This window comes from Pteronotus mesoamericanus, unplaced genomic scaffold, assembly GCF_021234165.1.
Source record: "Pteronotus mesoamericanus isolate MK-2021 breed Mesoamerican mustached bat unplaced genomic scaffold, CSHL_Meso_final contig_22, whole genome shotgun sequence".
Classification (NCBI taxonomy): Eukaryota; Metazoa; Chordata; class Mammalia; order Chiroptera; family Mormoopidae; genus Pteronotus; species Pteronotus mesoamericanus.
Window position 1 is genome coordinate 1758876 of NW_026555090.1, and position 121896 is coordinate 1880771.

Below are 121896 nucleotides of genomic sequence, written 5' to 3' on the forward strand. Positions count from 1 at the left end.
CTCCCTTCCCTCCCCCTCCATGTCAAAGCTGGGTTGAGACCTCCTGGGCCTTGCTGGCCGCACGGGGGTTCTGCCGTCCTTCCACCTGTCACCTGCTCTCCAGGCTCGGGAACGTCACGCAAGCACCCTCTTCCTCCTGTGGCGAAGTCATTCGGGACGACGAGGCAGGGGCTTAAAGAACGCCAACCCCTGCACCCCAGGGCTCCTGGCTGGGCCCCGGGCGTCCTCCACGCCCAGCAGCCTGCTCTGCCTGCAGGTCCCTGGCTGCTCAGGGGCTGGTTGCAGGGGTCCTGGCCTCTTGCCAAGAGTACCGCTCTCTGCTGGATTGCTCCTTTCAGGCATATATGCGTGTGGTTGTATGAACAGTTAGAGTTGCCATGTTGGGGCGGTTTTAGGAATTGTTTCTTGCTAGAGGGACTGGTGTCCTTCCAAGTCTAGCGATTGGGGTATGGAAAACTGTTGTGGTGTGTAGTAGGGACTTGTTTTCAGTTTATTTTTTTCCTTCGGTCTCTTGTCGTTTTCCTCCCCTTTCCTCTCTCCGGCATTGGCCAGTGTGGGCCTTCTCCCCACGCCATCCCTGTAGGAAGGTGCCCGCCCCTGTCCACCTGCAGCCTCAGCCGGAGCTCAGGTTTGCACACTGGGTTGGTGTCTCTTCTGCTGTGGGGCATGGGAGCTGGGAAGGAGCTTTTAATAGTGATAAAAGGAAAAAAGTAGTCTTTGGCAGTTTCCACCGACTCCGATTCTCGAGGACTACAAGGCTTTGCTGGTCTGGGTCTGTTAGAAACGTCTCCTTGCCAGCCGGGGCCCAGGCCAGGCCTGCGGAGAGCAGAGGCGCTTGCAGTGCCCAGGCTGCTGCCACCGCAGGGGACCCCCGTTCCACAGAGGCCTGAGCCTGCGGCTGCAGGAGCCGGGCCACCACCGTCAAGAAACCCCTCGGGCCAGAGCGCCTTTGCCCGCGTGACTCCAGGTTGGAACTGCATAACTAAAGCAGTTGCAGGGGGTTTTTTTGTTTGTTTTTGTTTTGTTTTTTTAAAGCTTTTTTCCCCAAAAATGATTTGTAGTTGTGTGTGCAGCACTTTGCCTTCATACGTGTGCTCTACAATAAAAACCAAATCTAATATATTTTGAAACAGTTGTCTGATCCTGTCATGAGAGAGGGCCTGCCTTTGGTGCTTCCTTAATCCCTTTATTTTCTCTTTAAACTCTAAACAGGGGGTTGGTGGAGGGCAGAGCCTACTGCCCACCAGGGCTCCCTAGGAGAGACCAGTCGCTGACACAGGGCTGAGGGCTGAAGGTGGACTTGTCTTCTGCTTTTTCTGCCACGCCCAGAAGGACAGGTTTCATAAGCCACGTGTCTGGGTGCCCAGGGTGCTGTGGCTCGTACCCTGGAGTCGGGATCGTACGCTGCTGAGTTCTGGAAGCCTTTCCACCTGGGGTGATCGTGGAGGCTGTGTGCCGTGAGGGAGGGCAGCGTGAGCAAAGGCAGCAGGTAGAGCCTGGTCTCGGTAGAAGATGTGTAAGTGGTTTTGCTCATTCAACAAATTCTTGAGTTCTTATAGTCTGGCCAAGCCCACGCTGGGGCCCCGGTAGTGAGCAAAACTTTTCTGGTCCTGGCTTTCAAAATGCACGCAGTAGAGTTCTGGCACACGGATACAGGCGCGAGACAGACACTTGGGGACGGAATGGGATTGCGGCCCACAGGGTTTTACCTCCTCCGGATCCCGCACCCGGCCCCCAGGTTTTGGTCAAGGGCTTTGGTGCAGGGGTCCCTCATTCGCTTCCAGTGCCCAGAGCCAGCCTGCTAGGCCAAATTCTTGCTGTGGGAACCTGGCAGGCCACTTAACTGTCCATTTAACAGTGAGGAGAGTCCAGATGGGACGAGATGCCCGCCGGGGCTCAGTCCTGCAGATTGCTGACAGGTCGGCCAGCTGGGCCCGCAGGGGTAGGCGCTGGGCTGCGGACTGGGCCCTGGGTGCCCCAGAGAGGAGGCACTGGGACTGAGAGGGAAAGTGACTTGCGAAAGATCGTGTAGGCTGTACATGACAGAGGCGGGCACCCCCGGCTCCGTGCCTGGGCCTGACTAGGAGAATGGGATGGGGGCTGCCATGGAGAACTAGGGGGCTGAGGGGGACTCTCTTCTGCAGCTGTGACAAAGCCAGACTCTGATTTCTCCTAGTTCTTGGGGGAAAGAGGCCCTTGGCCCAGCAGGAGGGAGGGACAGGAGAGGCTAAGGAAAGGGGGTCCAGCCCCAGCAAGGCTGCTGTGTCCTTGGCTTCAGGGTCTGCACCCGTACAGTGGCTCCTTAGTGCCCTCTCTCTCGGCCTGTGACAATCCTTTGAACAGTCCCCAAGCCTGCAAAGGCCTTAAGGAACCTGACTTCCTGAATCTGACTGTTCCCAGCCGTCTCCTGGGGCACCAGCTGTCTGGGCTCGGTGCTGTGCCCCATCAGTCTCTGCCCCCAGCCCAGTCCTGCACACAGTAGGTGCTCTAACAACATCTGGCACCAGTACTGCCCACCTGGGGAGCCCATCCCATTTCTCCAACCCTGTTATGTGGTGGGGGAAACAGATCCAAAGTCATGTTCATTCATTCAAAAACTATTTGAGTATCCTGTTGTGTGCCAAGCTCTGTGCTGGGTGCTGAGGATACAAGACAGACCTGGTATATGTCATATACACACGTTATTATAAATTGTACTGATATAAAAGATGTGTAGCACATAAATTACAAATAAAATATACAGTACTCTTTATTATAAATTCTGTATAACTGGTCGTTTTTCACAATGCTTTTGTTGATTTCTTTTTGGGGGCGGGGGGAGCTGAATTCTTATGTTTGTAGCCTATCTGTGGTGCTAATTCAGAATTGCCACAATATGGTAAACGGAATTGCATCCCATCTGCTTGTATTAGTTTCCTGCGGCCGCTGTAACAAGTTACCACAAGTTTACCACAAACAACAGAAATGTATTTTCTCACAGTTCTGGTGGTCAAAAATCCAAAATAGCTCTTACTGGGCTGAAATCACAGTATCAGCGGGGCCATGCAGCTCCTGGAGACTCCAGTCCTTACCCGCCAACATCTCCTGGACTTGTGGCCACATGGCCTTCTCTTCTGTTTACCAAATCTCCCTTTGCCTCCCTCACTAGGACACTTGTGTGACTGGATTTAGGGCCCAGCTGGATAATTAAAAATAATCTCCCATGTAAAGGTTTTTGTTTTTTTTTTTAGATTTTATTTATTTTTAGAGGGGAAGGGAGGAAGAAAGGGAGAGAAACATCAGTGTGTGGTTGCCTCTCACACGCCCCTTCCTGGCCTGCAGCCCAGGCATGTGCCCTGACTGGGAATTGAACCAGCAACCCTTTGCTTCACAGGCCGGCCGGCGCTCGGTCCACTGAGCGACACCAGCCAGGACCCATGTGAAGATCTTTAATCACATCTGCAAGGTAAAAAAGTATAAAATGTGAAAAAATTTGTAAGTTCCAGGGATTAGGACCTGATATTTTTGGGGGCCACTGCTCAGCCTACTACACTGCTCTTTTACCAGTAAACTTATTGTCATTAAATCTGATACATGACCTACTGATTTCTCATCGTTGAACAAATTGTTAATTGGATTGAAATTTCTCAGCCTCAGCACTACTTTTAAATTCAATCTGCATCAATAATGTTTTCCCTCTCTACTTCTTAAATCTAGACCTGTGCTGTCCAATACAGCCGCCCCTGGACAATTCGGCTGTTTAACACCTGAGGATGTGGCTAGTTTGTATTGAGATGTGCTTTAAGTGTAAAACACATACCAGAATTTGAAGTTAGGGTGAAAAAGAGAGTGTAAAATACATCATTAGTTACTTGATACTGATTATGTGTTGAAATAATATTTTGGACATACTGGGTTAAATAAAATGCTATTTAAATTAATTTCATCTGTTTCCTGTTAATGTTTTAAATCTGGCTACTCAAGAGTTAAAATTATGTGTGTGGCTTGCATTATATTTCTATTGGATGGCACGGGTCTAGAAAATCAACAATAAATCGAGCCTGATTTGTGGTATCTGCCAATTTCCATGGTGTAAGTACTCCTGCGTCATGGCTGATCTTGGGCCGCTACTGCCGAGCAGCTGAACACGGAGTGGTGACCACCTGTGCAGAAACACATCTGCCCTGCACAGGTAGCAGATGCAACTAAAGAGCACAGACAATGGCAAGATACCATGAAATACAAAGTGCTTAGTTTTGAACACTACCTTTGCTTTTAATACAATTTAATTTTATATAATTTAATTTTTAATAATGGCTTTGTTTTAACAACTGACTTGCAAAAATTCTTAAAATTTGACAGCTGGCTCTTGCAGCCATTGTTCGGCACTGGAGACCACGGTCCTCCAGGGAGGTTTCAGGGTGCAGTTCTCCCCCGTGTCCACAGTGGGGCAGCAGAGTCCAAGTGACTGTGCTTCAGAGTGGGGTGGACCCGCTAGCTTTGGAGGGGGAATGGGGCCCCAGAGGCGAGAATTTGGGGTCCCTACTACTGCCCTCCTCAGCCAGGCTCCCAGTGTTAGTGGAAATGCAGAGGGGCCACAGTTCACTCGGGCTTTCTCCCCTATGAACTTTTTTTTAAAGATTTTATTTGGAGGGAGAAAGAGAGGGAAACATCCATGTGCTAGATACATGGGTTGGTTGCCTCTCGGTGCCCCCCCTGGGTGACCTGGCCTGCTACCCAGGCACATGCCCTGACTGGGAATCAAACTTTCCACCTTTCGGTTCACAAGCCGACGCTCAGCCCACTGAGCCACACCAGCTGGGGCTCCCCTGTGAGCTGCGGCCCATGCCAGTGCCCTCTGCCTTAGGCTGCTCCTGCTGGAGTCACCCCTGCCTTCCACCCAGTCTCTTCAGGGCTGCTGCTGGACTCCCCAGACCACTGGCTTTGTCCGCCCTGCCGCGCCGCGCTGTGTGGTCCCCGTGCTTCCTCTCCAGGGGGGACGCTAGGAGCTAGCTCCTGCCTTCTGGACTCTCGCTGTGAGTGAGGCACTTTACAAATCGCCTCATTTAGTTCTCACCCCAACCCCTAAAGCCTCACGTTGAGGCCTGGGCCCATAGCTGACTCTACCACGTACTAGTTGTGTGACTTTGGACAGATTCCTTAACGTCTCTGGCCTCGATTCCTTCCTTGGTGAAATGGGCACTGGATGGAAGGAATGGCTGCGGCGCCTGGCCCCGGCGACGCGCTCGGTGTCGTTAAGTGGTAGCGCTTACTGCTCACTCCCATTTTCCTGATGAGAAAACTAGGGTCCAGAAAGATGAAGTGACAGAGGCAGGAACTTGGGGCCACGGAGAGGAAGGAAACACAGAACTCCACCTTCCAACAGGCCTGTAACAATGGCCAGCTGCTCACTGGCCAGCCCTTGGAGCCTGAAACACCCTGGAAGGGGCAGGGACACCCAAATCCCAAACTTCTGTGGCCCAGCAAAAGCCAAGGAAAGCACCCTCAGCATCCTGGCTCAGCGTGTCTCAGGGCTGAGACCCCTGCACCCAGAAAAGGCGCAGTGGGCTGGAGGTCAGAGACCCGTGCTATTACCCCCCATGTGACCGTGGTCCGGCCACTTCTTCCTGAACCTCAGCGTCCTTCCTTATAAAATGAGGACAAGCTGGGTCCACCCAACATCCCCCCTACCTGTTGGGCTTTCTCTCACTGGCACCCAACACACAGTTCACCCTCCGTTGAATGGGGGCCCCAGACCCGCTGCCACCTCCCCTGCCTGGGCCCTGAAGAGCGCCCTGAGAGCCGGCCCCATTCAGCATGCCACACAGGTTGTGCGGGGCGAGCCTCCCGGCTCGGGCTCCCCAGGGGCGTCTGGTCAGTCCCCACACGCTGCTTGCTTTGTCCCTCATCTCCTTCCAGCCCAGGCCCCGCTCCAGGAACCCTCTGCCTGCTAGGCCCCTGGGGGAGCCACCAAGCAGAAATGGCCGGTACGGTTCGGGCACAGAGGAGGGCTGTGGCGCCAGCCGGGACCGAGGCCAGCTCCTGGGAGGCAGGGCCCTCTCCCCGGCTTCTCCTTCCATTCACTCTGCTGCGCCACATCGGCCTCCATGTGGACTTTCCCCTTGTCGCTCCTTCTCCCTTCCCTCTGCAGGTGACCTTAGGCAAGTCACTTCTCCACTCTTAGCTCCATTTCCTGTCTGTAAAGTGGCATTGTCTCTACCACCAGAACCGCTGGAACCGTTCAAAGAGAGAGAGTGCAGATGTGGCACCTGTCCCCGGGCGCCCTCGATGCATGCCAGCGTCTCGGGGACACCCCTGCTCACCCACCCGTCCCCCCACGTCCCACCAACCCCCCCCCCTGCGGACTTGACTCCCAAATAGCATGGATTGTTGTTTTATTTTTTAATTAAATATTTCAAGCACACAAAAATAAAATAACAGAAGCCACAGAAGCACCCACCACCTATACATGTTACATTTTGTCATATTTGCGTCAGATCTTTTTGTAACATATATATATTTTCAAATTGTGTCCAGTACCTACTGGGTGCCAGGCACCGTTCTATGCACCGGGGACGCAGCAGTGAACAGCATTACAAACCCAGCCCTCAAGGAGCACATCCTCAAGCTGGGAAGACAAGTGATACACACATAAAGAAGTCAGGTGGGTGAGAAGAGGTAGCCAGAGAAAACCGGGCAGGGGAGGGCGTCCTGAGTCGGGGAAGTACATCAGGGAGGCTTCCTGTAGCAAGTGTCATTTAAGTCATGACAAGGAAGTGAAGGATTTGGCTAAGCAAACCCAAGTGTTCCAGGCAAGGAAAGAGCGCGTGTGAAGGTCTTGAAGCGGGATCTTGTTTGACGCGCCTGAGAATGCCCGCGTGTCCCCAAGTGTCGAGTCCTGAGAACAGCTGGCTCACCGGGTGCAAACCCTGCCCGGCCCTGCGCTCCACTCCTGTTCTAAAGCATCTCATGGAGTCCTCGTGACGCTTTACAGATGAGGAAACCAAGGCCCAAGTGGACAAGTGGCTTACCTGGGGTCATCCAGCTAGCAAGGGGGTGGCTTAGGATTTGAAGCCAGATGTGGTTCCCACCTCAGAGCTGGGATAGGGTCCTGGGGTGGCCTGGGGTGCGGGTCGGGGAAGGAGAGGCCACCTCACCCAGGGGACACCCCGAAGGTGTCAGGTCCTCACTGGCCCAAAGTTGGCCTGAGTTTGAAGGAGGGAGCAGCTTCCCTTCCAGAGCTGCTGACCAGGCAGCCTCCGCCTCCGTCCCCCAGGACAGGCGTGGGGGACGCCTAAGGTCACTGAAGACCCCATGTTCACACCCTTGAGTGGGCTCCCCTGAGCCTCCAATTCCTACTTCAAGCAATGAGCAGACTTGGCCTGGCAGCCTGGCCTTGTTGCCTTGGGCTACCATGCTAATCTTAGGCCTGGCGGCTCCAGTCAAAGTGAGGGAAAGACAGTCATCAGTAGCCCCCAGCCTGGGAGACGGTCCCCTCCCCAGTGCCGTCCCTGAACCCTGCCTGGCTGTGTGGATTGACTGGGCCCACCTGCCCAGGTCTTGGTTGACCCATTTGCACCTCGGTATACCAGTTGGACCCCCACCAACCTGACTGTATCGGGGGGGCTAGTTGGGCCTCATAGTCACCTGGGAAAGGCCTGCTTTAAAACCAGATTCTGGGGTCCCACTCCACAGGCATTCACAGTTAGGGGACGGGGGATGTAGAATCTGTACTGTTAACAAGTGTGGGGGGAGTTCTGACACTTCGAGAACCCCTACTTGCCAGCAGACCCTCTCTATCTACCCCCCAGTCCTCTCTACCGGTTTCTGCCCAGCGTGAATTGTGCCCCTCCCTCCAGGCCACCTGCCCTGGACCGCCTGCTTCTGCTGGGCTCCCCGGAGTCCCCCCATCACAGTGCAGTGAGCTCCTGGTGGTTGTGGTCTCCACTCAGCTCTGCCCGCCCCCCCCGCCCCCCGCTGGGAGCGACTAAATCCCATCTCAAAGAATGGAGACAGAGGAAGGGCAGGGACCTGCCCAGGGTGATAGAGAAGAGCTCAAGTAGCAATTAGTAAGAACTCTAATAACAGCCAGCACTCACATGGCTCTTCCTGTCTGCCTGGCACAATCTCAGGGCCTATTCATTTCATCTTCACAACCACCCGTGAGGTAGGCACTAGTATTGTCCACATTTTTACAGCTTCTAAATGGTGAAGTTGGGATACGGATTAACAAAGCCCTAACACTCCCCCACGCGAGGCCCTCATTTTGTGGAAGAAGCACCTGGGGCTCAGGTCTTGTCAGTGGATGGCAGGGTAGGGACCAGAACCCAGGCCTGAGTGACCTGGGCTGAGGGTGGGATGAGCAGTGGCCCCACGGGCCTGGCCCCTCTCGGTGCAGCCAGCTCTGCCCATGACTCAAGCCAAAGCCCCTCTTGCCCTTATCCATCTGGCTCAGCATCCTCATTCGTAAAACTGGGGTAATAGTGCTGCCTCCCTCACAGAACTGTTGAGAGCACTGAATCCGCTGAAATTAGGAAAGCGCTTTGAATAGTGCCTGCCACACAGCGAGCACTCAAGCTCTGCTGCGCGCGACGTTTTCCCTCTCCTCCTCCTCGCGCTGCTCCCCCCGCCCCTCCAGGTCCAGCCCCCACCGCGGGGAAGCGCTGAGCCGGCCGGCAGGGCTGGAGCGGGCAGCCAGGCCCCTGTTGCTCCGCAGCTGCCTCTGTGGGTCGGCAGGCGGGCCTGCCTCCTTTGACACAGCTGCTGGGCTTGGGGCCTGGGGCACCGGCCCCCACCTACGCTTCTGGGACCTGGGTCCTGCCCAGCCCTTAGCCTAGGGCTGCCTAACCTCAGCCTGGAAAAAAAGGTTCAGCCTGGAGGTCCTCCTCCAGATGAGTAAAGGCCTGGGTGGGGACAAGTTCACTGTGCCCCAGAGAGTGGAGGCGGGGCACAGCTGCGCTTACACACCGTTCCCTGCGCAGTTCCCTGCGCAGAGGAAGCCCTGTCCCGTCTTGGGAAAGCCCAAATCCTATCTCGGAACCTTCCTGTTGGCGCCCTCCTGAGGAGGAGCCTCTCTGCTGGGTCTCTGCTCCTCTCTTTGGCTGGTGGAACTCCTAAAATTCCTTGTCCTGTCACAGAGCCCTTTGCGGCGGGTCCTGAAGGATGTGTAGGAGTTCCCCAAGGGCTGTGGGCTTTCCTAATTCATTTGATCTTGACCACACAGGGCAAAAAGCATGCCGGTGGGAGGCGTTCTGGCACACTGGAGAACAAAGTGGTGTCCCGGGAAACTGCTAAACATCGGGCCAATGGTATGGGTGGGGAAACTGAGGCTGTGGGGCCAGGGAGTTGCACCAGTCAGAACTCTTCGGGCTTTCGGGATAGGGCCGCTTCATTACCTGACTACGCACGTCGCTCGATCGTTGGAAGAGGGAGAAGGCGTCTTCCAGGAGCGGCAGCACTCACTAGCCCCTTCCAAAAAAGCTCGCCCCTAGCCGCCCACGCTGGAACCTTGGCTCGCGGACTACAAGTCCCGGCAGGCCCCGCGCCGCCGCGCAAGCTCGGCGGGCGTCCCTTCGCGAGCCTGCGGAAGCGTCAGGGCCCTGTCTTCCTCCACTGTCTGGCCGACAGGGGCGGGGCGGGCGCCGCGAGGGCATGCCCATTGGTCGGGTGGTGCGTCAGTCGCGCTTCGGACCCCACCCCCGTGAAGGCTCCGCCCCGCACGCCCGCGCCCGGGCCGCCTGGCGCACCTCCTGGCGCCCCGCCTGCGCCTCAGGACCAGCGGGGCCGTGCGGCGCATCCTGCGGGCGGCACCGGCGGTGGCGGGCGCGGCGCCCGCAATTGAACCCAAGATGATGAAGTTTCGGTTCCGGCGGCAGGGCGCTGACCCGCAGCGTGAGAAGCTCAAGCAGGAGCTTTTCGCCTTCAACAAGGTGCGGCGGTGGCGGCCCGGGCTGGGCGGGAGGGTGCGGGCCGGGGCTGGGGGCCCAGGGGCCGGAGCCACGTAGGGCCCGGGGGGAGGGGGCGCCCGGCTGGAGCGCGGCGCGGGGCCCGGGCGCTTCTCGGTGGGCCCCACTTCGCGCCTCCACCCCTGCTCCGATCACCGGGTGGCTCTGGGTCTCTTGCTGACTTTCCGGGTCTGCCTCACCGGGTCTCTTTGGGCCTCACCGGCCCTGTCTCTGCAGGTCTCTGTGTCTCTGCCCCGCTCGCTCACTGTGGGCGCCTCCCTATTTTCAGTCTTTGGCCGTGTGTCTGGGGAGGGGGTGTCCCTGCTTCTGTCCCTGTGTATCTCTGCGTATCTCCTCTGTTTTCCTTCATCTCTCTGCTTCTTTATTTCTCTTTCTGTCTCTGTGTCTCTGAGTCTTTCCGTCTCTATATGTCTCTCTGTGGGTCTGGAATTCTCACTCTGTCTCTTACTCTCTTTTTATCCTTTTTGTGGGGGCCCCTCCACATCCCTGTCAGCCCTTGGGGCAGCCCAGAGCTGGGGTTTGTTTGGCTTTTGCATCCTGGTCGGGCGAGAGGGGTGGGGAGAGGGGCAGATGTTGGGGCATGGGGCTGGGAAATCCCTTCCAGGTTCCTCTCCTCCCTCCCCCAGGGCTTTAGGCTCTGCCTCGCTCTGCTCAGCCCTGCCCTGCCCGGGACTCCGGGGGAAATGCCTGGCTGTGCCCCAGTGGCACATCAAATCGTGGGGCCTCAGTTTCCCTTGAAATGGAGCCACTTTCCTCCCTGCCGTGGACTCTGGCTTCCTGTGTTGCTTGGGCCCTGCAGCCTAGACAGAGGTGTGGGTGGCGGGCTGCCTCTCCTTTCTTTCCCCGGGTAGGACAAGAGTAGCCATGGGAAAAGAGTTGCCTTTAGCCTCCGCCCCTCTCAGTGCTGATGTGAGGTGGGTAGAGCCCCCCGCATGCCCTTTGCCAACTCCTCCTGGGGTGTCAGTTCCAGCCTCAGAGCCCTCCGAGTGCACAATGCCTCACTCCTCGTGGGGATCTGAGTTGTTAGGCGCATCACACAGGTGAGAAAGTTGGGGTTGAGCCAGGGGGGATGACTTGTCCTAAGTCACAGATGGAGCTGGGGCACTTTGTCCTTGCTTCCCCTTATTGGTAGGGATTTGACTTTAGTTTTGAGGGGCTGCTGTGGTCCAAGAGGGGACTCGTCCAGGAGGAGGCTCCGGGATGGCTGGACCTGGAGTGGCTGAGGCACCAGGATGTTTCTTGGGACAGGCAGGATTTTTGAGTCGGTGGTGGGGTATGGCCAGGACCCTCAGACTTGGTTGCCAAGAACCTGCCAGAAGCCTGCAGGGCCTAGAGGGAAGGGGCTCCCACGTGGCCCCCTTCCTGTGCTGGTGGCTAAGGGTGAGCCCTGTGAGGTGAGAGAAGGGTGGTAGGGACAGGCACTGGGCTAAGGTGTCGCTTTCTCAGCCAGTCAGCTGGGGTGTGAAGGGGGTCCTGCGGCAGATGGTGGGGAGGGTCTGTGGCTCAGCGCCCCCGGCTGGCCCTTCAGTTTGGCAGAAGGTGAGGGCCCCCAATGAAGAGAGTAAGGTCCCATTCTGAGTGGGTAGCAGTAGTTGGGGGGGGTGGTTTTGGGCAAGGGTCTTGCTCATCAGAGGGGTAGTAGGTGATCACTAGAGACTAGACCCCAAAATAATATTGAAAAAAGGAGAGTGAATAGATGCCAGGTTCCTTAGTGGGGGTGGGAGAACGGGTCGGGGCAAACATCAGCTTTGGACTCAGTCTTGGGTCCGCACCCCAGCCCCATCTGTAAGTTGCCTGTTGGGGTGTCCACTCCATGTCAACAAATACTGAGTTCCTCCTGCTGTGAGTTCTTCTAGGTGTTGGGAACACTGCAGTGACCAAAAGGGACAAACACATCACTTGGGTTGGTGTTCTAGTAGGGGAGACTGAAAAGCAAGCAAAAGGGTAAAATAGGCAGCGTTTTGGATGGTGGCCGGTGCTGTGGATGAAATTAAGTAGGGGGAGGGCCTGAAGAGCGTAGTCAGGGGCCGCTGCTGTGACCAGGGTGGCTCAGGGGGCCCTGGAGGGGCTGGCCCCTGGGCCGAGGCCCAAGTGATGGGCAGCAGTCTGTCCTGGGGAGGGCTGGTGAAGCCGTCCCAGGTGGAGGGGTAGCAGCGGCAAGGGGCCTGAAGCAGGAGCCTGCCTAGGAGATTGTAAGGCCACCGGGCCTGGAGTCAAGTGAGCCGGAGAGAGCGTAGGAGGAGGCCAGAGGCCAGATGTGAGAACTTGGCTTTGACCCAGAGTTAGCTGGGAACCCCAGGGGACGGGGAGGGGTCCTGAGCGGAGAAGGGGTCTGGCCAGACCCAGTTGGGTCCAGCATTGGTGCGGCAGAGCTGGCGGGGAAGGGGAGCTGCCCCTGTCCTCAGCCAGATGGGCAACTGTGCCTTCAGGTGGACGCAGTGCCCCCAGGGCCCAGGGGGAAACTGAGGCCTGAAAAGTGCTGGGACTGCCCTGAGGCTAAGGCAGGTGGCCGGAGGGCTCAGTCCCTGCCTAGATGGGCTGAGGCAGCCAGGAGGCTGGGCGACAGGACTGGGGACTCGGGGCTTCTCAGAAAACATGTGTCTTGGTGAGGCAGTGGTCAGAAGGTCCCTGTGGCACACAAGTTTACCACGTGGGCGTTGAGGACGGGGGTGCAGGCCTCCCAGGACCTCCCAGCTAGGCCTTGGGGGTGTATGAACTTTTTGGGGTGGGTGGGTGGGCAATGGAGAAAAGCCCAGGCTGGGCCTGCAGGGCCGGGAGCAGAGGTCCGGGTGGAAGCCGTCCTATTAATACCACCAGTGCACGGACTCCCTTTACACCGACCGCCAATGGCGGGAGGGAATCCTGTTGCTCAATTTCTCCCGGGGGAACCCAGGTCTGGGAGGTGGGTGACGCCTTCAGGGACTGGACAGGAAACTCCTTTGGCCCTCTTTCTCCCTGTCTGACTCTGTGGGTTGAGGTGAGGGTGACTTCTGAGGAGAGGGGCTGTCAAGAGCCTCTGCGTAGATGTGTTGGGTATTGGCCTTTGACTCCCACGTAGGGGCCTGTGTTTGAGGAATGCCGTGAACTGCACAGGGCGCCTCACCAAGCTTCAGTCTGCCTGTAGGAATGGGGCGCAGAGCCCCCCCGGGGCCGGCAAGGTTCACTTCTGAGCCTTGCTCTTTCTGTTTTGTTAGAGCCCCGCGCACCGTGGGGTGAACGCAGGCATTGAGAGGGGCAGGGGCTGGCCTGGGTTGGGCTCCTGCGGGGGCCCTGGGGCTCAGACCCTTCCGTACCGACTAGAGGTGTGATTGTCCGTTTCACAGTTGAGAACACAGACACAGAGCACAGGTGGACCCAGCTTGAGGCCCGATGTATAGCAGCAGCGGAGCCTGAAGGTTGCCTTGGGGTGGGCCTTGGGGTGGGCCAGGGGCAGCCGTGCCTGTGCAAGAGCCCTCCCCTCCCCCACAGACCGTGGAACATGGCTTCCCCAATCAGCCCAGCGCCCTGGCCTTCGATCCTGAGCTTCGCATCATGGCCATTGGCACCAGGTCTGGGGCCGTCAAGATGTATCCTTTGCAGGACGCAGCCTTCGGGGCTGTGAGGACCAGCTGCTTGCAGCTCCCTGTGCGCTGAGCTGCTTGGGCAGGGCCCAGCCTGGGAGGCCGTGTAAGATGCCTGGATCCTGGTGGAGGCTGGTGCAGCTTCTGCCCTGAGATCCCTCTTCACAGACAGCAAGGGGCGGGGCTCAGCTTGCAGTGGCTACAGATGTTTCTTGCTGCCCTTCAGCCAGCAGGCTGGCCAGGCCACGGGGCTGGTCAGTCTCAGGACCTGTCAAGGTTGGTGGGTGCACAAGGGTTCCCCGGTGACTGGGCTCACACATGTATATGAGTGTGAGACACATGTGTGTGTCTGAGGGGCTGGGGGCAGTGCCAGGCTCGGCGTGGTGAGCACGGCTCGGCCCCCACCTGGAGGCTGGCGGTCGCACAATGGGCTGTGTGTGCTGCACAAAGCGGGCATTTTCTCCGTACGCTAGGGGTGGGGTGGGGCAAGCAGACAGCTGGATGCCTTCTTGCCTGGCGTGGAGCATCCCGCCTCCACTGCCTGCAGTGAGCCCCACTCCTGCTCAGGGAAACTGAGGTTCAGAGTGTCTGGCGACTGCTTGATGTGGGGTGCCTGCCTCCGCCTTCCCCAAGTGACCCTCTGGGTCTTAGTGTCCCCATCAGGGATGTTGGATATCGTGCCAAATGAGTATATGCCTATGGGGGGGCAGCGCATCTGGGCCTGAAGTAGGTGAGCTTTTCTACACTAGGGGGTGTGGCTGGGTGGGCTGGATGCTCCCTCCCCGCACCGACCATGACCGACCATGACCACGCAGAGGACACCCGCTTCCTGGCCCGCTGCTCCCACCCATCGAGGCGTTGTCCGTTCCCACGCACGCGTTGTGTTGCTGTAGTTGGTGTCTCGTAGGACCCCGTTCCATGCCTCTGTTAGCCTCTTGAGCAGGCCTTCCTGGTGTCCTGGTCTTCCTTGGGCGCTGGCTGCTGGTGCTTACAAAGAACCTGTTGTACAGACTAGGAGAGCCTCAGAGGGGGCCAGAGCTCTCCCCTGGCCCCTCCCTCCTTCCCCAAGGCTGGGAACCACCCCTGCGCCGGGAAACTGAGGCTTGAGAAGGCCTTGGACACAGAAGCCGCCCCGCCCCCGTCTCCTTGGCGACTGTGGTTCCTGCCCAGCACTCCTGCCCCTTCTTTTGTCCCCTCTTCTGTGTTCTTCCAACCCCTGCAGGGAATCCCAACGCTGGCTCCAAGCAACGGCTTGGCTTCTGCGTCCCTCAGCAGCTCCCTCAGCAGCGCTGCTGACCCCTCCCTCGCCCTCCTTTCTGGGCCCCCTCGGCCCTGCCTGTCTACTGTCTGCCCTGGGGTTGCGGGGACTCTGGCATTGATGCAGGCACTTGAAGCAGGTCACCCCGCCTCTGCAAGCCTCTGTTCTGGTTTGTAAACGCACCGGGCGCAGGCCTCGGCCTCTCCCCTCTTGGTTGAGGCTGCTGGGGAAATTGGTGCCCTTGCCCGTGGCTGGTGTTGGGCGTGGAGCTGTGCAGAGAGGCAGCCGGGACTCTCCTCTGCCTTGGCTTTCCCTGCCGGCTCCAGGCCCAGCACCTCCGCCTGTGTGGCGTGGCTGCGGGGCCGGCGCTTGTGCGCAGACGCATGTGGGGCTGGCATAGTGTGGAGCCCTGGCCGTGTGCCAGGCCTGAGCCACGTGTGCTGAGCATGCTCTAGTCTCACTTGCCCTGTGTCACCCCTACGAGGTGGGAGTCACTGTCCCATTTTGCAGATGAGGAAGCGAGGGTCACACCACAGCATGACTTGCAGGAACTGAGTGGAACCTGCGTTCTGAGCTTGGGGGTGCCAGACAGCGCTTCTCCGGGCAGGGGACCCACCTGGACTTCGGAGGGCTCCTGGGTAGGCAGACCTGGCTGGGACCCATCAGAATGGTCCTGGGGAAGGAGGAGGCTCGGGCATCTCAGCCTGTATCTGCTGCTGTCTACCCTTGACCCGCCCTCAGCTATGGCGCACCTGGTGTGGAATTCACGGGCCTGCACCGAGACATGGCCACGGTCACCCAGATGCACTTCCTGCCTGGCCAGGTGAGCCTCTGCCACCACCGTCTGGCTTGTTTGTGGCCCCCAGGTCCCCCCCGTCAGTCCCACCAGCCCGGCCTTGGTCTCTGCCCACCCACCAGGGCCGCCTCCTGACCCTGCTGGACGACAGCAGCCTGCACCTGTGGGAGATCGTCCACCAGAATGGCTGTGCCCGCCTGGAGGAAGCGCTCAACTTCCAGCTGCCCAGTCGGCCGGGCTTTGACGGTGCCAGGTACGGTGGGCTTGGCCGTGGTCCAGCTCCCGTCCTTGGGGGAGCTGGCTATGCAGAGGCGTGGCGGAAGGATGAGAAGCTGCTCTGGGGGCTGGGGTTCAGGGTGGCGGGGCAGGTTGAGCTTAGCCTGGGTCCCAGAAGGCAGCTCTCGGACCCCTCTTCATGGAGATGGGCTGTGTGCACTCGGTGGGCATCAGAAGGGAAGGCCCAGCTGAGCCTGCGATGAGCAGGTGGGGTTTGTGCCAGGTGGGCGGCTGGCTGGCCCTGCACACCCCGCAGTGGGGGAGCTGCCTGGGGCAGGCTAAGCTGTGCTGACATTAGCAGGGGTCCCCTGGTGTCTCTGGTTGGGCAGGGGACGACAGGCCATAGTATGCACAGTGAAAGGGCAAGTTTGGGGGCACGGCGGGTCTGCCGTGCTGTGCTGTGTGAGGTGCTGACCGAGTGGCCCAGGGGACAAGGGAGTGTTCTGGGCCTCTGGCGAGAGCGTAAGGGGCCTCCGGCCCCTGGCCGCTGCTGCTGGCCCTCGCCGAGATGGCTGGAGAGGGCGAGTCCTTCATGCTGCAGAATGCCTGTCCCCAGCTCAGTGAGAGGCCTGTACTGCTCCTGCTGAGGGCTGGGTGACAGCCCCATCCAGCCCTAGCCCAGGTGGATAACTGGGTCCCCCAGCCTTTGCAGGCAGGCGTGACCTGGGGCTTCCCTGCAAAGTCAGGGAGGCCCCCGGAGGGCTGCTGGGGTTCCTGGGTAGGGCTCAGGAGCATTGTATGGCCCGGGCCTCCGGGGCCTGGCCTGGGCAGTAACCTGGCTCCTGCCTGTTCCTCCTGGTGGGTGGGAGGAGCTTGGAAGCCCATCTCTAAGACCTGGGGACCCCACATGTATCCCTCTTCCCGCCGACATCCTGATGAATAATTGAGTGAGTTGATTGCGATGCCACTACTGTGGCCTTCCCAGTTCGCCAGCCCACTGTGTGCTCAGGCTCCGGGGGTGCAGAGGGGCCGCAGTGAGCTCTCGTCAGCACCCCTGCATGCTGCTCAGCAGGTGGATGGCCCACCCCCTCCCCCCTTCCCCTCATCTCTCACAGTGGCCCGCCCACCCTCGCCCACGTCACAGTGGTCCTGCTGATGGCTGCCAGCAACATGGCAGCCCTGGGCACTGAAGGCGGCAGCGTCTTCTTTCTGGATGTTTCCACCTTGACGCTGATTGAGGGTCAAACCCTTGGCCCTGACGAGATCCTGCGAAGGTGAGCGGCAGGTGGACCCCCCCCCCCCCGCGCCCGCTCTGTGCCGGGGCAGTGCTCCCGCCGGCTCACCTGTCTCCCTCCGCAGTGTGCCAGATGACTGCCGGTGCGGGAAGGCGCTGGGCCCCGTGGAGTCCCTGCAGGGACACCTGCGGGACCCCACCAAGATCCTCATTGGCTACAGCCGGGGCCTGCTGGTCATCTGGAACCGGGCCGCACAGTGTGCGGACTGCGTCTTCCTGGGGAACCAGGTTTGTGTGGGAGGCCGGTGTCCGCAGCGGGGCCTCTGCTCGCGGCTGCTGGCTCATGCCCGTCTGCCGGCCCCGCCCTGCAGCAGCTGGAGAGCCTGTGCTGGGAGCGCAGTGGCCGCACGCTGGTCAGCTCGCACAGCGATGGCAGCTACGCCACCTGGTCTGTGGAATCTGGCAGCTCCCTGGTGACGCAGCCCACGGTAGCCACTGTGCCCTATGGTGAGTGCTGACCCGGGTGAGGGCGGCCCTGCCCCCTGAGCGGAAGTTGACCCTAAGCTCAGGCGGTTACAGCTTCTCAGCCTTTGTGGGGGCATCCGAGAGGAGCCGGGAAAGGGGGCAACACCCAGCCACATCTCCAGGGGCGGGCCTGGCCCCGGGAGGGCATGCGGTTAGGGGCAGCGCCCTTCCCCTTGGGGAGGCAGGAAGCAGCCCTGAGGCAGGGAGTGATAAGGGCAGGACGGGAGGAAGGGTGAGAAATTCACCTGCCAGCTCTTCGGTCCCAGCAAGCAAATGAGCCTGACACTGCCCCATCCCTCCAGGACCCTTCCCTTGCAAAGCCATCAATAAGATTCTGTGGCGAAGCTGTAAATCCGGGTAGGTGGGGAGCTGGGCCTCAGGTGTGGGTCAGGGGCCGCGTCTGGCTGGGGGTGGAGGATGGGTTTGGGGGTGCAGGGCGGTCCTGCGATCTCACTCTTGGGTGTGTGAGTGCACGCTCCAGGCCCAGGTGGCTCATATGCTCCCCTGCCCGTCTTGTACAGGGGCCACTTCATCATCTTCAGCGGCGGCATGCCCCGTGCCAGCTATGGGGACCGCCACTGCGTCAGTGTGCTCCGGGCTGAGACTCTGGTGACACTGGACTTCACCTCCCGCATCATCGACTTCTTCACGGTGCACAGCACGAGACCCGAGGATGGTGCGTTGCCCTCCCCAACCCTGTACTGGGCATTGCCCGTGGCCATGCTCCTCACCCTGCCCCTGCCCCACAGAGTTCGACGAGCCCCAGGCCCTGGCTGTGCTACTTGAAGAAGAGCTGGTGGTGTTGGACCTGCAGGTGCCCGGCTGGCCAGTCGTGCCTGCCCCGTACCTGGCCCCCCTGCACTCGTCTGCTATCACCTGCTCAGCCCACGTCGCCAATGTGCCCGCCAAGCTCTGGGCCCGCATTGTGAGCGCCGGCGAGCAGCAGAGCGTCCAGCCTGCCTCCAGCGCCTCGGTGTGTGCCTGGGCGCCTCGCCGGGCAGCGCCCTGGGGAGGGAAGGCGTTCCCCGGGAAGGGCGCTGCCCAGACCCGGGCCCAGAGGTGGGGATGTGGCATTTGCGCGCTGGGGACTCAGAAGCAGTTTGGGTCCTGGATGCCAAGCCCCGGGTGAGAGGGAAAAGACGTTTGTCCTGACCTGCTGCTGACGTCTCCGCCTCCTTCTCCCAGAGCTGGCCCATCACCGGGGGCCGGAACCTGGCCCAGGAGCCATCTCAGCGAGGGCTGCTGCTCACTGGGTAGGGTAGACCTTCAAGTCCCACGGCCAGGCAGAGCTGTGACGTGTGTGTGTGCGTGCGCGCGCGTGTCCATGGGCGAGTGGGACCCGGTGCGGCCTGCACAGGTGCTGGAGCGCTCGGCTTGGTGACGCAGGCCCGGTTCCTGGCGGACCCTGGTTCAAGCCACTCCCTGCCCTGCCTTTTGGCCTGGAACTGAGCCCACCCAGCCTGCCCTGGGACCGGAAAATCTGGGCTGGCCCTTGCTGAGCTGCCCAGGGCAGGTGCTAGAGGGCCTGGCCGGGGCCTGGCGGGTGCCGACGTGCCCGATGAGTCAGGCCCTAGCTTCCTGCCCTGCCCCTGCTGCATGCTTATGCTGGGATTCTGGGGCCTCTGGCTCTGCCTCCCCTCTCGGCCTAAAAACTTCGCCGTGGCTCAGGGCTCCTGGAGGCTTCCCACCCAGCCCGCAGCCCACGGACTCACGCTCCCTCTCGTGCCAGGGTTCCCACAAGGCGGCGCCCCAGATGGACCCGCCTCCTGGGCCCTTCCTCTTCCTGCTGCCGCCTTGCGCCCCAGCTGATCCCTCTGCTCTGTAACTAGCCAACTCCCGCTCACCTTTTGTAGATGACCCAGGGGACGCAGAGCCCCCCCCAGTCCTTTGTTCCCTGGGTTACCCCCTCTTCCGTTTCCTGTGCCTCACGCTGGTGATGGTTTCCACATCTCTCACCCTGTTTGAGGGCCCCAGGTGCGTGTGGCCTGGCACAGAGCAGGCATTCAGTTTGCCCTAACCCGTCAGTGCTTCCTATTTGCCGTACGCAGCAGGGGTGTGGTCAGTGCTTGGCTTAGGCAGTAGGTGCTCAGTGAGTGGTCACTGGATGAGCGGATGGAGGGATGTGTGGGGTCCTGGTGGGGGCCTGATGTCTTTGTCCCCGCAGCCACGAGGACGGCACTGTGCGGTTCTGGGACGCCTCTGGTGTGGCGCTGCGGCCGCTCTATAAGCTGAGCACAGCTGGCCTCTTCCAGACAGACTGCGAGCACGCAGACAGCCTGGCCCAGGCTGCTGAGGATGACTGGCCGCCCTTCCGCAAGGTGAGCCCCTCCCCCGTCCCCTCTCCCAGGGCCACGAGCCGCTGAGCCCGAGGAGCCTGGTCCTGGCTCTGCCCTGTGTCACCTCTCCATCCCACTTGCCAGGTGGGCTGCTTTGACCCCTACAGCGATGATCCCCGGCTAGGGGTGCAGAAGGTGGCGCTTTGCAAGTACACAGCGCAGATGGTGGTGGCTGGCACTGCAGGCCAGGTAAGCTGGGGCTGCTCCCCAGGGTTGGGGGTTTTTGGAAAAGGTGGGGCTGAACTGGAGGGTCTGATGAAGTGACAGAGGGACCGGTATGGGCAAAAGTCCAGAGGTGGGAATGGGGTCCCGGGTTGGGCTGGCCAGGGTGAGGCCAGCCAGCGAGGTAGGCCCTTCGTGGGGCCTTAAGCCCAAGCTCTGGCTATAGGGGTCCTCGGTGGGGAGGGCCAGGGCCGGAGCCCGGAGCGCAGGTCGGAGACAAGCCCTGGGAGGGCAGGCGCCAGCGGGCCGGGTCGGTGCTGTTCCTCCGGCGCCAGCGGAGTCTACAAAAGTGCTCGGGGCGTGCTGGCCCTAAACGGGAGACGAGCGTGGTGGGGGCGTGGTGGTCCAGCAGGGCAGGGGCCCGTGGGTCCTGGTCACCGCTGGGTTCCTCAGTGCCGGCAGGCAAGACAGGCTCTGGGGAGCAGTAAGCATTCAGCAAGTGCTTGCTCCGTGGGTAAACTGGAGGCAGTTCTGGCACCTCCCCGGCAGTGGCTTTGCCGGCTCAGGTGGGCGTGCGCGGCCCCGTCCCCTATGCTGAGCCCTCCCCTTCCCTGGCTGTGGGCGTAGGTGCTGGTGCTGGAGCTCAGCGATGTGCCATCAGAGCAGGCGGTCAGCGTGGCCAGCGTGGACCTCCTCCAGGACCGAGAGGGCTTCACGTGGAAGGGCCACGAGCGACTGAGCCCGCGCACGGGGCCCCTGCCCTGGCCCGCTGGCTTCCAGCCCCGAGTGCTCGTTCAGTGCCTGCCTCCCGCCGCCGTCACCGCCGTCACGCTGCACACGGAGTGGGGCCTCGTGGCCTTCGGCACCAGTCATGGCTTTGGCCTCTTTGACTACCAGCACAAGAGCCCAGTGCTGGCCAGGTGTGTGGGGGCGCGCCGGAGCCAGGCGAGGTGGGGTCTGCCCCTCTACCCGTCCCCAGGCTCCTGCGGGACCCCGGGTGTTTGCCCCCTCCCACATGGGCCGGAGTGTTCCCTGTAAGACTGGATGGGACTAAGGTGGCTTGGTCGCTTTTGGCAGCTTCGACCTTGTGTGAAGTGCTGCTGGTAGAGTTGTGAGCCCGCCAGCCGCCGGCTTGGCAGGGCAGCAGAGCGGCTTGGGCTTCTGACCCAGGGCCCTTCGCGCCCCGGGGCAGCAGGACGGGCTGTGCCAGAGGCTGCTTCATAGCACAGCTGGCGCTCGCCCGCCCCCAGGTGCACGCTCCACCCCAACGACTCGCTGGCCATGGAGGGGCCGCTCTCCCGGGTGAAGTCGCTCAAGAAGTCGCTGCGCCAGTCCTTCAGGCGCATCCGCAAGAGCCGAGTCTCAGGCAAGAAGCGGGCTGCTAATGCCAACAGCAAGGTGAGTTGGGGCCGGGCTGCTAGGCGTTACCTCCCCGGGCTGCGGTGTGGAAACGGAGCCAGGTCTGGGCTCTAGCCCGGAGCCCCAGGTCTGCTAACCTGTTGCGCACCCCTCAGCGTCCCCCAGCCCCTGGAGGATCCAAGCGAGCTGGGTGGGGTGATGGGGTGCTGTGCTTTGTGGAAGGAAAAAGACAGTGCCCTGCAGCCCCACATTCCTTCAGCTGCAGGAGGCCAACGCGCAGCTGGCGGAGCAGGCCTGCCCCCACGACGTAGAAATGACGCCTGTGCAGCGCCGCATTGAGCCGCGTTCGGCTGACGACTCCCTCTCAGGAGTGGTGCGCTGCCTCTACTTCGCTGACACGTTTCTCCGAGATGGTGAGCCCAGGGAAGGGGTGGGTTGGAGGAATGCGCCTCGGTTGGCCACCAGGAAATGGGCAGTGATGGGGAAGGGGACGGCATCTTCCAGGAGTTGGGCGGCACTGCTGGGTGCCCCCCATGTGCCAGGCTGCATTGTGGGCAGGGGCGCAGCACCCAGACAGTCCCCCACAGCTTCCCATGACACAGGGCTGGTGAGCGGGCAGCAGGACCTCTAAGACCTGAGAGCTCAGCACGGGCCCTGCCGGTGCTAAGGCCCTGAGTGGGCGGGGAGCCGGCCCCTAGGCCTGTCTGCAGTGAAGGGAGAGGGCGCGCACAAGGGCGCGGGAGGTGCTGGCCATCTGCCTTGCCAGGGAGCTGGCCTGGACCCCAGGTGCTCAGGTTTATCGAGTAATTCATTGATAGGCTTAACTTGCAGACTTCCCACCAGACACAAGAACAAGAGTAGCTACGCTGCGCCCTGCCCCCTGCCCACCCCCCGCCCCCCACTGGTGCCCGCTTGCGGGTCCTCTGCTGTTTACCCATCAGGAGCGCCTCAGCTTCTGTGACAGACGTGACCTCCAGCCGTGGTGCCCACCTCACGCCCCGCGGAGCTGACACCGATCCCAGAGCCCCCCGTCACACGTGGTCCACAGGCGGCTCAGAAACGCCGCCTTCAGGGCGGAGCTGGGTCGGCACCCGTCAGTGCGTGCAGGCATCTGAGAGGGCTCCCGTCTGGCGTAGTTCATTTGTTGAGGGCCCTTTGCCCAGTGGGTTTTCCCACCGTTCGGCCGGCGCAGTCCTGGGAGCGTCCCTTGTTCCATGCCACCCAGTCCATGTGAGAAGGTCTGTGGGGCTCAGTGTCCAGCTGGCGGGCCATCGGGGTGTCGACTGCGTGAGGCGCTCACTAACTTGCTGCTGGAGTTTGGCTCCCCCCCCAGTCGTCGCTGAGGTCACCCGTTCACACAGGATGCAGCCGTGACTGCTGGGCCCACTGTGGCTCCTGGGTTTTTAGCTCTGATTCTCCACTAAAGGGCCCCCTCCAGAGGTTTAGCTCACAGGGGAGGCAGGCAAGGCGGCCCGGGGCCCTTCAGCCCAGGGCTGGCCTCTGTGTAGGTCTGACCGCAGCATGGAGGGACACGCTGAGGGGGTTGGGGGGTGCGCGGGTGCGGCCCGGAGCCTGGGGCTCCTTTGCAGGGGTTATTCCGAGTGCCAACAGGACTGGTGATGGGACGCGGGGACAGGAGAGCTGGGACTTGGGGATGGGGCCATGTCCCTGAGACAGAGCCGAAGGTGCAGTGGGATGGGGCTGCAGAGTTCAGGGCCCAGGCAGTGCGCCGTTGATGTCCCTGCGGGGCTGCCGGAGAGAGCCAGCCGTGGGCCTCAGAGCGGCAGAGAGGAGGGGAGGAGCCTGTCGGACGTGGGCAGACACCCGCCTCACCAGCCTGTTGCCCCACAGCGGCCCACCATGGACCCACCATGTGGGCAGGCACCAACTCGGGCTCTGTGTTCGCCTATGCGCTGGAGGTGCCAGCGGCAGCGGCAGGCGGCGAGAAGCGGCCCGAGCGGGTGGTGGAGGCAGTGCTGGGCAAGGAGGTGCAGCTGATGCATCGTGCGCCCGTGGTGGCCATTGCCGTGTTGGATGGGCGTGGCCGCCCGCTGCCTGAGCCCTACGAGGCCTCTCAGGACCTGGCACAGGCGCCAGACATGCAGGGTGGCCACGCAGTGCTCATCGCATCTGAGGAGCAGTTCAAGGTGAGCTGCTCGAGACCGCCTCCAGGCTCCCACCCCCCAGGAACCACTGGATCCCCTAGGGCCCTGCCCTGCCTGTACCCCCTACTCCTGAGAGCCCCCGAGACCTCACCCATCCAGCAGAGGTGCCCCTGAAGAGCCCTGATGACTCCCCAGCCTGCTCTTTTCCTGCAGGACCCTCCCACCTGCGTCCCCACCAGGCCCCTTGACCATGTGCGGGGTTCTGCTTGACAGGAAGTCAGGGTGTCAGGACACCAGCTGTCTAACCCTGACAACTCAAGGTGCCTGGTTTTGCCAGGTTCTCCTAGGAGGGGCCTGGGAGGTTCCTGGGAGCAGAGGGAGGCCCGGGTCTGGTCTGAGGGTGGCAGTGTGGCCAGGGCACAGGCCGGTGTGGCAGGCTGGGCTCCAAGTAGGCTCTGGGGACGTGGATAGGGCCAGGCTATGCTCACTGGCCGCCTGCGTTGCCAGGTGTTCACACTCCCCAAGGTGAGCGCAAAGACCAAATTCAAGCTGACAGCCCACGAGGGCTGTCGCGTGCGCAAGGTGGCCCTGGCCACGTTTGCCAGCGTGGCCTGCGAGGACTATGCCGAGACCTGTCTGGCCTGCCTCACCAACCTGGGGGATGTGCACGTCTTCTCCGTGCCGGGCCTGAGGCCCCAGGTGCGCTACTCCTGCATCCGCAAGGAGGACATCAGCGGCATCGCTTCCTGCGTCTTCACGCGCCACGGCCAGGGTGAGGCAGAGGCTCTCCGGGGCAGAGACCCACGTGGGCCCAGGAGCGTTCCCAGGGCGTGTGAGCAGACAGGGCGGTCCGGGTTCGGGGGTGCAGCTCCGGTCAGGGTTGGCGAGGGGCAGGCAGCACATGCTCAGCAGACACCAGCTCTGGGGCTGACGCTGGAATCGTGTCTCCTAAGTGTCCTCTCTCCTTCTCTCCCACCCCACCCAGGTTTCTACCTTATTTCCCCGTCGGAGTTTGAACGCTTCTCTCTAAGTGCCCGGAACATCACAGAGCCACTCTGCTCTCTGGACGTCAGCTGGCCCCATGGTGCTGCCCGTGCCAGGTGCGTGGAGAGGGGAGCCCCTGGCTTGGGAGGCCTTCAGCCAAGGCCGGTGTCATCCCCACCCACAGATTGTGTATGGAGCAAGGGTGGCTGTCCTTGGTGTCACTCTCCGCTGGTCCCAGCCCTCAGGAATGGGAGGACAGGGGTTTGGCCCTAGAGATGCTTGCCCATGGCCCCGTCACGGCCCTGTCTCTGCAGCTACAGCCTCCAAGAGTCGCCCAAGCTGAGCCAGGCAAACGGGACCCCGGGCATCGTCCTGGCCCCACAGAGCCATGATGGAAGCCCTAATCCTGTCCACAGCAGGGGAGCTGGTGAGGGGCCGGTGGGGATGATGGGACACATCAGCTCAGAGTGGCGTGGGCCTCTGCACGGAGCAGCGGCCGCACCGAGGCTGGAAGCCAGGGGAGGGGCGGGGTATGCCGTGCAGCTGGGGTAGAGGTCTGTCGTCGTGGGGTGGGCTTGGGACCGGGTCCCCAGGCACAGAGGGTGTCCAGGGCCTAATGGGAGCCTGATCGTTTGCTCCCCACAGACACCCCAGAGCTGCCTGAGGCCGCGCTCTCACCGATGTCCATTGACTCGGCCACCAGTGCCGACACCACTCTGGACACCATAGGGGACATCACGGTGGAGGATGTGAAGGATTTCCTGGGGTGAGGTGGGCGGGCAGGACCCCCAGCCTCCCTCCCCCGACCCTCAGCCGACCTGGGGCGCGTGCTGGCCGTGCAGGCCCGACCCTGATCACTGCCCCTTCCCCCAGCTCGTCCGAGGAGTCTGAGAAGAATCTGAGGAACCTGGTGGAGGACGAGGCTCGAGCCTGTGCCATCCTGATTAAATGAGGTGCTGCGAGTCGGGGCGGCCCTGCCCTGCCCCCACCCCCAGGCTTCACACCTGCCGTCCTTGCGGCCTCTGTCCTGACCGTTCTCCCTGAGGCCTGGCTGCTCTCCGGGCGTGTCTGGTGGGGACTGGGGGGTGCCCACACAGACATGATTTCCATCGTTTGGTAGTAAAAAAGCCCCCAGGTGTCATAGGTGGTGTTTGGAACGAGGGGTGGGGCAGCCTGGGGCTCGGGCCAGCCCATTGCAGCTGGTGGGCTCGCCCAGGCGCAAGGCTGGCCCTGCTCAGTGAGCCTTGGGAGTGTGGCCTGGCCTGTGACAGGCGGGCCATCCACTCCAGTCCCCGGCTCCGGGTGCAGATCTGGGCCCGTAAGCCTGCCCAGCCTCTTTGCTACCAAGGGCCCGTACCCACACAGGCAGGCACGGACGCCGCAGCTCGCTGGCTCTCTTGCTGGGGACACCCCCGCCTCAGCCTGCCTCAGTGGGCCGGATGTGGGCCCGGACGGGTGAGGCGGCTCTTGAGGCCTCCCTGGTCTTCTGACCTTTTTTTTCCTCTCCCAGGAAGGTCAGAGCCACCTGGCCACCACCTGCCTTGCTTGGAGCTGGGATCCAGGACCCCCGGCTCTTCCCAGCCCTTCATGTGGACCTATACCTGCTAACCTGTGGGCTCTGGCAACACGTGCCCACCCTGGCCCCCGGGTGTGGGCCTGGGACTCGAGGGTGGACTGGGACTGGTCCCTTCTACAGGCAGTACCCTGGAGGCCAGGTGCCACAGGGAGGACAGGTGGGGCTGAGAGCCCATGCCACCTCCCACTCCACACACCGTCCTTCCCCCCTCCTTTTGCAAAGAATATTTTTCTAGTGCCTGGACTGGATAGTGCCAGGCTGGACAGTCATTTCTAAAACTATTTTGGTACTTGCTCTTGGGCTAGTGTATCCCCCTCCCCCCAGCCTGTACATGAAGCGTGAGTGAGTGAGTGTGTGTGTGTGTGAGAGAGAGACTGGGAGCGACCTGGGTGCCCAGGACGGGGCCCTGTCAGGTGTGTATGTTGGGGGGTCACAATGGGTTTCCCTGTAGATTGTATCTTGAGGGTTTTTCTGTCATTTTGTTAACATTAGCACTGTTTTAATATTAAAAACGCTGATTTTTAATATTGAAAATAAAAGCATTTAATATCTCTTAAAGGGCAACCACATCTGCTATATCCCAGGCAGGGAAGGGGGTGTCACACGTGAGCTAACACCAGAGGGAGCCTTAACTCCGCAGACCCCCTCGGGGCACCAGGCAACGTCACCTCCATTGGTGATGCTCGGGCTGTGCTGCTGGGGACCGTGGCACTGCAGACAGCCACAGCAGGGCATGCCCCCTGCACAGGGCCTCTGTTGGCAGGGGGTGGCCGAAGAGCAGCCTTTCTCCCTCGCCCAGAGCCCTGGGTCCCCGCGGGACACCGCAGGCACCCTAGGCCAGGGCCTTGCGGAAGGTGCTCCAGGCATGGAAGCAGCGGGTGAAGGCGTGCTGCTCGTTGCCCTTGCGGACCAGGCGCAGGCGGCGGGGGTGCTCATGCTCCTTGGCGCGCAGGTGCTGGATGTACACCTGGGGAGCAGGACACGTGAGCCTCCGGCCGGCCCTCCCGGTGGTCCCCCGGTGACCAGGCCGGCCTCAGCCCTCCCCTCCGCCCAGCCTACCTGGCAGGCCTTGAGACTCAGCTTAATCTCCACCTGGCTTGTCTGGGTCCCCACCCACATGTAGACCTGTGGGTATAGCAGGGGAGATGGTCTCACAGGAGGCTCAAACTCCCCTACCTTCTGGCCTCCGAATTCCCATTTACAAATCAGTGGGCTCCGCAAACAGGCAGGGTCGGCAGGGGCCTCACCTCTTTGCCATTGTCTAACAGCATGATGTCATCGTCTGCCAAGTCATCTTGGCAAAAGTCAGAACATTTCTCAGTCACTGCAAAGTAACCCTTCTCATTGGAGCACCTGGGGGTCAAGGGTCGGGGGGAGACTAAGGGTCAGCAGCAGCAGCAGCAGCACTAGGACTCAAGAGGGAGCTGGGTGGGGTGTGGGCCCGGCCTCACCGGAAGAGCCGGGTGTGCTTCATGTACTCCGCGTCATCGTCATAAGGCTTCTGTGCGCCTATGCCCACCCAGAAGAAATTCTCTGGCTCTTCACCTTCGTTGATGACCTGTGGGTACAAGGTTGGTCCAGCCCAGGGTCCTTGTCTGTCCTCACTTGCCTACCTGGCCACTGTCTGCCCTGGTCACCTGCTTGCTGTACGAGGCGTCAAACATGGTGTTCAGTATGTCCTCCGCCAGCTTGGCCTCATCAGGGTCCGACGCACGGCCCACCCACGCGTACACGATGCCCTGGTTGTCTTCGCTCTCAAAGGGGACCTGGCGAGTGTGCAGAGGGTTCAGGTCAGGTGCACCCAGCACCTCCCTGCCCTGACCCACAGTCCTGGTTACTCCCACGACCCCACCTTGAGGATGAAGCAGAACTCGGAGTTGAGAAGGCTGGAGTCGGTGTTGATCTGGATGCACCTGGGGCAGGGGGGTGGGGCGTGGAGGGTGGTCAGCAGAGGGTGGCTCACTCACCCTACCCGCCCGCCAGTGCCCCTCCCCCAGCCAGGCACCGGGTACAGAGGGCGCTGCCATTGGTGCGAATCTGGTAGAGGCTGGGCTGCTGGGCACCCTGAGCCGCCTTCCTTTTGCCACGGTGGATGACAAACTTCCTCTTGAAATGAGACAGGAACTTGGGGTTCTCCTGCTGCTGCGTCATGCGCACCACCTGGATGTGTGGAAGTGTCAGGGGGAGCTCCCTGGACCCGCCCCTCCTCTGTGGGCCAAGCCTTCCCCGGGTGTGAGTCTGGCCCCCACAGCCCCAGGCGTGGAGCCGCGGGGCTGGCGGGCGCACCTCGAGCTTGCCCGGGAAGAGGCTCTCGAACTTCTTCTGCAGGCTGAAGGTGAAGGTGAGCCAGCCCATGTTGGAGGCTTCGCGGCCCTGCCAGAAGTACACGATACACTGGAAATCCTCCTCGGGCTGCTTCTCCTCCGCCTCGGCCGCTGCCTCCTCGCCTTCTCTGCCTTCGGCCCCGGGCTTCTCCTCCTCTTTCTCTTCCTTCTTCTCCTCCTCCTCGTACTCCACGGGGACCCAGTACCTGCAGGGTCAGGGGCAGTGAGCAGGGGCCCCAGAGCGGGGAGGGTGGCCAAGGGAGGCGCTCGGGGGCAGCACCTGCAGAGGAAGACGTAGCAGTCCTGCGTGTAGAAGTGGCCGAATTCCTCCTCGGGCAGCCGTGCGAACTTCTTACCCTCGAGGACGAAGCCCTCCATGCCGTCCAGGTCCTCGTTCCACTCCTCCATAAGCTGCTCAGCCTGCAGAGGACCCCGCTGGTGAGCCGGGGCTGGTCCCTCCTCCCTGGGAAGGGACCCACGCAGCCCGCTCCCAGGGCAGGGGCCAGGACAGCCGCAGCCCGTCAGCTGGGGCCCAGCCCGCCCCGCCCATCACCAGGCTCCGCCCCCGCCCCGCCCCCTGCACAGGGCCTCTGTTTGGCAGCGGGTGGATGAAGAGCGGCCTTTCTTCTTCGCCCAGAGCCCGGGGGTCCCCGCGGGACACTGCAGGTGCCCTAGGCCCCGCCCCACCTCAGCTAGTGCCATGGACGGCTGCCTCGGCAGGAAGAGCGCAGTGAGGTCAGCCTTCATCTCATCTTTCTTCTCGGAGTCCCGCTTCACCTTCCCGGCAATTCCCTGGCCTTGCAGCACAGCCTCTGCATTGCGTGTGTAGTCCACTGTCAACACGTCATCCCAATTCTTAAACTTGGCCTTGAACACCTGCCAAGGGGCAGAAAACATGAGCTGGAGTTGGGGTTCGGCACGGTCAAGGTTAGGGTGGGAGGATGGTGGGTGAGGCTCGGGAGGCGGGGCCCGGAGGTGTGGGGGCGGGGCCTAAGGACCAGAAGGGGGAGGGGCACGCTCCAGGGGGTGGAGCCCGAGGAAGCCTAGGAGAGGGAGAGACTGGAGGGGGCGGGACCTAAGCAACGGTGAGGAAGGGGTAGGTTTGGGCTCAGCACAGAAGTGCCAGGGCTTGAAGGATCCACAGGATCTTGGAGAGGTGGCCTTGGGCACATGGCCTGCGCGGCTGGACTGCACTGTCTACCTGTGCCTCAGTGCCCTCGAGGCTGCGGCTGACCATGGCATGACGTGGCCGGTGCAACATCCCGCACAGCTCCTGGCCTAGCTTGAGGGCGGCAGCGCGCACAAGGCGTGGGGACTTGCGGCCGAGCCAGATGAACACGTCGGACCAGCAGTCCAGGATGTACACACAGCGCGTGTCCAGGAGGCTCTGCAGCTGTGGAGCCAGAGGCTGGAGGTGAGCCAGTGCTGGGCTATCGGGGAAGGGTCCGGCCTCCTCACCCTCCTCCCTGTGCATCTCACCAGCCGCATCCTGGGCATCAGTTCCACCTTGGGCGGTGTCTTGTGTTCCACTGACAGCTTGTAGTTGATCTGGGGCAGCTCCAGGTAGCCCAGGCCCAGGCCCACCTAGCAGGAGAAAGGTGAGCATTGTAGGGGCACGATCTGGGGACATGAGCCCCACCCACAACAGCCCCCGATTTGGAGCCTGGCCCTGGCCTGCTGTGTGCATTCAGGGCCCCTGCCTGCTTCTCGCTGGGCTTAGTTTCCTCCCTGGACTCCAAGATCATTTTAAGGGTAGCTTACCAGTGTAAGGACTTTTGAACGGTGTTTTCTCTGCCTGCCCTCTCCAGAACTTCCTATTGTTTCTAATTCTCTAACTTGTCCTTTTCCTGCTCATGGGAAAGGGCTTCTTGTCACCCACAGAATTGAGGCGGAGCTCTCAGGCCCGGCACCCAGGCACTTCTCAGCCTCCCTTTCCAGCCCCACCTCCCAGGAAACACACCCTAACACTTCTTAGGCCTGACTCAGAGCCAGCCCCAGACCTTGGCTCAGGCTATTCCCCATCCAGAAGGCGGCGCCCTTTCCACACCAAAGTCCCGATGAAGACCAGCCACCGCTCGGTGGGCAGCCCTTCCCCCAACCCGACCAGAGCTGAAGTCAGGCCCGCCAGCGCAGGGCTCACCTTATACAGCTTGGGCTGGGGTGGCCAGAAGTCGTCAGGCACGTGCTTCTTGATCTCAGAGGGCTCACCACCGAGTACCTCCCAGAACTCTGGGGGCTCCTGGCCCTGCACCAGCAGTGTGATCTCGGCCTTGCCTTTCCGCTCATTCTTGTTAATTTTTTCTGCAAAGAGCCTAAGGGCAGGTGCAAATCCCTTAGTAAGGCCACAGCCCTTCTTAGATGGCGGTTTTCCTTTGTACAAAACCCCCACTGCGTCTGAGCAGGGGGCAGTCCTCATACCTGGCCTTGGTCGTGCTACTCAGCGTGGCCTGGGCGCCCCGCCACACGTACAGGTCCAGCCCTCGGTCCAGCAGGAAAACAAACCTGGACAGGAAGGGCGGGGGGGCAGGGGGTCTGTGGCGGGTGCGGGCAGTGGCTGCCCCCGGGCCCCGACCCCCCAGGCCCTCACAGCGGGGCTTCTGCCCCATGGTGGGGCTGAAGGAGCTGCTACGTCACCCGGACACACTTACTACAATTAAAAAAAAGTGGCCGCTGGCAGATTTCTTCTGAGCCCACATCTGTCCTTCACTGGGGGTGGGGGGAAGCAGTTCGGGGTCAAGCACCCCCACCTCACCTCATGGGCGCTCACCTGGGGTCCAGAGAGGCTCCCTTGAGTGGCACAGGCTCCAGCTTGATGTTCTTTTTCCCATACACACGGTACATCCTAGAGGCCGGAGCAAAAGTGGCTTAAAGGGGGCGCCATGGGGTCAATTTGCCCCTCACACCCTCCCTGCAGGCCTTCCGAGCCCCGCCCAGGTGAGGGCCGCCCACCCACCCTCCCTTCACCTGGTGATGTAGTGCGTGTCTTCCACAGTGTAGAAGCCACTGGCTGTTCCACCCTCGATGTAGGCGATGTCATTGTCAAACACCTGTGTGTGTGACGGTGCAGCCCTTTACAATGAGCTGACACCACCTCCCACCAAACACCCCCTCGTGTGCAGATGCGTCAGGCGCTACAACCCCGTGGTGACATTGAAAAGGAGGAATGAGGTCTGTGCCTACAAACACAGACACACATGGAACATGAAGATGCACAAATACATGAACGTGCTCGCTCCTGTGCCAGTTTGGACATGGAATGCATGTTTAGATATGCCTGTGTCAGGGGACAGAAGCAAGCAGCTCTATGGAGGGCCCCTGGGTGCACCTGGGTAAAGTCTCATGTGTGGCCTCACCCACGTGGAACCAGCTAGAGGGCCAGCACAGCTCACTAAACTCTCCCCCACTCGGCCCCGCCCCTTGGCTGTACTGGTTCCAGTTCCCCATCTCTCCCTTGGCCCCGTGACCTAGGCTCCCCACCTTCGGCCTCACCTCACTCTCCTGGCCTCGCCTTTTTTGTCCCTTCCTTCTGCTTCAGGTCCTAACCCCAAAAACCTCTGGAGCCAGCGCCCGGCCTGCTCCACGAGCCTCACCCGCCCCCGGGCCCCGCCCACCCGCCCGGCCCCGTGGGCCCTCCACACCGCGGGCACCTGCAGGAACTGCTCGCTCTCGTCGCCCATCTCTTCGCGCACAGTGCGGCACTCCGCGCCCAGGCAGTTGCGCAGGTTCACCGCGTGGATGGCGGAGCAAGCCTTCTTGTCAAGGGTGGCCTCCCCACCGATCCAGTAGTAGATCTCCCAGTTCAGAGAGCCACTGTCATCCAGAAAGGTCTGGGGGCCAGGTCACGGTCGTGTCAGTTCCATGGTAGCTCCCCCCTCCGAGACGCTGCTCTGACGGACACAGGCTCCCCAGCCCCAGGACGGGACGCATGGCTGCCCCTGCCCGGGCCACCTGCCCCCCCACCCCGCCTTGCCTCATTAAGCAGAACTGTGGAGCTGGGGGTTGGGAGCCAAGGTGGGGTCAGCGGGGGTCACGCAGTCCCCCCCAGTGCGCCCGACTCCCACCTTGAGCACGATGTAGCAGTCGGCCTCGTAGAACTTGCCATGTAAGGCTTCCTCCACCAGCACAGGCACGAAGTTCTCGATCTGCCAGACGGTCAGGCCCGGCAGCTGGCCCACGTCCTCTGTGAAGAACTCCGAGTAGTCGAGGCGCGGCTTCTCCAGGCCCTGGTCCCAGCGCCGCGCCCTGCCCCCGGGGGCTCGGCCTTCGGCGCTCTCCTGGGGTCACAGTCACATGCAGCCGCTCAGGCCAGTCTCTGCTCTGCTCCCACCTCGGGGCCTTTGCCGCGGCCCCTTCCCCCTGGGCCAGGGTCACAGTCTGTCTGGACCAGAGCGCAGGGCTGCCTGCCCTGCCCAAGCCCGTGACCCGACTTACCTCCTGCTTTTTGTTCTTCTCCTGGGCCACGTCTGACATGCCCTTTAGCACCTGCTTGGCCTGGTCATCCTGGGCTGAGTCTTTGCGCCTCCGCAGTCGCATCTTTCGAGCCAGGGGGTCCTTGGGCCCACCCCCTACTGAGGGGAGGGGCACACAGCTAAGCCCTGGCTCGGCCCACCCCTGGGGCATCCAGCCAACCGGGGCCAACCCGGCCACCAGTGTCCAGAGGGCCGTGACCACCCAGCTTGCAGACGCGTACACGGAGCCCCAGAGGGGAGCCCGGCACTCTCAGGCCGGACCTCCCCCTGCTTACCAGCTGCCGCGGCAGCCACTGTGGCAGGGGAGGCACCGGCCAGCCGTAGCTGGTTCTGCAGGGAGAAGTCGATGTTGTACCACTCGGCGGTGCGGTCAGCGGGCTTGGGAGGCATGACCAGGTTGGGGTTCTCCCGAACGTCCAGGACCTGCCTCGTGGGGCGAGCGGAGGGGCACTGAGCCCGAGTCCCACCTCCCGCCACACCAAACCCTGTTTCTGGCTCTTCGCTGCCGCCAGGGCTGAGAGGCCCGGGGCTGCGGCCAGGGGCCTATGCTCTCCTCCCAGCTCCGTGACACGGCTTCCTGGGCTTCGGCTTCCCCTCCTGGGAACTGCGACCTCGCAGGCTGGCTGTGGGACTCAGGGGATGCCGGCCAGCAGGACACGGACGCCGGGACATGGCTCGCCCTCTCCCTGAGAGCGCCCTGGCCACGGCCGCCCCGCAGGAGGCCTCTGCCGGGCTGCCTCACTCCAGCCGCCTCACTCCAGCGTCACCCCTGCGCTCGGTCTCCCCCCGAGGGCCTGCCTGCGCCCCTGCCCTCCCACCAAGCCCGCCTCCTGGGGTCGGCCAGGCCGCCTGACCTGGATCTCCGTCAGGAAGTGGATGGCCTCCGGCAGGGTCACCAGGCGGTTCTTGTTCAGGACAAGTTTCCTCAGCTTTGTGCACCTGTGAGGACAGAGCCAGGGCCTCAGAGAGGTGGCGGGTAAGGGGCAGGGAAACTTCCAGTCCTGGGGTGGGGAGGCAGGCAGGGCCAGAGGACCGAGTGGCTCGGCTGGTGAAGAAACCAGAGGGCTTGACTGTGCTGAGAGGGCAGGGAAGGCTGGAGCGCATGGGGCTGGGGTCTCCTCACAGCTAATGGACTGCACCGTTCTTTTTTGTGACTTTGACGGAGCAAAATTTGTCCAGTGACCTTCTGCAGATTAAAGGCTCCTGGGTATAAACATCAAAAAATATGTTCTGTGCTCAAATCGGTTTAGAAGCTGCTGGGGTGGGGCGCTCCGCTCTGCCTAAAGGCCTTCTCACAGCTGGGAGACCGCACGAGGGGACACTGTAACCTCCAGAGAGGGCTCATGTGGCGGAGGAACCCCTCTGGCCTTGTCCCAATCAGTGTTCTCCTAAAGGGCGCTCTGGGGAACCCAAACTGGGAATCGCTGGCACAGCCCGCACAGTCTCCACCCACAAAGCCGATGAATTCATCCATCCTGAATGATGCACGAAGACCACAGGGCGGGTCCAGGCCACCAGTCCAGGGTTTTTTGTGCCGCGGCCCCCCGCCCCGCCTGCCCGGCCCCGCCCCGACACCTGCAGAGGCTCTCAGGGATCAGCTCCAGGTTGTTACTGGCGGCCATGAACTCCTCCAGGTTGGCCAGCTTGCCGATGCCTGAGGGCAGCCCGTCGAAGTCCAGGTGGTTGGAGTTCAGGTACAGCTTCTTCAGCTTGGTCAGCTTGCAAATGGCCGACTGGAGGGAAAGCAGGCAGGGGCAGGAGTCGGGGGTAGCAGCCAGGGTGGCCCAGGAGCCCTCCTGTCCCCTCCCCAGGCCTGGACTCTGGACTCACAGGCAGCGAGGTGAGCTGATTTCGGGACAGGTTCAAGGTCTCCACATGCACCCACTGGTCAATGCACAGGGAGAGCTCTGTGATCTGGTTGCTGCTGAGGTTGAGGCGCCGCAGGCTGGAGAGGGTGTACAGGCACTCGGGCACCCGTGTCAGGTCGTTGCAGGACAGGTCCACGTCTGCGGCACAGGCGGCGCATCAGCAGGTCCGGGCGGCAGCCCTTGCTGGGAGCCCAGCCCCCCGCCCCCGCCCCCTGCTTCAGGCTCCATGGCTCTTAGCGTGTGACTTAGCCTCCCTGAGCCTCAGGAGGGACTCCCTCACAATGGGGGACCAAGCAAAAAGAAGTCAGCGCTCAAGACTGGGTGTCACCACAGGTCATCGCGGTAACAGCGGAGACAAGCATTAACACAGCAACACCCCAGTCTTTCCTTCTGGAGGTGGTCAGAGGGCAGGGTTCAACCCCTTCCTCCGCGAGGAGTGAGGAACCCGAGGGACCGGGGTGCAAGGGCTGCCCAGGGAGCCCAGAGACGGCCGACCTGCGAGGCTGCTCAGGCCCTCCAGGCTGGTGGGGAGGTTGCTCTGGGTGCGCTGGGTGTTCCTCAGGTGCAGGGTCTGCAGGGCCGTCAGGGCTGGGAGCTGCCTGCAGGGGGTGCGGGTGGTCAGGCTGGGCAAAGGCCCAGGGCAGCTGTGGGTGAGGGGGATGGACCGGGGGTGGCGGTGGGGCCTGGCTGAGGGGCAAGGCCTACACTGAACCCAGGAAGGGGAGGGTCAGGGCGACCGGGGAGCAGAGGGACTAGGCCAGACGCCCTGGGCCGGGTTCTGGAGGGCGGGGCCCGAGCGGCGCCAACCGGAGCTGCGCGTGCTGCAGTGGGTTCCCGTTGAGCACAAGTGTCTGCAGATGCACCAGGCGGCGCATCTGCGGGGGCAGGCTCTCCAGGCGGTTCTCGCTGAGGTCCAGGTACAGCAGGTCGGTGAGGTTGATGAAGAGCTGATTTGGGATGGTGTCGATGCTGTGGGCAGGAGGGAGGGAGAAAGGGGCAAGGCACGCAGGGGCCGCCCAGTCAGCGCCACACGCCCACCTCTGGGACCCCGCTGCGTGCTGGCCCCGCCCGCTCACCCTCCTCCTGGCCAGACAGGCACCTGTTGTGGCTGAGGTTCAGCACCAGCATGTTCTTGGCGTTCTCCAGCTCCCGAGGGCACTCCGTCAGCTGGTTGTAGCTCAAGTCCTGGGCAGGAGGGGTAAGGCCAGGTCAGGGGTCGGTGTTGGCCCCACCTCGCCAGTCCCCGACCAGGCGGGGGGTGCAGGCAGGGCGCTGAGAAGGGAGCAAGCAGATCAGGGGCTTTCAGGGCCAAGGGGAGACAGCCAGGCCCTGGCAGGGGGGTGCCCAGGCCAAGGATTGGACTCCACGAGCAACCTTGGGCAAGGCGCTGCCTACTCAAAGCCTCAGTTTCCCCATCTGTAAAATGGGAGAACAGCGGAGGGTAGCCACTGACCAGTACTGAGAGGTCATCCAGCTTGAAGATGTCATCGGGCACTCCAGAATTCTTCAGGTTGTTGGCTCGAGCCACGATGGCCTGGGGTAAACGGTGCAAGGCTGTGATTCTTGGCCCTTTCCCCCAGGAGAGGCGGAAGGACCAGGGCGGGACACCTCCTCCGGAAGGTCACTGGAGGCCAGGCCTGCAGGCTCTCCCTCCCTGGCCTTTGCTCATGGTCCCTCCGCCTGGCAAGCTCTTCCTAGTCTCCCTATAGGCTCCTATCCACACCTCAGAGCCCAGCTCAAATGAGCCCCCGCAGCCAGCCCAGCACCATCAGGGAAGCTCTTCCAACTGAACAATCCTTCTCCTTTCCACAGGGCAAGACAGGGATGTGTTTCTGAGTCAGGGCTTCCACAGCAGAGGGAGAGGGTTGGCCCGAAGAAAAATCAGTGAGGACCGAGCAGGCCTGTTTTTCTCCTCTGAGGACTAAAACCTCGTGCTACAGACATGCAGAAAGGCGGGGGGCAGAGGGGAGGCCGGGGAACGCTGCCCGGACTGCAGGTAACAGCAGCGCCCAGGGCAGCTGCCGCCGCTCGTCAGCCCTGGGTCTGTGTGGCGCCGCGCTGCTTCATGTGGTCCCCACTGAACCCCCGCCCCTCCCCAAAAATGGGGCTTGTCTGAGGTCAGCAGGCAGGAAGTGGCAGAGCTGATGTGAGCTCAAGCAGCCTGAGCCCCTAATATCTCAGGACTTTGCCTTTGGGTGGGAATGACCTTTGGCCGAGGCCCGAAGGGTCTCGCCAGGAGCCTGATGTTCTGGAATGTCAGAAGCTCCATGAAGAACAGAAGTGTGAGCAGGCCGCAGCGACCACCTCCCCTTCTGGCCAACCCCCTCCCCCCTGCGCCCCTGAGCTCTACCAGGCCTGGCAAGTGACCTCTGGCCAAGTGACCTCTGTGGCCAAATACCCTCTTCTGTGAACTTGGTAAAGGTCAGGATTATACGGAAAAACGCACGTGGAATACTTGCAATAGTGCTTAACCGCTAATAATTATTATTGTAGTTGTTGCACAAAATATGTGGGATTTTGGGTTCTTCACCTGTTCCCCATGGGTTACTGAACACAGAACACCTTTGCATCCTCTCTCCTTCAGGAACGAGCCCCGGAGCCCAACGCCGGCACAGGCAGAGGTGATGGTGCAGCTCAGGCTCGGACCCTGGCCTCACGCCCCTGGCTAGCTGGGCTCCGGTCCCCACCCCAAACTTGGTGGCCCCTAGCAACACTCACCCGAAGAGATGGCAGGCTGGACAGCTCCCCATGAAGCGTGGTGAGGTGGTTGTGGCTCACGGACAAGTGCTCCTGGGCCAGGACAAGGGAGCAGAGGCTCAGTGGGGTGAGCGGGGTGTCTCTGGAGCCTCCACCTGCCACCACAACTTTGCACCATTCAGGGGCCCCTCGGCCCCACAGGCCCAGCCCTCGTCTGCAGCATCCCGCCCTCGCAGATCCCGCCTCTTCTTGCACGCTGCGAGGGGCAGGGTGCTTCTGCCAGCTCTGCCCGTGGCTATCGACATCCTTCTCTGTCACCTGCCTTCTGCACCTGGTCCGGCCCTATCCACGGACACCCCCTCTGCCCGCTGAAAGCCCCTTACCAGCTTCTGCAGGGCAGCCAACTCCTCGGGCAGGTAGCAGAGGCCGGTGCGGTTCAGCTTCAGCCATCGCAGACTGGTCATGGCCTTGACATTCTCAGGGAAGTAGCCTCCCTGGGGGGTATTCACGGTGTCTGGGAGGCTGGTCTGGGGGAGGCATGTCCCTGCTCTGCCACCCTCTATGGCCCCCAACTGCCCACGGAAGCCTTTGGGGAGCAACAGAGCCAACTCTCACCAGCTGTGTGACCCCAGACAAGTCACTTTGCTGCTCTATGCCTCAATTTCCTGACCACAAAATGGGGCTAATAAAAGCCCCCTCATGACAGGAGTGTTGCGAGGACCAGCGAGTGATGAGGATGGCTGTCGGCCTAAGACCTCTCTCTCTTGCTGGATTCTGAGCCCCAGGAGGGTCAGGGTGGAGCTGTTCCAGGTGAGGACCCCAGCACCCAGCTGTGCGGTCTGCTTGGCTCACATGCCTCCGCCCAGCATCCCAAGCTCTGCTGGCACGTCTGCGGTGGGGGCACCCCCGAGCCTCTACCGTGGGCCTGCCTGTGCCCTTCATCATCAGCATACAAGCCGTTTGTGACAAGGTCCAAAGCCCTGGTGCAAGGCCCCAGCTCCCCACCCTGCACAGGTACTGCCTCCCTCATTCCCCACATTCGCATGAACGCCCACCTCAGGCAGGGAGCCTGGGGTAGCACGTGTCTTCAGTGCCCTTGGCTGGGGTCCCCTTCCCCCCAACTGCCACATTCCTGGCCAGTGACTCAGATTTTCAGTCTGGAGAGGGCACATGGAGACCCCAGGTGAGGATGGTAGGGGTGGAGGTAGAGGAAAGTGGTGTGGTCACCTGTATGTGGGTCAAAGGTACGTGCCCATGCGGATACATGCAGGAGGAACCTGCCTGCCTCCTCGGCCCTGGCCCAACCAACCCCTGATCCCAGCCGGTCTGGCTTCCCTGACCCTGCACACCAGGCTGGCATTAAACTGACTCCAGCCTGAGTCTGCTCACTCACCCATCCTCCAGCCTGGGCTGGGCCTTGGACCAGGCCAGCTCTCCCCTCCCTCCACTCCTGCCCTGCCTCCCAGGGTCCCCCCCTGCCCACCTCACCCTCCACTCTCTAGAACCACCCTGCCCACCAACGTAGGAAGGCTGGGCTCAGGCTCTTGGTGGCGCTGGTCCATCAGTCTGCCAGCTGCCACCCAGGGTCTCCCCCACCTGCCTGACACATTCTCCAAACCAACTACTAAGCCATGTCTCCAAGGGGTTAACTTTTAAGCCCTTCCACAGAATAAGAACACCAAGGGGGAGGGTGCGGGTGGCAGGAACAAGGCAGTGGCAGTGATGAGCCGCAGACCCCACCCGGGCTGTTGGACCGCCGGCGGCACGCAGTGAGTCAGGGCCCAGCCTGGGCGAGTGACCTCAGCGGGACCGGAGAGGAAGGCTGGGAAAGCGGGGGACAGAACTCGCTAACCCCTACCCAGATGCCAGGACGGGGACACGGGGTAGCGGCTTCCAGCCCACCCCCTAGCGTGACTCTGAGAGCTGGCGTCGGAGCCAGCCCGACCCGGCCTCGGTCTTCCTGTGCAGGGCCCCGGGCTGAGCGTTCAGGGCGGGGGATCTGGGCCCAGGGAGAGCCCCACCCGGCCCCGCCCTCAGTCCCGGGCGGCACTGGGTCGGGAGGCAGGCAAGACAGGAAGCGGAGACCCAGGCGGGCAGGAGCGGAAGAGACGGCCCCGCCACCCGTCCGACTCACCTTGAAGTCGTTGCCGCTGAGGTCCACGCCGCGCACGAACGGTAACACTCCAGTGGCCTCCATGGCGCCGCTCTCACTGCCGGGCCGGGCCGGGCGCGGGGGGTGGCGGGGAAGCCGCGGGCTGGGCCACCGCCGACCCCGCCCCTTTAACCCATCCCCGCCCCGGCGGGCGGAAAGGCGGAGCCTGGGCCCAGCCCCTTTAGCCCCGGCGCCCCCGGGCACCGCGGGAAGCGCCGGTCCCCGTCCCCTGTCCCCGCAAAGACTTTAGGCCTGCCCGGGCCTCAGTTCCCCCGTCTGTTCGAGGACTGCAGGGGCTTCGAGGAGTCCAGGCGCCCCCTGTGCTCGCGCAGGAGGCTTCATGACCTCCAGCCTGAGAAGTCCCCGCGCGCCCGGGGCAGTGGTGCACCCCGGGCTCTGCTGCACCTGTCTCCTGCGCTGCTGCGGCCACCGAAGTTGGCCTCGCGACGGGTTCTGGGACCCAGGCCCGGGGTCGCAGCTGCCTGCCCGAGGGGTCTCTATCCGCACGCAGGGCCCTGCGTGGCGCCCACTGGGAGTAGGATGCTTGGGCCGGGCCCTTGGTCCTACAACTCTGGGCAAGCCCAGGCCTGCTCCCGGCCTGCTCCCTCCCCTGTGAAATGCTTCCTGAGGTTGTCGCCAGAAACGGATGAACAAACGGGCGCAGCCCATGGCACACAGCGGGCACTCAAAAAGCGGCACGTTATTACTCCCGCTTCGAGTCAACTTCCCCTCCTCCACACACACACCGCCAGTTGATTTGCTTACTTGCCGCGCCCTCCCTAACGCCGTCCCGATCGGTACTTAGCAGGCCCCCATAAATAAATGCCAAATAAAGCACAGGTTATATGCACAACCCTCCTCGGGAGCGGAAGGGGTCTGGAGCTTCCGTTTCACAAGAGAGAAAATTGAGGCACGGTGAAGTGGCCGGCACACGGTCACACGGAGCCTGCGGCAAGGGAAGGTTCTGGCTCACACTGTGTGCCCCGCGGGCCAGTAGGTAAGAATAAAGTAGCCTCCCAGGCACTCTCGCAGAGGTGACCTAAAGGGTCAGCCGATACCCGGCAGCGCGGGGCCTGCTGCCGCCTGCCTGCCTAGCCCCTGGACGGAACGTGGGCTCGGACCGCTTTCTCCACACCGAAGGCTCATATTACAAGTGCGTAAACGTCACAACAGGCTCCGGGCCCGGCTTATTCCGCAAAGCGGGGGACAAGCACCACACCACCCAGCCACCGGCTCGGAACACAGCCCTGCGTCTTTAAATTCAGGATGCTTCAGAAAGTCCCGCCCCCGGCGGACTCGCGCAACCCGGCAGGGGCGTGGCCTTCTCGCCATTGGCTGGACCACGTGGTATTTTGGCAAGAGAACCAGGCTTTCAGTGCTCTGATTGGAGGCGGGGCCTGCCCGTCTGCGTGCGTTTCGGAGTCAGTGGCCGCCTCCCGGGCCACAGCGTTCGGTCCGGGCCCTTTACATTCCATTCTCAGCCAGGCCCGGGTCGGGCACCCGAGGACACCCACTGCGCCCGCCGGTCGCTGCGCTGAAGTCTCGACGCAGGTACGGCCGGAGCGCGGCGGCCCATCCAGGGTCACCCAGGCTCGGGCTTGGAGCGTGCCCGGGACGCAGGTCGGGGGGCGTGGCCTTCGCCGGGCCCGGGGTTCAGGCGGTGAAATGAGGCTAGGGCCTTGCACCCGTGGGCGAGAGTTCGAATCCCATCTTGGGTACATCACTTAGTTTCTCAGGGCCTCTGTGCGCACCACGCCCCTGTGACCCGGGCCTTGACAGGCCCCCAGGAGCTACTGCGGGGGCCCTGGCCCTGGGTTTGGCAGAGGAGTGGGAGGACAGGTGACATCCCAGGGCGTTGTGGGGCCCAGCTGCGCAGGGTCGGGTTATTTTTAACCACCCGCTCCCTCTCCCCCTTCCCGGAGTTGGAAGGCTGCGGGTTTGGGCCTGCGTGACCCCGCCAGGGGCTCGGTTGAGTCCCAAGTTAGACAGGCGGCGGGTGTTGAAAGCTCTGTACAGTTTGTAAAGTGTACTCCTGGTTCCGCTGGAGGCCGGTGGTGGTTGCTGGACCGAGGTGGGCACCCTGTCAGCGTGGGGCCAACGCAGGCTCCAGAGCCTGTTTTTCGGTCTGGGAGCATGGGAGGCTGGGGCTGCGTTCCCGAGTGAGTCAGGCTTCAGCTGTTCCAGGCATCTCCTCCCCGGGCAGCAGTCCTGGGCCCCCACAGCCGAACAGGGAGGGCAGAAGTCCTTGGTGCCCTCAGAGCTGGCTCTGAGCTCAGGGTCATCTGCTCAGGTGCCCCACAGCAAGACAAGTTCTGCCTGGCGTCTGGCTGGGCCCGCGGGTGGCAATTGCTGCTCAGCCAACTTCACCCTCAGCTCTCAGGGCCTAAGGGCAGGAGTCCCTCTGGAAGAACCAGAGTCTGGGGCCTGGTGGACAGAGCCCTGGGAGAGGTCTCTGCCTCCACTTTCCAACTTCTCGGCCCCTCACTTCTCACTTCCTCCCTGCTGTCTGTGCCACTTTACAGGTGAGCAGGTACCTGGGGCTTCAGGCCCTCAGCTTACCTTCTCTATTACTTGGACTCCCTGCAGCTGAGGACAGCCCCCCATCCCCACTGTCCCAAGCCCAAGAGGCGCATAGAGGCCCTGTCCCCAGGCACTGGGCCAGTCCTCTGTCGGAGTCTTCGCAGTGTAGAGTTGCTTTGCTCACTGTCCACACAGCAGGGCCTTTGGGCTTGACTGGCACATACTCACTGACAGGCAGCTCCTGCTGCTGGGCAGCTGGGCCATCTCACTAGTCCTGTCCTTTGCCTTGATAGCTCTGTCTTTCGCGGCTACCCTGGTGAAATTTGGAGGTAATTATGGCTTCGCTGAGATTCCCCAAAGGTCTGAGAGGCCCCCCAGGGCAGGCTGTCCAGGGCCCCGGGTCATGGTCTTCACTGGGCCTCGTCTCTTCCTGCTGTGCCCAGCCCTGGTTAAGAACCAGATAAGGCAGCCTCTAGGGGCTCTGGGGGTGGGTGGGAGCCAGGAGGCTTTGCAGTTGTGGGTCCAAGCACCTGCCATTCACTGTGTGGTTCAGCAGCCTTTCTCTGTAAAACTGGGGTGATACTAAGACCCTCCTCGTGGTCTTTGGCGATGTCAGGAATCCTGGAGGACAGGGTCAGGGAGATGGGCCCCTTACCTGACCTGCCTGAGGGCCCTTCTGTGTGAGCCCCCCTGTCCAGGGGGTGGGCGGGTTGGTTTGCAGATTTGGGGGAGGGGGCTCAGGCACTTCCCTTCCTCCTCATAAGATGCCCTGCGAGTGGCCTGTTTGTCATGAAACTCTCAGGCACCCCCTTGTGGGCTTTGGTCAGTGACCCTGGCCCGATGGCAACCGGAGCCCCCGCTCCCTTGTCAGCCTGGCTCCCCCGTGCTCAGAGGTCCCTGCACCTGGCTCCCTCTCAGGCAGGCGGACATGGCGCAGTTCTCCCAGAAACGGGGGAAGCGGCAGGACGACGACGCGTGGAGCAGCGCGGTGGACTTCCTCCTGGCCAACGCCCGCCTCGTGCTGGGCGTGGGCGGCGCTGCCGTGCTGGGCATCGCCACCCTGGCTGTGAAGCGGGTAAGGCCGTGCTGGGCCAGTTACCCCCGGGGTGCCCAGAGGAGGGTCGCAGGGCTGGGGCCTGCGGGGGGGGAGGGGGAGGCGGGGGGGGGACTGCCCACGGCTGGCCCCCCGCGGCCTGTTCGCTGGGCCCTGGGGCTTTGCCATGCTGCGCAGGCTTCGGACGCTCTGACCGGGGCTGCTCTGCCTGCAGCTCATTGACAGGGCTACCAGCCCTCGGGATGAGGACGACGTTAAGGGAGACACCACGTGCCTGGAGGACAGTTGGAAGGACCTGAGCCTGCTCAAGGCCACACCGCGCCTGCAGGGCCGGTCCTCACCTGCTGCCCTCAGCCAGCCTGTGCTTCTCTCAGCCCCCTTACTCTTTGCCCCAGGTGAATGGCACCGTTTCCCCTCTAACCTGGGACCTGGGTGGGTCTCCCTTTGGAGGTCACACTGAGGAGGTGCACGCAGCCCAGGCTCTGCCACTGACGGACTGCGACCGGTGCGAGTCTCCCCTCCCCCAGGGCTGCGGGCTCCCTGCATGTTTGATGGTGGTGTGTTTTCTGCCCTCCTGCCAACCACTGGGACCTGGGACCTTTCGGGGTGGTCCCAGAGCAGGGCAGTAGGATGAAGGCAGGGAGGGGCCTTTGATGGGGACACTGAGGTCCAGGACCCAACTTCCCACTCTGCATGAAGCTGTTTTGGCCCCAGAGAATTTGTTTTCAACGTGCTCTTCACGTGAGGACCCGAGCTAAGTGCTTTCTCAGGCAGTCACCTCATGGGTGAGGACAATGAAGCCCAGGGCTGGGACACAGCTTCTAGTTCTGTAGCATTCTCTTGGCTTGTCACAGGGCTTCTGACATGTCCCCTGCCCCTTTCACTCTGCAGAGGGGCCTGCAGATGCTGACCGTCAGCCGGCTCCTCAGCTAAGATCCCGAGCACCACTGTGCCTGACGTTCCAGGAGAAGCTGTTGGCGTACGAGCGAGACCATGTGAGCATCCCGGTGTCTCATGTGGCTCTGGCCAAACAGTTGGCTGGCGACATTGCCCTGGAGCTGCAGGCCTACTTGCGGAGCAAGTTCCCAGAACTGCCTTTCGGGGCACTTGTGCCTGGCGGGCCGCTTTATGATGGCCTGCAGGCAGGGGCTGCCGACCACGTGCGTCTCCTGGTCCCTCTGGTGCTGGAGCCCGGCCTGTGGAGCCTGGTGCCTGGCGTGGACACGGTGGCCAGGGACCCTCGCTGCTGGGCTGTGCGCAGGACTCAGCTTGAATTCTGTCCCCGTGGAAGCAGCCCCTGGGACCGCTTCCTGGTGGGTGGCTATCTCTCTTCCCGTGTCCTGCTGGAACTGCTCCGCAAGGCCCTGGCCGCCTCCGTCAACTGGCCAGCTATTGGCAGCCTTCTTGGGTGCTTGATCCGGCCCAGCATGGCCTCGGAGGAGCTGCTCCTTGAGGTGCAGCATGAGCGCCTGGAGCTCACTGTTGCTGTGCTCCTGGCAGCCACTGGTGCCGACCCTGAGGACCGTCTCCTTCTGGCCTGGCCCCTGGAGGGGCTGGCTGGGAACTTCTGGCTGCAGGACTTGTACCTGGCAGAAGCTGCCAGGCTGCGAGCTCTGGATGACCGTGATTCGGGGACCCGCCGGCGGCTGCTGCTGCTGCTGTGTAGTGTCTGCCGAGGCCATCCGGCCCTGCGGCAGCTGAGCCGGGGCCACCTGACCCAGGTGGTTCTCCGTCTGGGAGAGGAGGAGGGGGACTGGGCCGAGGAGGCCTTGGGCGCGCGCTTCCTGCAGGCTCTGGAGCTGCTCGTGGGCAGCCTCGAGCAGGCCAGCCTGCCCTGCCACTTCAACCCTGCCGTGAACCTCTTCGACAGCCTGCGCCAGCAGGAGATTGACAACATGGGCTCTGTGCTGTACCTCGGCCTGCAGGCCCCCGAGGGGCTGCTGTAGGGGGCGGGGCGGGGCAGGCGTTCTGATGCTGGTGAGCTGCGCGCTCCTCTCCCCGGGATTTGGAGAGCAGTTTTTCTTGTGCTTTTCGCCAGAATAAAAGAGGGTGCCTTACCTAAGCCCACGGGGTTAGCATGTGTGTAGGCAGCAGTCGCTGGGACTTCTGAGCCCAGAGAGCTTGGGCTGCTGCCACCGGAGCAAGGCTGTGCCGCCCCTCAGGTAGCCTGGATGCCAGCCGCTCACACGCCCGTGGTCTGCGGGCCAGCCCCAGACTCGGGCTTGCTCTGTCGTCACCAGCAGTGAATCCGCTGACAGAAAATGGCTTCTGCCGTTTTAGGCAGAGGTTAAGACCAGCTGTTTTTCTGTTGGGAGGGTGAGTTTGGTGCTTTGCTGGGCACCAGCTCCAGGCATCCCTAGGCTTCTGGTGGGGGATGGTAAATACCATGTGTTTGTTCATCCCTCTGGGCGGGTGTCACCTGGTACCTACAGGATGACACCCTGCAGGATGCAGCTCTGTGGCTGACTTAAAGGCGGGTGTCTTCTGCCGTAGTGTGTGGTCTAGCTTGCTTGTCGAGCTCTCCTCCAGCCTGGAGTGGGAGCTCAGCCTGAGGAGCTGCCTGCCTCACGCCTTTGCGGAGGGCGTTCCCTCCAGCCAGGAGTTTCCTCTTTGGGCAGCGGGGGCCCTGGGAGAGCCTGTTCCCTCCAGGGGGAGCTGAGATTCTGCACTGCCTGCCTTGCCTAGAGCCAAGGGTGTCCTGCCAGCTGCTGTTCGGCCCGGCTAGAGAGCAAAGGCTGGGCCCTCCTGGAAAGGCCTCTGCAAGGTGGCCTCTGGGCGCCAACATGATGCTCTCAGCTGACGCCTGCGTTCTCACCGTAGCCTGGCAAGGTGTAGCCTGGCAAGGTGGGGCGAGAGGAAAGGGAGGATCCGCCCCCCCCCCAGGTGTTCCTCCTATCTTTGTTGTCCTTCCTGTTGAAGCAGACTTGTATCTCAAAGGTGAACAAGAATAAAAGGAAGGATTCAAACATTCGTGTAACTAGTGCTGGGCTCTCATAAGCAGCTGTTTAGAGTTTTGGAATCTTGGCCAGAGGGTCTCGGAATCCACCTGGAGGTGGTACAACTTGACTGGTGAAGGTTATACGGAAGGAGGCTATTCCAGGGTCCCGGTGGGACATCTTGCTCTTGGGAACCAGCTGGGGCTTTGTTTCTTCCCAAAGCCTGAATCTTTTTAGTTCAAAACCCCTGTGATTTCTGGGATGGCTAGATCTATCCCTGAGCCCTCCAGCCAGTATAGCCAGAGAAATGTGATTTCTTCACCTTCCTTGTCTCCTTGTGGCCTCACAAATGGGGGACACCCCCCGAAAAGACAGCGAAGCAAGTGCATCGGTGTCCACACAGAAGCCGACGTTCGGCTTACTTCCTTTGCCACCACGTGACAAACAAGACCGTGGGTACTTACGGGGTGGGCACCACGGCTACACCGTTCCCACTTGCTTCTCTCCTTCCCATCCATTGTATCTCCTAAAGTGACACCCCCCGCCCGCCGGCCCTTCCAACTGTGGCTACATGACAAGGAGCAAGGACAGGGCTGGAGACCTCCCTCAGCCGAGGGGTTGTCACGTGGGACAGATGAGATGCCCGCGTGCACCCCTGGCTGCAGAGCCCTGGGCTGCCGCTGGCGGCCGAGGCCTTCGTGGTGCTCGGACGGCTGCAGGGCTGCACGCGGGCTCTGGCCAGGGTTGGGGCAGGAGGCCGGCTTGGCCGAGGGCCATCCAGGTGACCTGCCTCGGGAGCTGGGGTGCAGCCAGCCTGAAGCCCCCGGTCCCGGGCTACCGCTCCACCTCTGCCCTGCTCTAAACCAAGGGGTCTTCAGCCTAGTACATGACACATGTGCATTTTTCAAAAGTGTATTTTTCTTTCCTAATCAGAAAAATATGCTTAAAACCCCCCCACCCTGGCTGGTGTGGCCCAGTGGGTGGGGCGTCATCCCACAAACGGGAAGGTCGCCGGTCTGGTTTCTGCTCAGGGCACGTGCCCCGGTTGCAGGCCAGGTCCCCGGATGGGGGCGCGCGCAGGGCAACACAACCGGGTTTCTCTCACACATCGATATTTCTCTCCCTCTTTCTCCCTCCCTTCCCCTCTCCAAAAGTGAACAGGTAAAATCTTTTTACTTTTGACATTACAATCTGGTTGCCTCTAATTCAATGAGGAAGCTACAGGTGCAGGGGAATGAGACCCAGAGTGTCTTCCAAAGGCCGACACAGCCGACTCTGAGGATGCTGTTTTGGGCCATCTTCGTCCTGCAGCCAATTTCCCGAGACAACAATTTAATTGGCCAGACGTGGGCTGCCCCGCCCCCCAACCCGCACCACCTCCCAGTGTGACCGTGGTCGGCGGCCTGAGGCGGGGCGGAGTGCTCACATCCCTAGCAGGGATGATCACCAGGAGTGAGTGGCACCGCCCTGGCTTGCTAGTTGATCGCATGCCACCTTTGTATTCTTTGTAGTCAGAGGTCCTTGGTTCTGAGCAGCTGAAGTTCTGGGCTGCAGGAAGCCCCAGAAGGGAAGGTGGCTGTGAATTCACCCCAAAGGATAGCAGGGCCCCCTCCCAGCGTCCCAGAGCTGGTGCCTGATGTCAGCGCAGTGCTGCCGGGCACTGGGCGTGGCACTTGGAGCGCAGCCGGCGGCAGGGTGAGCGGGGCTTAGTTTTGAGCTTCTCGCTGCTCCCGGGGCAGCACGTATCAGAGAGGGGTGCCCCGAGTGGCAGCAGCCGTGCGGGGGGGTGGCTGCTCTTGCTGTCTTCCAGATGGGGGCAGGCAGAGGTGCCGCAAGAACGTCGAGCACCCAGAGATGTGGTGAATTCCGCCGGCTCTTGCTCATGAAGGGCACGCTGCAGCCGGACCGTCACGCTTCACCAAGGGGCCTCCAGGCAGCTGGCACAGTGCGTCTCGACGAGGCCGCGCGGGCTGGGGGCAGACACAACACTGGGGTCGGCGGGGGGGGGTCGGGGGGGGCGCCGAGCCCTGAGCGGGGGCGTCCTTGGCGCGCTCCGGTCCAGCGGCTCTTGCTCTTGGCACACGGAGGAGTCACTGGTAGGAAGACTGTAACCCACAAATATATCTAGTGCCCAGAATCTATAAAGAACTCCTGCAACTCAACAAAGACAGACAACCTAGTTGAAAAGTGGGCAAAACACTTCGACAGATAATTGTCCAAAGATATACAAATGGCCAAAAAGCACATAAAAAGATATTCCACATCAGTATCATTTGGAAAATGCAAGTCAAAACCACAATGAGATTTTACTTCACACACACTAAGTGGCCATAATTAAAAAAAAAAAAAAGTGTAGTATTGGTAAGAATGTGGAGAAATAGAACACTCTTTGGTGGAACTGTAAAACGGTAAGGCTGCTCTGGGAGGTCGTTTGGTGGTTAAACAGAATTACCGTATGGCCCACAACTCTACTCCTACATATATTCCCGAAAGAAATGGTAGCAGGTGTTCAAACACTTCTACGTGACTGTTTGTAGCGGTACTATTCACAGCAGCCAGAAGGTAACTAACACCCCGGATGTCCCTGTGAAGAAAGGACGGACAGAATGCAGTCCGTCCACATACTGGAATACCAGTCATGAGCAGGAATGAAGGACCAACATGCTTCTATGTGGATAAGCCTGGCAAACACTGTCACGTGAAAGATGCCAGGCACAGAAGGTGACATTCTGTATGACCCCATTTATATGAAATGTTCAGAATGGGTAAAACCAGAAAATGGACTGGCTGTTTCCCGGGCTGGCGGGAGTGTGGGGAGACGCAGGCCCGTGCCCCACACTCACTGACGAGGTGCTCCAGGAGCAACCCCCGGCGGCTGCCTGCACCTAGAAAAATCTCCCACCCTGCCATCCAGCCGGGGCAGAGCCAGCAGCCTAACTGAAGGGGGCGCGGCAGGAGTCCCAAGACCTCAGGAGAGTTCATCTGTTCGCCAGCTAGGGATGTGACCGGGCCGCTCCCACCCCACTTCTGCTTACCTCCTACAGCAGAAAAGAGAGCCAACATGGCTACATAGTAGTCACGAGGCGCTGGCAAAGGCAAGCAAGGCACGCGGCAGCCTTTGGCGGTGCAGAGGACGGGGCCTGCCGCGTCTTGTGCCAGCTGTCCTCTGCAGGAAATGCAGCGGGGCTGCGAAAAGCTGGGCTTCCCATCTGTCCCGCGGACAGGGAGGACAGGAGGGGACACTGTGAGGGCCAGCGGCTGGCAAGTGGTCCCTTGAGCACTGGCTAGTGTCTATACCCACTGCTCCTGCCACCTTTCACCAGACACCGCGCCACGTGCACCCGAAGGGTAAAAGTCTTTATTGAGGCACAGAAGCTGGGAGCGTCCTGGCCACAGCGGGCTCTGCATAAAGAGGAAGAAGCCTTCTTCTGTAGACACAAGTTTGGAACAAGAGCCATTTCCTTGCATCCCGCCCTCCTCTCTCGGGCTGTGTGTGGAGAAGTCCTTCCTGGCTGCCCTGAGCCTACACCACGACTGCTGGCCTTTGGAGGAGGCGGAGGAGCCCAAGGCCACAGCTGCGGGCGGAGCCACTCCAACCTAAGTGCCCTAGGCCCCCACTTCTCCACGGTGCTCATGGCAACCAGCCCTGCGGGCTCTCAGGAAGCGGCTTCTGTGCCTGCTCAGCAGTGGCCACGGTCACTCGCATCCCGGGCAGAGGGCCGCTGTCCAGGAGAGGAGGCATTCCTGAGAGGACGCCCTGGAGCCTGACCCCTCACCCCAGGCAGGCGCAGCCCCAGGCCCCCTGAACACAGCGCGTTCTTGAGACAGCGGGCGGGGGTCTGAGCACGTGGCCCTTCCTCTGCCGCCCTGCCCTCATCTGTTCTGAGGGCAGAAGGGACGCGTGTGTCCAGGCTGGTGGCAAAGGCTGCATTTCCGTGGTCTCTTGGCCGTGGACCCCGGGTCTGAGGAACTGGCCCGGGCTCTTTTGCTTCTGGACTCCAGTCCGTGGGTCTTCTCTCTGCCTCCCGGCCAGCGTGGAGCCCCCAAAGTCCCTGTGGGAAGAGGCGGGGGAAGTCCAAGTTCAGAAAGACACATGGCAGTGGAAGAAATACAGGTTAGTGTTGGGCAGAGGGTGTCCTCCCAACCTTTATGCGGTCACCCCCACCCCACAGGACAGGCCCCTCACTGTGTCACCACATGCTGTGTCACTACCTGAACCCTGTGCTGTTGAAGGCCTCGGCCCGCTCTCACTGTCCCGGTGAAGAGGGCCCTGTGTCACTCTGTACACACTTGTTAGTGAAGCAGAAACCACGCAAGAGGCTGGCCTGAGGCCGTGTGGTGTGGAAGGAGCAACGAATGGGCCTGTGACCAGCAACCTGCTTCCCACCTTCCACGCAAAGAAACCCGAGTTCCAGACCCTTCCATCCCTTACTCTTAGTGCTGACCGTCTGATCGTCCAGGACAGGTGCTCAGCGGGCCTGGTGGCGAGACGCCACTTCCTCTCTCTGGGGAGACGAGGGGCCTGCGCATGTCTGAACCACCGCCCACCTGCTCCCGGGGGGGAGGCCACCCCAGCACTGCCCGCCAGCCCTGCGCTCGCACCGAGCCCATACGGCTCTTCCTGTGCCTGCAGAGCTGAGAACATGTGTGTAAGAACCGCAGTCTGAGACTAAAGTCCTTTATAAAACAAGAATTGTAATAAAGGTAGGCAGGTGCCTCTCACTGAGGACACTGAGGCTGGAAGGCCAAGTCACGTGTTCAAGGTTAGACAGCCAGGCTTTGGAACCAGCTGTGTGACGAAGCTCCCAGTAGGCCTTTGGTCATTCTCAGGTGTTTAGTTAGGCTTCTGCTGTGTACCGGAAGTGGCCATTTCAAAGTGCCTTCTATAAATATTGTCTACCTTGATCCAATGTCCAGGTGCCAGGTCCAAGCTGTGCACATAACCTTGAGCAGGTTCCTAGACATCCCAAGGACTAGCTTCATGTGAATAAATGAGGCTGATGGTAACAATTCCCAAAGGTTTTCAAAGGCTGCAAGAGCACAGGGTTGTGGGATCAGGCCGACCTACTTTCAAATCTTGGGCTGCGTTGCTGTGTGACCCTGAGCAGTCACTCTGTGTGTTGCAGCCTCACCTTCCTCATTTGCAAAAATGCGATCACGCGCTTGGAAGGCGCCTGTCTTAGCGCTGCCCGCGCAGCACAGTGCCGGGCAAACAGCAAGCTACGAGGCTCACGGCAGCTACCCTTTCGTTTGGGACGAAGACGGTGCGGTTCACTACGAGCGTGAGAAGACGGAGGAGCAGGACGACCCAGCGGTCCTCATGCTCCCACCACCGCCTCTCCCCGCCTCCGCTCCCGCGGCCCTGGGTCCGAGGCAGGGCTCGGCACACCCGCCCCGCCCGCCCCGGAGCTGCTCCCTGCAGCGCCGCTGAGGCAAAGGGCAGGTCCTCACCTGGGGCCACGTTCTCGTCCACCCACTGGAAGAAGCCACACTGCTGCTCTCTTGGCTTGGCACACGTGTGGAACTGGCGGCCCTTGTTGGGCCCGTCCTTCTGCACAGTCCGTGTGACAGCAGCCTGACTACATAGGCAGGATGTGCCACCACCAGGGTTATCACCAGGGCCACCAAACCCACGTGGGTGGTTCCCTGAGCCAGCGGGGTGTCTTGCTGCAGAGGAAGGAGGCCCTCCTGCTTCTGGGTCGCTGCTGTTGGCCCACAGGAAGAAGCTGCAGCTGCCGCCCTGGCACTTATAGAACTGCCGGCCCTGGTTGGGACCCTCCTTCCGGACAGTGAGCAGCAGGGCCTCCTGGCCGCAGTTGCAGACCACGGAGTTGCTCTCACCAGCAGCAGCGGGCGGTGGTAGATTCTGGGCCAGAGCCCTCAAGGGCCTGCTTGGCCTGGCATCAGGAGGTGGGGGGTGGCTGCGCTGGCTGCTGTCTGTCCTGTTCGAGGACTGGCTAGCCTGCAGGTAGCCAGAGGGCTGGCTGGCTGGCGGGCCAGCTCTTGGCGGGGCCCGTAAAAACCTTAGGTCCAAGATCTCCCTCAGGGTTTCATCACATCCGCCGATGCAGCCTACGAATTCCAGGGGCATGGTTGGGGGAAGGCTACCGCGTTTAAACTTGAACTTCAACCTAACAGGGCCAAAAGGTGAAAAAAAAATTACTACCAGGTACAAGAGTCTTCTCCTGGGTCCAGAGGGCTGCACCTGCTCTAGGCTTCTCCTTGGCATCCCCGCGCCCTCGGAAGATCGCGAAACGCACCAGCCCGCCACCAGCCCCTCCAGTCCCCACAGTGCGCACAGTGGCAGGCAGGTGAACTCTGAGACCCCAGCTAGTCACCACACACAGAAGCCTCTGAGCCAGAGGTTCCCTGTGCCAGAGGTTCTCAAAGGGCGCTTCAGCGGTCTCTGGCGCATCCTGGGCCCTTTCCAGTTGAGGTTGAAAATATTTTGTAACAATGCTAAGAAGCTAAGTCTGTTGTGCTTATGTTCTTCCAAGTGTGTGCAGGAGAGTTTTCCAGAGTCTACAGCACGTGCAATAAACTCAGCACACTGGCTGGGGAAGCAGATAGGAGAATCCAGCTGTCTCCTATGAAGCCAGACATCAGTCTTGCCAAAATGGAAAACCATGAATTCTTATTATTTTTTTGCTTTGAAAAATAGGCATTTTAGCCTAAAAATGCGTTATTTATGTTAGTGTGCAATACATGTTATAAACAATTAATAAGCTAAACTTCAGAAGACGTTTCCCCCTTACTTACTATATGGAAATACTGATAAACGTAACCCACAGCAAAAGCCCTTGAAGATTTTTTTATTTTTACAAGCATAAGGAGCCCTATGACCAAAAGGTCTGAGGACTCTGGGCTTTGGGGAAGGGCCTGGAATGGCCCTTTATACCCGCATGCTCTAGCGATCTAGCAGGGGAGGGCAGGGAAACGGCGCCTTCGCCACCCTCCCTCCCGAGACAGCCCAGGAACCACCCGCGAGGCTGGCTTCACACCTGCAAAGGCTTCCAGGGGCAAGCAGGCCTGCTGACCTGGCTGCTGTGGGGCACAGGGATCCCAGCCTCTGAGTGTCCGTCCCCACCCACGCTCTGTCCTGGCGCTGACTCAGGCGCCCAGCTCACCTGTAAACAGGGTGTGGCTGACACACGGGGCACACACTCCCATCCCTGCTGGCCTCCAGCACAGAGTCGGGGAACCACACGACGGACCGACATTCTGGGAAGCCCGTGCAGCCGAGGTAGAACCTGGGGGCATGGGGGCCAGGGTTAGGCAGGAGCCACCAGACCACAGGGAACGGGGAGATGGCAGGGAGCTTTTCTTCAGCTGACTAAAGACGTGCATTTGCCTGGAGAACACTTAAATGGAGACAGTCCCTGGTAATAAAATAACTTAGAAATACTAACCTGCATTTATTTCCCACCTCCCTAAAAGAACGAAACTGCTGCAGCTGACTCTGCTGTCCCCTGAGAAGCGGCCAGCCCGGGCCACAGCCCCACCAAGGGCCGAGGGCTCTGCTCCGGCTCTGGGCCCAGGGCTCTCGCCCCACCCCCGCCCCTTCCTCACGACAGGCGCCAGCTTCCACCGGAGCGCAGTGCGCGCTGGCCTGGGGCGGCGTGGCCACCTGCCCCGGGATGCGACTGAGGAGAGTCGGGGAGTTAGGTCGGGAACCCGATCAGTCTGATGAAAGAGCTCTTACTCTTAGCACCTGTACCACGTCTTTTTTGGCCACTTTTCAAGCCTTCCAGTCATGAAACTCCAGGGCTGAACTAGCCAACATGCACACAATTTACAATGTCTTTGCACGTGCCTGGGTATGACACACCAACAAATCCAAAACCCCAATTATTCAAAAAGCAAATGCAAAACCCCAGAAATGAAAATTATCAGATTAAGCCTGGAGTGGTCAATCTCGCAAGTCCCCTGACCTGTGTCACTCAAGGACTTGGAAAACTCAGAACTCACACAAAAGCAAGTACTCTTTCCCTTTATATTCCAATGATTACTAATCCACTTACCTACTGGTGGCAAAGGAAAAAAACCATCAATAGCATTTATTAAGCGCTTACATATGGCCATCAGGCACTGGGCTAAGCCTACAGTGACACCGGCTTATACATCTGTGGGCAACACACCCCTGCCACCGGCTGCCAGGCCTGGATCCCAGCCTCTGGTGCCTGAGAGCCAGGGAGACCGCCCGCTCAGCCGGCAGCGCGGAGGCGAGCAGTGCTGCAGCCAGAGGCGCCGGCAGAATGGCGAAGGGCTGTGGTGGCTGGCGTTCGCACTCGGCCCTTCCCGCTCCCCGGGACTGCCCGCCATAGGCGAGCCCCCTCAGCCTAAGCCTTGGGCATCGATCCTCAGAAAGCTGGAGTCAAAACGCCTGCCCTGTGGGGTAGTTACAGGGTCGAGTAAGACAGTATCTGTGGAGCACCTTGCATCACACCAGCCACAGGGAAGGCATGTGATAAAAGATGGCTGCCACCATGTCTGCCACTCCTGCCATGAACCTCCCCTGGCACTAGGGTGTTGGCGTGGACAGCAAGGCCAGGCCGGGCAGCCTAATCTTGGGGTGACCTGCCCACTTTAAAGGAATGCACTGGAAATGAAGAGGGACTGAAGCTGTTCAGACCCAATTCAGGGCCAAAACCAGGAGAAGCGCATCAATGTTGCTGAGTATCTCTAACATATTGGGCTCTGTGCTAGACGCTTTCCACTGCATTCTCACCCTTCCCCTGACTTTGTGAGGTGGACCAGACATCACTGACCTGAGTTTATGGGAGAGAAAATCGAGGCTCAGAATAGTTAAGTAACCTGCTTTAGGGCTTGTAACCCTAAAGCTTGTAAGAACCCAGACGCCCTGGGGCTGAAGCTCATGCCTCTCCCTGATTCTCTACCCACGGGATGAGGTCAGCGCTATTATCCATGGAGGGCACAGGCACTGCCACCACTCAGCCCCCGCCCACTCTGAGCCCCACAGCACTGCACGCCGGCTCCCCGCCAGCCACCGCTCTACCTCCAGCACCGCGCCTGCAGGCTGGCGGGGGCAGGCTGCCTTTAGGTGACGGCACTAATGAAATGGCGGGGCCTAGACCGAGCCCGGGGGGCGGGGGGAGGGGTGCAAAGCTGGGCACTGACCCGCCACTCTTCTTGGTCTTGAGGACCATGTCCTTGCCGCACTGCGGACACTTCCTGACAGGTTCTGGCGTAACCGGGTAGATGGCTTCTTGCTGGGCCACCTCTGCCCCTTCCCCAAAGTACTGGGACAAAGCCTCGTCCAATCTGAAAAAAACAGCAAAGCATGTGCAAATGTCCTTATGTGCATACAATGTGTAGGTGACCTGGGGAAGCAGGTGGCTGGTCCCCCAGGTCCGATGCAAAGGACGGAGGCCGACAGAGCTGCGCTGGCTGAGCAGCCCGGCTCCTGTGACTGCTGGCGGCTCCCGGCGGACCCAGCGGCAGGGCAGGCACTTCCGCCTCGTCAGTGCCTCACACCCGATGTAGCTGCACAGGGTCCGTGCACACACTCCGGAGGGGCCCGTCTGGGTGTAAGTTTGAACTAGCTCATGCATTTTTCAAAACTGGCATGGGGTAGGAAACATTTCTAACAAAATGTACACATGCTGCTGGCTAAATGGCCATTCTAAACACTCCAGAGAACAAACGGGTCACACACAGCACTTGGATTTACTGATACATGATTGTGCTTATTAAAATCAAGAGAATGGCATTTCTAAAGCCAACAGCCCAGAATAACTGGACCAGGTCTTTCCATGACTGTTTCTGTACTGACAGAGCTCTGTGGAAAGGAACAAACAAAGCCCAGGGGGAAGCCTGAAGGGGAGGAGCTGGGTGACAAGGCCATTGGTTAAGGTACCTGGCTGGGGTGGGGGTGGGGGACATCTAACAACCTGGAGGGCAGGGTCAGGAGAGCACCTGGTTTTTGCTGAATCACCTCAAGAACTCGCACTTCTCAGGGAAACGTCTGGGCCAAGGCCACAGACTGACCACCCACGTGATCGGGGCGGGGCTGCACACTCACTTCTTAGCTTTAGCCACGGCTTCAATGAAGACCTGCTTGTATTTCTGGACTTGCTGCCTTAGAACCACAAACTTATCCTTCTTCCCCTCACAGATGAGCTTCAAGTCGGCTTCCAGCTCAGCCCGGAGGTCAGGCTTGGACATCTCGTAGCCCATGGCGTCATACCCTGCGGGGGAAGGGCAGTGTTCTGTGCCACCCACAAAACACGACTTAGGAGCTTTGGGGGCGCGGCCTCCCCCGACTACTCACTGCAAGCTCCACCCTCCTTACCTTCCACAAGTCCCATGCCCAGGTGCCCAGGGAGAAATCTCTTGTCCGGGGTGAGCCCGACGTACATCCGGGCTTTGATCGTCTCGATGTGCTCCGCGTGCGTAGCATCAGTGCCTGAAAGCCATCCAGGTTACCCAGGTTAATCCGGACCCCCTTCCCCTGCCTGGGTTTCCTGTTCTTGGTAAGATACTTCTGTTCCCATCTGGCTCATACAGAAACCACAATAGCCACCTCATCGCTCCCTCACATATGCTAACTCACTAAAGCTATCAACGCCAGCTTTGAAGTTCTAAGTCTTTCTCCTCAACTCCATGTGTCAGAGCTACAGCCAGAGCCTACATCAACCCATCTACACCATTACACCCTCAGTCTCCTGGTTTCTGATCTCTTCCTCTACCACCCACCCCATTCTTCATACTGTGGCCAAAGGGACCTTTTAAAACATAGCTCTGCCATCAGGGAAATGCAAACCAAACCCACAAAGAAACATCACCTCACGCACACTTGGATCAGTGTAACGAAAAGCACAGACACCAGCAAGTGCTGGCGAGGACATGAAGAAACCGGGACCCTCACACAGGGCTGGAGGGATGTAACACGGTGCAGCCGCCAGGAACACTTCGCGGGTTCCTCAAAAGGCTGAGTAGAGTCACCACGTGACCCAGCAATTCAGCTCCTAGGCTGTACACTCCAGAGAGCCAAAAAAATGTCTGCACAAGAACATGTACATAAATGTCCACTGCAGCATGCGTAAGAGCCACAAAACGGAAACCTAGAAGTCCAGCCACTGAAAAAATGCAGAAAAGTATCTAGTAATAAAAAGGAACCAAGTGCTGATACATGCTCAACATGGATGAACCTTGAAAACATCCAAGTGAAAGAAGCAAGTTACCAAAGGCCACATCCTGCTTAATTCCCTTTATAGGAAACGTCTAAAAGAGGCAAAACTATCGAGTCAGAAAGATCAGTGGTTGCCTAGGGCTGGGGAAATGGGAGAGAAGGGGAAATGGGGAGTGACTGGGTATGGAGTTTCCTTCTGAGGTAATGAAAAAGTCCGATTTGCAGTGACTGCTGCATAATTTTGTCTGGAAAAAATGCAGCCATGGTTAATACAATGAGATCGGTTTGCGCGACACTGACGTCACCCGGCAGCCAGGGAGAGTGGACTGGAACGCGCATGCGTGAACAATGACTTCACTGTGTTAGTCAGTGAGTGCAGCAGATGCTGTTCAGTGAGCATGTGCACTGTGTGGCTGTCACATTCCAAATGACTGAGCGAGCAGAACGACGAATCTGCATCCCATTTTGTGTTCAGCTTGAACTTCACAGAAACTGTTCAGATGATTCAGAAGGCTCTGGGGACGATGCAATGAGTGCAGCACAAACACAAGTGTGGCGCAAATGCTTCAAAATGGTCAAAAACCCACTGAAAGCAACCCACATTCTGGGAGGCCTGCAACAAGCAGAACACCTGGGGCTGTAACGTGCACAGGCTGCAGTCAACAAAGACTGGAGACTGACAGAGCAAGAACTAGGAGCTGACCTGGGGATTCCAGAAACTATGTGTCCGAGATTTTGATGCAGGATCTTGGCACGAAACCTGTTGTATCAAAATTTGTTCCGCGGCTTCTGATACCAGAGCAGAAGGAACATTGTGCTGTGGCTGCTAACGACCTGATCCAAGCCACTACCAATGAACCAGATTTCCGCAGGAAGGTTACAACTAGAGATAAATCGTGGGCCTACAGCTATGATTCGGAAACAAAGGCCCAGTCGTCCCAATGGAAGTCGCCTGGTTCTCCACATGCGAAGAAAGCGCAGCAAAGTCACAGCAGGATCAAGACCATGTGAACTGGGATCAAGACCATTTGATTGGGAAGGTGTCCATCACAAGTGCACCCCTCCAGGCCACTTAACAAGGAGTAACTACCTCAATGTTCCTCGTCGGCTGAGACACCGCCGCAGCCACAGGCAGCTGGTGACCGACAGCCTCATCATGACAACACACCTGCTCATGCATCACAACTCATGCAGAGCTTTTTGGGAAAACATCAAATCACCCAGGGGACTCGGCCCACTACAGCCCAGATTTGGTTCCCTGCAACTTCTGGCTTTTCCCAAGACTAAAATCACCTTTGAAAGGGAAGAGATTTCAGACCATCGATGAACTTCAGGAAAAGATGATGGGGCAGCAGACCAGGATTCCAACAAAATATTTTGCAGTGTTTTGACCAGTGGAACAGATGCTGGGAAATCTGCATGAGGTCCCAAGATGCCTACTTTGAAGGGGACTGATGTGTTATTGGCCTACGTACAATGTTTCTTGTGTCTTCTTCAGTAAACATCTATGTCATACTACGTCGCAGGATACTTTCTGGACAGGCCTTGTATACTAAGCACTGAATTAAATCACTGAATTATATGTGAGAATTATGTCCTAATAAAGCTATTAACATTTTAAAAAAACAGATCTATGTCGATTCTTTCCTTAGAAATCTTTGATGGCTCTGTGCTGATCAAGCTCTTTGCTTGGCTCAACACGGTTCAGATCGCCTCTCTGGCCTCATTTCTGGGACCCCCGACCGGAGCACAGGCTTTCCTGTCTGCGTCCTTGCTGCATTGCCAGGCTTGCCTTTGTTCATCGGGAATTCTCACTGTGAGGTTTTAAGGTCCCTGCAGAACACATCACGTGGCATCTGATGTGTTGGTCTGGTCAGCTTCTCCTGCGAGACGAGCCTTGAAGGGAAGGACAAGGCCGCACTCCTCATTGTGTACCCAGGGCCTAGGACTTACATTCCCTGCCCAAAGCTTTTATTTATTTATTTTTAGAGAGAGGGAAAAGGAGGCAGAGAGGCTGAGAAACACTGATGTGTAAGAGAAACATCGATCAGTTGCCTCTCACATGCCCGTAGTTGGGAACCTGACCCGTAACCCAGGCCTGTGCCTTGACCTGGAATCAACCCACCGGCAACCTTCTGGCCGGCGGGATGATGCTCAGCCCACTGAGCCACCCCAGTCAGGGCGGGCCTCGCGTTTTTAAAGAATAAATCAAATTTTACCTAAATGTATGGGCCCTGGATAGTCCAGTGCAGGCCAGTGGACTCCAGTGGCACGTCTTCCTGAGCCACAGAGCTACCAAACTCACAGAGCGGCAGCTGCACCCCAGAGGCAACGGCTTGCTTTCCTGGCGCGCCCAGGAGCTCACCCCGCCTTCCCGTCCCTCTCCGGTGTGCGCTGGCCCTTCGGGGGAGGCTCCCAGAGACGGGCCTCCTCAGAGCGGTGGAGGCAACGGATCAGGGCCGTGGGCAGGCTACAGGACTTAGTGGAAAGAACCATTCTGGCCTAGCTTTTATTTTTAAACCTGTTTTCTCTTTTTTAAAAAGGTATTTTTTATTTTTCAATTATAGTTGCTGTACGATATTACATTAGTTTCAGGTGTACTACCCAGTGATTAAACACTTATGTAACTCATGAAACGAGCATCCTGATAAATCTAGCACCCACCTGCCATCATATAAACCTACTTTCTGATTCCTAATTATGGGAAAGGCTTTACCAAAACCCTAAGTGTGTGGCCCTCCCACGGCTAACAGCAGGCTGGCAGCCTGAGGCCTCCTGGGTCCCGGCACGTAGCGAGGGGAGGGAAGCCCACTGTGCGTGCTAGGCGGTGACAGCTAGCGGAGGGGCTGCCGCTCAACTCTACCCCGTCCATGTGAGAGCGGAGGCTTTGGCTGCCAGACCTCCTGATAATCCAAAAGGCGGAAGGGACAGGTTTTTACATGGAATTTCCTAAGTTTTACATGTTGGTACTTTATACAAACAAACAAACATACAAATCCCAACATGGGCCAAAAATACTGAGGCTGTGGGTGGCCCCTGCTCCCAGCTGAGACCTACCAGTTATGGCAAATGTCTCTTCCCAGCATCCCTCATTTTATTGCCCCTTACAGATACTGTGTTTATAGCAGCACTGAGACAAGACCCTCCATCAGTAAAAACATGGTAGCTCTCCAGAGTCTCAGATGATGGTTAGCATTTTTTAGCAATAAAGCATTCTAAAATTAAAGTATAGCCCTGGCTGATGTGGCTCAGTGGACTGAGCACCAGCCTGAGAACCAAAAGGTCACCAGTTCAATTCCCAGTCAGGGCATATGCCTGGGTTGCAGGCCAGGCCCTCAGGTGGGGATGTGAGAGAGGCAACTGATAGATGTCTTTCACATATCGATGTTTCTCCCTCTTTTTCTCCCTCTGTTCCTGTCTCTAAAAGTAAAATCTTAAAAAAACTACATCCATTTTTTTTTTAGGACATAATGTTACCGCACACTTAACAGACTACAGTACAGTGTAAACCTGACTTTCACATGTGCTCGTGTGACTCCCTTCGCGACGGTGGTCTGGAACCAAACCCCCAGTAGCTCTGAGGTGCCTACTTACAGATGGTGCAGAGCACTGACTGCAGAGTTATTTGGACCTGTTTTAATAACTCACACACTTTGTGACCTTAGGTTAAGTTCTTAACTTCTCCAAGCCTCACTTCGGCTATAAAGCAGGGTCCAGAATTCACACCCACATGAGAGTCACCGTGCTCCAGAGCCGCTGGTTACCAGGACAATGAGCTACTGACCAATGCCGTGCTTTTCCATGAGGGCAATGAGGTCAGCTTCGGTGAGCAGCTGAGGGGGGCTGGTCTCCCCGTCCACCATCTGCACGGTGCTGGGCTGGAAGCGGGAGCCTCTCTCATAGACAGGGAGGGTCTAGAGAGAGCAGCAGACGCAGGGAGTCAAATTGCTTTTGCCACTCGTGCAAAAGACAACTTGCAGCTCATACAACACACCCTGCCCTCGGGTCGTCCCTTCCTCTCTGAGGCCCGGGGGCGGGGGAGACACAGATTCCGACCTCTGACTGAACTTGTGATTTATCACCTTGTCACTCCAGCGATCATATGGGTACACATCCAGATAGTTTCGAGCCAGAATCATGAGACCATGGGCCACAAAGCGCTCCTGAGCAATGTCAATCTCCACAGTAGTCTCCTGCCCCTGGGCATCCTGGGAGCAGCAAGCTAGGAAATGGCGAACGATGAACTCGTACAGTCGCTGTTCATCTCCCTGTGAAGAAAAGCAAGCCTGCAACTCCTGCAGAATAACAGCGCTCAAGGGTCTCAGCATCACTGGTAGTTTCACCCGGTCCAGGCCGCCTTTCAGGCCAAAGTCCTTGCAGAACAAGGCGCACCACTGCCGGAGCGCCGGCACTGACACGGCACTGACACGTCGTGCCAGGCAAACTGCGCCGCGCGCTTCTGGGCCCAGGCTGGTGAGCTGCACAGCTCTCGTCGGGTACAGATAAGCAAGGGACTCGTGTTGCCCTCCAGACTGGGGAGAGATTCTTTTTATTTAGTTATTTTTTAATTTTTTACAATCCTTACCCAAGGATATATTCATTGATTTTATAGATAGAAAAACGGTGCGGGGGGGGGGGGCGGTGGAGGGAGACATTGGTATGTCCTGTATGTGCCCCAACTGGGGATCAAACCCACATCCTAGGTGTGTGCCCTGACCAGGGATCAAACCTGTAACGTTTTGGTCTACAGGACCCCACTCCAACCAACTGAACCACTGGGCCAGGGCTGAGAAGTGATTCTTTTGACATAAACCCAACCTAAACAGAAAACAAGGTGAAAACATAAGAAGTTAACAAGATACCGTTGTACATAAGAGATATACAGTAAATACTCATCCAGCTGCCTTAGACCAACTTCATGAACACCGGGGTCATGGCGACTTTCCGTCAATTCAGTAATCAAGCAGTTGGTGAGACTCAATCTACCAAAAGCCCATAAGACATTCACACTCATATCCATTACTTCTCTAAGAATGTGAAAGATCCACACTAATATTCATGTATACAAATTTTAGTATATTGCATATCAAAAAGGAAACAATTCTTCAAAAACAGATTTGGCAAAATCAATTAAGGTACATCTATATAATCCTTAAATGTACTTTAAAGCATTTTGTGACACACTTTGCCTCCTTGCAGAAATAAAAGGACAACAAATTTAAAAATAAAAAATAACCAGAAATGTCAGAATACTGAACTCTACAGAAGTCCAACAACCAAGGAGCTAAAGAAGAAACATTCATCCAAACGGGTAGGAGGCGTAGAGAGGGTGTGTGGCAAGGTGGCGGCTGGAGGACGAGGTGGTCCCTCACTTGCGTGGGATAAACCAGGAGGAACAGCTAGGGAGTGAGACAGACAGTGCAGTCCAGGGTCCCAGTGCCGGGAGACAAAGCCTCAAAACTTCTGGCTGTAAAAATGTGTGGGGGTTGCGGCAGCGGGAGAAACTCCCAGCCTCACAGGAGAGTCCATTGGAGAGGCCCATGGGGTCCTAGAATGCACACAAACTCACCCACCTGGAAATCAGCACCAGAAGGGTACAATTTGCTTGTGTGTAGAGGGGGAAGTGACTGAACGCTGGACAAGAGCTGAACAAGCAGCATTGTTCCCTCTCAGGCCCCTCCCCCACACAGCATCAGGAGGCAGTGAGCTGGGTTGCCCCGCCCTGGTGAACACCTAAGGCTCCACCCCTTCTAACGTAACAGGCTCACTAAGACAAGGAAATATGGCCCCAATGAAAGGACAGACCAAAGCTCCAAAAATAAAACTAAGCGATGAACAGATAGCCAACCTAGCAGGTGCACAGTTCAAAACACTGGTAACCTGGAAGCTCACTTAATTGATTGAGTATGGTCATAAAATGGAAGAAAAAGTGAAGGCTATGCAAAGTGAAATAAAGAAAAATATACAGGGAACCAACAGTGAAGGGAAGGAAACCAGGACTCAAATCAACAATTTGGAGAAGGAAGAGATAAACATTCAACCAGAACAGAATGAAGAAACAAGAATTTAAAAAAATTGAGAGGCTTAGGAGACCCTAGGACAACTTTAAACGTTCCAACACCCGCATCATAGTGGTGCCAGAAGGAGCAGAGGAAGAGCAAGAAATTGAAAACTTACTTGAAAAAAAAATGGAGAACTTCCCCAATCTGGCCAAAAAAAGAGACTTCCAGGAGATCCTGGAAGCTCAGAGAGTCCCAAAGAACTTGGATCCAAGGAAGCACACACCAGGGCACATCTTAATTACATTCCTCAAGATAAAAGATAAGGAGAGAATCTTAAAAGCAGCAAGAGAAGGGGAGACAGTTACTTACAAAGGAGTTCCCATAAGACTATCAGCTGATTTCTCAGAAGAAACCTTACAGGCAAGAAGGGGCTGGAAAGAAGTATTCAAGTCATGAAAGGCAAGGATCTACATCCAAGATTCCTCTATCCAGGAAAGCCATCACTTGGAATGGAAGAGAAGATAAAGTGCTTCCCAGATAAGGTCAAGTTCAAGAAGTTCATCCTCACCAAGCCCTTATTATATGAAATGTGAAAGGGACTTATCTAAGAAAAAGAAGACCAAAAACTATGAACAGTAAAATGACAACAAACTTACAACTATCAACAACTGAACCTAGAAACAAACAACAAAAAATATGCAAACAACTAGAACAGGAACAGAATCACAGAAATGGAGATCAGAGGGGACAGGGATGGGGGAGAATGGGGGAAAAGGCACAGGGAATAAGCAGCATAAATAGTAGGTACAAAATAGACAGGGGGAGGTTAAAAACAGTATAGGGAATGGAGAAGCCAAAGGACTCATATGTACGACGCATGGACATGAACTAAGGTTGGGGGGGATCCTCGGTGGGGAGGGGACAGGGAGGGTGGGAACGGGGGGAGGGGGGTACAAGGCAGAGGGGAATAAAGGGGAGGGAAAAATGGGACAACTGTAACAGCATAATCAATAAAATATATATTTCTATATTATATATTTTTTAAAAAGAAGTGTTTCAGCATATGGGAAAACAGAATGAAAAATGTAGTCTATGAAACTAAGATTATAATTTTAATGTAAGAATATTATATATATATGCATAGAAAAAAGGTGGTTCTCAGTAGGAGGCCAAATTAAATGCAATTTTCTTTACAATCATTTTCTGAATTGTCAAAAATGAACATGCATTACCTTTAAAATCAGAAAGAATTTTGTTACTAAAAGGGGGTGAGGAAATGCTAAGTGGGAGGGTGCCGCTGTGACCAGGGCGTGACAGAGGACAGGGCGGCAGAGGTGCTGGGAAGGCGGTGGAGACCGTCTTCGGGGGGTGAGCAGGGCCCTTCCCGCTGACGAGGGGACGACAGGGCCGGGCGGCTCTGCGAGCGGGTGGGGCGAAGGGACCCTCGGACAGCGGAGGGGGCTGTGAGTGGGGGCCGGGGTGGGGCTGGCTGGAGAGCAGCACCCACCATGGGGTCTCCCGGGGACCCAGGCAGAGCTGTGACCTAGAATTGTGGCAGTGACAGCCCTTTTCAGAAGCGGAGCAGTTACCTGAAAATCACTGCGCGCCTGCAATGAGAGCCCGCAGAGCATGCTCCACCCCCGCGCCACCCCCGCGCCTCCCTCGAGGCTGCAGTCAGCGCAGCGCCGCGCTAGGGAAGCCCACCTGCAAGCTGCTGGCATATTTCGTGGGGTGGATGGGCGGGTGAGCTTGGTCAGACTTGTTCCCGTTGCGTGGGGTGGGGCCACCCCGCTCTAGGATGCTCTGGGCAAAGGACCCCCAGCGCGGGTCCGGGGTCTGCTGCTCCACCAGTGCTGTCAGGTTTAAGTCTTTGGGGAAAATGTTTGTTTCCGTTCGGGGATAGCTGATGTACCTAAAACGAAGGCAAACAAGCAGAGCAAGAAAGTGGTCCGTAAACAACTGGGTTAGATTGAAAACACCTTGCGACACCTGCAATCATCCATCTGATCCAGCCAAGTCAAAGGCAGGCGACCTCAGTTACCTGCGCTGAGCCAAGTTCCGAGATGCTCCCCCGCGCCCACTGCCACGAGGTGCGCAGCAGCAGGCTCCCTGCGAGGGTCCGCAGAGAAGCCAAAGGACAAACGACAGATGGCACGGCATAGGGCACACTCGCCACAGCTCAGCCAGCGGCTGTGTGGCTGGGGCGCGTCCCTGGCCCTCTCTAGTGACAGTCTGACAAGAGCCACCATGTGGCCCTGACTGCAACAGCGTTGTGCTTCTGCCAGCTTTATTATTTATTTATTTTGTTTGTTTTGAGACAGAGGAGAAGGGGGAGAAAACGAGGAAGAGAAACATCGACAGGTTGCCTCTCACACGCCCCCAACTGGGGATCTGGACTGCAACCCAGGAAGGTGCCCTGAGCAGGAACTGGACTGGTGACCTTTCTGTTTGCAGGCTGGCGCTCGGCCCGCTGAGCCACGCCAGCAGGGCTCTACTACTTCTCTGCAAGTACAGAAACCACAGTGCCTCCCAGCAAACTATAACGGGGACCGTATATGCAATTAAAAACTTTGTTAGCCACCTAAACATTATTGAGATTGTTTGCATTCTTTTTTTCATACACATCTTCAAAACCCAGTATTCATTTCACACTTAAGCACATCCCAATTCAGACAACCCAGACTTCAAGCACTCAACAGTCAGCTGGAGCCTGCGGCTGCCGCACCGGCCTGTGAGGACCCCACTGTCGCTGGGTGGCGCTGGGCTGCTCAGGACCCTGGAGGCAGCACAGACGTACAACAGGCGAACAGCTCCCAAAGGTGCTACTGGCCACCTGCCCGGGCCCCGGGGGGAGTTGCTGAGGGACGGAGGCTAGGATCTGGATTTACTCTACAGGCCCTTGTTTTAGAAAAGATTGTGAAATGACTTTTCCATGATCAGAAAAGAGAAATCAGTGTCAAAATTCGTGTACTTCAGAGCTTAAGTAACATCTAGACAGTTTGTGTTTCCCCATCAGCACCATTTCTAAACTATTTCACGCATCAAATTCTGTTTCCCCATGTGGAATATTTACCCTTGAGTGTAGAGCTTTTCGGCAATCCTCATGGTTTCTTTAGCATTTATTCTCAACTTTCGAGAAGCCAGCTTCTCAAGCTCCTGTTAAATGTATCAACAGGCACATGAAGGTGTCGTGAGTGAGTCAGAGGGCACGACACAGCCACGCAACTCACCTCCAGCCCGCCCAGCCCCCGGCTCCCCTGCTGCTGCCTGTCACGCAGAGGGAGAGGGCTGCGGAGGGAGGGCCCTGGGCCCGCCAGGCAGGGCCAGACCCTGCTGCAGCGCCTCTCAGACCCCGGTGTGCAGAAGCAAGCCTCGCCTGAGGCAAGCAGGTTCCCGGGCCCTGAGCGCTCGGGACTCTGACAGGAGGGCAGGGAAAGTCTGCGTTTTACCACGCATCTGACGCACCGACACTAACCCAGGCAGTCTGAGAACCACCCTTTGGGGTGCCGTCAAGAGACCCAGTAAATCCCCCTGAATGTTCAATGCCATCCTTCCAGGCCTCCTGGGAGATAATCACCTGTCCTTTCTACTTGGTGACGTCCCAACGATTGGCTACGTGTCAAAGCATATTCAGCCAGTGAGGAATAAACACTCCTAGGCCTACTACGTGAGATCAACCCCTAACCCCCCCGTTATCCCCCAGTGAGCGCGCGCACACAGTGTCGCGTCTGAGACAGAGGCTGCATTGCCCACTAGTCCTGCATGTTTCTGTCTCCCGTGCTGCGCATTCAGCCTCCAGCGTTAGCCTCGGCAGGAGTCGCACTCTGAGTTTTCCTGCAAAGTGCTGCCGAGGAAGGGGCACCGAACGCACTTTACAGAGCCTGTGCCCCATGGGGTGGCTCTTCTCAGGGTCAAAAAGTTTGAGAAGTCCTATTCCAGGATCGGCTCCTAAGGCAGGTATTTCAATGTTTACACAGATTGTGTAGAAATATTAAAAGAAAAATACCTGGCCGCAAAATACAAACTATTCCAATTTCAACTCCATAAAAAATAAGTACATGAGAAAAACAGGAAGAGAAGACATCAAGGTTTCATCAGTGATTATACAAGAATGGGGTGATGAGTGATTTCTCTTCCTCTTTTTTGCTTCTCAAACCCCACGTACAGCAGTTGTACTGCACTAATAACTTAATTTTTAAAAAGGCACCGAGGCCTAGCAGGACCATGGTTTGGAGTTTGTTTTTTCCAGGTGCTTTCCTGTGCGGCCCTTTGAGGAGCGATGTCACTGGGCCGTTGTCTGCACCAGAACCCTGGTCCAAAAACAGGAAGTTGGGGCTGGCGTGATCCCTCCAGAACATACCACAGTGTCCAAAGCTTGAGGCCTCCACTTGCTCTTTGCCTTAGAACTGACCTCCACCACGGTTGCCGTGGGATCCTAGAAAGCCAAGAAAAGCAGAGGTCCTTCTAACGGGCTGCGGTATCTCTTCCAGCTTCCCGGCTCCAGCCCCTCCTCCTCGGGGTCGCAGTCGCCTTCCGCAGAGGCCCCTGCGCCGTCCTGGGCAAGCCTCCACTAACGCTGGCCTGCAGCGCACCGTGTGGCGGACACCGGCGCCCCTTCCCACTCAAGCCAGGACTCCAAGGGGCGATCTCCTAAGCCTCCTCTGGAGCCTGCGAAATACCACAGCCTGTGCATCACCTGAGTAGTTTCCTATCTCACGCGCAGAGTGTTACTTCTTCTTTTTAATTCTTAATAATACAGAGTTAGAAATAGGAGAAATTACATAGTACAACCTGAAGAACTCTAATCTTAAGACCAACTTCACACTTTTAAGAGACTTCAAATAAAGCACTCAGCTTAAGTGATTTGTTGATGAGAATATTTGTATATCAAAATCCCAATTTCTCTTTCCAAATAGACTGGGAGCAAGTGCTCTTGAGGAGCTCCAGGTAGCCCACCTGCTTTTTTTGGCACCGTATCCCAGTAAAGCACGGAACAGGGCAGGCCTTTTCTACTGAACAGATAAAGGGCGGGTGGCTGAGCGGCTTTCAGGGCCCAGGGTGAAGCAGCGGGCACACAGGGAGACCCCGGGGGGCGGCGCGGCCTGGGGAGCTGGAGTCAGACGCGCTGAGGGTCCGTCCGTGCTCAGCCCGTCACCAGCTCCCATGTGTCTGAGCAGTCCCTTCACTGGGTCCAGCTTCCTCACCTGTAACATGGGGAGGGCGACCGCACCTGCACAGGCACTACCAGGACTAAAGAGAACTCCATGTAAACATACGGTGTGCCCGGCACAGAGTAGGGGCTCAACCGTCATCTCCCTCCGTAGCAAATCAATACTAAACCTTCCCATGTGCTACAGCCGAGAAGCACAGCTGACTCATGCAACCTAGGGAGCTCCGAGTTTTACTCAGGCACCACTGTGGGCGGCCGCTGGGCTGATACAGGTAGTCACGTGCCGACAGGAAGCAGCATCGCAAAGGGGACCATCGGTCTGAGGGATCCAACTGGGCTACTGGCTGGCCTTGGCCTGAGTGGGTCGTGGCCTTTTGCATGTGACGCTCTCTTTACTGACACACGCTTTCCCAAGGTCCTCCTGTTGCTGCCTCCTGCCAATCACTCTGGCCTTCACTCAAATGTCCACCCTGACATGTCTTTCATGACCACTGTGCCTAGAACAGTCCCCTTCCTGTTCCCCCAGTCATTTGTCGTTGTATAGAATTAACTTGTTCATTCGTTTGTAACTTCCATCTCTTCAGACTGCATTTGACCAATGACAGAGAGACCTCCTTCCAGCCCCAGGAGTCTATGACCTAGGCTGGTCTGCCTGATCCCGTTTTTTTAAATTAATTGATTTTGAGGGCGGGGCTGGGGGGGAGAGAAAACACCAACTCATCGTCCCCCCTATCCATGCACTCACTGGCTGCTTCCTGTATGCGCTGTGACTGGGGATCAGAGCTGCCACTCTGGCCTATTGGACAGCGGATCCTTATTAATTGCTAACGACAGTATTCTGTTTCAGGGAAAAATTTCACCTATGTATTTCCTAGAATTTTGATTTTACTTAAAAGTTCCGCAGATCCTTTTCTTCCCTATTTTTTAGTGCTGTTTTCATGGGGTCCTACTCTTCACTGGTCCCCAAAAAGCGATCTCCTGAGATGCAGACTGAGAAAGCGACAGCTCCGTGGCAGAACGGGACAGGCCCACTCCCACCCGCACAGAGAGTGGCCCAGGAAACTGCAGGCCAGCCGCCCGGGTCAGCAAGGCTTCGAACGTCTCCCACCTCCATGCACAGATGGTAGAGGACGAGACATGCCGTGTGGTTGAAGAGGCGGTGCCTTTTCCAGCTGAATTCCACGGTGCCCTCTCTGTGGTCATGAGTCACTGTTGGGGAAACACAAACAGGAAGGCTGTGCCACAGAGCCACGTGACACGACTGATCGCAACAGGGGCGCCACAGCAACAGTCAAAGGGATAGGAAACAGAGGTCCCTGGGAGACCCGAAGCGGGTCCTGAGCACTGAAATGGGGTGCGGCAGAGGGCGCCCCTGCCGGCCCGCGGTCCGGTGGTCACGCCGGGGCCCTGAGGCTCTGCGTGGCGAGTGGGAACACAGGCCCCCTCCCAGCTCCCACTGCCCCTCCCACCCTGTGGGAGTACGAGGAGGCCATCAGGAAGTAACTGTGGGACCAGCCTCGGGGGCCCGGCCAGCTCCTTGGTCAAGAAGTGGCCCAACAGCCCTGGCTGGCGTGGCTCAGTGGACTGAGTGCCGGCCTGTGGGACTGGAAGGTCGCCGGTTCGATCCTGATTCAGGGCACGTGCCTGGGTGGTGGGCCAGGTCCCCAGCTGGGGGCACATGAGAGGCAACCCGATCGATGCATCTCTCCCACATCAATGTTTCTCTCCCTCTCTTTCTCCCTCCCTCCCCTCTTTCTAAAAATAAATAAATAAAATCTTAAAAAACAAAAACAAAAAAACCAGCCAAACAGAAACCGTTCTCAGACACGAGCCTGGACTACAAACAAGTGCAGAGAAACAGCCAAGTTTTGGTCTCACACAGCTTGCTTGTGAGCAGGAGCACGCCCCGGCCCCCCCGCCCCCCACAGCCAGCTTGCTTTGCTCTCTGCCCTCCATCCAGCCGTGTACTGGCAAAGGCTGGGTGGCTGTCCAACCGCATGGGTCGGCTCCACCAGGGCGCTCCAGTCCTCAGAAACGCTGTCTGTCGCAGCCAGTCCTCCAGACTGACAGTATGCTGAGGCTCTCTTCGCACAAGAGGTTCCATGTCACAAACAACTCCCCCAGCCCTACCTTTGATTCTGTGGAAGACTTCTGGCACAAAAGCCTGAATGGCTTTGAACCGCTCCACCACGAACCCCAGTGTTGGGAACTGGCAGCTGCCGTAACTGATCAGCTGCTCTGCCAATACCTCGGGAAAGATCTTCTGAAGCCTCAAAGTCTGGAACCTAGTGAAGGCAGCTCCTGGAAAGTGAGGAAGGATGGGAAACACAAGAAAATGACCAACCAGGGCCAGCTGCATATGTTTACATTCCAACCCCACTCTGAGTTCCACAACCCAACGCCCGGTGGCCACGCGGGCCCGCAGAGGCGCCCGCCCGGCTCCTCACCGATCCTGAGGTCCAGCTCCTGCCTCACGTCCACGGCGTCGCTCACCCTCTGGTCGGGCTCGGTCAGGTTCTCACAGGCCATCCTGATGGCTCGGGGGGTGATCTCAGAGAAACGGGCTCTCAGCACCTGCAGAGTGGGCTTCACTGCGGAACAGAGACTCACTGAGGTCAAAGTCAGGTCACATCGCCCCTCATCGTCAAGGGCTCACTTTTCTTAAACAACTTTGAATGAAAGGTAAACAGTTCAAGAAGCCGCAAGGTAGCTAACTTTACTGATTAGGCTAAGTGAACGATAGCCTCTCTTAGAGGTAAACTTCAATACGACTGCCAAGCTGAGTGCTGTCGGAGAAAAAAGTGCACTGAACTTAGCGATCAACTAAAATTCACTGGGTGAGCCTGTCAAGACTTTAATCTCTCTTGCTCTCTTAGATCTTTTGGGAAAAGAAAAATGTTAATTTAAAGGTCCTATGGGGGAATTTCATGTCCTGTCATGGAAGTAACAGAGGACATATGCACTGTCCCTGAAAGGTAATGTATTCAAATCGCAAGAGTCTATAGCTTCAAAATTAAGAACGCTTGGGGCAAACGGCAACACCCCCAGCCTTTGAAGCCCAAGGATGGCCTGCTCGTCCCTTCCTCTAAGGTATCTGAAATCGTTAACTCTGTGAGCGTCATTGCAGTTCACTTCAACAATTATTTATTAACGTTTAGGAGGTAAAATTAACATATGAGAATGCCCTGGCTGGGTAGCTCAGTTGGTTAGAACGGAGTCCCAGTGCGCCAGCGTAGTGGGTTTGATCCCTGATCAGGGCACAGATGGACAAGAGGCAATTAATGAGTACATAAATGGGTGGAACAATAAATCAATGCTTCTCTCTCTCAAGTCAATAAATAAAAATTCAAAAATAAATTAATACAGACTTAAAAAATTGAACCTTGCACACCTAAAAATTACGTCATTAACAATAAACTTAATTTAAAAAACAGAACAAGAAAGTAAAAACAAAGAAAGAAATGAAATATTCTACTTTTTTAAAAATCCTTGCCCTGACTGTTGTGACTCAGTGGATTAAGGGCCAGCCTACGAATCAAGGGGTCGCTAGTTCGATTCCCAGTCAGGGCACCTGCCTGGGTTGTAGGCCAGGCCCCCAGTAGGGGGCGTATGAGGGGCAACCCCACATTGATGTTTCTCTCCCTCTCTCCCTCCCTTCCCCTCTCTAAAAAAAAAATTAAAATCTTAAAAAAAAAAACCAAAAACCTCACCTAAGGATACATTTACTGATTTGATAGAAAGAGAGAGAGAGAAGAAGAAACATTGATTGGTTGCCTCCTGTAAGCATCCTGACGGGATCAAGCCCACAACCTGGGCACGTGCCCTGACTGGGAATTGAACCCATGACCTTTCAGTGCACAGGACAATACTCGAACCAACAGAGCCACACCAGCCAGGGCCAAACGAAATATTCCAGTATTAATCTTCATACTTTACATATGGAGTTTACATTCTTTTGTAAATATTCAATACATAATTTTAAAAAATAGAATGTAAGTCCGTGTTCTGAAGGAGCCGGCCCCCTCCTGGAGCTAACAGGATAAGCTCCGAGCTTCAGGATGTGTGCCATTTGCGGCGCGTTCAGTCCTCACACTGCTCTAGAAGCTGCAGCAGACTGGCGCGACTTTCCAGACGAGGAGGCAGAAGCGCCCAGGGGGTCAGAGACTCGCTCGGACACACAGCCCGTGAGAATGGCAGGAGGATTCAGGAGAAGAGCGTACGGGGAGGGACTCAGGCACAGCCCCTCGCCCGTGCATGCGGGGGATCATCTATTTATGCGTTCCAAGGCACAGAAACTTCGAAGTGGCATCGCTTACCAGCCTTGCATACGTGGATAATCTCAAACCCGATATTTTCACCTTCTCTGTCACAGTCAGTCCAGATCACCAGGGCCTGACACTGCCGAGTCTCTCGTTCCAGAGTTTTCTGAAGTTCCGGACGGGAAACGCGCAGTGAGAGCCCAGCCCACAGAGCAATTACTTTGCATCCCTACACTAAACAGATCTGACTGAACATTCATGGTGTTCTTGAAATATGCCAACTCAGTGAGAAAAAGAAACCAGAGGAAACTATTCTTACCAGTTCGAGGGATGGTGAAGCAACTAGTGCAATCCTCCAGCTTAGAATCACAGACCCATTCATGAGCTTCAAAAAGACTGAGGGTCGAATGTAACTATACCAGCACGGAGAGACCTAAAACTCAGCTCTAACACACACATATAACTTTTGTGGGTCTGGTTATGTTCTAGTTAAAAAAAAAATAAACCTCTCATTGAGTTCCATGGTTTCCCAAGGTTTCCAATAACCACTGAACTAACTACAGGTGCTCTGGCTGCGTGAAAACTCCCAAATGACCATTGGAATTACTGTGTGGTCTTTCTATTCCAGCTAGAGATGGGGTGGCAGCTAGAATTAGTAATTTAACAATACTTATTCTTAGAGTTGAAATAACTCCAACTCATAAAAAGGCTTACCTCAGTCCCTTGGCCACTTGGTTTAAATGGCCTCATTTATAAAATGAGTGGTAATGATTTTTAAGTCATGGTACTTAGTTTGGGGAAAATCTTATCTCTAAATTTCAATGCATTCAAAATCCAGAAGTCACTCAGTTCAATTATTCTGTGGTCGTTCAACTCCAAGGCCACATAGCTTCCAAAAGAGCCTACCTTGATGTCTACAAAGTTCTCTGGACAATACTTTTCAATTTCTGCTTCGAAGAGGACAAGGGGATTGCAGCTCTGCCTAGAGAAGTGAAAACACAAAAAGCGCAAATGGAAGGCCCTCTGCTTAAACGAGGAGCATCAGCTCCAGTGCCCTCACACGTGCGTCCCTCACAGGGACAGTCCCACGGGAAAATGCCAGAGCATTAAAAGCAAGACTCTGACCCTCTGAGCTGCTAAGAAGAAATTCTAGTGCCCTTTCATACATATCTGCAACAGGATACATGTAATCCAATGACTGCATGAAAAAGTTCTGGCTGTTCTGGGGGACACAAATAAAAGTAGCTGTTTATTATAAACCTATGGTAAAAATTCACACTAAGTCAGTTAATCCTAGGTCATTGCTATGGTCTCTATAGTTTGCCCACCCCCCGACCCCCAAGTTCATATGCTCAAATCCTAACACCATGTGCTGGTGTAGAAGGCGGGGCCTTTGGAAGGTGATTAGGTCATGGGGGTGGAGGCTTGCGAGTGGGACTAGTGTGATAAAAGAAACCTCACAAAGCTCCCTAGACCTCCCACCAAGTAAGGACACAGGGAGGGCCCGCACTCTGCCCCCAGAAGCCCTCACCCGACCGCGCTGGCACTCGGATCTCCTACTTCCAGCCTCCGGAACTGGGAGAAGTAAAGTCGTTGTTCACAAACCAACCAGTCTGTGGGATTTCATTAGAGCAGCCTGAACTGACTCGGAGAGTCATCACAGTATTGTAAGTTACACAGCAAGGCCAATCTGCCTCAGAATTCCTGCAGTATTTTACACCTTACTGCAACAATCTGAAAGTTGTACTGACCATTTGCGAAACTGCATCTGGAAATCATGAGCCAGCAGATGTCCAGAAACCGAAGTCATTATCATGGTAACATTCTAAATGATAACAAAATTTGAGTTAGTCTTTTAGCAACTATATTTTGCCAAATCATTCAAATAAGAGGGAGAAACTTCTACTAAAGAAAAAAAGGAGTTGCAGGGCAAGGGGAAGGAATGAACAGGTGGTACACAGAGGATTTTTAGGGCAGTGAAAGTACTTTGTATATTAAAATGATGGATATGTTTACACATACATTTGTCCAAACCCACAAACATTACAATATGGAATGAACCTCAATGTCAACTATGGACTCCGGGTGATAATGTCTCAAGGGTGGTTCATTAATTGTAACAAATGTACTGTGATGAGGGGTGTTGATAACGGGGAAGCTGTGCACATGTGTGAGAGCAGAAGGTATGTGGGAACTCTCTGTACCTTCCCCTCAAGGTTGCCGTGAACCTAAAATTGCTCTAAAAAAAAGTTTATAAACAAAACAAAACAAAACAAAAACCAACTGATTGGGAAGAAACAAATACAAATACAGCTCTTTGAAGCCAAAAGCTATAGTAATAAAACATAATTCACCATTCTAATTTTATGACCATGATGATTTTTGTAGCATTTTAAATTTCCTCAAACTATTGTATATCAGCTTCTTTCTTGTTACAAAGAGCTGAGACGGCACCATATTTTACTAAAATGATCACCTATAACCAGGGATCTTTAGTTCATAACAGTTATTCTTAAAAGACAGTGATATATTCTACAACGGCCAGGCTGGCTAACTCTTCTTGATTAAATAATTCTAAAGTACAAGCAGTTTAAGGAGGACTTGTAGTAAACAGCTCTTTTTAGCCATAATTAAAAACCCAATGAATGTACACCAAAATGGTACATGATGTGAAATCACGCTTCAGTTGTATGATGGAAATGCTGTAGCATGTACCTGGCCATACAGATGATAATCAAATTCATAGATCTTGTTGAATTTCGAAAGTCCTTCCCTCTGTAAGACAAAACAGAAATAAAGAAAATACATTAATTACATAAAAAGTATTCCTTAGCATGAAGATCAAGCAAAACACTGCTAAGTGGAAATATTAAAAATGTAACAGCATTTCCTATAGATAAAAACCAAATTACTAACACCATTTATTAAGGGGACCCTCAAAACAGTTACAAGCCCTGGCCAGGTAGCTCAGCTGGTTACAGCATCGTCCAGATACGCCAAGGTTGTGGGTTCAATCCCCCATCAGGGTACAGATAAGAATCAACCAATGGATACATAAATAATTAGAACAACAAATTGATGTTTCTCTCCCCCCGCCCCAATGCAATCCATAAAAAATTTAAAAAATCACTTGTTAAGCATCTACTTGATAGAGTCCAGGGAATTTTTATTCTGGAAGGTAACCCTGAGGTCAGCTACTACACATCTTTTTAAACATGAGAATGGACTTGTCTAAGGTCACAAGACAAATTAACAGCAGAGAAAGGATAACTCTCGATTTTCTTTTTCTTCTGCACACACTGTTACCACTTCCTGGCTATAAAATTCTACCAATAAACTGGTAAATGTGGGTAAATCATTCACCTTTCTGAACCTCAATTTATTCTTTTATTAAAATTATTTTTATTTACTTTTAGAGAGGGGGGAAAGGAGGGAGAAAGAGAAAGGGAAACATTGATGTGTGGGAGAAACGGCAGCAATCGCTGCACACCCCTAACTGCGCACCTGGCCTGCAACCCGGGCCTGTGCCCTGACTGGCAGCTGAACCAGTGACCTTTCAGTTCACAGGCTGCCACTCAATCCACTGAGCCACGCCAGCTAGGGCAAATTTTTTTTTTTTAACTTTTTATTTTATTTACTGATTTTAGTGGGAGGAAGGAGGGAGAGAAAGAAACATCTATTTGTTGTTCCACTTATTCATGCATGCACTCATTGTTTCTTGTATGTGCCCCGACCAGAGTTCAAACCCATAACCTTGGTGTATTGGGAGGATGCTCTAAGCAACTGGGCTACCTGGCCAGGGCAACCTCAATTTATTCTTGAATGGAGTTACCTCCAAGGTCCCTCTGACTCCGAAATCCATTAACATTATGAGCCTCAATCAGATTGGAATCCAGTCTCTACAGCACTTTTTCAGATGGACTTACCGATGAGTAAGACCCTCTCTAAATAGATCCCATCTTCTTCCACAAAGAGGGTTATGACGCCAACCCCAACACAGTAAAAAAACCTGCATATCACTTTTGACGCTCCCCCGAAAACTTAACTACCAATAGCCTACTTTGATCAAAGGCTAAGTGGTAAGGGTCAACACTAATTTTGTATACGTATTGTATGCTGTATTCTTACAATAAAGTAAGCTAGGAAAAGGAAAATGTTATTAAGAAAATTGTTGCCCTGGCTGGTGTGGCTCAGTGGACTGAGTGCTGGCTGGCAGACCAACGGGTCGCTGGTTCGGTTCCTGGTCAGGGCACATGCCTGGGTTGCAGGCCAGGTCCTTGGTGGGGGATGCTCAAGAGGCAACCACACAATGATGTTTCTCTGCCTCTCTTTCTCCCTCCCTTCCCCTCTCTCTGAAGATAAATAAATCTAAAAAAAAATCGTAAGAAAAACATTTCTTACAGTATTGTATGTATTTACTGGGGAAAAAACCCCTCATGCATACATGGACCCATATGGTTCAAACACGTGTTGTTCGAGGGTCAACTGATTTTTGTATGTGAGTTTCATACTAACAGTGCACAGAAGGCAAGAGAAAGGCAAACTGAGACCTGGGGAATGTTCAGGGGCCATGAAAAGTAGGGGTTGACATGATTCTCCTTCAGGCTTCCAAATACCATTTTTCTGTGTAGAACACTGAATGAAATTCTTTATAATGGCAAATTTAAAGAGGGACTTTATTTTAGCATTTGATAGACAGTTAAGAGTTCATTGCTCTAATGTTGCCGAGAAAAGAAACTCCCCTCTCAAGTTCTATTACTAGTTGAGCCTTTTTAGTACAGCAGTCCTCCCCTTATTCTCAAGGAATACATTCCAAGACCCCCAGTAGATCCCTGAAACCTTGAATACTATTGAACCCTATACGAGGTCTGTCTGGGAAAAGTCCAACCATTGCTAATATGAGAACAGTTTGCATAACATCAATGTAACCTGGCAGCCTAGGCGAGTGGACTGGAATGCACATGTGTGAACGATGACTTCACTGTACTAGTCAGTGGGGGCAGTAGATGCTGCTGAGCGAGCATGTGTACTGTGTAGCTATCTCATTCAAAATGATTGAGTAGAGCAACAAATCTATATCAAATTTTGTGTTAAGCTTGAACATTCCACAACTTCTGGTCAAGATGGCAGCATAGGTAAACACGGCTCACCTCCTCACACCACATCAAAATTACAACTAAATTACAGAACAATCACTCAGAACCATCAGAAATCAAGTTGAATGGAAGTCTGACAACTACAGAATTAAAGAAACCACATCCATCCAGACTGGTAGGAGGGGTGAAGACACGGAGCAGGCTGGTCCCACATCCATGTGTGGTGGATAAAAATTCAGGAGGGATAATTTGGGAGTAAGGAGTTCCAGACCAATACCACGTCCCCCAGCCCAGGGTTCCAGTGCCAGGAAGATAAGCCCCCGTAACTTCTGGCTGCAAAAACCATCAGGGATTGAGTCAGTGGAAGAAACTTGTAGAGTCCCAAGCAGTTCCCATTAAAGAACCCACACATGAACTTACTCAGACTCACCCCCTCTGAGCTCCAGCACCAGGGTAGCAGCTTGAAAAGCAGCAGTGGCATGCAGGGAGGAACTGAAGTGTCTGGCATCAAGCCAGGGGCTGGGGAACAGCTTTCTCCCAGACAGAAAGGTGGGCAGAGGCCGCTGTCCCTTTTTTGAACCCTTCCTCCACAGAGCCACAGAGCCACAGAGCTAGCAGGCAGGTGCCATATTTGAGACTCCATCAACCTGGCTAACACTGTTTGCCCAGCCCTGGAGATCCAGAGACTCCCTTCCACCCAACTTACAGGCCCACCCAAACTGTTAACCATAACTTTTCCATATGAATGTCTGGTTTTGGCTCATCGTTCATAAATTCCTAAATCCTATCAAACGAGCAACAGCTGGCCTCAGTAAGCCCCCAGTTCCGTTCCTCTTGCTAAGTGGCCCCACGCCTGGCACTCGCAGCAGCCCACCTAGATTCACAGCTTAGCTCTGCCTGGGACTCTCCAAGCCCAGTACAAGTAGCAGCCATCTCAGGTTGCTTTGTAACTCATGCAGGGTGGCCCCAGACAGAACACAGGTGAGGGCTGACCTTGGCCTGCACCACCCAGGAAACCAGAGCCTACGCACCCAGTGGACAGCTACAGACCATGTCAAGAACCAACACCCTGCCCCCGTAGAGCTGATCCTCCACAGGGGGTGGAGGTTGGTCATTCGTGGTTTTGCAGCTGGCTGGTCTGGGTAAATCCTTCCCATTGACCTGCCAACAGCAATCAAGGCTCATCTACAAGGAGAGGGTGTATTCAGCCCACAGGAAGGGTATACCTCAAGTACCCAGCTTGGGTGATAGGGGAGGCTGTGCCACTGGACCCTACAGGACACGTACTATATTAGGCCATGCTACCAAGACATGGAGGCATAACGGCTCTACCTAATATATAGAAACAAACACAGGGAGGCAGCCAAAACAAGGAGACAAAGAAGCATGGCCCAAATGAAAGAAAAGATCAAAACTCCAGAAAATGAATTAAACAAAATTGATATAAGCAATCTATCAGACGTAGAGCTCAAAACACTAGTTATAAGGATGCTCAAGGAACTTAGTGAGGACCTCAAGAGCATAAAAAAGATCCAGTCAGAAATGAAGGATGCACTAATTGAAATAAAGAACAATTTACAGGGAAACAACAGTAGAATGGATGAATCTGAGAATCAAATCAAATGATTTGGAACATAAGGAAGAAAAAAACAACCAATCAGAACAAGAAGAAGAGGCCCCCCCCCCCCCGCCGCCACCAGCCCGCAAAAGGACAAGCATAGTAAAACAATCCACTGGGACAACTTCAAGCAATCCAATATTTGCATCATAGGGGTGCCAGAAGGAAAAAAGGAAGAGCAAGAAAGTGGAAATCTATTTAAAGAAATAATGAAAGAAAACGTCCCTAATTTGGTGAAGGAAGTAGACATGCAGGCCTAGGAAGCACAGAGAGTCCAAAACTAGTTGGACCCAAAGAGGTCCACACCAAGACACTTCATAATTATAACGCCAAAGGTTAAAGATAAAGAGAGAATCTTACAAGCAGCAAGAGAAAAGCAGTTGGTTACCTTCCAGAGAGTTCCCATAACACTGTCAGCTGATTTCTCAAAAGAAACTTTGCAGGCTAGAAGGGATTGGTAAGAAACATTTAAAAGCTGTGAAAAGCAGGGACCTACAGCCAAGATTGCTCTACCCAACAAAGATACCATTTAGAATCGAAGGGCAGATAGAGACCCTGGCACATAATAAGGTACCCTGGCGGCAACAAGGCTAAGTCGTGCTAACTCTCCCTTTCCCCAGTCCAGCCCCAAGTTGCTCCAAGGTGCACATCAATGGTCCCTTGAGTATCCTGGGAACACAGTCTGAACACCACTGTTCTAATCCTCTCCAGGTAAACGATTTAGCAAATAACATGTGTCACCCCAGGTTCAAGGCTCTCCTGGGCAGTCTCTTCTACCAATGGATAATCTTAAGGATGTAAAATGTTTTCCTAGTATTTCAAACTTTCCTCCCTGTAATTCCCATGTGTGATTCTACCTCTTAGATGAGGTTCTCAGATGCTTTCGGCCACTCGCAATTATAATGTTTTGGAGCCCAGAGAAAGAAAACCGAGTAGATAGACCAAGAATGTAGCTATGATCTCTTTGCTACCCACGCTACTAAAAAAGAGTCTAAGTTGCATCTCCTCTAAGCACTTTGTAGAAATTGACTGCATTGCTGCCACTGAATCTGTAGCAGGATTCTTTTTAAGATTTCTCCTTTTAAATATAAAAATAAAACCATGAAAAAATTGTGCACACATAAAAAAGTCCTTAAGGGTCTATCAGTTATTAGCAGTGGTTACTTTGGCCGGTGGGGATGGTTTACTTCTTGATAGACATATGTATTCTCTGAACTCTCTACAATAATTACAACAGTGTAAGTGCTACTGTTAAAGAAAAATTCTATCTCCTTAATATTTTGGTAAATTTCTTTCAAATGTGTATATATATGTACTTGTTTAAAACATATGTTGAAGTGTTTTCCATAACAAATGTCTAATAATCTATCATACGGACATACAATTTATTTATCCATTATATTTCCATTACTAGTTCTTGTTATTTCAATTCCTTGCTATTATGAAGCTGCAATGGCCATCACTGGATTCTGATCTGTGTGTGTCTGTATGTTTTAGTGCCTCTACAGAATTTAAATCCCTTAAATAGTAGAGATTATGACATTTGATGAACATTCACCAAGTGTTTTTCATGTACCAGGCTCTGTTTGAGGGATGAAAGAATGAATAGGACCCGTCACTGTTCTTAGGGAGGTGACACACCATGGGAGAGATGCGACAAACAACGGGGTAACTCCATTCATGATGACTGCTGTCATCAGGAGAGATGAACACGCATCTGGAAACAGAGAAGGAAATGGATAAAGAGGACACTTAGGAAAGACTTCACAAAAGAGGTTACATTTAGGTTGCCTTTTATGTTTCTTTTAAAAGACAAAGAGCTCATCAGGAGACAAGCTGGAAATTATTCCAGAAGAAAGACAAAGATTTGTAAATGCATGGTGAACTTTTAAACTCAGTTTCTATCACTCCCTTCCTTTCCACTCCCTCTGCTCCTACTCAAACTGTTCCATGGGTTCTCGAGTTCAGGCCTCTGACCTCTCACATGGGGAACACCAACAGCTGTCGCCTTTAGGTGTTCACTCTTCAAATCCTCTGCTGCCAGAGTGATTTTGACACAAATTCGACCCCAGTACTCCCTTCCTTAAAACCTACACTGCTGCCCCGGCCAGGTGGCTCAGTTGGTGGGAGTGTCATCCCATGCACCAAAGGGTTGCAGTTTCAATCCCCAGTCAGAGCACACACCTACACTGGGGCTTCGATCCCTCGTGGGAGGGTGTACAGGAGGCAACTGATTGACGCTTCTCTCTCTCAAATCAATAAGTATCCTCAGGTGAGGATGAAAAAGACCCTACATTGCTCATATGAACCGATGCAGAAAAAGCCTCTGATAATAAATATTCAACATCCTTCATAATAAAACCCCACAGCTAACATCATCATACTCAATGGTAAGAGTGAAAGCTTTTCCTCTGAGATGAGGAACAAAACAAAAATGTCTGTTTCATGATTATATCCAAGATTACTAGATTTTAGCCAGAGCAACTAGGTACAAAAAGAAATAAAAACATTCAAATTGGAAAGGAAGAATTACCTTTATTTACAGACAAGATTTTATAGACCGAAATCTTAAAAAAGCAATAAAAACTATTAGTACTGATAAACAAATTCAGCAAACTTACAGGATATAACCTACAGGCACAAAACCCCCCAACAGCAACGAACAATCTGAAGAGGAAATTAAGAAAACAATTCCATTCACAATAGCATCCCAAAGCCAATGAAAACTACAACACATTGTTGAAAGAATTTAAGGACCTAAATAAATGGCAAGACTGTGTTCAGAGACTGAAGACAATATTAAGATGGTAACACTTCCCAAAGTGGTCTACTGGTTCAGTGCAATCCTCACAAAACTCCAATAGTCTCTTTTGAAGAAATGGAAACATTGATCCTAAAATTCCTACAGAATTGCAAGGGACCCCTAAGTAGCCAAAACATCACTGTTGAAAAAAAGAGAAGAACAAAGTTGGAGGACTCATACTGCCCATTTTCAAAACTTACTACCAAGCTACTGCAGTCAAAACAGTGTCGTACTGGCATAAGACCAGATACACAGAACAATGGGGTAGAACTGCAAGTCCAGAAACAAAGCCAAACATCTATGGTCAAAGGATTTTTGGCAAGGGCTCTAAGACCACCCAATGGAAAAAAGGACAGTCTTTATCTTTTTTCTTTTTTTAGATTTTATTTATTTTTAGAGTGGGGAAAGGGAGGGAGAGAGGGAAAGAAACATCAATGTGTGGCTGCCTCTCAGATGCCTCCACTGGGGACCTGGCTTGCAACCCAGACATGTGTCCTGACTGGGAATCAAACCGGCAACTCTTTGGTTCGCAAGCTAGTGCTCAATCCATTGAGCCACACCAGCAAGGACTGTTCTGTGTACTTTAACAATCGTGCATAAAATATTACATGGATCTCTAATACCCTTATGATCTACCTTCAATTTCCTCTCTTGCTTAACTCACTGGTTCCTCCTCCCACTCCTAACTTCTCAGTTTTTGAACATTCCAAACTGTTTCAAGCCACTGGTTGTCCTTTATACACACTGTTTCCACCGCCTGGTAACACTTTCAAGCCTCAGCTCAAACATTCACCCAAGAAACATGGACTGAAAGTCTCCTGTATTCCAGGCACTGTATTAGGCTCTTGGAATACGGCAATGCACAAAATAGACATAGCCCCTTTCCTTTGGAACTTAGAAGCCAAGGAGGGTGCTGAGAGATATCAAATAAATAACTGCACTGTGCATTATTTGACTGTAACTGGTAGGTGTCTTCCAAACAGAACAGGGTACCATGACAGTGAATCATAAAGTGTCTCTCTCCCAGTTCAGGGGAGAGAACATGAGGAAAGGCTCCTTGAAGAAGAAACATTTAAACAAGCCCTGAAGAATACAGAAGTAAGTTAGGTGTAGATGGGCCATTTTCAAGAGGCCCTGAGCCCTCTTAAGCAAACAAACCTTGGGGCTGGTCACCAAGATTCTTGGCACTGAAAAGAGGTGAAGCTCTCAGCACCCACACAACCTTGGCTCCTGCTCCTGTTGGCCACACACCAGAAACAGGTCCAAGAGCCCTGCGCGTTGAAAGAAAGAAGGGCAGGGAACTTCTACCCTATGGTCTCAGGAATGTTCTCCAGAAAACCATTTCAGGCTGCACTTTGGTTGTTTGAGAGACTTTCCCGAACTGTTTTTTAGGCCTTCACGTTTCCTCCCTTTTGAAACCCTTTCTTACTCTCCCCTTCCTTTGTGTCCCAGTGTGTCCAGAATACATCTTATCCCTTACTTGCCTGTCTCCCAGAATTAGTTTGTATGCTAGGGAGGACCCTATGAAAGAAGATACCTACTAAGGGCTCCTGTTGGCTAACTGGGTTCAAATTTTTAAAAAAAACAAAGCCTAGCAACCATTTCTACACGTGGGCCTCTCTTGCAAACTGCACTTCACTGAGAAGCCTGCAGGGAACTGCCTGCCTGCACTGTGTCCCTGCCACCGAGCCAGCCCTAATAAAAAAGCTCCTGGAATCCTGTTTCAACCAATAGTACTGAGGCTTTTCCCAACCAGTGTGAGTTATGCAACTATACCCCCCACCGACCAGAGTGGCTCCTTTCTTACCAATGAGTATAGCGTCTTTTGGACCAAACTGCAAGGATCTGGAGTCCTCATTTGCATGAGGAAGGACAAATCAGGGATCGGGGGTAGGGACTTATGTCTATATAAATCAGCTTCCAGCCTGAGCACACTTTCTCTGTCCACGCAGGAATGTTTCCCCAGCGAAGCTAAAAGACCCATGGCTGTTATGCACTGAATACAGTTTCCTTCTTCACCGCATCCCAAAGTGGGGATTGCTGTGTTGAACTGGTAGCCAAGGACCATTGCTGGCAATAGGAAAAGGGCCGACATCTGCCTCTAATCTTCGAACCTTACACAGTGTTGCCCTGTCAGTATGCACTTAGACTGTAAAGTCAGCGAGGCTGCAGAACTGCAGGGGGTGTGGCAGAAAAATGGGGTTACCTGGGAATGATCAGGCAGGGCTTGAATGCCAACTTAAAGGAGCTTGCTCAGTGACTCCCACCTTAATCGTTTTAGATCCCGCGTAAAAAATGTTAAAATACAGACTACCCCAGTCTCACCCCAAGTTCACGGAAAAGCCACAGCCGCAGGTGGTTCCAAGCGGCAGACAGGTTTGGCAACCACTGCGGGAGGCAAGGAAGATCCCAGGTTTTCAAGCAAAAAAGTGAAACCTCTTAAACTCCATTTAAAAATGTCCATCGGTCAGTCCTAGAAGACAGGCGGCCATTGCAATGGTCTCGGGAAGACAGAGAATACCTACAGGTGAGAGAAGGAATCTTCATCCCTATTTCCCACGCCCACCACGATGTCCCGCTCCGTGGGCCTCATCAAGTACAGCTGATCGGAAGTGCGTCTCCTTACCCGCCTCATGCGACCGTTGGACAGCAGGTCGGCGATCCCCTTGGCCGCGTCGTTTTTCTCGGCCACACAGAGGACTTTTCGCACGCCTCGGAAGGCCACCTCCATGGCCGAGGCAGACAAGTTTCTGCCTCCGGGCAAACGGAGACAGCGGAGCGCGCAGCGGACGACGGGGAAGATCATCCCGGGAGCCCGTGCATGGCGGGGAAATCAGAGGTGAAGGCCACTCCGTGCCCACCCTCAGGAAATTAAAGCCTCCCGCAGCCGCCAGTGCCGCGAACACTGTTCCGCTCTCCTCCCAGCAGCCCACCGGGCTTAGGAGCTGCAGCCACGTCTCTTTCTCACCACCCCCGCCTCCGCGCCAAATCCCGCGCGGACACGCACGACTCCCGCCCGCCTTCTCGGGCCACTTCCGCCAGTCCATAGGACCGCGAACTACAACTCCCACACTGCCCCGCGCTCCTGGACCTCTCCTCCCATCGCGTCTCCGCGCCCCGGCTTTTCCTCTCCTTCCAGTTAGTAATTTCACTGATTGGTCCTTGGAGGAGGCCGTTCCACAGTCCCCGCCAAGCTTCACTCTTGGTCACAATGTTTTTGACTCCAGCTCGGAAGTCTGGCGGACGTTTCCGGGTCACGCGGCGCCGATAGCGCGAGTCATGTGATGCTAAGATGGCGGCGCCGATCTAGGTGGCTTTTGGTTGTGGCGTCCAAGGAGCCGCGACGGTTTTTGCCTCGCGTTGTGGGAGCTGCAACGCTCGGCTGGCCTCTGCGGCGGCCGGCAGCCCCACGTAAGGCACCAGTTCAGGGCCGAAGCTGTTGCTTTCACCGGTGGGTTCGGAGAAGTCCCGGTGACCTCCCCGCAGGTGCTCTGCGCCGGCCGCCCTCAAACGGGAGGAGGAGAAGGGCAGCCGGCCTCCACGGTCATCCGGACCTGCGGACTTCATGAGGCCTGGAGGGCCCTGGAGGAGATGCACCTTTGAGGGGCTGCGGGAGTTTGAGTTCGCGGGCGTGTGAGAGGCAACAAAGTACCCCTGAGGGCGCAAAGAAGACCGCACGGACTTTGCTTCCTCCTCCAGAGGTTTGGCTTTCCTGCGTTGATTACCCCAGCTTTCTTTTTTACTTCCTCTCAATGTTTTCTCCGTATACCTGGAAATAATGATCAGCGCCCCTGACGTGGTGGCCTTCACCAAAAAGGACGAGTACGAGGAGGAGCCTTACAATGAGCCGCCCCTGCCGGAAGAGTACTCGGTGCCGCTCTTCCCTTTCACAAGCCAAGGAGCTAACCCATGGTCCAAACTGTCCGGAGCCAAGTTCTCTCGGGACTTCATCCTTATTTCCGAGTTCTCAGAGCAGGTGGGACCTCAACCCTTGCTGACCATCCCTAATGACACCAAAGTTTTTGGTACTTTTGATCTCAATTACTTCTCCTTGAGGATCATGTCTGTGGATTACCAGGCGTCCTTCGTGGGCCATCCCCCTGGTTCTGCCTATCCCAAGTTGAACTTCGTGGAGGACTCCAAGGTGGTGTTGGGAGACTCCAAAGAGGGAGCCTTTGCTTATGTGCACCACCTTACTCTGTACGACCTGGAAGCCCGTGGCTTTGTGAGGCCCTTTTGCATGGCTTATATCTCAGCAGACCAGCACAAAATCATGCAGCAATTCCAGGAGCTTTCGGCAGAGTTTTCCAAAGCTTCTGAGTACCTGAAGACAGGCAACAGGAAGGCCTTTGCTATGGAACTTGAAAAAAAACTGAAAGACTTGGATTACACCAGGACCGTGCTGCACACTGAAACGGAGATCCAGAAGAAAGCCAACGACAAAGGCTTTTACTCATCTCAAGCAATTGAAAAAGCCAATGAACTCGCTAGCGTAGAGAAGTCTATCATCGAACATCAAGATCTGCTGAAGCAGATCCGCTCATACCCTCATCGGAAGTTAAAGGGGACTGATGTGTGTTCTGGGGAGATGGAACATATTCAGAATCAGCCTGACCAGGGAGCCACTGCTTCTAATCCCGATGAGTGTGCTGACACAGACCTGTACACCTGCAGACCTGCCTACACCCCGAAACTCATCAAAGCAAAGTCCACCAAGTGCTTTGACAAGAAGTTGAAGACCTTGGAAGAGCTCTGTGACACTGAATATTTCACCAAGACCCTGGCTCAGCTCAGCCACATTGAGCACATGTTCAGAGGAGACCTGTGCTATCTCCTGACTAGCCAGATTGACAGAGCACTATTAAAGCAACAGCACATAACAAACTTTCTCTTTGAAGACTTCGTGGATATCTATGACAAGGTGGTGGAGACACAAGAAAGCATACCCTTTAAGCCTACTCAAGACAGGCCGCCTTCCAGATCTCTAGAAGAATGCCCAGTTCCTCAAGTGTTAATTAGTGTTGGCTCTTACAAGTCCAGTGTGGAGTCTGTGCTGATCAAGATGGAGCAGGAACTCGGAGATGAGGACTACAAGGAAGCGGAGGCTACACAACTGAGTAGTTTTGATCTCCAGGAAAACTTGGACTACCTGGATATGGATATGAAAGGCAGCATCAGCAGTGGTGAAAGCATTGAGGTTCTAGGCACAGAGAAGTCTACCTCTGTGCTGTCTAAGTCTGACAGCCAGGCCAGCCTCATGGTGCCACTGAGCCCCCAGGTGATGCGGAGCAAAGCAGTCAGCCACAGGACCATCAGTGAGGACAGCATTGAAGTTCTCAGCACCTGCCCCTCTGAGGCCCTCATCCCTGATGAGTTTAAGGCCAGCTATCCAAGTGCTATTAATGAAGAAGAATCATGTGTAGATGATAGTGAGGGAGCCATCCACTTCCAGGCAAGCAGCAGCCCAGCTGAGCTGGGCGAGCCAGAGGAGGGCAGCTTAGAAAACACCTCATTGCAAGCCGACTCCTGCTGCATTGGGAAGGAGAGTGACAGTCTCCTGGTGCCACTCTCCACACCAGCCCACGCACTCTCTGACGAGGATGGAGTAGTAAGCATCCCCCCACAGCGCTACAGGCAGAAGGACCAGGGGTTCCGTGTGGACTTTGCAGTGGAAAATGCCAGCCCTTCTTCCCGAGACAACAGTTCTGAAGGCTTCCCTGCTTATGAGCTGGACTCGAGCCACCTGCTGGTTAGCCGGGACATCAGTAAGACCAGCCTGGACAACTACTCAGACACCACCAGCTATGTGAGCAGTGTAGCCTCCACCAGCTTGGATAGGACTCCCTCTGCTCATCTCACTGGCCCCTCTTCTGAGAGACATAAAAAGAGGGCTGGCCAGAATGCCTTAAAATTCATCCGCCAGTACCCCTTTGCCCACCCAGCCATCTACTCCCTGCTCAGTGGGAGGACACTTGTGGTCCTGGGAGAGGACGAGGCCATAGTCAGGAAGCTTGTGACAGCATTGTCCATCTTCGTCCCCAACTACAGCCGCTATGCCAAACCTGTGAAGCACTGGGTCTCCGCCCCTTTGCACATTACGGATTTTCAGAAGTGGAAGCTAATTGGCCTGCAGAGGTAATTGGTTACAGATAGTGGGGAAGGGCCTTGTCCAGTTAGAGATGAGACTTTGAATGTACATCCCTCTGGGTGAAGTTAAAAGTTGGTGTGGCAGACCCAGAGTCAGGAGGCCTGGCTTCCAGACCGGTCCAGCACCAACTCATTGTTACTTTTGGTAGTTCATTCCCCTTCTCTGGCCTTGTGTTTCCTTGTCTGTCAGTCATATGAGGGGATTGTAGTTCCTAAGTGGTTGCTGATCCTGGTCTGCACCTTGCTGTGCCAGAATTATGGGAGAATTTTAAAAATTATGATTTCTCGGCCCAACTTCCAAAGACTGATTCATTCGGTTTGGGATAAGGTGTACAACAAGGCTTGGGAAAAGACTGGACTTCTAGATCTCAGGTCCTTGTTGATTCTCAAATTCACACGCTATAGTGTAGACCACTAAGTATCTGCTTCTGAGAAAGGGCTGTGGTACTAGTAGGGGAGGCAGCCCTCACAGGTGACAGGGACATCATGGGGCTTCTGTGGCTTTCACTCCACTGTCCTGTTTGCCTTTGAAGGCTGTCTTAATAAGAAAAGGCAAAAGCCAGCTCCTTGTCCCTCTCTGAATGCTTTGTTTCATTTCCCTGTGTTCCTCACTTGTGCTTTAGTAGATTCTTTTTGTTTTTCCAAAAAGTGCTTAACAAGTTGTGTGGCACAAGGGGCTCTCCCTCAGTGTACGTACTATGTTCAGTTTCCTCATTCCCTTCTCTGCAGCTCACTTTGCTCCTCTGTAAAGCAAAGGTTTTGATCTCGGTGATCATGAGAGTCCCTGCTGAGACATTCGGTGCTTCCCATACCCCATAGGAAGGGCAAAAGGAATTCTTACACACTGCAGTCAGCCACTGTTTAGTCTAATTTTCCAACTTCTGTTAACATGGTTTCTAGTATCAGTGAGGTCACCATTCCGAGTGTGTTTCCCTTTCATACAGAAGTCCCCCAGACTTACTACCTCTTGCTGCATTAGGCTTCCCCCAGTGTCATGGTGGTGGGATTCAAACAAGGACTACTTCCATGGCATAACTTGATTCACTTGTTGAGAACATACAGGCTATGCTTGCAGGTCCTGGGGTACCAGTTGGAGGTACCTGAGCAAGGCCACTGCTCTGGAAGAATTAGTAGTTAGGAGAAGGGGCAGACAGGTGACCAGAACCTTACCATACGGGGAGATGAGCGTTCTAACAGCAGGTGCTTTGTGTGTTCTGAGAGAAAAAAAGTAATTTAGTGACAGGTGGGAAGGGGGAAGGGAGACTGGAGAAGGCCTGGGGTCTTCGGCTTGAATGACCTGAAGGGTAGAGTTGCCCTTCTTGGGGAAGAGTGACAACGTGGGGACTTAGGCACCCTGGGAAACATTAAATCCTTGCTTAAAAATGCAGCATCTGAGGCTTGGTAGGTTAGCTGACTGCACTGACTGCCATTGCAGCAAAGGCTTTGTCTTTACTCCCACAGTCCTGACCCTAGGCTCATGGCAACTCTGTGGTCTTGGGATTAACCGTTCTGTCCCAGGAAGGCAAAGGCTTTTCAGGGGTTGTGTTTTGCTTGTTCTTGGTGGAATGATGGGTGGGTATCTCACACACGCGCGCGCACCTTTTATTCCCCAACTCTATCCTCTCACCCCAACACTTGAACTTTGATTTTTTTTTTTTTCTTTAGAAGTGGAGACTCTAAAACATACATCAATCTATTGATGTCGGCTAACTTATTGAGGACTAGGCTCAGGACAGTCTTGCCCTTTCTGGAGGTTTTCTGTTAAATTCCTTTCCTAGAATGTGCCAGGATGGCCAGAGAGTTTCATTTCTTATACTAGCTCCACTCTACTGGGTACTTGACTGAAGTGCTGTGTTGAGAAGGATTCTGAGGCCTAGGTTGGGCTGCATTGGAATTCCTGCTGTCTAAATTAATGATGTCCCCATGGGTGCAGGAGTGGGTAGGTGGCAGTATATTTGGCACCTGGGAATGGCAGAGGAGGAGTAAGGTGGTCTAAGTCCTGAGGCGTCCCTTCTCTACCACTGTTCATTCACAGTGGGCACCTGGACACGTCACTTCTTCACTCGAGGCTTTGTTTCCTTCTGAGAAGACAAGAGGATTGGGTCACTGAATGATCATTTGCCAAGTACTTACTGAGGGCTATGTGCCAGCTGTTGGGCCCAGTGCCAGAATTATAAGGTGAGCCAACAGCCATGGTGCATCCCAGGACAGGGCGAGCATGGCCTTCTCAGTCAACCTTCACTCCAGCCCCAGCTCTGTCACCACTGTCAGCTTGACCTCGCTGAGGCTGTTTCCATCTGCAGAAGTTGCCGACAAGGCCTGCCTTGTGATTACAAAGGTTGGAAGGCCCATCACATCTGATCTGTCCCTGAGCAGTATGAGCCCTCTTCTGATACCCTACCAGGGCCCAGACAGACTGAGGAAGTCAGGCTTGGGCAGCAGGGGCTAAGTGTGGCCTGCATCGCCAGACTTCAGAGTCTTGAAGCAGGTCTCCGCAAAAGCTAGAGTCCTGTCAGAGTGATAGCTGAGCTCTTTGCGAGAATTCCAAGTGGGGAAGTGATTACGTCTGTGAAGCTTTCCTGCTCAGACCTCCTGAGTGTGCTCACGGGCTGGAAATTGGGAGCATCTGCATCCAGGGGTCTTGCTCAGGCATTTGGAATGGTAGACAGAGTTGGAGGCCTTGTTCTCTAGGGGACCTGTCTCTAGAGGGTGAGCTGAGGGCCTGAAAGTGGAGTGGGGATTGGATTTGCTATAAATCACCTGAAAAAATTCTGCAAGGTGAATAGTGGATAGGATGTGAAAGTACATAAGGTGAAACTCCATGGAGTTGTGGTCCATGGCTGTTAGAAGGAGGCAGTGGGTGTGTTGAGCTCAGGTCTTGGTGTTAACCTTACTAGCTATGTGAGTTTGGAGCAGTTATCTCTTCATTCACTCAACAAAACTTGTTGAACCTGTCTGTGAATGGGGCTTACAGTAGTCCCCATGTGGAGCTGGAGGCAGGCACAGCTTGTCTCTGTGTGCAGCCCTCAGAAGTGCTGGAGTTGCGGATGGATGGTGAGTTGCCCCAGAGGCAGACCCAGCACTGAGACAGAGGCCGACTGAGGCCCCTCTGAGGATCAGCATAAAGAGTATGAGTAGAAGTGTTGCTTGTGTGTGGTCATGAGCTTCCTATCTACAGGGGTGCTCGGTAAGAAGGCTGGTCCCATGTGCCTAGTTAATCTGGAATCAGAATTTTGTGACTCAGGAGAGTCTCTTCCCACTCAGGTACTTGGTCTTCAGCTAAAACCAGCTCTGACGATGAACTTTTTTTTTAAGGACTCCCACCCCAGAACTGCCGGTTTGATTTTATTGGTGGTTTGATTTTTTTTCCTACTGAAGTAGGGCCTTGCTGTGCACAGAGTGAGTACAAGAGATAGATCGGCAGTCAAACCCATCTCCCATTATTTTAAGCCCAAACCAGTGATTATTGTATTGCTTACTAAGCAGCAGTAACAAGCCCTGGACTGTTTGAAAAACAGCTCAGTTCTGATGAGAAACAGTGCTAAGGTGGGTCAGAGGCCCTGGGTTGAATCCTGATTCAGCCATTTTCAAGCTGGGTGACCTCGGACACGCGATGGTCCCTCTTTGGGCCTCAGTGTTCTTTAGGTACACTGAGATACAAAGAATTTGCCTGCCTGGCTTTGGGACATCCTGTGATGAATTTGAACAGGGGTGAGAGGTGAAGTGTGAGGCTCTCAGGCACCCATGTTGTAGAGTTTAGGGACAGGCCGGGGACTCACTTCTTCCCATGTCATCTGGCCTCCTAATGAGGAGCTTTTAGAGAAATTAAGAAATTAGAAATGTTAGAAGGAGCAGCATCTTCTCAAAGAAATGGTGCTGTGATAGGTGGAGTGGGTGGGGGTGTCAGAGCTTTCCCAGCAGAGGCTGGGCCTGAGGCCAGGCTGCTCCATCAGGACAGGTGGCTGGGATGGAGGGGCAGGAGGATGAGGTGGAGCCTGGCTGTGTTGCTGTGGCAGAGCTTTGGTGGGCTGGATGTGCCAAGCCTGAGGAGGAGTTTGGCTCATGGCCTGGCGCCCTTGGGCCGCTGTCTCAGGAATGGACCGAGCACACTGGGGATGTGTGGGAAAAGGCCTACCGACCTGAGAAGCCAATGAACTGCCTACCAGCCTGATTTCCCATTGCCCGTGGAATGTAGGCCAAAGCCCAATGCTCTCTTTATGGTTCTCAGAATGTGTGGCCCATTTGACAGTCTGCCTAGCCATCTCTTTGACCTTGCTCTCACTGTGGCCTGGATGCCTTCCCCAGTTCCCAGGGCCAACTTTTGTTTCAAAGCCCAGTTCCAAGGCCACTGCACTGGGATCTTCTGGCCCTGAGTCTCTCCTGTGGAGAGCAAGACCACATCTCCTGTCATTAAGTGTACTCAGCTTTTCTTCCAACCAAACCAGGCTCGTTTGTTGCCCGCTCAGCCCCTGGGTCACTACCTGGAATATAGTAGATGCTCAGTAAATGTGTTAATTACACAAGATAACATTCAGGAAGGAAAAAATGAGATTACCTTGGTCCCAAGTGACTGTAAGTCCATTGCACACACACCATTTTAGGTCTAACACAAGCCCCAAATTCCAGAGTATGTCGTTCTGAAATCTCTGATCAGCCAGTCTTTGCCATACTCCGCAGGGTAATCAGTTCTCTAGGAAAACGGATACAGGAGAGATTTAAGGAGCTGCTAATAAGATTGACCACTCTGACCTCGTTCCCTCATTGGGCAGACCCTGCCTGCCTGCCCACCCCTGATGTGCGGGGCATTGAGGACAGGAGGGCAAATCAGGGACAGTCCTGAGTCTGCAGAAACTCTTGTTCAGTGGACAAGACAAGAAGAAAGATAGCTGTCACCACACTGTTCAGAGCCAGGCTGGTGATGCTGAGGGCCAGACATTCTATGCATGCTTCATTGTGTGTCTTACAGAGAAGTCTCAAAGGTTAAGGATCTTGGCCAAGATCATAGCGGGAAAGCAAAGGAGGAGATCAGGGAAGGCTGGCGAAGGTTTAAGTTGGCATAAGCCATGTACAAAAGGGAGGAAGGCAGAGCAAACAGGCCTGTGGTTTTGAGGCCCCACCGAAAGCTTGGCATGGTTGCAAGGGAGAGTTCATTGGGGAAGTAACAGTTAAAGCCTCAGAAGTCAGCAGGAAGCAGGTTGTACAGGGCTTTGTGGGCCATGCCAAGGCACTTGAACTGGGTCATGAGGGTGGTAAGGAACTCTTTGAACATCATGATGACCAGATTTACCTTCCAGAAAGCCAGAGTGTTGGCTGGGTAGGAACTGGCCTACAGACAGGAAGCCCCACACTAAAGCATTTACCTCCGTCTTCCTGGCCCTTGCCCTTCCTCCTGACCTTGGCCTATGTGTTTCAGAGTGGCATCCCCTGCCAGTGCCAGTACCCTCCATGTTCTGAGCCGCTACAGCCGCTACACGAGCATTCTGGACCTAGACAACAAAACCCTGCGCTGCCCCCTCTACAGAGGCACCCTTGTGCCCCGGCTGGCAGACCACCGTACTCAAATCAAGCGGGGCAGCACCTACTACCTGCACGTCCAGAGCATGCTAACCCAGCTCTGCTCCAAGGCCTTCCTCTACACCTTCTGTCACCACCTGCACCTGCCTTCCCACAACAAGGAAATAGAGGAATTGGTTGCCAGCAGGCAGGCAAGCTTTTTGAAGCTGAATCTGGGTCTAGTGAATGAAGATGTCAAGGTGGTCAAGTACCTGGCTGAGCTGCTGAAGCTGCACTATATGCAGGAGTCTCCTGGGATCAGCCACCCCATGCTTAGGTTTGACTATGTCCCCAGTTTTTTGCACAAAATCTGAGGCCAGTCCCAGCCACTGTGACCAAGACCTGTGACTCAGGGCACAGGGAAGGGAAGGGTTGGCATGACCAAGCAGCCCTCTGAGCTTTTTAGACTTCTGGTGTCATAGGTGGGAAGGAAACCAAGGTGGCAGCTGTGGTTCCCAGGTGGCTTCAGGCAGCTTGCCAGTTGGACTTGGGCAGTCGGGGAGTCTGGCTCTCTCTGAAGGTGTCGGGAAGGACAGTAACAGCTCTTGTCTCCTTGGTAAGGAGTGGTCCCAGGACCGAGGACTGGTAGCCAGGGCAGAGGAAAGCCTCAATGGGGTGGGACCAGGGGCAGGAAGACAAAGTCCTGATGAAAGGAATATGCCGGCCACGTTCATCTCTGCTGAACACTTGAATGGCAAAATCAAGTGAAGCAGCTTGATCACTGGACTGATTTGGTGGAAAATTGGATGATGGAACATCCATTGCCTCATTCAGACTGCAACTGAATGGCCTCCTATAGGCCGTCATCCCAGGAGAGGCCCCAGAACGTGTGAGGAGGAGGGGAGAGAGCTCTGCCTGAGCTGCACAGTGGAAAATGCATGCCCTCCAGGCCCCAGAGCTGCAGGGGGAGTAAGCAGCACCCTGTCCCCACCCTTGCCTCCTCACTTTGGAAATTGTTCCCACAGGGCAGCAAGAGAGGCTAGAGTAGTCACTAGCTGTCAGTGAGCACTGCTCTTGGAGGTAGAGAGCCCAGGAAACAGGCAGGGCCAAGGTGCCATGAAGCCATCACCACTGTGCAAGCGATGAAGAGCCAGGAGGCTCTTTGCGGCCTGGTCCAGTTTATTTGGCCAGAATGAGTTAGCACTGTCCTCTCACCCAAAGCAAACCTTTGCAACCACTTCACTACCTCTTGCGGGTCTCACGGGCACAGTGACACCAGAGTTGTGTTCAGCTGGCTGGCATGGGTGGGCAGCCCCTGGTGGGGACAACTCATGGCAGGGATTTCCTCCAGGAACAAGGAAAGCTCTCGTGTGTGGCTGTCTCTGTGGGTCTACTCGGGGAGGTCGCACAGGCCTGGAGTGTGGGCACCTCACGGCAGCTCGCCCTTCTCCCCGCAGAGTTGCCCCAAGTTTGCCCACCTCACTGCAGCTCACTCCCGTCACTGTGCCACTCTCCAGTCCTCAGGAGATGCTCCCAGGTCTGCCCACCATGACCTCCCTGACCTCCTTACGCAATGGCCGCTGGTACATAGATTGGAGGGTTTATTGCAACCTACTATTTTATGCCTTTTCATATAAAGTGATTTTCCCCCCTAAGTAGGGAGAATTCTTGGTATTACTGCTTTTTAATTTGTCCTCAGAAAGTTGTGATAAAAGAGACCCGAGTCAGCGACAGGTGGTGCTCCTGAGCACACGTGCATATCTGCTGGGGCCATGTTCCGTGTGGTGGGGGTCCTGCTGCTGAGACCTGGTCTACCTGTCAGCTTTGTGGCACACTGTTAAAGTCACAGACCTCTGGTGACTTTAGGAGGGTTTGCCTCCCATCCTTTGGTCCATCCTCTGTAGGCTGATAGGGCCTGTTGGCTCCCACCCTTCAGCTGCTGGTCAGGGTCCCCGATCCTGTCATCGCAGTGATTGCCTTCAGAAAAGTGGAAGGCCTTGTGTGGCTGTCTTCATGGGCATGTGATTTTTGCTACTGAGACTATGACTGAGAACGTTTTATGGCAAATGGTGCTTACATCTCACCAGTTTTCCTTGTACCTGTGTCTGTTGCACGTTCACACACAAACGACTCTCCAGGAACATCTTTGCAGCTTTGAAATGTGAATTGTTGCCTGTGGGGAAGGCTCTGTAGGAAGCCTGTTTCCATGAGCTCCCCTGTCTGTTACCATCTCTCCCTCGTGTTCAAGATGCTGCTTTGTTTTCTAACTGGGTCGGTAACTGCTGTCTACTTAGGCCTCCAGGGACATGAGCTTGTGACCTTTTATCTCCAAAGGAAGAAAGGTCTGGGGCCCCAATGACAAGACGGAAAGTGATCATTGACACCACCCTTGCTGTTTTGTGGCTGTGTTTCACACTGACGTGGACTCTTCAGTTAACACTGTTCTCACTGGGGAAACTGATAACAGGCAGGTCAGCCAGACTTGACCTTCTAGAAGTGAAGGCCACACACTACCAGACGTCTGCTTTGGAGGGTGTTTGCTCAGAAACTCTGCCTACAGGATAGTTCCAAAGGCCAGAGGACTCTAAGGCAAGACCGGTTGGGTATAAATAGAACCGGTTGTAGGGCCAGCCAGAGAAAGCAAACCGGGAGCATCTCACTGGAGTTGTTTCTTTTCTTTTTTGAACGTACAGATGCTTCATTGCTCACCTTTCACACAAAGCACACCCGTAGCCATTTTCTTTCAGATTTGTTTCTTCATGAAGAAGGCAAGTTGGCTTCACTGACTAGTGGGTGAACTCCAGGATTTAAATTTTGGTTAAAATCTAACTTTTCAGTGTGGCAGTTACAAAGGATTGCTTGATGCCAAGTATGTTTCTTCTCAAAGTGGCACTTGGACTGAGGCAGCTGAGACTGAAGCTGCCCCTCAGCCCCCTCCATTTTGGAGAACTAGGACCTACTAAAAGTCTCAGATGCATCTGTAAATTTTACAGTGGCGGGGAACCCTATGTAATGGGACTCTTCAAGAATTTTCATTTGAGGTTTTCCTTTAGTAATAGATTAGTAACTGTTAATAAAACATTGAAAACCACTTCCCAGAAATTAAAGGACATCAGTGCCCCTTATTATTTCTTCAGTCCTATATGAAGGCCCAGGCACTGAAACTTTGAGGTGTCTTTACTTCCAATTACCAACATCCCTTCCTTTTTTAAAGCAGTCCACTTTGACAGAAGCCTGACTGGGCCGGCAGTTCTACAGGAGTGATTGCAGGGGCTCCACTTCAGAGGTTGGCCAAAGCCTCTCAGTCTCTCTGGTGCTGGGCGCCCAGCCTGAGCAGCTGCCTCACACATCCCTTGAGACCTTGTTCCTTTAGTGGAGTCTTTGGATTTTAGAAATTGTGGCTTTTCATAATTGACTGCAATGGCTTTAAGTTACACACATTATACCAGAGTCTGGAAATAAGCCACGGTAGCTCACCTGTCATTTCTCATCTAGCTTTTAACAAACTAGCTTTCAACCCCTAACAAACACCATTTCAAAATCCAAGGAAGTCCACTAGATTCTACCCTAAATGCCAGGCCTGTTGCATTTCAGTGACGTGTCTGGAGGCCAAGAGCCGTGGGTGATCTCACATGTCCACTGACCGCCCACTTCTGCCAGCTGCATGCCCCACGTCCCTGGACCTGCTGCCGCCGCCATACCGCCTGTACACAGGCGGTAGCACTCGGCTGGTGGGCACCCATGGTCGGTGTGGATGGCCTTTACAGGCACGGACCACCATCCCCCAGACCCCGGCCAAGCCAGCAATCAGATGTTACCTCCCATTTCCCTGGAAAGCGCAGAAGAGTGTTTTGGTTCATGCTTTGAATCAAACCAGCCAGCTTTCTGGCTTTTCTCTAATACTGTGATGGTAGAAAAACTGGAATCTTTACAAGAGATATGGATTAATGGACTAATGGACTGCAAAAAGGAAAAAGCATCAGTTTTACTGGCTGGAAGCAAAAACAGTCTCAGCTGATAAGGGTGGAGCACACCAAGTTTTCTGGAGCCCTTTCTCTGTTGGGCACTGACCTAATGTGGCCTTACCTATTAAGGTTTAGTTATGCACATGGAGAGGCAGGAGGGATGGAGTGATACTTTGCAGCGAACCAGGCTGCTGGAATGGGGCCCTGGCTCCCTGGGAGTGACTGTTCAGCTCCAACATGGAGGCTACACGGGGGGTCTTGGAGATGACCTTTCGTCTCCATCTGGGGGAGTCAAACCCTTGAAGATAGGACTGTTTTAGCAGGGTCACAGGTCCCAAATGGAGGCATAGACTTGGGCACTGTTGTGTCATGCACCCCCCCGAGATTGCAGCAGCTGTCCCCACTGGGCTGGAGTAGGTGCCAACATACTGGACCCTTGGCCACAGGTGCCTTCCAGGCGGGACCACAGGGCTCCTCACCCACTGGCTGCCCGACGCTGGCTGGCTGGCTGGCTGGTTACACAAGTCGGGCTGAGAGAAACGCTGCCTTTAAGGTCGCAGTGAAAAGCATAGTCTGTGAGGAAATCTTGTTATTTTTTTGAGAAGTATTTTATTACTGCATGTTTGTCCATGTTTGTGAATATGAACCTGACCACCACGTGAGCTGCAGCCGTCACAGTGGCGAGGGCAAGAATATGATGGGCGTGTGTGACAGCAGCTCGTAGGTATGGCTGCACCAAGAGTAAATGCCAAACAAATAGTATGAGAATTGTACTTTTTAAGAAATTAATTTATTTGAGTTATTTTTGAAATACAAAAATTGGTTGTATTTTTTAAAGCTATAATTCTTGTAGACATTCTGTGGTTAAAAATTTGTGCTTATTAAAAATGGTCATTTATGTTTTGCATTTCAGCTTTATGAAAAATAAAGTTTCTTTGGGAAGGTGACAGTTTTGGCTTCCTGATTACAGAGGGAGCCCTCTCACACAGGGCAGGAGAGCCTGCGGCTGATTCTCACACTAGGAGAGGAGGGTCCCCAGGCCCTCCCGCCTCCCCAGGGTGGGACGGTGAAGACCATTTCCACAGCATACTGAGTTGCTAACAGAGAAACCTACATACGGGTGGCATCTTGTATAGACTCGTTTAACTTAGAATTCTGACTGAAAGCACATAGCAGAAGCTTCAGGAGAATTTCCCTCTTCAGTTGTAAGGTCATAATTCAGTTTCCCTGTGGTGTCCCACTGGGTAACAGAATATGAGCAGCTTTTACAGATTATGAACTTGGATGTTTCTTATTTGCTGCAGCGAGTCGGAGGAAACCCAGTAACTCTAAGAGACAGGTGAGTAAAATTACTGGAATCTTTCCAATAGCTCTGACCTACCCTACTGTTTAAATGAATTAAGACTAAATAATATTTCATTTCCAGAATAATTATAGATCGAGCTGTAAGAAAGTAGTGAGGTTCAGATTTAAACTCCTTAATAATTTGTTCCAGACTTACTAACAAGGGCTTAAACAGATTTTGATTTGGGAAGATAACATGAGAAAAGTCCTAAAAGAAACCCCTCAGCACACGCAAGCCGACCAGGTCCTGTGTAGGGTGGTGCTTCTCTTCTGAGAAGGGCGCTGTGTCCTCAGGGAAGTGCCTCGGGCAGTCCTGAGGGTCCTACACTGGGGCAGGTGCAGCCTGCTGGCTTCTCTAAGAGTCAAGCAGGCCGGGCAGAGGGAAGAGAGACGCGAAGCTCTCCACCTCCTCCCTGAGAGCTCTGATGGCCCTGAGGTGCTTCTCATCCCCTGCCAGCTTCTCCTTGAACTCCTTCAGGGTGGCCTTGACACCAACATCACTCTGAATCTGGAGAGTCAGTTCTATCCCTGTGTGATAGAGACAAATGAGTCCTCTGGGACTATGAGACACACCCAAGACCCAAGTACCCGATATGGGGGCGGTGAGAGCCGTAGGTATCAACATTCACCCCAGGAACGATTCCTGTATGAGCCCTTCCTTGGGCAGGACATACTTATAAATGTCTCAGACCAGGTGGTCTGCTAAGTGATTTCTGCTGTCTGCTGTCTCCTGTCCCCAGCACTCAGCCTTGACACAAAAATACCCTTCAGTGGCTGGGTCTCAACTGTCCAAAGACTCCATACACAGAATATGATGTGGCAAACTTCCAAACCCACATCCTTACCTTTGTGAATGAAGAGGGCTACTTTTTTGAAATCTTTTTCCAGAAGTCCTCGGGATGTCAGTGCTGGGGTCCCCAGTCGCAGCCCACTGGGCCGCAGGGCGCTTTTGTCACCTTCAACATAAACAGTCTCTGTGCCATATTTGGGTCGCACCCAAACTCACCACTGACCACTGTGCACTACCAAGGGGCACTTGGGCAAAAAGATAAGGCCTGTAGATGGCGGCTGGATTGAAGAGCTCAAGTGACTTCCACACTACAGGTGGAAGCCAAGGCACAGGCAGTGACCACATTCTGATCGTACATGGCCTTTGCTCCTCACAGTAAGGCTGGCATCTGAGTTTGGATTGCAACACCCGGACCTTATGAGCAACCCATGGAGAAGTCCAGCCTGCTCTCCAGTGGCCCCTGCCTCCCTCATCCAAAGCCGCCTCCCTCAATCCCCTGTCCCTGACAGGGTTACAGCCTGTCGGAAAGAGAGGTCCAGGAGGCAGCCACACCTTGGCTCCCGTCCAGCACGGTGTACTTATCCCCCAGATCAGCTGATGCTTTTCCACAGAGCCAATTATCACTGGCTGTAATGCTACCCCTAAGTGCAGACAGGAGAGGTGTGGAAGAGAAAACCAAAGAGGATTCTGACCTGGGCAGGTGTTCTTGTTGCAGGCAATAGAACAGGCTTCTAGCACCTTCTCAGCTCTGCCACCATCTGTGCCTTTGGAACGGAGATCCACGAGGATCAAATGGTTGTCAGAACCACCTGGAAACCAAGTTGGACATACAGGAATGCAGGCGGTCAATTCCATGCCAAGCGAAGGAATGTCTCTTTCTCAGAAATGAGGGTTGGGGAGGAAGGGGCTAAAGCAGATGGGGTCAGGAAGGTGAGCACCCCGCCATGTGTCCTGGAAACCTTGAATCACCTGTAAAGAAAAGATGCTCTAGAACCTAAGAGTTTGACAGAGGACAGGGCAGTGTAAACAGGGTACCTGCCGATGCAGGGGGGCTGTGAGGCCAAGGGAAGAACGACCACGCTGCCCACAGCACGCTGGGTGCTGGTGAAGGGCCTGAAGGCTCTGGGGAGAGGCATCCCCCATCTATGGCTTCTGTTTTCTTTGACAAATCACTTGACATCTCTGAAATCAATCCTCAAGGCTCCCTCTGAGGCAGCACTAGAGTAGCAGGTAGTGGTTCCATTTACAGTAACACTGGGTGACCACTACCTTCATGAGCACATATTAGGTACCAGGCGCTACTAGCCAGTCATGTATTTTATCCCTAATCCTGCAGGGGGTGATACTAATGAAGTGGTGCAGGTGAAGATATGAGACCACAAGAACATTCTGGAACTGGGCCAAGGTCACCCAGAAGTCTTTCAAGTACCTGGGTATTTTTACTTTGAACTCTCACTAATACCAAGTCATTGACTTGGGCAACAGCAATGACTTCCAAGATGTAGGTGAACTAAGTTAATGCTTAGCTCTGGACCCCACAGCTCAGAGCTTAAGTCCAAGTCCCCACAGCTTCCCACCTACTAGCAGCGTGGCTATAGCGAGGCTGCTCAAAACTATGGAATCTTAGGCACCCGTCTATAAAATATGACCAACGATATACAAGGCTGTCGCGAGGTTTAAGTAGGGTACTGTGTATGGTGCCTGGCCAGGGCCTGGCACAAGGCCGGTAACCAGAAATGCTGGCTGCAAGCATGGTCACAACCTGCTTCGGTTGCCCGCACCAAGTCTTCAGAGCAGAGTAAAGGGACGGGAGCACAGACGCGGAGCTCAGGAAGGGCGGAGACTCACTGGGAGGCTCCGAGCAGCAGGGCTGCCAAAGCCGCCTGCAGCCAGGGGAGTGTGGCCTAAATTTTTTGTGATGACTGAGACTCCTGGGGCTTTGTTACTGGGAGACGTGGAAGATGAAGGAGAAAGCAAAGAAAGGAAGTAAAACTAAACAGAAAAGAGGTGCTACCCAGAACTGCTAAGATGGCATTTGCCCCAGCTCTGCCACCCACAAGGTTTGGTGGGGAGCCCACTCCTCAGACTGGGGGCCGTAACCCCCGCAAAGGGCTCCAGGCAGAGAGTAGGCACCTGCTCTCTTGGACCCACCTCCCCGGACCACCTACTGCTAGCATACATGGCAGCCTTGTGCGCAAAGATAACAAAGTACACTGTCTGCCAGAAAAACTGTGCCATCCCAATTGCGTGAGCCCGCAGTGACCGAGGCAGACAGCGCCTCTGAGCAGGGCCCTCACCCGGGAGGGCCATCTCGCTCAGCACCTGCGCCTCTGGTTGTGGCCCTGCCTCACACCCTGCCTGTGACTGCAGTGCCGTGGCCACCAGCCTGCAGCCACACACTGGCTGGGTGAGCCGCGGTGTGAGGCTGTGTGCAACCACGAGGAGCAGGGTCACAGCCTAGGGTCCGTGGGCGCCACCCAAGTTTCTGTTGGTACCTGTTACTACTTTGTAGCCCAGCTCCATCAAAGTCTCAGCCAGAACCCTGCAGTTGGCCACCACCTGGCGCTGATAAAGTCTGAACTCCGGAGTCAGGGCTTGCTTCAGAGCCACGGCAACCCCTGGCAGGGAGAGACAATGGGTCACTTAGGAAGGGTGGGATCAAAAGACAGACTGACAAACAAAAACCACCTTATTTCCACTCAGGCTTCCTTGTTCTTCAGTGTCACGGAAAGGCGCGGATTACATTCACCCCTCCCCACCGCAACAATGACACACACACACACACACACACACATATTTTAAAGATTTTATTTACTTACTTTTACAGAGAGGGGAAAAAGAGGGAGAGAAACATTGATCGGTTGCCTCTCGCACTTCCCCCGCTGGGGACCTGGCCTGCAACCCAGACATATGCCCTGACTGGGGACTGAACTGCAGACCTTTCAGTTCACAGACCGGTGCTCAACACACTGAGCATGACATATATTTCTAACTCTACAATTACCTGTCTAAACCTCCAGACCTCTTCTGTTGGAGGAGGTGCTTTTGAGGTAGGCTTTCTCCCAGGCATGGAAGTGTTGTGCTAATAAAATTACCATAGGACTTCCAGCCGAGATGGAAGCGTAGGTAAACACACTTTGCCTCCTCACACAACCAAAAGAAGGACAACAAATTTAAAAACAAAAAACAACCAGAACTGCCAGAAAATCAAACTGTATGGAAGTCTGACAACCAAGGAGTTAAAGAAGAAACATTCATCCAGACCGGTAGGTGGGGTGGAGACAGGCAACTGGGGCAGAGAGGATATGTGGCAAGGTAGCAGCTGGAAGACCAACCGGGTGGTCCCACATTTGTGTGTGGATAAACTGGGAGGAACAGCTGTGGAGCGAGACAGACCCCGCAACCCAGGGTTCCAGTGCAGGAAAAGAAAGCCTCAAAACCTCTGGAGGAAAAACCTGTGGGGATTGCAGTGGTGGGAGAAACTCCCAGCCTCACAGGGGAGTCCGCTGGAGAGACCCACAGGTTCCTAAAACATACACAAACCTACTCACCTGGGAATCAGCACCAGAAGGGCCCAATCTACTTGAGGATAGCGGGGAAAGTGCCTGAAAACTGGCCAAGAGCAGAGCAAGTGGCATTGTCTCCTCTCGGACCCCTCCCCCACACACAGAGCCACAATGCAGGATCTGGGTTGCCCCGCCCTGGAGAAAACCTAAGGCTCCGCCCCTTCCAACATTACAGGAACACTGAGACAAAGAAATATGTCCCGAATGAAAGAACAGGTCAAAGCTCCAAAGAGAGAACTAAGCGATGACGAGATAGCCAACCTGTCAGATGAACAGTTCAAAACACTGGTAACCTGGATGCTCACAGAAATAGCCGAGTATGGTCGCAAAATGGAGGAAAAAAAGAAGACTATGCAAAGTGAAATAAAGAAAAATATACAGGGAACCAACAGTAAAGGGAAGGAAACTGGGACTCAAATCAACGATTTGGAGAAGGAAAAAATAAACATTCGACCAGAACAGAATGAAGAAACAAGAATTCAAAAAAATGAGGAGAGGGTTAGGAGCCTCTGAGAACTTTAAATGCCCCAACACCCGAATCATAGGGGTGCCAGAAGGAGAAGGGGAAGAGCAGGAAATTGAAAACTTATTGGAAAAAATAATGAAGGAGAACTCCCCCAATCTGGCCAAGGAAATGGACTTCCAGGAGATCCAGGAAGCTCAGAGAGTCCCAAAGAAGTTGGACCCATGGAAGAACATACCAAGGCATATGCTAATTACATTCCCCAAGATTACAGATAAGGACAGAATCCTAAAAACAGCAAGGGGAGACAGTTCCCTACAAAGGCGTTCCCGTGAGACTATCAGCTGATTTCTCAAAAGAAACCTTGCAGGCAGGAAGGGGCTGGAAAGAAGTATTCAGAATCATGAAAGGCAAGGACCTATAACCAAGATTACGCTATCCAGCGAAGCTGTCATTTAGAATGGAAGGGCAGATAGGGTGCTTCCCAGATAAGGTCAAGTTCAAGGAGTTCACCATCACCATGCCCTTAATATATGAAATGTTAAAGGGACTTATCTAAGAAAAAGATAAAAAACTGAACAAACTTACAACTATCATCTACTGAACCTAAAAAAACTCCAAAAAACCAAACTAAGCAAACAACTAGAACAGGAAGAGAACCACAGAAATGGAGGTCACATGGAGGGTGATCAGAGGGGAGGAGGAGGGGGGAGAATGGGGGAAAAGGCACAGGGAATAAGCAGCATAAATAGTAGGTACACAATAGACAGGGGGAGGTTAAGAATAGTATAGGAAATGGAGAAGTCAAAGAACTTTTATGTGGGACCCATGGACGTGAACTGAGGAGGGGCCTGGGGGTGCTGGTGGGGACACGGTGCAGGGCGGAGGGGAATAGAGGGGAGAAAAAAATGGGACAACTGTAATAGCATGATTAATAAAATATACTTTAAAAAAATAAAAAATAAAATTACCACAGGAAAGCTGCTCTTAAGCAAGGTATATTTTACAGTCCTTTTTAAGCTTGACATGTGTAAACGAGTGCTTAGCTGCCCTAAAAGCTAATGCTTTCATGCCAAGTTATGCAGGTCTTTCAGTTCAGAGTCCAGGTGAGAGGTGAGGCCTGGTCTACCCTGCACGTCCTGACTTCTGTGGTACCTTGCGTTCTGTCCTGAGGGACGCTTATGGGCACAGAAAACGGCGGAGAGTGCAAAATGTGTGTGCTCGAGACCCACCACAGAGGCCTCCAATCAGTGTGCGTGGGTGGCAATGACTGGACAAGGCCTACAGTAGCCGGAGGCTGGGCAATGCCACCATCTGAGGGATGAAGGAACTGCAGGTGCTGAGCTCGCAGGTAGGAAAGGGGAGTATGAAAACACCCAGGTGGCTGACACTGGCGCCGAAGTTCCTCATTCAGTGGGTCCTCCTCTCCCCTCTTTGGAAATATTAGTGCTTCCCTAGATGGAGAATTTCCACCTTTATCCTGGGCTCTTCTGGCAACTGCTTTGTTCCAAAGAAGACAGTGGAATGACTCCGGAGATCATCCCAGATTCCCTAAGCCACTTGTAGAGAGAAGGAACGCGTCAATGCCTGCCTGCTGGGGGGTCGCGGAGTCAGACCCAGGGGCTGCTGGCACGGCCCCGCAGTCCCGGGTGCTGGGGTCAGACCCAGGTGCCTCTTCCCCTCAGGAGGACAGGGTGTCAGGGGAGAGGCATTTTGTCCTTGCTCATCACACTCCCTTAGCTATGCCTTCTTCCAGTTGCCAAATTCCTTCCCTGTTATTTCTTAAAGAGGGCTATCCATAAAACAGGCCGGCCTCTCGGTTTTGCCAAGGGGCAGCCACACACGTCCCTGCCTTACACCAATCGCCAGTTTCCCTGGTCGCCCTCGTTAGCATCTCCTAGACAGACACTCCTCTAGTTGCTCCCCAGCGTGGAAGTCCTGGCACAAAAGCTGGTGAACAGGTGAGAGGGGAGTGAGGGGCCGCGAGATGAACGAAAGCGGAGAACCCTCAGGCTGACTGCACAGGGCCTGCCAGGGTGAAGATACACCCTCTGAGGGCTCGGGGTGGGTTCGGTGATGTTTTACCAGCAATGGCGTGGTTGTGGGGACCTCCCTGCAGGCCTGGGAACACAGCAGCGTTGATGAGCGACTCCAGGTTGTACAGGATCTCTTTGCCGGTTTTGGGATCCACGCTGCGCACTCCTGGATGAAGAAAAACATCAGAATGGCCAGGGCAGACAGGCTGTCTGTCCCCCGTTTCCTCCCCACCTGGACTCAAACCCAGACTGTCCAGGGGAGCGCCCAGCACAGGCCTGGCCCCTCCTCCCGGAGGCGAGCCCTGGACAGAAAGCTGCCAGGCAGAGGGGGCCGCTTCCAGGTGCGGGCGGGCCACCGTTTCACAGGTGGAACGAGAGCATGGAAATTTCCCCCCAAAGAGACTGTAGCAAAGAACACTCCTTGGGCATATTTCTTCAAAGAAGTGTCAAAGGGTAGCCTTCTAAGATGACTTCTTTGAGGGAGACAAGACTCATGGGGGTAGATACAGGGAATAAGGTTCCCTTCAGAGTAAGAGTTAATAATTAGCAACAGCAGCTACTAATGTCTCTATAGAGCTTCTGTGAGCCAGAACCGCTCTAAGCACTTTACCTCAATTGACTCATTTAACCCTCACAACAGTGGTCCAAAGGGACTGGTACTATTATGATGATCCCTACTCCAGAGGTGAGGAAATGAGGCACAATGAGGTTGCACAACGAGCTCAAGCTCACAGTGAGTACGGGGCACAGCCAAGGTCTGCTCCCGCTGGCTGGGTCAAACAAATCCCAACACCCGGGGAGAAAAACAGCGCCTCCCAGGCGGGCGGGAGCGGCTGCCTGCTGCAGAAAGCGCAACGCAACTAAACGCCCTCAGAGTTTAGAGGCTGCCAGTGGGTACATGGGTGTGTCTAGGGGCTTGGGCGAAGAACCCCTGCCTCGGGGTAAAGAGAAAGCCAGTCTCCAGAAGGCTGGTTTCGCTGCTGATGCCAGCTTCACCCGCCAGGGCCAGCCCTGGGCTGCACAATGGCCTGATCACCTCTCTGGCTTTCTCAGGTGTGGGAATCCCCAAAAGGTGGGAGCACCTATACACTGTGGGTTGTAAGCATTCCATTACTGCAAAGAGAAATTCTTTACTAAGATGATAAAACTCGTACTGAGATTTATACATCCATGTCTTATGGTTTTGGTTAGTGTGAGTCTCTCTCTATGAGAAACATGGTGGACTACAGTAAGTTCACCAAAGTAATGCTGTAGTGGGAGGTCTCCTGGTAGCCTGATGGCCAGGCACAGCCTTCCTTTCACTCCGGCACCTGCCTCAGGAGGATTATCTGAGCCAAAGAATGCTGGCGCCCAGCACAACACCCTTCCTCCTCTTCCCAGGACCCGGCGAGCTGCTCAGAGCTTCTTTCTAGATCCCTTCTATAAAGCCTGTCATTGTCTCCTCCGAAGTAGCTTTCAGGGATCCTACTATCTTCAAGGGATCCCAGGTCAGAGTCTCCCCCAGCTTCCCAAACCAGATGTGAACACCCAGAGAAAGGCAAACGCCAGCACCCCATGCTCAGAAGCACACCTCGCCTGTAGAAGATCATGCCGGCTCGGCAGCCTCTCAGGGTTTTGTGGGTGGTGGTGGACACCACGTGGCAGTGCTCGAACGGGGAGGGCACCACGCCAGCTGCCACCAGCCCGCTGATGTGCGCCATGTCAGCCATGAGATAGGCCCCGTTGTCATCGGCAATCTTCCGCAAGCGAGCATAGTCCAGGTTTCGGGAGTAGCAGCTGGTTCCTAAGATGGCAAAGGTGGCAGTGTTGTCAGAGATGTCCACGGCCACCCAAGAGTCAGCTGCAAGGTGACCTCTGGACATATGTATTTGAAAGCTTGGAGGTTCCTCCCCCTAAAATCTGAGAAAAGAAATGAAGAATATTCTTGAAAAACATCTTTGTACTAAAGGCAACCACTCTGATCTCTGCCTCTTCAATGTCATGGTGGTCAGGATGGCCCCCAACTATTATTACACCCCCAATTAGTCAAGAATGGACGTTTCTAGATGCTTCTCTGAGAACAGCCTCAGATCTTATTCCACCTAGTACTTAATGATGGCAAAACAAACATCTGCCCTGAAAGAAAGGAATATACTTAGACCCAGGAAGTTCAGCTCTCCAAGGCAGAAACTAGCAGTGAGCAAGGAGAAGGTGGGGAACATCGTCACGTCTTCGCTTCGTAGGAAGCCTGGGACTGATGACTAAGTCAGCTGCTTTCTGCCCCGTTCATCACCTGCAATGATCAGCTTCGGGTGGAAGAGGCGGGCGTTCTCCTCCAGCTGGTCATAGTCGATGTAGCCAGTGTCTGGGTTCACCTGTGGAATGCCATGGACAAGCAGGCTCAGGCTGCCCCCCGAGCCTGCCCTCCCACCTGAGGCTGCACCGGTGTCAAGCACAAGAGGACGTCTTCCATGTGCCCAAAGCTGTTTGCTCTTCTTCGCCATGAAAACAGCAAAGATGTCCCAGGTGAGGGCTTGAGGGTGAGGCGGGGTCCCAGAGCGCGTGGCCCGCACAGTAGGGTAGATGACCGAGTCTCGCTCTCAGACCCACGGTGCCTCGAAGGGCCCCTGAGGGAAAGCGAGCCCCTGCCCCCAGGGCTCTGCTGGGATGAGAAGGAACCAAAAAGCCACCGCAGAATGAAACAGGAGGGCCAGACAGGGAAGCTTCATCCGCCCCCGCAGGCGCTAAGACTCGGCTGCCTTCAGGGACGAGACGGCGTGCTCGCCAACAGCGCTTGCAGTCGCAGTACAATCAGAAAAGGAAAGAAAGGCATGAGGATTAGAAAACATACAAAAGCGGACATCACTGACAGACACCACGCCTGTGTACCTAGGAAAATCCAAGACTCTAGAGGGGAGCTATTAGAATTAGTCACTGAATTTAGTGAGGTCACTGGATATAGGGTCAAAAACAAAAAATCAATTATATCCATACATATGAGCAGCAAAAAAGAGAGAAAGAAATTTTAATAATTATATCATTAGTTTCAAAAGCCATAAACTAACAAAAGATGTACAAGACCTCTACACAAAACATTACTGAGAGAAATTTAAAAACACTTAAAAACTGTTACAGCGGTTAAGGCTGTGTGTGCTTGTGAAAGGGCAGGCTGACCGAAGCAGAGCGCCCGGAAGAGAGCCCGCCGTGGCGGACGGCCACCACGCTCGCTCGCCGCCGGCGGGGACTCCAGGGAGAGCGCGGCCTTCCCTCAGGAGGCGCGAGGCCGGCCGGACGCGCGCCCTGCACCGAACAGCACCTGCACCCCGACCTCAGCCAGGCACAGACGCCCGCTCCGCAGGGACTGCGGACCCACTGACTCGGGAGAGGTAAAACCACTTTTTTGGCAACACATTTCTTAGTAAGTTCCGCTTATTAAAGTTATATTAAGGCATTTATGCTGAGGGAAAGTACAAGCAACCGCAGGGGGTCAATGCAGGAAAGCCTGAGCGGCGTGCGGCATGGGAGGCCTCTACAGAGGAGGCGGTGAGAAACTTCAGGGCTGAAGCCCCCGCCCGTGGAGGGAAGGATCGCGGGGAGGGGGCGACCCTTTCCAAATTAACGAAGCACTTTCAGTTCAACGCAGTTACAGAAGGCTTGTGTGCAAGGTTATGGGAACCAAACAGTCAGGTGGGAAGGCAGGCTGAAAGACCATTTGTGGTTTTGTTTCGTGTTTTAAGGGTGTAGCTGATTCTTTCTCAGTCGCACAAACTCAACAGACAAACTATTACCTTGATGAAAAATCAACGGCTGATCCACAGCAAAAAAAAAATGGACATCATTCTAAAAAAGTTTTTAAATACATAATTACCCCCAAATCTGTTGATACGCTCTCCCTCCACATTTTGTTTTGGAAACTTGTGAGATTATTTTTAAGTTTTTTTTTTTAATCTTGAAATTTCAACAATAAAATGGCTCTTGGAAGAATTCACAGGCATTTTAACAAGCTGTCCCGGGGCAAAGTGGGGCAGAGGCCATGGACAGGAAGAAAGGAGGGTCCCTCAGTCACAGGGGAGGAGGGCAAGTGACAGGAGGTACACGTTTCCCCACAGGGAGACGGGATGCACGGCCCTGTGCTCGGCGGCCGCCCGGAGGGTGGAATCAGCCCCACGGCGGCCAGAGAGGCAGCCTCAGGGGCAGAGGAGGGCTGCGGGGGGAGCTGCGGGCTTGTGTCCTGCTGCCTGGCCACCCAGGCTGGTGTCCACAGGAGCCCCTCCAGCGAGTGAGCGGGCCGAGCGGGCCGGGGGCCCAGTCCCAGCCACTCCACGCCCCCACTGGCCCAGCACTGGGTGGGGCTCCCCGCTGCGCCCCCCCCCCCCCCGGGCTGCAGCCTGCACAGCGCATGTCGAAGACGGGGGTGGCTGCGGGGGAAACTGGGGTGCTGCCCCGGCCTTGCTAATGCCAGGAAAACTTTTCAGTAACAGCAGACGCTGGGCCAAAGAGCATAAGGTTCCCCAAAGGCCCTGTCTGAGGAGGGAAAGCCAGTCGGCGATCACCCGCCAACACGCTTTTCGCAGTCAGAGAAACTGTAGGAATCGGCTTTTGTGTTCTAAGTGCAAAGACAGAGCACTGTGTTCCTGCTGCCACATTTCAAAATCCATCTTCAAGGTCAGCACTGGCAGGTGCAGTGCCTGCGACCGAAACGCCAAGGCCTTCCGTGAAAGGAAACGAACTGTCACTTGCAAACAAGCGTCTGTGCAAATACTGGAACTGAGAGAAAGGCAAACGATAAAAGCAGTAAACAGTCAAGGATGTGCAACAATGACTACAGGATGCCGAGAGCGAGCAATGGCTTGATTTTCTTAGAAGGATAAAATTATGTGTCTGCCACTCAACCAAGCGTAGTAACACATGGCTGCCTTTGCTCATGGAGGGACACATGAAACTACCCAGGGACAGTCTACCACCAACACACCCTGTGAGGGGCACGGTCTCTGGCCATGAGAAAGAACCAGCCTGTCCACAGAGTGTACCACGGACCAGTCTGCAAGTCACCTCTTTCCCACCCATCTCTTTAACTATCTTTATAGGTAAGTCACTATGCCCTTCATGAGCCCATGAATCTTACAAGCATTTTTTTTTTTTTACACCAAATTGTTTATAAATGACAAGGGTTCCCACATAAACACGTGTCAGTCTCCTCATGGGCCCATGGCCTGGCTCTGTCAGGGCTAAGGAGGGGGACTAGGCACTGACGGTGGCGCTGCTGGTTCCAGAGCTGGAGCTAGGGAGGCAGCTGCCGTCACTAGGGGTCCAGGCATGGTGGACCGAATAGTCACCCCCAGCTGTCACTGCCCCCCAGCTCTGGAGCAGTCAGGACCCCTGCCGTGGCTGGGACTTCCTGTGCCGTTGCCTCCCCACCGGGCTCCCTGTGCCCCAGCTCAGCCCCTTGCATTCCCCCCAACTGTCCCCAGCTTGCCCTGTATGTTGGAGGAGACCCCGGGGCAGGAAAATGACAAATGGTGGAAGGTGGAGACTTTCTGTGGTGCCGGGTGAACAGAACTTATTTAAACTGGCGCAGCCAAACACACAGACTGGAGGCCTTCTGAGAAGCTGGCCACAGAGCCATGCAGAGGCGCTCTTACCTTATAGGGCATAGATTCAAAAAAGATGGATGTAGCAGAGATTTTCTTCTTATCTGTCATGAACCCATGGGTCAGGTGGCCTCCATCGGGCAGGTCCAGGCCCATGATGCGCCCATGGGGTTCCACCAGGGCGGTGTACACAGCAAAGTTGGCCGGGGACCCTGGGCCAGGAAGACCAGAGGAGACACCATTGCTTCTGCCCATGAGGCAGCCAGCAGGACCCCAAGCTTGGCACTAGGTCATCAACCAGAAGTGGCCGCAACAGACGTCCACCGTTAAGTAACAGTGAAATGCCTCGCTCTGATTCCCTCTTGTTCCAGTCCTGTCGCTCCAAGACCTTCGGGCTGACAGCTCGCTCCAAGCATGCTAATCCGGAGAGGAAGCCGCTTGGGGCGGGAGTTTTTACAAAAACAGCCCTTGCCATTTCCCCTTCCCCTCACATAACAGAACCTGAGCTGTACTTTCGCAGATGGATTTGAGTCCCATCTTTTCTTGTCCGTTGGCACCTTCCGGATCAATAAACCTCTTCTTACACCAAACTCTGAGTTTTGGCCTTTCAAAGCATGGAGCGCTCGGACCTCGGACAGGTAAAATCATGCAGTCCTCGCACCCCGAGGTCCCCCTGCACCGACCCCTTGAGAGGAAGGGAAGGGGGATGTCAGGGACAGGGCACTATCTCTGAGGGCTGAGGCCAGGGACCAGGGACATGGAGAAAGCCACACACACCCAAGGGGGCTGCACCTATTTGTAACTTCCGTTTAGGGGCAGTCCTCTTAGGACCCCTCTCCAGGCACATCAGCCCCAGGAGACCGGCCCCAGTCGCGGCAGGCCCTGCTAATTACCGGAGTAGGGCTGGACGTTGACTCCCCAGCACTGGGGGTCCAGCCCATAGACCTGCAGCGCTCGCTTCTGACAGAGGGTCTCCAGCTCATCAACAAACTCAGTGCCACCGTAATACCTGCGTGAGAAAAGCGGGGACTTAGGCCTGCTCTGCAAGGGACCTCTGTGCTCAGCACAGGCTGGGGCAGGAGAACAAAGGGGGACTCGGTGCAGGCTGCACACGGCTCGCCCTCCGTGGGCGCCAGGCGCTGCGACGCTGCTCACGGGTCTCCTCATCTATAAGGAAACGCTGACACAAGCTACAGGGGCGAAACACGCGCTCGCGTTATGCCAAGTGAGTACGCCAGTGACGACGGCATGATCCCCTCACCTGAGGTACCAAGAACGGTCACGTTCACAGAGACAGAATGCGGACTGGTGGTTCACCGGGCGCCGGGTGCAGGGACGGGTGGAGACAGCTGTTGGGTTTTGGGGTTTTTTTTCATTTCTAATAAAATTTACTTTTCGTTTAATAACTACATATCAAAATTTATCAAATATTTATGGTTTTTATCTGTACACATCCTAATAACTCAACCCAAAAGAAATTTTTTAACACTTATGCCTTGAGGTCCCAAAACGCTTTAAAAATTTTAAATTAAATGTATATACATTTTTTTATTATAGTAAAAACATGACAGAAAATTTACCAGCTCAACTAATTTTTTTATCCTCTCAAGAGGTTTTCTGTTTTCATTGCTTTTAGAGAGGGAGGAAGGGACAGAGAGAAAAACATCAATGTGAGAGAAGTATCAGTTGGTTGCCTCCCATACATGGCTCGTACTCACCTGGATCAGAGATAGAAACTGAAACCTAGGAATGTGCCCTGACTGGGAATCGAACCCGCAACCTTTTGGTTATGGGGATGATGCTCCATCCAACTGAGCTGCACCTGCCAGGGCTCCACCGTAACCATTTTTAAGCATACAGCTTAGTAAGTAGGGTTAAGTACCTCACATTGATAAGTACATGCACGCTGTGCCACAGACCAAATTTTTCCATCTTGCAAAACTGAAACCCTAACCCACCGAGTGACAACTCCCCACCTCTCCCTCCCCCAGCCTCCAGTGACCACCATTCTACTTTCCGTTTCTGTGAGTCTGCCTAAGTACCACATGTAAGTGGAATCATACCGTATTTGTCTTTTAGGGCCCGGTTTATTTCGTTTACCATAATGTCCTTAAGATTCACCCTTGCAGCCTGTGACGATTCCCATCTTTTTTTAAGTTTGAAGCACATTCCGCTGCACGGATACACCACATCCGCCCACACACTTGCCCATCAGTGGACACCCGGGCTGCTCCATCTGTCAGCTGTTGTGAATGATGCTGCTGTGGACCTGGGTGTGCAAATGTCTGTCTGAGGTCCTGCTTCCAATTCTATTGAATATATACCCAGAAGTGGAATTGCTGGGTTATATGGAAATTTTATTTTTAATTTTTAAGGGACCTCCATGTTGTTTTCTACAGTGACCTGCACATTTTACATTTCTACCGACAGTGCACAAGGGTTACAATTCCTGTCCATTCTCACCAGCACTCGTTTTGTTTTTGATAGTAGCCATCCTAATGGGTGCGAGGTAACAATAGCCTCACTGCGGTTTTGATTGGCATTTCCCTAATGACTGGTGAAGCGGAGCCCCTTTCCCTGTGCTGCTGGCAGGAGTGACCGTTCGAGGGGGACAGAGGTCTGCGCACAGCAAGGGAAACAGCCCCGGAGCTGGAGGGGGTGATGGTTGCCCCGCGCTCTGAACGTGCTTAATGCCACTCAGCTGGCCGTTTAAAAGGGGCAAATCTTCTATTATGCTTATTTTACCACAATAAGGAAAAGAGGGAACGAAAGGATTTTACTCACGATGAGGCTAGTTAATAAAGAGCTAAGAAAATTCTTTGGCAACTAGAATGGGGAAACTGAGACAGATAGCTATGCAAAGTGGCTGCGCAATTTACAGCCAGACACAGACGGTCCCAAGGCAGAAGGCCCTGGGTGCCTGGCAATCGGCAAAACTGGTGCTGGACCTTGCCCCAGGGTGGCCTGTCCTTCCCCGGCACAGAGCCGGTCACGTGGGAAGACCCCCTGCCCTGGAGCCACCAGTGCATGGAGACCACAACCCTGAGAGGACACACCTGGAAAAGCTGAGGACTGCCGTGTTGAGGTCTCTCCCTGAGACTTCCCCCAGAGCCACCCCTGTCACATAAACTCAGGTGTGCTCGCCATGATGATAAAAGACACTCCCATCACCACAGATTCCAAGAGTTCTAGGAGCTCGGGCACCAGAAACCAGGCACAAAGACCAGGTAGCTTTGACTGTACCGCAGTCTGAAAACATCTGGATTCGAGTCCCCGCTCTGTTCCCCGTGCACAAACCCGAAAGGTCACTGAACTTGACCGAGTCCTAGCTTTCCCCTCTTTAACACAGGGACGCAGCACCACTCTTCCTACTGCGCTGCCAGGAGGGTCAAAGGAGACGGTAACTGTGGAAAGGCCCCCTGAGCTCTTCGAGCACGATGCGGAAGTTAGTGATTCCCGGCACCAGAGAGGTGAGCTGTCCAAGTGTCAGTTGGGTTTCTGGCCCTTCTACAGAGCACTTTAGAGTACCCCAGGACAGAATGCCAGTTCAGCTCCGAGGGTGACCCTTCCCTCTCTGCGTCCTTCAGGACACAAATGCAGATGTTTGCAAAAACCATGCATCGATTCTATAGTCATCGCCTCTGACGGATGATGACTGTAAAAAAGAATACACTGCCTCATGGTTTTCAGGGGGAAGAGTGGACTGAAATCGCTGCATTTGGAAAGCCAACATTTATAATGCAGAAGTGGTATCTAGTACAGCAGATTCAGTTCCACTTGAGTCACTCCTGAAACAGATCCTGGGACAGCAACAACCACCCTCCGAAACGTCACTCTGAGTACCTACTGACCCTCCTCCCAAGGCTGGACGACTATCCAGCAGCTCCGTGCTCCGCTATGGACTGGCCTGTCATTCTAGAACACCCCCGAGGGACTGTCAAGGTGACCTGAGTCCAGCTGCTCCTCGAGCACCAGTGCTATCACATGCTGGGCATCGGAAAAAAGTAACGTCCAAGCAGAAGGGGAACAGGAGTCCTCGCGCGGTTTCGATCCTATCCTGATTCAGGACCTCGCACCACTAAGTCAGAAGCGGGCCTTTGACAACATTCACGTACCTCTGGCCTGGGTACCCCTCAGAGTACTTGTTATTTAAGCAAGAGCCAAGGGCCTCCAGAACGGCTCTGCTGGCGAAATTCTCGGAGGCGATCAGCTCTAACCCGACCCTCTGCCGGTTGCTCTCCTTCTTAATGATGTTGTACACCTGATGAGAAAAAAAAGAGACACTGAACATTTGGGTCGTTGAGTTCAGCGATTTGCTCTGACCACAACGATAACCTAGCAAAGGGACGGGCCACGGTGGCAGAGCCGTTTTGCCCGCAGCAGCTGACCATTGCCCACAGGGTCAAACTCAGAGGGTACTTAAAATAAGTATCTCACTTAACTTTTAATTGTGTACCATCGTGTTATCTTTATTTCTACATTTCACCAAGTTTTTCCTCCCTGAACCTTACTCCTCGCTTCTCTTCCTTAAAATAAAGACAGAAAGGAGACCAGTGGTTGTCTAGGGCCTGGAAGTCTGGTCATGTAACTGCTAATGGGTTCGAGGTTTCTTTGTGGGCGGGCAAAAGTGTTTTAGAATTGACTGCGAAAACACTAAAAAAAGAAACACTTTAAATAGATGATTTGTATGGTAATTGAGTGATATCTCATGTATAAAGCTGCTATAAAAATACATTAATAAAGGTGCTCCTCGGTGTCTAAAGGTACTCCTCTGAACTGTGTCAAAAGGGTCAAATTCGGTGACCTCCCCCCCCCCGCCGCCGCCCCGCCGCCGTTGCCAGAGCGCCAGCACAGCGCTCTGCACTCTGCAGAAACTCAAGGGCACTTAAGTTTACCCTGGAAGGGCTTTTAGCGCTGTGTCGGCTGCTGCCTCTAACTCTGGCACTCCTACACCGAGTGCAAGGCTATTCTGAATAAAGTATTTGTATGATTACAGCTAGAATCAATAAAAGGCTCCAATTTAAGAACACCCATGAAGACCCCCCATATCTCACCTCAACGTCATTGTCTTTTAGGGGCTGCGCCAGCATTTTATCATGCGAGGACCACAGGTCAGCACCCTTGGAAGCACTGTTGACCTCTGCTGCCATTGCGCTGGCTCAGAGTTGCCTGAAAACGGAAGAACTTCCAACATGAAACTTAGTCAAAGCCCATGGAAACCTGTTGGTTCTCTGAGTTGCTAAAGGACCGACACTATTTTTCACCCTTTCCCTCAGAACTGCTTGGTAAACATGAAGCCGTCGTGTTGCGAAACCACCGCGTGGGACTGCCGGCTGCTTCCTGAGCTGCGGGCGTCAGCCCGCTGTCCCGTTAGCCAGGAGAGCTAGGAGGCCTGCCCTCGGCCCCATGCCGCCCTTTCTTAGCCGGCCTTTTCTTGGGCATGCCTTGTCTCTCCAACTAAATTCACCTCCTTGAAGGCAAGGGCTATGTGTTACTTTTATTTTTTTTGTATCTCCCACAGAGTCCAGTGCAGCCAGACATGAAGTAATATTTGCCAAATGCCTGAACAAATGAATCGCTGACTCGTGTTATTTTTTTCCATTTTCCGGTATGAAAAGGAGGCTCAGAGAAGCAGAGGATCTTAGCCCATGGCTTCACAGCACGTTGGCCAGGAAGGTCGGGCTCAAAACCCCAAATCACACGCTCAAAGCACCCACAGGGTTCCTGGAGAAACTGCGAGTCGAAGCCTGCACCTGCTTAACCATAAACCCCCATGAGAATTATAGGTAAGATCTGCGTGTTGATAGTTTTCATCAGAAAACTGCATCCCATTAAAATGCTGGGAAATGTATGTTTCTACAAAGAACAAGAATTTGTGATCAGTGGCATCTCCTCTAGTGTGAAAGTTTAAATATGTACAGGAACCAATCTCCTTATCAACAGCTGGCAGCTTTCCTGTAGTTTTCCATTAAATAGGTAAGTTTTCACCCAAAATTGATTCATTCAACAACTACTTATTGAGCACTTCCCTGCCGCCACTGCATTGCTTTTAGGAATACAGTTGTGAACTTAAGGGACCAGGGTCCTGCCTTCAAGGGACTTTCCTAATGGGGAAGATGAGTAGCAAACAAAACAAGTGCACTAAATGCAGGACAGAAATAAGCAAAGTACAACAAAGGACAAGAGCTGGGTGCTGGGCTCACAGGGCCGGGGCCTCTCCTAGGAGAGGACACTAGACTAAGGAAGGCTTAACCATGAGAGGGCCCATTTCCCGAGAATACTGTGAAATAATAAATCCATATTGGTCTCTGCTCCTACAGCCCTTGTGACTTCCTGAGTGACAAGGGCACGAGGCGCATCTCTGGTTCTGAGGAGGTGACCCGGGGTGGCCCCTGGTTGGGCTGGTCCCCAGAGAGACCAAGGCCTGATTATAAGCTTGGGAGTTCCAGCCCCGCCCCCACTTCTCCCCAGAGGCCAGAGGGTCTGGAAGTAGGTGCCTCATCCACCAGGCCCACGTGAGGGGCTCCTCGGAATCCCACCAGTAGGGGGTTCGCAGAGCTTCCAGGTGAGTAAACACAGCCACACACCCCAGCTCCAGGGGGACAGAAGCTCCTGTGCTCAGGATTCCCCCAGACTTTGCCCTGGCTGTTTGCGAGTACCCTTTAGCATATCTTTTAAAAAACTGCTAAATATAAGGGTTTCCCTGAGTTCCATGAACTGCTCTAAGAAATGACGGAATCCAAGGAGCCTCTGACTTGTAGCTGAGTTGGACAGGAGTCGGACAGGAGCTGTGGGTAACCTGGGGACCCACTCCGTGTGGTTGCCCTCTGAAGGAGGGCGGTCTTGTGGGACTGAATTAACTCCCTGTTACTATCAGAACTGACTTGCACTGTAGACACCCAGCTGGTGCCACTGAACTGTGACAGCACACACCTGCCGTCAGAGGTGTTGCGAGCGTGGTAGTGGTAGGAGAGTAAAAGAGAAACACAGCAGAAAGGCTATAGTTTTTCCTACACAAGTACACACACAGTATAATTTGCCAGACGAATATACCCATTAAATAAAACAGTCCAATAGCCCCAGATTACAATGATCCTCCTTAATCTCTCGTAGAGCTATGAAAAAGCAGCTTTCAATAATCTCTAACCAGGAAATTCCTAATTGGGGCTTTCAAAGCAGCCATTATTTTACCACACACACACAAAACATGATTAGAAATGAAGCCCTGGCTGGTGTGGCTCAGTGGATTGAACGCCGGCCTGTGAACCAAAGGGTCGCCGGTTCAATTCCCAGTCAGGGCACATGCCTGGGGTGCGGGCTAGGCCCCCAGCGGGGAGTGTGTGAGAGGCAACCACACACAGATGTTTCTCTCCCTCTCTTTCCCCTTCCCTTCCCCTCCCTCTAAAAATAAATAAAATACTAAAAAAAAAAAAAAAAGAATGCAGCCTCTCTTGCAAAACAAACGTGGAAACCCTTGTACATCAATGCAAACAGACACTTCAGTGTCAACAGCACTGCCACCTTGTGCCACCTTGCCAAGGGCAGGCAGGCAGGCAGGCAGGCAGCCTTGAATGTGGCCGGCCAGGTCCACATTTCCGTCAGAGGAGGAGAGGCATGTAAATGGTTTGGGCACTATGCCCATGGCTTCTCCATGCTGACCTCTGCACCCAAGAACAGCTAATTCAACCCATTGACCTCTGCATGGGCCAACACACAGACCCTCAACAGGTGGCAGGCCCACCAAAAAACCAGCAGAGCCAAAACAGGCCCCCTGGTCTTCGAATCTCAAAGAGAAAAGCACCTTTTAAATATTGACTAGTGGGGGAGAGGGGGCTATAAGGTGGATAAATGGTAATGGAAAAAAATACAATAAAAGAATTGACTATTCAAGGTTAGAAGGGATTTGAGAGTGGCAAGTGACACAGCAGATAACTATCAACCACAGAATAACTCAAGTCCCCTGGAACCCTCCTCCCAGGGGCGGGTCAGAAAGACCAGCCGCTCGGAAAGGCATTCAGCTCCACTGTGCTCAGGGAGAAGGACCGCGTCTCCACCTTGCTCCGCATCTCACTCTCGTTTCACTTCTTGGTGTCAACCTGTTGCCCTCTGCCCGGGCTGCAAGGTTTTTCCTTATTCAAGATGCTAATCCTCAGTCACACTCACGTCTTGGCCCGGGGAGAGGGGAGAGGGGAGAGGGGAGAGGGGAGAGGGGAGAGGGGAGAGGGGAGAGGGGAGAGGGGAGAGGGGAGAGGGGAGAGGGGAGAGGGGAGAGGGGAGAGGGGAGAGGGGAGAGGGCACCGTGTGGCGATCGCCCCTCCCCAGGCCAGCGGGGCGCCTTCCCGCTGCCCACTGCCTGGAGCTTTCGCCCTGCATCCTGTGACCCCCTAGGGATCAAGGCATCCCCCAGAGGCAGTACCTAATTCCTATCCTCATTAAATCCATCTCCTCGAGTCCATATTATACCTTTTTTTTTTTTACCGTGAAGAAGTCTGAATTCTTTTTTTTTAAATTTATTTACTTTTTAAATACATTTGTCTCTGCCTCCCCCCCACCTCTTTCCTTTGCCCCCTCCCACCTTCCCTCCCTCAGCTCTTCCCCTTTGGTTTTGTCCATGAGTCCTTGCAAAGTCTGAATTCTTCATTAAGAGTTCAAGATTCTTTGTCTTGTTTCAATTAAATCAATTATAAGTATAACCTATTTTATCTAAGAAGTCAATTAAATCTATTCTATCCTGGGGCATCCTGAATCACAGTAAGAAGACCAAGACCCTCAGTGAGATGCACGCGGCTACGGGATACAGCTCCCTCCAGCCGCCCTGCCATCCGTGCGGCTCGCTCCTCAGCTCAGCCCCTGGGAGACAGGCCGAAGTCACTCGCCGCCCCACGCCTCCAAATCTTGGTCACAAGTGGAACCACTCTGTTGCATGGCGTCTGTCTCATAAAGATTCTGTGATCCCTACAGAAAAGAAAACTGAGGCTCGGAGAGCTGAGCAGTCTAAGGTCACATAATGAAGAGAATCTGCACTGTTTCACCTCGAGTTCAAAGCCCTTCTTCACCACACTGCACTAAATAAAAGCATAATTACCCACCTCCATTGCATGTTCCCTCATATAAAAAATTAAAACTTTTGACTCCCTAAGAATCTAAACTGGTGTTGCCAGAGCACCACCTGCCTGAATGATGGTTCCAGTCTGCACTGGGCTCGGCTGACCAAGGTTCACTCGACCTCCAGAACCTCGAAGCACGGGCCAACGGGGCAAGGGCCCCACAACGCGACGTCTGCCTCCTCGAGCAGAGGCGGCAGACAGCAGACAGGGCGCCGTCCTCCCCTACGGGGATCTGGTCGCACGCTCCGAAAGCAGCGCGACCATAAATAAACGCAGTGGTTGAGAGCGCAGGCTTCAGTGCGGCCCGATTCGATTGCGGGCTGTGCCATTTTGCTAGCTGCAGGGGGGCGCCTAAATCGGTTCTTCTCTCCAAGCCGCACCTTCCTCATCTGTGAAATGGGCTACAGTATAGCACTGGACTCGCAGCTCTGGGGTGAGGACACTGTAGCAGGTGAAGGGCTGCGTTTACATGTTAAATCCTCAACCAGAGAGTGCTCAGCAGGGAGCGGCGGGCGCAAAGCTGAGGCCCCCTCCCCTACTGCATCCGTGCGCGGCCGGGCACCGGCGCCGCCGCCTCGCCGCCGCCCGACCCCTCACCCCACGCACTAACAAAGCGCTCCCTATTTCCTGGGGCCTCTCAGAGCCACGTGGGGGTGGGGAGTGCCACCCGAAGACGCTCACAGCCGAGCGCTCGGCGAGCGCCGGGGTCCCTGAGGACCTGGACCCGAAGCTGCCCACCTACCGAAGAGGGATCCCGCGCACCACCCTGGCGACACCCGTGCCCTACGTTGCTGCGGGAGCGAGCAGAATTCGCGACCCAGCGGCGCGCGCTGTCGGTAGTTCGCCTCGCCGGGCAAAGGGTGAATGGCGCGCGGCGGCTGGGGCTACTCCGCACCTGGCGCGCGCTGCCAGCCCGCCCCGCTTCTGGAGGCGCCCAATCAGAGTGCGGGAGCGTGGCCGTCTGAGGCGGAGCGGTGGGCAGGCCGGGCCCCCAGGGCCGGGCAAGGGTCGGGCTAGCGCCAAGTGCAGCGCCTGCTCGCCTAGGCCGGGGCCTCGGGGGAGGTGCTGGGCTGGCTGCAAGCCGAGGCAGCGGGGATTTCCGGGAAGACACCGGCGGTCTGTCCCAGTAACGGGTAGGCCCTGGGGTTGGGAGTGAATTTATTTGCTTATATTTAACTTTTTCATTGCCCTACTTCCAGCTTAGCACAGTGGTCATTTAAATAGGACAAATCCGTGTTAG

At 55.1% G+C, this 121896-nt stretch overlaps 7 protein-coding genes across 8 annotated transcripts in view; 4 read left to right on the forward strand and 3 right to left on the reverse strand.

The window, feature by feature from the left end:
• Positions 1–3898, forward strand: part of ALKBH5 (alkB homolog 5, RNA demethylase) — a 24838-nt gene extending 20940 nt beyond the window's left edge. The window contains exon 4 of the mRNA XM_054571138.1: positions 1–3898. This exon is cut by the window's left edge and continues 523 nt beyond it. The gene's annotated coding sequence lies outside the window, so the exon portion shown is untranslated.
• A 5826-nt stretch (positions 3899–9724) lies between these two features.
• On the forward strand, positions 9725–26591 carry LLGL1 (LLGL scribble cell polarity complex component 1). Of its 2 annotated transcripts, XM_054571140.1 has the most exons (23): positions 9725–9908; positions 13413–13510; positions 15504–15585; positions 15681–15811; positions 16890–17048; positions 17134–17296; positions 17380–17515; positions 17836–17890; positions 18055–18209; positions 18283–18506; positions 18719–18786; positions 19698–19851; positions 19954–20058; positions 20659–20951; positions 21282–21429; positions 21650–21803; positions 23242–23537; positions 24003–24267; positions 24481–24595; positions 24794–24906; positions 25125–25245; positions 25353–25432; positions 25990–26591. In XM_054571140.1, exons 1-22 carry the CDS (start codon positions 9828–9830, stop codon positions 25429–25431), a joined length of 3195 nt encoding a protein of 1064 aa, XP_054427115.1. In that variant the 5' UTR covers positions 9725–9827; the 3' UTR covers position 25432; positions 25990–26591. The 2 variants fall into 2 exon arrangements, with proteins under 2 accessions (XP_054427115.1, XP_054427116.1); XM_054571141.1 differs by lacking the exons at positions 9725–9908; positions 13413–13510 and adding an exon at positions 15294–15400.
• Positions 26574–39657, reverse strand: FLII (FLII actin remodeling protein). The gene is made up of 30 exons (XM_054571139.1): positions 39548–39657; positions 37797–37907; positions 37435–37506; positions 36170–36250; positions 35816–35901; positions 35524–35685; positions 35212–35315; positions 34679–34854; positions 34424–34581; positions 33703–33787; positions 33124–33271; positions 32811–32947; positions 32441–32653; positions 32027–32206; positions 31344–31426; positions 31147–31221; positions 30798–30881; positions 30520–30691; positions 29859–29963; positions 29581–29772; positions 29067–29255; positions 28660–28799; positions 28342–28585; positions 28061–28215; positions 27908–27968; positions 27693–27821; positions 27507–27613; positions 27303–27408; positions 27115–27180; positions 26574–27022 (listed from the first exon to the last, which is right to left on the reverse strand). The coding sequence occupies exons 1-30, from the start codon at positions 39608–39610 to the stop codon at positions 26888–26890; spliced, it is 3819 nt and encodes a 1272-aa protein (XP_054427114.1). The 5' UTR covers positions 39611–39657; the 3' UTR covers positions 26574–26887.
• A 1338-nt stretch (positions 39658–40995) lies between these two features.
• On the forward strand, positions 40996–45965 carry MIEF2 (mitochondrial elongation factor 2). The gene is made up of 4 exons (XM_054571142.1): positions 40996–41116; positions 43004–43160; positions 43354–43534; positions 44031–45965. Exons 2-4 carry the CDS (start codon positions 43014–43016, stop codon positions 45083–45085), a joined length of 1383 nt encoding a protein of 460 aa, XP_054427117.1. The 5' UTR covers positions 40996–41116; positions 43004–43013; the 3' UTR covers positions 45086–45965.
• A 3342-nt stretch (positions 45966–49307) lies between these two features.
• TOP3A (DNA topoisomerase III alpha) lies at positions 49308–85197 on the reverse strand. Its single transcript, XM_054571144.1, has 19 exons — positions 84802–85197; positions 75374–75433; positions 74410–74483; positions 73565–73640; positions 72716–72824; positions 70847–70990; positions 70530–70700; positions 69508–69608; positions 67590–67664; positions 66303–66385; positions 64934–65141; positions 61310–61495; positions 61012–61141; positions 56388–56501; positions 56118–56283; positions 55214–55357; positions 53203–53325; positions 51527–52206; positions 49308–50127 (listed from the first exon to the last, which is right to left on the reverse strand). Exons 1-19 carry the CDS (start codon positions 84979–84981, stop codon positions 49949–49951), a joined length of 3003 nt encoding a protein of 1000 aa, XP_054427119.1. The 5' UTR covers positions 84982–85197; the 3' UTR covers positions 49308–49948.
• Positions 85198–85452: 255 nt separating this feature from the next.
• Positions 85453–98579, forward strand: SMCR8 (SMCR8-C9orf72 complex subunit). Its single transcript, XM_054571145.1, has 2 exons — positions 85453–88310; positions 93736–98579. The coding sequence occupies exons 1-2, from the start codon at positions 85954–85956 to the stop codon at positions 94187–94189; spliced, it is 2811 nt and encodes a 936-aa protein (XP_054427120.1). The 5' UTR covers positions 85453–85953; the 3' UTR covers positions 94190–98579.
• Positions 98580–98610: 31 nt separating this feature from the next.
• SHMT1 (serine hydroxymethyltransferase 1) lies at positions 98611–121539 on the reverse strand. Its single transcript, XM_054571146.1, has 12 exons — positions 121399–121539; positions 116604–116718; positions 115665–115810; positions 112443–112558; positions 111601–111761; positions 108252–108333; positions 107550–107762; positions 106029–106145; positions 102410–102532; positions 100607–100723; positions 99970–100080; positions 98611–99652 (listed from the first exon to the last, which is right to left on the reverse strand). Exons 2-12 carry the CDS (start codon positions 116697–116699, stop codon positions 99480–99482), a joined length of 1455 nt encoding a protein of 484 aa, XP_054427121.1. The 5' UTR covers positions 116700–116718; positions 121399–121539; the 3' UTR covers positions 98611–99479.
• Between the last annotated feature and the right edge of the window lie 357 nt (positions 121540–121896).

Bases quoted from the DNA above. Each gene is read 5' to 3' on its own strand.
- LLGL1 (XM_054571140.1), top strand. From the start codon at position 9,828: ATGATGAAGTTTCGGTTCCGGCGGCAGGGCGCTGACCCGCAGCGTGAG. The intron at 17,516-17,835 runs GTGAGTGCTGAC...CCATCCCTCCAG, and splicing joins GGTAGCCACTGTGCCCTATG to GACCCTTCCCTTGCAAAGCC. The intron at 18,210-18,282 runs GTGCGTTGCCCT...CCTGCCCCACAG, and splicing joins CAGCACGAGACCCGAGGATG to AGTTCGACGAGCCCCAGGCC.
- FLII (XM_054571139.1), bottom strand. From the start codon at position 39,610: ATGGAGGCCACTGGAGTGTTACCGTTCGTGCGCGGCGTGGACCTCAGC. The intron at 32,948-33,123 runs GTAAGCAGGGGG...CCCTCCCCTCAG, and splicing joins AGTGGCTGCCGCGGCAGCTG to TAGGGGGTGGGCCCAAGGAC. The intron at 27,181-27,302 runs GTGAGGCCCCTG...CTATACCCACAG, and splicing joins TGTTAGACAATGGCAAAGAG to GTCTACATGTGGGTGGGGAC.
- MIEF2 (XM_054571142.1), top strand. From the start codon at position 43,014: ATGGCGCAGTTCTCCCAGAAACGGGGGAAGCGGCAGGACGACGACGCG. The intron at 43,161-43,353 runs GTAAGGCCGTGC...CTCTGCCTGCAG, and splicing joins CCACCCTGGCTGTGAAGCGG to CTCATTGACAGGGCTACCAG. The intron at 43,535-44,030 runs GTGAATGGCACC...TTCACTCTGCAG, and splicing joins CCCCTTACTCTTTGCCCCAG to AGGGGCCTGCAGATGCTGAC.
- TOP3A (XM_054571144.1), bottom strand. From the start codon at position 84,981: ATGATCTTCCCCGTCGTCCGCTGCGCGCTCCGCTGTCTCCGTTTGCCC. The intron at 74,484-75,373 runs GTACATGCTACA...GTTATCATTTAG, and splicing joins ATTATCATCTGTATGGCCAG to AATGTTACCATGATAATGAC. The intron at 67,665-69,507 runs GTGGGAGACGTT...TTGGCTTTCTAG, and splicing joins TCTACCATCTGTGCATGGAG to GATCCCACGGCAACCGTGGT.
- SMCR8 (XM_054571145.1), top strand. From the start codon at position 85,954: ATGATCAGCGCCCCTGACGTGGTGGCCTTCACCAAAAAGGACGAGTAC. The intron at 88,311-93,735 runs GTAATTGGTTAC...TATGTGTTTCAG, and splicing joins AAGCTAATTGGCCTGCAGAG to AGTGGCATCCCCTGCCAGTG.
- SHMT1 (XM_054571146.1), bottom strand. From the start codon at position 116,699: ATGGCAGCAGAGGTCAACAGTGCTTCCAAGGGTGCTGACCTGTGGTCC. The intron at 106,146-107,549 runs GTGTGCTTCTGA...TTCTTCATCCAG, and splicing joins CATGATCTTCTACAGGCGAG to GAGTGCGCAGCGTGGATCCC. The intron at 100,081-100,606 runs GTCAGAATCCTC...TTTATGTTGAAG, and splicing joins CAACAAGAACACCTGCCCAG to GTGACAAAAGCGCCCTGCGG.